This window comes from Macaca mulatta, chromosome 16, assembly GCF_049350105.2.
Source record: "Macaca mulatta isolate MMU2019108-1 chromosome 16, T2T-MMU8v2.0, whole genome shotgun sequence".
NCBI lineage: Eukaryota > Metazoa > Chordata > Mammalia > Primates > Cercopithecidae > Macaca > Macaca mulatta.
The window spans coordinates 80,472,609-80,616,787 of NC_133421.1; the positions used below are offsets into that span (position 1 = coordinate 80,472,609).

General features: G+C 37.5%; 1 long non-coding RNA gene across 1 annotated transcript; it reads left to right on the forward strand.

Moving 5' to 3' along the window:
* Positions 1 to 8,652: 8,652 nt before the first annotated feature.
* On the forward strand, positions 8,653 to 77,950 carry LOC106994117 (uncharacterized). Its single transcript, XR_001440562.3, has 4 exons — positions 8,653 to 8,770; positions 42,211 to 42,276; positions 56,765 to 56,909; positions 77,681 to 77,950. It is a non-coding gene; the product is annotated as an uncharacterized LOC106994117 (long non-coding RNA).
* Positions 77,951 to 144,179: the final 66,229 nt, after the last annotated feature.

Sequence of the window (144,179 nt, forward strand, 5' to 3'; positions counted from 1 at the left end):
TGTACTACATATAATAGTCTAGTATACTCAATGCCTACTAAGCTTTTAGTAAGGTTTTATCTTTGGTGACTTTATTGAAGAGGTGCCACTTCATATTCTATTAATAGTTTCTAATGAAAAAAGAGTTATGTATGCACAGATCTGCTGAATCACAGAAAGAATGAAGTCCTAATAAACTTGCAATGTAGATTATATTACTTTTCAATACTCTTAGCATGTACTGTGTTAAAAGTAGTTGACAAAAAAACTGATTAGAAGATAAGAAATATGAAGTATGAAATTCATGTATTTTCATATAGCTCCAGAGTGGCATAAGAAAAAGTACTTTGATTTAAAGTAGCCTTACACCTCATAACCACATGACATAAAAATCTCAGACTAATGCATTAAGCTGGCAAAAGTTTCCTTGGATATTTTCCTCTAAGGGAATGTAAACCAATCTTCTCTTTAGTGTCCAGATAAAGAAAACTGATATATACATTTTTTTGTCTGAAGAAGAAAACGGAAAGAATTGAAATAATTTCATTGAAAAAGAGTTTTTTTTTTTTTTAACATTTAAAGAGAGACTGGTCAGTCTTTTTTAAAAAATCTGTATCTTTAATTATTTCCTTACAAAAACAAATTGAGAGAGGGCACGAATATTGTGAGGAAACAACAGAGGAAGCAGCATGTTTTTCCAAGTCCCCGAGCCATGTGGCTGCTGCTGGGTGTCTTTTGTCTCAATGGTTTCCTGAACATGAGTGGAAAACACGACTCTCATAATATTACTTGAGCCTTTTCTCTTCCCGGTCCTCTTTTAGCTTGGTCATTGGGGGAATCACCAGATGGGAAGAAACCTTTCAAGTCCATTTCTCCTTTCCTATCCATTCAACACCTTCTCATGTCCAGTGGGGTTTTCACAGGTTCTAATATTACTGCAATGATTCAGCAAGCCCTTTGAATTATGTGCAGGAAGGGAATAGTATTCTCTTCCTAATTCTTTAAGGAATTCACCTTTCCTTTCTAAGAATGCAAAGGATCAAAATATGACTCCTACTGGATTAAAAAATAATCACTATGGAGTTAAATGCTATATTTTCAAAGTCTGGGTTGGTAACAATAGAATAGGAGGGAACAAGCAGGTCATCCACTAGTATTGCTTTCTTGAGACAAAGCACTAACCTAAAAGTCACTGGTGTACAACCATAGAAATGTGGAGGAAACTAAAATTAGTAGCAGGTATAAAAGATACCAACACTGACATTAATAGCACCTGGCATTCAAAATACTCCTCCTTGCTCAACTAGAATAAATTTTAACTAGAAAAAAAAGAAGCTCCTTGAGTCTTTTTCCATTTGTAATTCTCTCTATCACAGGGCCAGAAAGGGGCCAGGTAACAATTGTTAACAAATTCTAGTCTAATAGGTAAAAGTCCCCTGTATTGTATTAGTCCATTTTCGTGCCGCTGATAAAGACATACCTGAGACTGGGTAATTTGGGAAGTAAAAGAGATTTAATGGACTCACAGTTCCACATGGCTGGGGAGGCCTCGCAATCATGGCAGAAGGCGAAAGGCACATCTTACATGGCAGCAGATGAGGGAAAATGAGAACCAAGCGAAAGGGGTTTCCTTTTATAAAACCATCAGATCTCATGAGACTTATTCACTACCATGAGAACAGTATGGGGGAAACTGCCCCCATGGTTCAATTGTCTCTCACCAGCTCCTTTCCACAACACATAGAAATTATGGGAGTTACAATTCAAGATGAGATTTGGATGGGGACACAGTCAAACCATCTCACATATATATCATATTGACTATGGGAACTAATTACTCTGCCTTCCTTTACCCCAGGCCCTTTTATCTTCTCTTTCCTGATCTCTACCACAAGGTATTATATCAGACAGAATACAGCACACTCTTCTCTCTTAACTCCTGGCTTCCAGTTGGGTCTAGCCAATGGGAGGTTCTTCTCAGTGCCTAGATTATCTTCTCCCCGACCCAGGCAACAACAAATCCTTCTGCTGACAGGGTTTCTTTACTCATTTTGTTCTTAGAGGTTCTACTGACTTACTTTTCATGTTTTGTATGACTCCAGCACTGATCATAATTATCTGACATAAGGTACAATCTGACTCCAGTTGACTTGATGAGTCACTTCAATGGAACTTTGGAACTTGGAAATAAGAAACTTCTTTATAGCACATAAAACTGAAGAACTCTTGGTTAACGTGTCTACCAGGTAGAGAAAGTTAGTCTAGGGAGAAAGATCAACACAGCTGATACTTAGAGATGAACAGTGAGTATTTTGACAGTACTTAAGTACTTCGATCTATTTTTTTTTTTTTTTCTGAGGTGCAACAGCTGAATGCTTCTCTTTATTTTGGCTTGCTGTTCAATGCTTGCTTAGATTATTGAGTTTCCTCAGTAACATTTCTTTTTATGTTAAAGCTGTAATTTATTCAAATTCTATCTTCTATAATCAACTTGTTGTAATTAATATAACAAATGGGCTTGAAAAGTGAACCCTGCTGCAATGCTCATTTTAGGTTGTAGAAACAATGTAACCAAAGACACTCTGTAGGGGAATTTTCTTTTTCTGGTAACCAGTTTATCCAGTAGGATACTTAAAGTCTACAGAACTCTGGAGTGTAGCTATATGATACCCTATTTCTGAATTTAAAACTTCAATGCCCACGCTATGTTTAAAATGTACCTAAGACATGAAAGGTTCCTGGTGTGGTTTTTAAAGTGTTTCGCAGTGTCCAGCCACCCTTAAGTGCTTTGGGAAACGCACTTTTAAATATTTCCTTATCATGGATGTAATTAGTTTGTGGAGCCAGAAAGAGTGAGAACTGTGTTCAGGAGGTCTTCAAAGAAAAAGATCCCAATGTCTGAACTTCTAAGACAGCCCTAAGTGAAAACGCAAGGCATATGCTATGGCCATAAAGTGCTGCTGTTGCAGTTGCTGAAACCCATTCACGGAAGTCGGGTCCTCCTCTGTCGAGAGGAAACGGGAACCATCTTTCTAAACATGTGACTCTTCCTCTGCCAGGATATGTGCTGCTCCATCCTGCCAGTCAACACTTCCCTCTCTCCTCTATTCATTCTCAAAAGCATGGGAGGTAACAGAAAAGCTGATTTGGGCTTAACCATATTCTGTGCCTGTGCATATAACCGTTTATTTTGCGGAGAATGAATGTTCATTACTTTCATTGAAAAATAAAGGACTAATTCTTATTCAGCCTGACACACCAATGCAGTCCCAATAGAAAAGGACAATGAAAATGTTTTAAACTGCTCAATTTTTGTTAAGGTATAGTGGAAAGAAAATCTTCCTTCTTGTGCCCATACCATTATTTCTGTATTCTGGATATTGTATATCACAGGAAAATCCACTTCATGCCATTTCGCAGTGGCTAGTAAGCATGCATTCTTGTTTTTCTCTGTGAGGCATATTGAAGACCTCACCCTATTCAACCCAGAAGAAAGTCATTTAAACTCACTAAAAGCAGGGACTGTCCTTCCTCCTATATGTAGGAAAATTCTTAGCTCGTGTTACAGTGCTAAGGGTAGAGTAAATGATAAATATTTAATTTATTATTTATTTATTTGAGACTGAGTCTTGCTCTGTCACCCAGGCTGGAATGCAGTGATGCAATCTTGGCTCACTGCAACCTCTGCCTCCTGGGTTCGAGCAATTCTCCTGCCTCAGCCTCCTGAGTATCTGGGATTATAGGTGCCTGCTACCACGCCTAGCTAATTTTTGTACTTTTAGCAGAGATGGGGTTTCACCGTGTTGGACAGGCTGATTTCAAACTCCTGACCTCGTGATCTGCCCACCTTGACCTCCCAAAGTGCTGGGATTACAGGGATGAGCCACCATACCCGGCCAATAAGTATTTATTGAATAAATTATTAAATGGATAGCTATTATTATGTGTTAATATAATTTAAGGACTCTCCCAATAATTATGTATTCATATAATATAATTTAAAGACTCTCCCAACTCTTATAGTAAAGTCTAATAGACAAACAATTTGCTAAGGTCATGGGATGTAATGATTTGAATGTAAGAAATTTATCAACAGAAATTTTCTTAATTCAAATGAAATATAAGAAGCTATTGCCAGAAACAGGAGGGTCAAATAACATGTATTTTAGAGCAAATGTTGCAGGTAGGTCCATGATTAGGACTAGGCATGCCTGTGAGTTTTAAGCCCTATGTTGTATTTTTAAATGTATATTTCATGCAATAGCATGTGTATAGGATATGAATAATACAATGTAAAACTTAATTTTACATTATTTTAAATTATATAAGATTATTTGATATATATTATCTGGCTGATGAATACACGAAAGACCCAGACTTCATCTCTGTGCAATATTTCCATGTAACAAAATCACACTTGTACCCTTTAAATTTAGACAAACTAAAAGTTTTATAGACAGAAGGAGAAAAGAATAATGTCGTGCATCTATAATTAAATGTCTTTCAAATTTAGTAAGTGCATGCTTTGAAGCTAGTATAATACAAATTCTTCACCTGTATTTTTTAAAGAAATAAAATGAATACATAATCCTCAGCAAAACTACCTAATATCAAATTTATTTTTCTTTCAACAAACAATTTTTCTTGCACAATGCAGCTGTGCTTTGTGCAATTTTCTCCTCAGCTTCACTTTTCTCTTCAACTTCACTAAAATAAAACATCTGTGTTTCACATTCAGAGAGGTGTTTTTGTTTTTTTCTCCTCTTTCGCTCCCATTTCTCTCCTTATTCACTATCACAGAAGCCCTGAACTTTCTCGAGAGCAAATAGTGATTGACAACAGAGTCCTCTGTAGTCAGAAGAGGGGAAAGGAAAATCAAGGAACTCTCAAAAGCTGACACATTTTATCTTGTAACAGCAACAACAAAAGAAGAACCAAGGAAGAAGGCAGTATGCCTGTATGACAGAATTACTTTATAGTTATTATTTTTAACCATATAAATTGTCATTTTAGTGAATTAAAAATGATTGAATATCGGTTCTTTTGTATAATGCAGCCCAACACAACAAGTTACACAAAATAAAAAACTATTCACACCTTTGGTCTTCTGTAGTAAAAGAAGAAAAAAGGTAGGCAAAATAAGTATCAAATAATCCAATCATTTGTGTTACCTCTATTCTGATTCTTGCAATGTGCTACCATTAGCCATCACAAGAAATGCGGAGGCAGTTATCTCCACTATTAAATTTCTTATAACCCAAACCTTCCAGTGTCTCTCCATGTCAGGTAGAGACCTTTCCTGTTGCCTGTCCTATCAGGTCCACAATAAATATCTTGCTAATTCTGCAAACCCACAGGGGTCCCCAACAAACACCCACACTGATCTAACTACTCTAAACCATAATCCTACTTCTAACATTTTCTACTACATTTCTAACATTTTCTACTACATTTCTAAAACCTTTATTTGTATTATTCCCTACATTTTAATCATTTTTGAAAACCAAAAATGTGCATGTTTTGCTGCCTAAGTCAAATAGTTGATCAATTTCTATTGTGTTTTTACGTAAGTTATTCCATGCCAAAATACTATGATATTATTTTAATGCCATTGCATAATGTCAGTGCCTAAGATCAGAAATTAAACAAATTGATGTTGTGAACTTTATCAGCTGGAATAAAACAGGTTGATTGCAATTTGCGGCTTAAAATTGGTTAATAATAGCAACTGAAGCCCTTGGAAACGTGTGTAAAACTCCTTTCACACGTGCCTAATAATTCTAGTGAGATTATTCCACAGGGGGAAAAATTACCTTCATCATTGGGCTTGCATAAAAACAAACAGAAGTGGATTAAAGTAATTGCTTAATCAACAACATTCAGCCAAAAGTCTACAAGAGTGTAGAATTAATCATCTTATTGTAAGATTCATTAAAATGTAATGGGTAGAGTGAGAACACTGCACAGCTGGCAGTAATTTTGTTTCATTAAAAATAAAAATAAATACACCTTGAAAAACACTATTTTGACAATATTTTGCTCCATACCTTGTCTTAAAAACAAGTATTTTTTTTTTCACTCACGTACTGCAGAGCACCAGTTACCTGAAATCTGTGAACTACAAAAGTCACAGGCGGCATGATCTTTTACAGTAACACTCCTTATCCCAAGAGAACTTCTTTCCCCTGGTTAATGGTCAGTAAAAGTGTATTTTTTTTTTTATTATTCTTGACTCTACAAAGACTACATTTTCAATACACTATTTTACAGTTTTTAGAATCTAAAATCTAGTTAGCAATTTATGAAATAAATTTTTAAAATTGCATGTAAAACTTATTTTTAAATATAATTAAATAGTTCAAAGTGGGATATCAATCACTGGGGAAAAACAGAAAGGAAAGTAGCAATATTCGAAGGGGGTAAATTATTATATCCCTTGACATTTAAGAAAGCATTATTAAATTACCATTAACTCTAGTTTCCTGAAGACAATTCAAGTATGAAATCATTTCTTTTGGAATGTCTGCTTGCATTTCCAAAGATTCATCATTGTTTTGGGGTATACTGGACGGTTTTGGTGCAACTTTAAATTGACAGAGACATTTGGCTGTTCCAACAGATTGTTTAAAGAAATGCTTTTGTTTTATTCTTTCTTTATGGTACATGTGCGTAGTCAGTGGCCACTGAGTTTAAGGATCCTTGAACTTTGCTAGTCATTAGATCAATCCCTTTGAGGACATCATTAACCCTAATATGTTACTGACTTTTGTTATCTACATATGATGTTAGGGGTAATAATACTAACAACAACAATCATTACTAAATTTAGCAAATATGTACATATAAGGCACTAAACTAAGAACATTTTCCTTTTACTCCTATTTTCTTCCCATTTGCAACCTTTAAAAAATTTCCTCTTTTGTCCATAAAACTTTATCTCATGCTGTGAGTTTATGTACTCTACCCAGCAAGAATAAGCTTAGAATGTAGCCCAGGACCATCTTTTTTTCCTCAAAAATTTCCCATGAGCATTTCTCCCACCCTTGCCAAGTGATGTAGCAAATATTTCTCCAACATTAAAGAAAAAAAATATATTCTCCTGCAAAGGAATATTTTTCCATATTGTTACATTACTAATGAGTCTGGAAGGTTAATGTGAATCGTTACTACAACAGTCTCCAGCTCTCATTAGAATCACCTGATAAACATTGAAAATCCTGGGACCCCACTGGGACATAGTGCTTCAGAGTCTCCAAGGGTAGACAAGAAACCCCGAATATGTTTTGTCTGTTGCAGGTGATCCTTGGGATGCGCCAAGTTTGGGAACCAGTAATGTAGGCACATAGCTTTATTTCCCAGTATTTTACCAAAATATTTTGGCAAGATACCAGAATCTGGCCCTACTGAAGAGATATTGATGATCTGTCTGTCTCTTAGTCATACAGTGTCATTTGATTATCTTCTGTTTGATCCTAATTCTTTGAAAACAAATACTGTATTTGTAAATACAAATTGGGCGCTTAACAAAAACCAGGAACAAATATTATAGGATGAGTTTGATCAATAGTTTACTCACCAAATGTGTGTTGGGTTGAAATGGAATCAGGTTGAGGCTTTCAGGATATGTTTGTTACACTGATGCTTACTTGTGTTCTGATGAAGTAAAATTTGTAAAAGGTTTATTTTCTATTATTTTCATTTTTAGTACACATGAGTTGAACACTAAGATCTTAAGTTTATGCTGTTTATGATGTGTTTCTGTTTGTGTGTGTGAAGTCATCGTGTTATTGAAGGCAACGGTCTACAGCAAGAAGGATACTAATAATTCCATATTATTAACATGTTCACATTAAGACTGAATTGTTGGTAATATCTTTCATGTGTCTAGCACTTTGTGGTTTATCAAATATTTTCATGTAGATCTTGCAATGTGTACCTTTTATGCACATTTTAATATTTTTTAAAGAATGAGATTAATTTTAAAATCAATATGTTTACTTAATGTGCAAAAAGGTATTATTTCTTCAGAAACTTTCTGTGAGCCTTATAATCCATGACATCTTTAAATCAAGTGTATGTGGTATTATTCCACTTATTTCAAGACAATACTATCGAGTTCATAGGGCTTCTGTTTTCCTCAATTAAGCAACAAGGAAATTACACCACAATTAGAATTTAAGCGTTTAAACTTGAGATTGCTTCCCAGTGGATTGCATGGCTGTTGAAGTTATTACATGCCAACATGTATACTTATTTTAGCAAGGAAAAAGTATCCAGCTTGTCTCTGAACACAAAAATACTGACAGTGGTGCACAGTATGGATTTCTTTAGTAAGCGTTTCCAAGAGGAAATATGATATGTTTAGTTTCCAGTATCCTTTATACCAGGTGGATCATGTGATAAGTATTGCTTATGAGATATGTGGCCCAGGCAAAACAAACTCCATTCTTTCCATTTCTTTGTTTGCCGAAGAACACTGACTACCTAAGAGCCCATGATAATCTCTGGCCCGTGAAACATGCCAAACTCTGCCTGTTTCTCTCAACCTGGTGGTGACAGCTTCCAGCTGGTCACCTGATCAATCATACCTGTCATTGGCCTCCGTGTCTAGGACGTGATTGCTTTTGTTTGTTTGTTTTCTTAGTTTGCTTCGCTGCTTTACTGGCAGGCTTTCTCGCTTGTCCATTAAAAGCCAAATGTGAAAGTCGCAAACGACACCATCTGGGAGAAAGGAAAAAGGCCTGGCACATCTCACTGGTCTTGATTCTATCAAAGCTCCTAGAGGCTGCAGGTATTTTCCTCACTGCACTGTTTTGGCTGCAGTTGGTAGTGATGAAGGAAGAGAGGAGGGTTTTGTTGTTGTTCTGTTTGGTTTTCTTTTGTTTTTCAGGTTTCTTTATAACTTTAGCATAAATTGGAAAACAGGAGAAAATAGAGGCTATCTTTGAGAAGCTCCCCTTGTAATGAAATATTTGTCTACTTTGACCATGCAAATGAAACCTTGAATCCTATAGACATGTGACTGTTAAAAAGGCTTTTTGAGAATGTAAAATGTAAAAGGCCTTTTTAGGCTCCTGGAAGGAAAGTATTACAGTTTATATTTATTTATTCATTGATCTACGGGAGATGTGACATAGAACACTCCTCCATTTAGCCTTTTATCTCAGATTCAAAATGTGAAGTTTAATGGCAAGCCGGATCTACAACAGCTTATCAGTCAGTACTCAGGGTGAATGTAATATATAAACACAGCCATCTCCCTCAAGCATAGAATTTTACATCTTTAGATCATCTTTAGTAAAGAATTCTAAAACAGTCATTCACAGATAAACCTTTTTTTAATGTTTCTCTTTCTTTCCTCACCTGTTTGTACATCAAACCAAGTTACCAGCTAAGAGTTATGTTTCATTTTTCCAGTGCTACTACAGCATGCTACCTGATTTGATTTCTGTTCCTGCAGAAACAAAGCAGAACCATCAGTCAGTGTTCATGGAGTGCCTGACACCTTTTTTTGAAGACTGAAAAAGACATGCCATGTGCCTAGGAAATAAGGACATTTTGAAACAGTGTTTACTTAGTTACACAAGTTTAGGAATGGTACAGAGTAGATACAAAGACAAGGATCAAGTCCCTAAGGAATCATCCCGGAGGAGCAGTATTCCTATATATATGTGAATGCAATCCTGAAAACAGTGTTTTAAAGAAGCGGGAGAGAGTCAGCCAGGCACAGTGGCTCATGTCTGTAACCTGAACACCTTGGAAGGCCAAGGCAGGAGGATCTCTTGAGCTCAGGAGGGTTTTTGTTTTGTTTTGTTTTTGAGACAGGGTCTTGCTCTGTTGCTCAGGCTGGAGTGCAGTGGTGGAATCATGGCTCACTGCAACCTCTGCCTCCCTGGTTCAAGAGATTCTCCTGCCTCGGCCTCTGGAGTAGCTGGGATTACAGGTGTATGTCACCATGCCTGGCTAATTTTTGTATTTTTAGTAGAGAAGGGGTTTCATCCTGTTGGCTAAGCTGAGCCCAGGAGTTTGAGACTAGCCTGGGCAACATAGCGAGATCCCAGTCTCTACAAAACAAAATAAAAAATGTAGCCTAATGTGGTGGCACATTCTTGTAGTCCCAGGTACTTGGGAGGCTAAGGTGGGAGGACTGCTTGAGCCCAGGAGTTTGAGGCTGCAGTGAGCCGTGATCACATCACTGTACTTCAGCCTGGGTGACAGGGTGAGACTCCGTCTCAAAAATAATAATAATTATTATAATAAAGAAATAAGGGGCAAAGGCATATGTAAATAGATAAGACCTCTATTCTAGAGAGACAAGCAGAAAATTCCAGGAAACAAATTTCTTAGTACCGCTTCTAACACTATCTGTGATACTGGTAATGTTCAGAGAAATAGGGCTGAGGGATGAGGCATGCCCAGACACTGTCCTACCTGCCGTAACTGGGGAAAAAATCAAATTGAATCATAAGCATATATTCAATTCCCCTCAGAGCAAAGACAGCCTTTGGAAAAAGAATACCCAAAGAAGCTACTTGAATTCCTATATCCTCTTCTCCCCAATCAGCAATATCATTTAAAAAAAATTTCTTCTTTTTATGCTGATTTCATTCTGAAACTTCATTCAATGTAATGTTGTTATTGCTTACATCATGGGGTTGGATAGGTGGGAGGCGGGGAGAGGAGGCAAGTGTGTAAGTGATGAACTGAAGTGGTAAATTGTTTGATTGCTTGGCGAGAGAATGTTGCCAGTGTATTATAGCTGGAGTACGTTAGAGTTAAACAAGGTGATGTGTCATGTTGCAACAAAAAAAATCGAACATTTCTGAACCTATTATTACCTATGATTGAAGCTTCCTTTATGTAAGTAATGTAAGATATATTTCACCATTCCTACAGAAAACTGTATTCTTGCTTTCAGTGGTTCCTATAACCACCAGATAGTCTATCTAATAGGACCTGGAAATGAGATTTAAAATATAACATGATACAAAAACTGAAAGGTTTACATAGGATGATTAAGCTTGAGTTGCATAGAATTTCTTTCTTACTTGTTAGCTCACTGTTATCTTATTACAGGCATATTCAAAATAGGTATATTACATAAGTTAGTTGCAGATATATATATACACGTGTATATATTTGTGTATTTGTATATACATATATACATGTATATATATATACACACACACACATATGTATATGTAATAAATAGAATCATGGCATTTCAATCAATATCTTTTTTTTTTTACTGAGATGGAGTCTCACTCTTGCCCAGGCTGGAGAGCCGTGGCACCATCTCAGCTCATTGCAACCTCTGCCTCCCTGGTTCAAGCAGTTCTCTGCCTCAGCCTTCCAAGTAGCTGGGATTACAGGTGCCTGCCACCACGCCTAGCTAATTTTTGAATTTTTAGTAGAGATGGGGTTTCACCATCTTGGCCAGGCTAGTCTTGAACTCCTGACCTCGATCCACCCACCTCGGCCTCCCATAGTGTTGGGATTACGGGTGTGAGCTACCGTGCCCGGCTTCAATCAATACTTTTAAAGAGACCATATGATTTATTCATAGCATAAGTTTAGAGAGAAATTGGAAGGAAAATAGCTTCAATGATGACTCCATCACTGCACCAAATCTTTTATTTCCCATGTCACTGCTACTATAACAATGTAATCATCACCACAGGTTTTATATAGAATGGTGCAACTAGTCAGGGTCTAGGGAGAATTTTGTCTCGCATCTTCAATTGTAGATGATGGAATTCAGCAACAATAAGAACTTGTATTTTTGATGGATTATGTGTCATGTGACTTACATCTACATTGCATTGAAACCTTACAACCGGGCGATGTGGCATAGCGGCCATACATGCCATCTTTGTAAGCATACTGCCTGGGTTTGCCCCTCAGCTCTTGAGCTTGGGCAAGTCATTTCACCTGCTTGAGCCTCCGTTTTTGTATGTAAATGTAGATTTAAAAGATAGCACTTACACCTTAGGACTTATATAGACATCAGGTAAGTTAATATGCATAAAGTACCAAGAATGATCTCAGACTTATGATCAACATGTAGGCAGTCAATGTGACTCATTATACTACATTCTCTCAATGTGCAGATGAGGAGCCCGATGTTTAGCTAGCATAAGTGACTTGCCATGTGTATTAGTCCTTTCTTACATTGCTATAAAGACATCACCTGAGACTAAGTAATTTATAAACAAAAGAGCTTTCATTGACTCACAGTTTGGCATGGCTGGGGAGGCCTCTGTAAGCTTACAATCATGGTGGAAGACAAAGGAAAAGAAAGGCACATCTTACATGGCTGCAGGAGGGAGAAGAGGAGGAAAGGAGAAGTGCCACAGTTTAAAATCATCAGAACTCATGAGAACTCCCTCACTATCATGAAAACAGCGTGGGGAGCACCACCCCCATGATCCAATTGCCTCTCACCAGGTCTCTCACTCAACATGTGAGGATTCCAATTCTAGAGGAGATTTGCGTGGAGATACAAAGCCAAACCGTATCATTCAGAGTTTGGGGCATTGCTATAAAGACACTTGAAACTGTGTAAGCAGCATTGGAACTGGGTCACAGGCAGAGGTTCAAACAGTTTGGAAGGCTCAGAAGAAGACAGGAAGATGCTGGAAAGTTTGGAACTTCCTGGAGACCTGTTGAATGGTTTTGACCAAAATGCTGATAGTGATACGAATAATGAAGTCCAGGCTGAGGTGGTCTCAGGTGGAGATGAGGAATTTATTGGGAAGTGGATCAAAGGTCACTTACCCCTTCCCTAGAGATATGTGGAAGTTTGAACTTGAGAGAGATGATTTAGGGTATCTGGCAGAAGAAATTTCTAAGCAGAAAAGCATTTCAAGGGGTTACCTGGCTTATTCTGAAAGCATTCAGTTATATGCGTTCACAAAGAGATGGTTTGATATTGAAACTTATGTTTAAAAGGAAAGCAGAGCATAAAGGTTTTGAAAATTTGCAACCTAACCATGTGGTAGAAAATAAAAACCTATTTTCTGGGGAGGAAATCAAGCCATCAAATTATGCAGAAGTTTGCATAAGTAACAAGGAGCCAAATGTTAATGGCCAAGACAATGGGGAAAATGTCTCCAAGGCATGTCAGAGAGCTTCATGGCAGCCCCTCCCATCAGAGGCCTGTAGGCTTAGGAGAAAAAAATGGTGTTGTTCTCCCATGGCCCCACTGCCCTGTGCAGCCTCCAGAGTTGGTGTCCTGTGTCCCAGCCATTCCAGCTAAAGCCATGGCTAAAGGAGGCCAAGGTGCAGCTCGGCCATTGCTTCAGAGGGTGCAAACCCCAAGCCTTGGTGTCTTACATGTGGTGTTAGGCCTGTAGGTGTGCAGAAGACAGGAGTTAAGCTTTGGGAATCTCTGCTTAGATTTCAGAGGATACATGGAAATGCCTAGATGTCCAGGCAGAAGTCTGCTGAAGGGGCATAGCCCTCATGGAGCACCTCTGCTAGGGCAGTGTGGAAGGAAAATGTGGGGTTGGAGCCCTCACACTCAGCTGTGAGAAGAAGGTCACTGCCCTCCAGTCCCCAGAAAGGTAGATACACAAACAGCTTATACCATGCACCTGAAAAAGCCACAGGCATTCAATGCCAGCCTGTGAAAGCAGCTTCAGGGCCTGAATCCTGCAGAGTCACAGAGGCAGAGCTGCCCAACGCCATGAGAGCACACCCTTTGCATCAATGTGCCCTGGATGTGAGACACGGAGTCAAAGGAGATGATTTTGGAGCTTTAAGAAATGCCCTGCTAGGTTTTGGACTTGCCTGGGGTCCATGACCCCTTTGTTTTGGCCAATTTCTCCCATTTGGAATGGGAACATTTACCCAACACCTGTACCCCCATTGTATCTTGGAAGTAACTAACTTGATTTTGATTCTACAGGATCCTAGGCAGAAGGGACTTGCCTTGTCTCAGATGAGACTTTGGATTTGGTCTTTGGGTTAATGCTGGAATGAGTTTAGACTTTGGGGGACTGTTGTGAAGGCATGATTTTGTTTTGAAATGTGAGAAGAACATGATATTTGGGAGGGGCCGGGGTGAAAAAATATGGTTTTACCTTGTGTCCTCTCCCAAATCTCATATCTAATTGCAATCCCCATGTGTGCAGGGAGAGATGTGGTGGGAGGTGATTTGATCATGGGAGCAGTTTTCCTCATTCTGCTTTCATGATAGTGAGGGAATTCTCACAAGAACTGATGGTTTTAAAGTGTGGCACTTCCCCTTTGCTCCTTCTCTCTTTCTCTCCTGCTGCCATATGAGATGTGCTTTTCTTCCCCTTTGCTTTCCAACATAATTGTGAGTTTCCTGAGGCCTCCCCAGCTATGTGGAACTGTGAATTAATTAAACCTCTTTTGTTTACAAATTACTCAGTCTCAGGTAGCATCTTTATAGCAGTGTGAGAATGGACTAATATACCTTGTGTCACAGAAGTTGTAAATGTATCAGCCCGTTCAGACTAAAGCCAGAACCTTCTCACTTAAATACAACATGAAAATGCCAATTCAGCCTTCTTTTCACAAACATTTACTAGGTAGTGAATATGTGCCAAGCACTATAGTAGGCACCCACAATGTGAAGATGATTACGGTGTATTTAAAAATCTAATGTAGAAAATAAAATCTTGGCAGTCACACAGCTCCAAAGTGGATACCAATTATTTCTCTACTCCCACCTCTCCAGCACCTCCTCTTGCTTGTAATGCTTCTGTCATTACAAAACCCTGCTCTGACCGTAGGGAGTGAGGGGAGGAACATAACTATGCAAATCATGATAGAACATGAAACACAGCAACATGTTAACTCAGTTATATAAACCATGAAGCCTGAATCTCAATAGGGTTTATCCTGTGATAGTAGGAAGATCTCATCTTTTATACCTAGTTATAAATTTTAAACTTTAGGAACAAAGACAAGGAGTAAGCCCCTATCCATAGAGTTTAATCTCTTACAGTCTTCTAATAAAGCTGCATTGCTTGTGATGTCAAGAGTGAATTATCCTAACATAGGCTTGTTAAACAGGGTTGTGAAAAGTGTGCATAACTTTGCCAGGCATACACCATCACAGGATGGAAGGAGAAATCCACACAGAAATAAAAAAAGACCTGATTTCTTTCTTTTTTTTTTTTTTTTTTTGAGACGGAGTCTCGCTCTGTTGCCTAGGCTGGAGTACAGTGGCGCAATCTCAGCTCACTGCAAGCTCCGCCTCCTCCTGGGTTCATGCCATTCTCCTGCCTCAGCTTCCTGAGTAGCTGGGGCTACAGGTGCCCACCACCACGCCTGGCTAATTTTTTTGTATTTTTAGTAGAGACGGGGTTCCATCTGGTTAGCCAGGATGGTCTCGATCTCCTGACCTCGTGATCCGCCCGCCTCAGCCTCCCAAAGTGTTGGGATTACAGTCATGAACCACTTTGCCTGGCTAAGACCTGATTTTCTTAATGCATAAATTTGTACTCAATTAAGTGGGTGGCAACAACAGTCTTACTAATGTTAAGTAAGATAGTAACATGTTCAAAGACGTGGAACAGCACCTAGGCAGCAGGATGGAAGGGAGGCATAGATGGGTAGAGGTTTGGGCATAGCATGAATTTGTTTAGGAATAAATTTAAAATGCCTCACGCAAGAGATTTGCCCTCTGGCAGTGATAATCTAATGAATATAATGAGATATATCTTTAAAAAATAGCTAATATTTACTCTAAGTGAAATGTATTATTACTAAAATTCCTTCCAGATTTTTAAAGAAAGAATAGATGATACTTATGGTCTCTTGTAAAGCTTTCTCTGAACACATTTAGGTTTTGTTTTGTTTTGTTTTGAACATGATTTTATTCTCCAAGTTCTCAGCCAGCCAAATTGTGCTTTATCTTCTTATTTTGGTATAATGCCTGAACAAGGCCTTACAAAATAGCTTCCTGTCTGGCTTGTTTAAAACATACCTCTTTACTGTCTCTGAACTGAGCTGTGAGGAGGATGTGAAGTCCACAAGTATAAGGTGAAAATAAATAACCATCCAGTTCAAACAAACCACTTGCCTCAGTCAACAGTTTTGGCCCGCGTTTATTTGTACCCAACAAAGTCCCTCAGCTATCTTATTATCACAATTCTTTAAGGTTAACCCCTCAAAGATGATCTTGTTTTGAAGTTCTAAACATCGCGCTGCATGCAAAATGACTCAGGTATTATCATATATTGATGATTCATGATGTTCTTCTGGAAAATGAAAACTTAGTCATCTAATCAATAAAATCATTTTAAGTCTTTGAACTGGTTCCAGGTCAATTTTTCTTGGCAGTTTTTTGGCTTCCTGAATTATACTGACCCAAACCATGAATAATGATCTAAAATTGCACAATATACAGAAACCATCTGTTCGATAGGAACAAGAGGGTGATGTCATGGGGCCACTTCTAATCTCAATTTTATGTCCTGCCAGTGCTGATGTCACTGGCTTGGCAACACATTGGCAGAGTCCAACTTGTTAAAGATGAGTACGTTCAAGAAGGAAATTGTATCACTGCATGGAGAGGGACTTCTTATGTTTTCTGGATTGCAGATGGACTAACAAGAAATGGCAAGAGCTGACAGTAAAATGGCTAGTATATATTTCACTGCAGTGATTAAGGTATTATAGTTGACAAATATAGTGTCTTTTCCTCATTTGCATTTGCATTTGCCAAGGAACAAAGTCCTTCATCTTCTAAAAAGGAAAATGCTGCAGAACTTTTCACAGGAGTAAAATATAGTTGCACCACAAGAAGATGGTAGGGACTAGTCTTAATGTTTAAGTATCCAGAAGAAAATTGGCGTGTCACACTGAATGAGTCTGTAAGGCAGATTAACACTGTATAAACTACCAAGTTATTGATATATATGTAAGTGTTGTACATAGGAACCTTGAGGTAATTGTCCATCTATGCTCAACCCTGGCAAGTTTACCCACTTTGGGGTCCAACTACTACCACCACCACAACAGAATGATATGGAGAATTTTTAGAGGATTGAGAGAAATACAACAAAAATGATTAAAGAGTTAGATTATCATTTCTGGGTAAAAACGTTAAGAAACTTGGGGCATGGTTGAGAGATGGATAGTAAAGACATGAAGGGCACAGACTACAGGATTCCTTGCTGCAAGAACTATTGCTTATGCACCTCCTACTGCTGCAGCTTTAAGGAGTTATCATAGAAAGCAATAATTAATTATCTTCTCTTTCGATGGCATAATTTTTTTGTCTGAATTACCAGTGTACAGAAAATTGGGTTTTCTATTTAAACCTGTGTCAGAGTTCTCAATTTTCAAATCAAATTGAGTAAATAAAGTTCAACCCACTTATGATTTGAAGGCTTCTGTAATGAGTTTTTGAAACACATTTAAATTAATAAATGTTTAAGTGTATATGTGCTATCTGATCAAAATAAAGGTAACTTACAGAAGCTGGTGCCAATTATGACTGCACTTAAATAACATAGTGATATAGTAAATAATTGTGAGCTCTTAGGGACACCTTGGAAGTGAACATATTAATGATTTTAAATTAAGTATATACAACATTTTAACAGATTTTTGTCACTCAAATAAAAGAAAGTATATAGCCAGTAAGGAAAGTTCTGGAGAGGTTGAGCTTGAGTCTTCATTCTAGGTAGGATGATGGTGGAAAAAAATAAAAGTGCTTAGGACAGGGCAATCTATGCTTTCTTTTAAAGTATGATTAAAGCACATTAAATTTTAATCTGTTTTACTTCATTTGAAGTTAAAAATGTATAATTGTACAAACACATAAATCGTATTTCATGTTATTTTAAGATAATTTAGTTTCTATTGTGTTAAATGGAAAGAGTTTGCATTCCTGAAGAAGGAGGCACAGAAACAGATTCTAGTCACATATCTCAAACTTTTTCTTCAGAAATATTATAATTTATTAGTAATTAGAGAAGTTTCCTAAAGTAGATCATATTCTTTTGAACTTCGGAGAGCAGAAATTGAGGGACTTAAAACATTTTCTTATGAGAACATAGAAAAAAAAAGACATATCTGAGGCAAGTACTTTATGAGATTAAGAAGAATTGCTAAACAATCATAACCTAATACCAAGACCCAGAGGGGATGACTCAAGGAAAGAAAGTTTTCTTGATTACAGCCTAGTGAAGCAATGTAATTTAAATGGCTGCTTAAAAAATATGTGCAATTTTGCCAATGGTAAGTGTGTTTTCTGGTGACATATAGAAACACTGATGAGTCCCAGCCAGGATACCATTACAAAGACAAAAGGTCACTGGGCTCTCCTTACAACAAACACATGTTTTCCATTGGCTGTCTCCCCCATGGTGAATTTCCTTGCCACTCATTAGAATTTATTGATGCATAATTCCCCTGCAAAATGGATTATAGAAAATGTAGTCTTACATAATCTTTGTCTTCCTTCTTTCTCTGAAGAACTGAGTGAAAGGTGTATCACAGTGGCCATTTTCGAGGTGACGATGAGGTTGAGGAAAGAGGAAAGGCGGTGAGCTGTGCGTGCAAAATGTCCATTTCCCATTTTGAAGCACACACAGGCCTTTAAATGCTTCACTTATCTCATATTGTAAACTCCAACATGGGGAGAAATATTCACCAGACAGGTCATAAATCATGCCCAAAGACAGGTGCAATAAATACCAATGTCAAAAAGTTACAGAGTAAAATTAGATTGTTTTGACAAGGCCTCCAGATGCGCTGACAACAGGGCAAGTAAATGGCCTCTTTTCTGAGAGCCCACATCACTGGTACATGGGTGGGGAGAGGGACCCCAAGCCATCATAAGAAAAAGTATCTCAGAAATTTAACACTTGTCACCCTCACTATACTATCCTCAAGGAAATGGCCAGCAAAGATTCCTCTACCTGTGCTATAAAGTCATCACGTGTTAAAATGTTACTGATGGGCCGGGCGCGGTGGCTCAAGCCTGTAATCCCAGCACTTTGGGAGGCCGAGACGGGCGGATCACGAGGTCAGGAGATCGAGACCATCCTGGCTAACACGGTGAAACCCCGTCTCTACTAAAAAATACAAAAAACTAGCCGGGCGAGGTGGCGGGTGCCTGTAGTCCCAGCTACTCGGGAGGCTGAGGCAGGAGAATGGCGTCAACCCGGGAGGCGGAGCTTGCAGTGAGCTGAGATCCGGCCACTGCACTCCAGCCTGGGCGACAGAGCAGGACTCCGTCTCAAAAAAAAAAAAAAAAATGTTACTGATGAAAACACCATATCAACATAAAGTCGAATACCACAGGGAAGACGTTTAACGTGTATATAATGCCCAAGTGGAAAATACGCTTGCAAATCAAATTGTTGTAAATTTCATATGTAAATATTTTTGTATAATGGTTATAATATACCTAATATTTTATATGCAATATATACTATTTAATGAAGTTAGAGTGATACTCATCAATGAATTATATATGCTTATTTGTTTAAATCTAGATTTTTAACATACTTAAATGAAAATACTTTTAAGTTAATTATATTGCTGCTTAAACAAAACACTTTGAATAAATTTAACTTGACAGAAATTCAGGCATCCTAGTTTTCTAAGTAAAGGTACTAGTTGTAAGAGAAATTGAATTAGAATGACACACGTTATGTAGTTTTACATGATGTTAGGTATGTATAGATATAATGGCATGCCAAAAACACCTTCCTTTTTTATTGTATATTTCTTAGTCAAAGTTGTATGAAAAGTACAATTATTTCATTTAGCAATTGACAAAAATTTTCATTTATGTTCATACTATAGATACGTCTAGCTATAGGAAATGTATTAAGAGCCTTATATAATTAACTGAATAGTTCAACTTCCTAAAACAGTTTCATTTGAAATCAATAAATAATTGTGATAAATTTACCAGAACTTTGAGGGCTAGCAATAATGGTTAAAATAATATGGCCCTGTGCATAGAAATGTTTAGTTTGTTTCTGAATGATTCAATTTTATCGTTATGTTTTAATAGCAATCTTTATTTGGTCAGTTTGTCTCAATCCATTCAATATTCAGATCCTGAAAACCAAGCTGTGCTGAATTCAACAATTTGACAAATATACAGCTGAAAGAGTTTCAATCTTGTATTATGTCTGAGGTAAATGAAAGATAGGTACGACATCATCTCAACAACCTTTTACCCCGATACACTTAGATTAACATGGAGTCTCACTTCCATCCTCTGATGTCATTGCCAGTTTAGAATCACGCAAAACTGAGATTGTAAGTTTCAAAACAGTTTATAAACTTCCAATCTGCAGACTGTTTAAGAAGTCAACTCAAATGTTATTTCTATAATCCCTGTAGAAATGGCTCCACAATGGTAATTCAATTATACATTCCTAGGCTGAATTTTTATTTTTATTTTCTCTCTTTTAGGAAAGAAACAAATCACCAAAGTATTTCTATGTTGATATGGTTGATATTCCAAAGAGGGATATATTATTTTGCATTATTTTAGTCACATATAATTAGTCATATTATTTTGTCTTGTTTCTCAGGATGCAATTGAGTTATCTACCTCTGCTGAAAAAATAGATTATTTTGCTGGATTATATGTGGTGAATTAGACTTATGACCTAGGGAAGTAGAAGTCAGGAGGGAAGGCCTGGTAGCAACATCCTATAAACCAGGCCAATGTGTTGCCCTGAAAAGGAATGCACTGCCATAAATGAAGGCACTTGGAGGGCAAGGGTCATGGTATGTAATTAGCGCAGGCCATTTAAGGAAGAATAAGAAAATAATGTTTTACAAGCTGGTAGGAAGAGAAGCAAATAATCATTTAAATGTTCCAATTGTGAGTTCCGTCAGTGTGTGTGGTTTATTTTATAAGCAACTTTCTTTACTAGTAAGAGGCAAAGCAATAGTGGAAAATGAAGTGCTCACTGGTACCGTGCAGAATGCACTCCAGGGCCCTTCCTTTGAGCTTCTTTGCATAAGGTTTATTTCCGGCATTCTGTTTTGTTCGGTGACATTGGACAAATGGTAAACAAAAGCACATAAAATATGAAAATCTCTTTAGGCTATGATAGATATTTTTGTCCACTTTCTTGAAGGAAAGGAACCATAGATTATGGTTTATAAAAATGAGGCATTCACAAAAGAAGCCATGCCGAAACGCTTTTTCTAAGCAGCCAGGCCACCTAATGTTTAAGTGACCCATTAATATCACTCTTGGGAATCCCCAGTTGCCCATTTCATTTAAAATAAATGAAATGAATTTTCAGCTGTACATTCAGTATTGCAGCTGACTTATTGTTTGGTATAGGAAATGACTTCTGTATAAGCAAAGGTAAATTAAAGGTCATGTTAAAGGGGCATTATTGCCTTCCGTGCATGTTTATAATCACACATTGTTTATATGTAGGAAAACAGAAGCATTAAACAGGTTTTTGTTGTTTCTTGTTATTAAGATATTGGGCAGCCAAATCACCACATATATACATACACACACATATATATACACATGTATATATGCACATATATATGTGTGTATATAATGTGTGTGTAAAAACAGAAGCATTAAACTAAGTTTTTTGTTGTTTCTTATTATTAAGATATTGGGCAGCCAGATCACCACATATATATACACACACACACATATATGTAAATATGTACATATATATGTATATATGTGTGTATATATGTAAAATCTCCATATATGTATGTAAAATATATGTAAATATATATGTAGAGTATATATATATAAATCTCCATATATACATATATATCTCCATAGATATACATATATATGTAAAAGAGTAAAATGTGACAACTAAGCAAAGATTAAGACACCTATTTAATTTATAACGGGTGCTAAATATGTGTACTATCATTCCCTTTGAAATCCTATGCAGAGTAACATGGATGATATCTTATTATAAAATTGTTATAAGGCAGTTATTCTTTGCTATACTCTACACAGCTGGTCAGTCCATAGTTGGTTTTTTTCAATTCCAGGTGCAAGTTACATTGTATTGTTTATTGTTTTATTTTGAAATATTTCTTCTTGGCACCCTTACCAGGAAAAGTTGCCATCTTTGGTTGAAATGTGATAATGGAAGATTATTTTACTGGTCAGGCTATTATGGATTAATTAAGATGGAAATCTGGAAACTGGTTTTCATTCTTTGTTTCCTACAGTGAGCAGTAAAAGAACAAATTAATGGAGTGAAACATGATCTCTTGGCTGCTAAATTCCAAAGAACGAATGTGATATTTAATTACTTACAGATATTGAGCCTTTCTTCCCCCACTCATTTTAATTTTGTCTCCCTGTTAGTAAATTATTTGGTGTTTTTGTTTGTTTGCGTCATTTTGTTTTTAAGTTAGAACTCCTGCAGAGGTAATACATCACCATAAGACCTGAGGGCATGATACAGAAGATTCACTTACAAAGGACAGACACTCATGGGCCACAGCATTCCTCTGATGGATACAAGTCACCAAACATTCAACAATAGGTTGTTTGAAAGGGCTCTCATCTGAGCTTTAATCCTTATTTGATTTAACATTTTCTCTACATTGAAATATCTTAAACATTTGTTGAATGATAGAATCAGGATGTTTTTGTTTGTATTCCCTGAGAGCTAAAATTAAATAGAAGATGCACATATTTCACTTCCCATATTTTAGAGAAATTAATTTGAGCTACACTAAACACAACATCAATAAATTTGATTGTGGCTTTACTATATTTGTTCTTCTTAATTAATTCCACAAAATGTCTGCCATTATCTTACATATTCCTATGAGAAGAGGAATAAACTCAGGAACCTCACCGCACAATTGGTTAGGACCACACAAATTGTTCATTAATTATTCTGTAAATACTTCATATAGCAGGTCTGTTTTTCCCAGCAAGACTATAAACTCCTTGAGGACAAGAATTATAAACTCCTAAAATTCCCATCACTGTCTAAAGCCAAAAATAAATGTATATTAAGTATCATTCAAAAACATTTAAGCTAAATCTTTTTAAAAACGACAATCTATCATAGACGTTTATTAATACTTTTGTTTTAAGTAGTTAAGGTTTGCTATCTTAGTAGTGGGAAACCCCAAAAGGGAGCAAACGAGTAGGGAATTCATTGTCATATGCCTCGTCAGATTCTATAAAAGATGTAAAATCTTAATAAGTTCAATAGCATTTCCTTTTTGTGCCTAAAAATAAATATCAACAGCATAGCACCCATTTTAATAATTACCTCTTAATTACAAAAATAGTGCTTACACTTTGATGAAACATTTAAAAACTAAAAATGTATAAGGAAAATAAGAAATATAGGCCCAACTCCAGAGAAAGCTCATTAATTTTGTACCTTTTCTTCCAGGCTTATTTGTATATTTTAAATCTATATAAAATTTGATGATTTTACAAATGATGAATCACCTCGGGTATGCAGTTTTAGTAACTTGGTTTTCTCACGTATCTGCCTACAATGATAGTTTTCTCAGTTAATGAAATATCCCATAAAATATTTTAAGCTGATTCATTAAATTCTATGGAAAATGAAAAACATCATTTAATTTTTTTCTCTTTTGTCTTTTTATTTTATTATTTCTCTAAGAGCTAAAGTGTCAACAGCACTAAAGATAACATATTTGCGTGCGTATTTGATTGTCTTATTTTGTGGTGAATTTCAAGACTTAAAGTAGCTAATGTAAAAGGATGATAATTTGTATTAATTTTGGCACACTATGCCAACAGTTTTGAATAATATATATGTCAGAAGGCCTTAAGAAATAGAGCATTATGTCTGTTGTAATTATTCTCTCCCCTTTTCTGCCACACATAGCCACATGGCTCCGTCATTATCTTCTGCGATTTAGTATATTTAATACCAAAGGAATTCCTGCTAGCCATCTGCTTTTCTATGTTAATTCTTGCCCTTTGCAGTTTTCTTTACAAGATATAATCATCTAGAACAGCAGGTCCCTACAGAGAACTTGAACATTTGCTTTTAATCAAAAGGCATAGTTTATATTAAACTCAGTAAACAAAATCAGGGGACTTGTATAAATAACAATTTGTGCATATCATTTTCATTTTTTGCTGACACTTTTGACTCTGGTATTGATCTTTCTCCAGGTTGTGAAACTCAGAGGGCAAAGTGCAAAGTTTAAAAGTGGCTATTTGCCTCAAGGTTTATTGAAGATAAAACATCAACGGAAGTCCTCTGAAGTAATTTGAGGAAACTTTTTTCTTCTAGGAAGGATGTCATTATTCAGTTTCTAAGGTTAAGTCTGCTTAGAGAAAAATAATAGAGTAAAAATAGGCTTGAAACATTAGAAAGCTGGCAGAAAACATCTATATAATTATGAGACTGAATGCAAGTATGTAAAATTTCCAAAAACAAACATTGCTTTCTGTATGGAACACTTCTTTATCTGTTCATCATCCAAATACAGAAACTATAGCTCCATCTTGCCAAGTCCATAGTACATGGACCAAAAGAAAAAAAAAAAAACAAAAAAACAAAAAAACAGATGCGAAATGAATAAGGAAAGGGTACATTTTAAAAATACATTATTTTAAACTGATTTAATAAGAAAATTAATTTTTAAAAATCAGTACAATTGGATTGTCATCAAGCAGCTAAAAGACACAGTTCATTTTTTCAATTGTCATGTTCCAAATGATTATTTTGTTTCATGCAAGCACTTGCTGGGAATATTTCTATGCTGAAACAAGACAAGTGCAGGCAGAGCTGTTTTTAATTTTTAAAGATAACTAAAATCATACAGAAAAGGCTTCCAAGCTTGACTTGAAATTGTTGTATCTAAAGATTCTCAATGCATTTATTAGGAAGTGTCCATCCAACTTAAGAGAATTGTAACAGGCGTCCTAAGGTCAGACTGCAAATCAGGCCAGGAGTCAAGAGCTTCAGTAATCTTTTCCCAGCGTCATGCAGTAGATCCTGGTTATTTTCAACCAAATTAGACATCATTTTGGATGTTTATTCTCCCAATTATCTCCTTACCCCCCCAATCCTTCTAAGTTTCTTTATGGTTTTATTTTAAAATTCTCTTAGTTTTTTATTACGAGAGTAACTTAAGAATGGTCTATTTGAAATCTTCATCACATATAGAGGGGGAACACAGAATCATTTACGTAATAAGACTCCAGCTAACATACACCCTCCAGCAATCTGAATGCTTATGAAATGGCATGAAAATAAATCCAGAAAATTAAACTAAGAGCTAGACAAAATATAAACTTCTTCGAGCTGTGCTTTTACAAGACAGATATGTCTAGGTATATGAGCTCCTAGTTTTCCTGGAGCTTACACTCTAATGGTTGAAGACATATAATATAACAAATAACTAGAAAAGAAACTTTCAGGTACAGTTAAGAGCCATGAGGCAATAAAGCAGTGTTATGAGTAATGATGAGGGGTGACTGAGAAAGGGTGCTCAAGAAATAAGAAAGATTTATTGAGAAGACGGTAACTGAGGTCAGTTCTGAATTAGGAAGATGATTATATAAAGCTTTTTGGGAAAACAGGACGGGGGGAAAGAATAAGAAGCATAAACTCCTAGAGTGGGGATGATATTTCTTTTCTTTTTTTTCTTTTTTCTCTTCTCTTTTCTCTTCCCTCTTCTCTCTTCTCCCTTCTCTTCCCTTCCCCTCCCTTCCCCTCCCTTCCCCTCCCCTCCTCTCCCATCCCCTCCCCTCTCCCCTTCCCCTCCCCTCCCCTCCCTTCACCCCTTCCCCTCCCCTCCCCTCCCTTCCCCCCCTTCCCCTCCTCCCCTCCCCTCCTCCCCTCCCCTCTCCTCCCTTCCCCTCCCCTCCCCTCCTCCCCTCCCCTCTCCTCCCTTCCCCTCCCCTCCCCTCCTCCCCTCCCCTCTCCTCCCTTCCCCTCTCCTCCCCTCCCCTCCCCTCCCCTCTCCTCCCATTCCCTTTTCTTCCCTTTTCTTTTTGCTTTCTTTCCTGGAGAACAGAAAGAAGGTCAGGATTGACAAGATGCAGTAAGAGTCAAGGGGTTGGTAGGACATGTATAGAAAGTAAGCAGGGGACAGATTATGGATTCTAAGTGCAGTCAAAATGGTGGCAGCCATTGAACAGTGGAATTAATTGATTTCTACTGAAGCCTTTTTTTTTTTTTTTTTTTTTTTTTTTTTTTTTTTTTTTGAAACGGAGTCTCCCTCTGTTGCCCAGGCTGGAGTGCAGTGGCGCGATCTTGGCTCACCACAACCTCCCCCTCCCGGGTCCGAGCAATTCTCCTGCCTTAGCCTCCTGAGTAGCTGGGATTACAGGCGTGTGCCACCATGCCCGGCTAAATTTTTTTTGTATTTTTAGTAGAGATGGGGTTTCACCATATTGGCCAGGCTGGTCTCAAACTCCTGACCTTGTGATCCGTCTGCCTCGGCCTCCCAAAGTGCTGGAATTACAGGCATGAGCCACCGCACCCGGCCTTAAGTCATTATTCTAATTGCAATACTGACTGTGGATTATTGGGGAAACTAGCAGAGATACTATCAGTGGAATATTGATTGAGATTCAAATGGAAGAGAATCCAAGTAGCAGTTGCTTAAATGAGATTAAAATGTCACTTTCTTTCATATAATAATAAGCAATTCAGTGTTGACATAGTAGATCCTGTCATGATGAATGTGGGCTGTTTCCTGATTTCTATTCTGCCATCCCTCAAGGGTAGAAAAAGCAGTAAGGAGGAAAGTAGAAAGAAAAGGCCCTTCTGAAAAATGCACATTCCACTTTCATATAGCAGTGGTAAGAAATTAGTCCTACATCTAAACTGGTTTTAAAGAGGGGTCATGAGCTCAGTTAAAAATCGAGCTGAGACTGGGTATAATGGCTCACACCTGTAATCTCAGCACTTTGGGAGACTGAGGCAGGAGGATCGCTTGAACTCAGGAGTTCAAGACCAGCCTGGGCAACAGAATGAGACCCTTGTCTCTACAAAAATTTTAAAAATTAGCCAAGTGTGGTTGTGCATGCCTGTAATCCTAGCTGCTTGGGAGGCTGAGGTGGGAGGATGGCTTGAGCCCAGGAATTCAAGGCTGGAGTGAGCTGTGATCATGTCACTGTACTCCAGTCTGAGAAATAGAGCAAGGCCCTGTTTCGAAAAAAAAAAAAAAAAAAAAAAAATCAAGCTGATGTTATAGCCATCATGCCACATATGAAGACAAGGCTGGAGATAAGAGGAAATAAGCTACATGTGGTGAGGGGAAAGGATGAAAATAACGTCCTTGTGTTACTGAATCACTTGAACCCTGGAAACATCTGCTCTTACAAATTCTTGACATGTGAGATAGTGAACACTTTATTATCAATACATTGTTATGAGTTGGGTCTTCTGTAACTTGTAGCCAATAAAATTCAATATGATAAATCTCAGGAGAAGCAGGGTGATGATGATGTAGTATCCACCTTTTCTAGTTAGTCCTTCCATGGGATGAGATCAACGCTCCACTCTTAGGCTACTTAGATATTAGTGCCTTTGCAAAACTGATGGCATTTTTTTTTTCAGATGGTGTCTCGTTCTGTCTCCCAGGCTGGAGTACAGTGGCGGGATCTCAGCTCACTGCAAGCTCTGCACCCCTGGTTTCAACAATTCTCCTGCCTTAGCCTTCCAAGTAGCTGAGATTACAGGTGTATGCCACCACGCCTGGCTAACTTTTGTAGTTTTAGTAGAGATGGGGTTTCACTATGTTGGCCAGGTTGGTCTCGAACTCCTGACTCAGGCGATCCACCCACCTCGGCTTCCCAGCATGCTGAGATTACAGGTGTAAGCCACCAGACCTGGCCCTGACATCATTTTGATTCCTCAGATCCTAGGGTCCTAATAGCAGTTATGCCTTCATGTAGCAAATAGAAATCTGAGGGGAAATCTGTAGAATTCATATTCAAATCTGTGAAGGTAAAACATCAAGACTAAGGGCTGAATTATATATTTGCCTAACATGTAGAAATCACAGTGGTGTTCATAGGTTGGTGGCATCTCCATTTTGACTTTGCCTTGAAAATTCTACTGTATGGCATCATGGTTAAGTATTTGGGCTGTGGAATCCAACAGATGAGGGCTGTGATTCCAGTAATGCATAGTAATTCCCATGTGATCTAACCACGCTGAGATTTAGTTCTTCATATAAAATATGAGGATTGATAACACTACCTATTTCATTGCATATAATAAGATTAACAGTCTATTCATATTGAGGGTTTACAATAGGCAGATACTGTTTTTAGCAATTTTTAAATATTAACTCTTTTAATCCATTCAAGACCCTTAAGAGGGTGGTAAAGGTATTGTTATTCTCCTTGCACAGGTAAGGAAACTGAGACAAAAACAACTCGAGTAACTTGCTCAAGGTTACTCAGCTAGTAAACACTAATGCTAGGATTTGACTCCAGGCCATCAGGCCTTAGAATATGAGCTTTCTCCCTGTTTAAATGAAATATTGCCTGCGGAGTGTTTGGCACATACACATGCAATAAATGTCACTTATTATTTTTATTTTGCATTTTCCCATCACTTTATTTTGACTTCAATGTGGGAGAGGTGATTATCCAAAGATGTGAATTATCCAAGGATTGTGATAGTCAGAAGCAGAGGAAATATTAGATTTTTCTTAGTAGGAGTAGAAATAAAGATTCCCAGCACTTGAACCAGTCCAAAGCAAGAAACAAATGTCCATAAGCCTTCTTTGCTCCACATCTGTTTTTATTTTTCAGTTTATCAGCCTGCTCTTTCATGACAGGATTTTGCAATATTTAGCTCCCCTGGTGACTTATAGAATATCAAGGCAAGAGAGAATAAAGAAAAGCTTTTAGCCAACTTCAGCTTTTCCTTCCTTAAAACTGAAGATAAGCTCTGGCTGGACACCATGAGATTGGCTGAAAAGACCAATTCATGCATCTCCCTGTTATCAGTCAAGAGGGGAATGCTGGCTTTACCAGTGCCCAGCACTGTTGATAGTCCTTGTCTCACAGGGTCAGGATGGTGGTGTGTGAAGATAAGACAAGCTTGTAGCCGAGGACTGCCCAGATAGAGCATGGTTTTTGTCTACTGGAGAGCAGGTGTAGGCATCTTCGGTAGATGATGTCTATGTCATCACATGAGGTTGGGGTTTGACGAGAACATGAAGAGGAGTGAGTAGAGGTATAGAGATGTTGGGTTTATCTCCTGCAAAACCAACTGTTCTTTCATAAGCTACAAGAAGGAAATGACCTCCAGTCCTTTGATTTCTTATGAGAATTCATATAAACCATAGCAAAAGCCAGGCCAGTACATCTAAGTACATCTAAGTACAAGCGCTCATTGGAGACGAACAGCCCATTACATAGAACTCATGTTACGTATAACTTTTATGAGTGGTTGTGAATTGACAATACTTCTCTAAACTGAGAAAGATCAAGTATTGTTTACCATCTTCTGGATACCAAACCAGTGTCTCCTATAGTGAAAAAACCATCAGGATAGAATAAGAACTGACTCTAGCAATGGTTCTCCTGAACTACCTCTGGAGTTCAGAAATACAATTGTCTTCCTTTAGACACTCTTTCATGTAAGGAGTCCAAGTACAGATTTTAAAGAATGGAAAATACTTAGGTGTCTTAAAGAAGTCCATGCAGCCAGTGATGGGTTGGAAAGGGACCGCTAAGAAACACTACGTCAAGATTGAGGCTGGATTTTGGCTTGCTCTGTTGTAATGAAGAGGCAATTAGCTGGCTAATTCTAACCTTAGAATACAAGTGTACCTAAGTAATATTAATTAATATTCCAAACTTGAATAAGGTCAATTTGAATACAAAATGGTCAAAACGCTTGCTCACTTGTCTCCATTTAGTATGTAAATAGGAAAATGAGTGTTCAAGGAGGTTCAAAATCTAATGAGGACTTTCTGTCGCCAGGCTGGAGTGCAGTGGCATGATCCTGGCTCACTGCAACCACCAACTCCTTGGTTCAAGTGATTCTCCTGTCTTAGCCTCCCAAGTAGCTGGGATTATAGGTGCCCACCACCATGCCTGGCTAATTTTTGTATTTTTGGTTTCACCATGTTGATTTAGTACAATGAGTAAAATGTACAGTTTTTCACAAGAATAAGCATTTAACATCACAAAAGTGGCTACTTCTAAATCAACCATTCAGATTTGTTTCTACTTCCTTTTTTAAAGATGTCATTTTATCACACTATATTAGATTCACTATTCCTTGAATTTCTTCTTCTTTTAAAACTGTTTTTTAAAACAAATATTCTTTTAAAACTGTACATTTAGAACCTCTAATGAATAGCTTCCCTAAAATAATGTAGAATCTTGTCTGGCATACTGTTTCTCTTTTGATTTCGAAATGTCTTAAGATAGCCTCATTTTATCACCATTTTTGAGGAATTTTTTTTCTAGAGTTGCAGGGTTTTTTGCTTTTTGTATTCTTTCGGCAATTTAAAGATGTTATTCCATTATCTTTTTGCTTTCATAGTGTCCTTTATAGAGCGAAATAGTCAACTTTATGGTTTTATCCTTGAATGCAATATGCTTGTTTTGCTCCTTCTTTTAAGATTGTTTTTCAGACATTTCACAATGATGTGCCTAGATGTTGTTTTGTACTATATTCAGAATTCATTGAGCTTCTTGGATCTTTGAGATGAAGAGTTTAAAGAGTGTTGGGAAATTCTTTACCAAAGCCAATTTAACCAGTGATGGATACACTAATAGCTCTGACTTCACCAAGATACAATATATCCATGCAACAGAATTATACTTGTATCCCATACATCTATACAAATGAAATAACATTAAAAAATAGCTATCTCTTCTTTTTCTGTTTGTTTCCTCTGGATCTTCAATTACATGTGTGTTATACTGTTTATTATTATCCTATATGTCTCTCCCACTTGGTTCTGGTATTTTTGTTTTTTGTTTATTTTTTATTCTTAATACATTTTCTCCCTATTTTCACCTTTGATCATTTTCTATTTACCCATTTTTAAGTTCACTGGTCCTTCTTATGCTGTATGTTGTCTGTTAAGTTTATTCTATAATGTTTAATTTAAGGATTATATTTTGCAGTTCTAGAGTTTTCACTTGATCTTTTTTATAAATGAATTTCTTTTCTCTATTGGACATTTCCAGCCATCCTTTCCTTCATTTTGTACATATTTTTTTCTCTATTTTCTTTAACATACTAGTGCTAGTTATTTAATGCCTTGCCAGTATTAGCAATGTCTGACTGAGATTGCTACATCTCAGTCAATGTCAGGCAGCATCTTTTCACTGTTTTTTAAAAATCTTTTTCTCATGGTCTTACAGGATAAGATGGAAATATCTGTATATTTTTCCAGTCCAACTCTAGGCTTGCTCTCCATATACGCCATAATGCACAAGAGTTCCATGGCTGAGATTTAGTGGGTAAAGGGAAGTAGCTTTGATTTCAAGGCTTCCAAAGTTCTAGCAGGTCATGGCAGTCTACATGGCTGTTGAAATATCTATTGTTCTCTCCTTGATCTAGCAGACATCCTTTGCCTTTGTCAGGCCCAGTAGTCTAGCAGTATTTACCCAGTTCTTGGACAATGGCTTCACGTGGGTGAGCAGCTTTTGATCTTTGCTTATCCTGGAAGAGAGCTTCCATTAATATTTAGTTCCTTCACATTTCTGTGCATGTACAGAGAGAAGACACCTGTAGTTTATAGTGTTGTTGTTGTTGTTGTTATTGTTTTGGCAGGAGAAAAGCTTGTGTAATTCTCTATACCAGCAGTTGTCAAATTACTGCCCAATCAGGGCCAAATCTAGTCTGTGACATATTTGTTTATAGCCAGTAATCTAAAAACAGTTTTAGCTTTTTAAAGGATTGTAAAGACAAGCAAACCACTAAACAAGGAATATACAACAGATGAAATATGTCTCATAAACCCTAATATATTTAGTATCTGGTCCTTTGCAGAAAAGGTTTACTGGCCTCAGTCTATGTCTTCATTGAAATGCTAACATTCTCTGTGTCATTATTTTTCATTCTGAAATTCCCACTATCTAGCAGCTGGAACTATAGACTATTGCTATAACTTTATTTACTTCATTCTTGTATTATTCAGCACTTGTATTTTCTACTTTCTGGTTGCTTTCTTCAATTTTGTTGTCTATTAAAGTTTTCACTATGTAACCATATTTTTAATTCACAGAAGACGTCTTTGCTTTCTGAAAATTTAACACCACATTTGTCTTGCATATATTCCACATGTTTTCTCGAAAGAACTGCCCAGCTGACCCACAGAATCATAAGTAAAATACAATGACTGTTCTAACCAACTACATTTTGGGTCATTTGCTATGTAGCTGAATCTGACTGATGTTGCCAGAATTCTGGAAGTAGAGTAGAAATCTGGGAATCTAAACATTCACGTCACAAACGTGTAATCAATGCCTGTTTTCCACATGATACTCTCATTGCTAACTATTAGCTTTTCCTGTTGTTTCCTAGGCTAGAGGCCATTTGGTTTACTGTCTCCAGCAAATGCATCTCTAATACTCAGCTGAAATACTGACTCCACAATCTCTAGGCTGTGCATACTAGCAAGAGGATCTGGTTAACAAACTATTTCTTCCTTTTCAAACGGTTGACCAATTCCCCTGTGATAATATTTCCTTTACCCTCTTCTCCAGAATTTTTTTGTTTCCAGTTTCAGATTTGAGGAGAAGTTCTGCAATGAACATGAGATTACTTCATAGCTTTTCCCAGTAGCAAACTAAAATTCAGCTTTTTTTATCTTGCTAAGTCATTTATCACTACTCTATCTTACTTTTATGCCCTGACATTCTATCTCTGTTGTCTACTGACCCATTCTCTTTATTCTTGTGGGTTTCGTTTTTTTTTCTCCTCTATTCCCTTAAATTATTGTACTGGGACTTCTGGAAGACAGTAGCTGCCTGTGAATGTGTTCTTCCATCTTTAATAGACTTAGCCTCCATTTTTCACAGTTTCATCCAAAGGAAACTTACACAGATGAAAATATTTGGAATCTGAACAAACACAGGCCATAGCAGGGCAGCAATAGCTGTGTGTAAATATTTCTTGTGCAGACATTTGTATAGGCAGTCCTAAGTGAATTAAGAAAGCTGTAAACAAAATGCACCCTGACAAAACAATAATGCAAACCACATTTTCATCAAAATTAAATGACAGCAGTAATTATGTATTTCTTTGCTATGTTGATTTTATCCCAAATTGTGAATGATAGCTCAAATGAAGTCAAATTAAATGTTGGCGTTCATTCAGAAGCAATGTAACCATATAAAACAAACATTGATCTACTGTTTCTGCCCTAACTGCCCCTCTGTGATATGAGGCAAGACACGTAACTTTCTGAGGCTCACTTAATAGAAAAAAATAAAGTCTTTTATTTCATTAACTTCAAGGGCAACCGCAGTTTTATAAATTTACCATTTGTCAAAAGAAAATGCAAGCTTGTTTCATATCTGTCAGTATGAGGAAATCACCTTCCATCTTTGCTAATAGACACTATGACCTTTATATCTTTGTAAGTATAAAAAATGATTTGGGGCATATATGAATCCCCGTTAGCAGTTAAGTAGAAAAAGAAATGTGAATCTGCCAATTATATCAACGCAGGCAAATCATAAGTGAAATCAGTAAGAATCACAGAGATTCACAGTATCAGTGATTCTAATCCTATGATAATCCTCTGATGGCAGTATAATCAGGTGTTTTTTTTTAAAAAAAAATAATTGTTACAGTTGAAATCATTGGATAATCTTAGCAAACAAATCTACAAATCCTACTACAGAGCTTTTCATGCACAATTCTAAATAAGAAATGCCTGATTACATTTTGTCCAACGGAGCAAAGTTGATTGGTAGTAGATTTGTAAGGTTTTGAAATAAGAGAATAGAGGGAGGAAGGAAGTAATTTAAGGACATGATATCTAATTTGTAACATCCATTTATAATATTCTTTGGGGTAATTTGCTGATGACAGTACAGCTTAGGAGATAGATCAAGCTAATTCATTAACTGCTCTATCTTCTTGGAGAGGATTAGAGATGGGGGAGAAATTGGTCTGTAGAATTTCAAGTACCAAGGGATTTATTCAGACTCAGTCTGCAGACAAAACTAACAAACCCAGATGATGGATCATTTGGCTAAATCTTACTTTTCTGTCCCAGTAGGGTAATCACAGACACCATCCCAGGAGCAGAATTTTTAAAATGCCTTGATAATAATAATAGTAATAATAATAACTACACACATGCATTAATCACTTGCCATGCGTTAGTTAATTTTGTAAGTGTTTTAGAGGTTTAACTTCATTTCATCACAGTCTATGAGGTTTTGTCACTGCCTTACATTTTATGAGAAAATTGAGGCACAGAGAGGTTAAGTAATTTGATCACACATTAGGAGGTAAAGTCATAATTCCAACTTCATCAATCTGACCTCAGAATGTGATTATATTTTAATTTATTAGCATCTTGTCCAGTTAAAATCTTTGTTTACTGTATTCCTATTTTTTAGAGAAACTGAAAATAATTTGTTCTCTCTAAAAACAAAAGAGTTAATTTCTAAAACCAAGTTACATTATTCAAGGGAAATAGGGGAGGAAGGTAACAAATAAAAGGGGAACTGGAGTATAAATTTAAAATATTTTAAGACATGGATTCTTATTACTATAACAATAATTATGCAAACCATGTTTATTTTTTGTTAGTTTGACCCACTGTTTAACCTCTTTAAAGCCCACTTTGTTCATCTAGATAAATGAAATGCCATAGCACCTAGTAAGTTGTCAGGAAAATTATAGTGATTGCTTTATCCGTATTAGGATTAAAACATTCTCTCAATGTAATTGGATATAACTTATGAAAAATATATGTGTGTTATTCTTTTGAAAATTGCTCTCAACATCTTACAAAGTATTTTGGAGGCATCTGTCTTTCTTTCATCCCCACCGCAAGGGTGAAATGTAGAGTAGTAGTGTCTGCAGTGCTTGGGAACGTCTTAGAAATGCAGCAACACGGCCACACTTCAGACCAAGCAAATCAGGATCTGCTTTCCAGCAAAATCTCCAACTAAATCAAAAGCACTTTGAACTTTAAAAAGCACTGGTTTATAGAACTGGAAAAATAATGATGTGGATAAAGAAGCACAAGAATCCAATGACAATGCTAGATTTTTAGCTCGATCGGGGACTGAAAGCGTAAAGAGGTAGGGGGAAAGAGCTTGGTTTCATTATTTCGGTGTTTTGTTTTTGTTTTTAAGCTAATAGAGGCCAAAAGGCTAAGGAAGGAGAGGGAGCATGCAGGAATGAGATACTTTACTAAAGAAACCCAGTTTCTGAGTTTTGTTGCTGATTCAGAAAGGAATGGAATGGAGAGCAAATGTGGATGTATCAGTCTAATTTTGCAGAAAGGAACTGACTTCTTCCAAGAGGGAGGAGGAGGGGCACAGAGCAATTCATTCTGGTGATTAGTCGGGCAGGAAGCTGAAGAGGTGACTGAGCAAAGGGCAAGATACCTGGTGAGAGAAAGGGGTGGAGTTTTCTCAGGGAAGGTGGTGGAAGTTTGGAGGAGTTGGTGCGGAGGACGGGAGGGAAAGGCAATTGCAGAAATACAGATGGGCTGAAGAAGGTAGTGAGGGCTAGGACATTTGCCATAGTGCTTCTCAGTCCCGTGGCGTGTGAGGCCTGAAAGAATGAGTAGCCTTCACAAAAAAGGACAATCAAAGAGAAGTGATGTTGCTACTATTATGTAAGTTAAGGAGTGGAAACTGGGCATGGTGGCTCGTGCCTGTAATCCTAGCACTTGGGGAGGTCAAAGTAAGAGGATCACTTGGGGCTAGGAGTATAAGACAAGCCTGGTCAACAAAGTGAGATCTTTTCTCTATGGAAATAAATAAATAAATGGGAAATGTAAAATGTAGAGCACTCTTTCTTTAGAATTTTGAAGGTGCAGGGCAATTGTAGATGATGGAATGAGGTTTCCAAGGGTGCAGTGTAATGGTTAGAAGGTGCAGCAGCCAGGGTGAGTGGGATAGAAATGGAGCCTGCTGGAAGGAATTATGCACATGAGAATAAGTAAACAGCTAAAGGAGAGCAGAAATAACCAAAAGGAGAGTGCGTCCGGCTCATGACTCAAAGCAGTAGCCATGAAAGTTGTTCGGTTGAATTCCCAGATGCTGTGGAGATTCAAATTGTCATCTGCATTTGGTATAAACTAATTTTGAGACTAGGAATTGGAGCAGAATTCTGAAAAGACAGGAAAATGATTTGCTTTCTGCAATGATACTTTTAAGTCTAAGGTCAGGAAAGTGCGTCCTAAAACATTACACGAAGTTTTTTTTTTTTTTTTTTTTTTTTTTTGAGACGGAGTCTTGCTCTGTCACCCAGGCTGGAGTGAAGTGGCCGGATCTCAGCTCACTGCAAGCTCCGCCTCCCGGGTTTACGCCATTCTCCTGCCTCAGCCTCCCGAGTAGCTGGGACCACAGGCGCCGCCACCGCGCCCGGCTAGTTTTTTGTATTTTTAGTACAGACGGGGTTTCACCGTGTTAGCCAGGATGGTCTCGATCTCCTGACCTCGTGATCCGCCCGCCTCGGCCTCCCAAAGTGCTGGGATTACAGGCTTGAGCCACCGCGCCCGAAGTTTTTTTTGTTTTGTTTTGTTTGTTGTTGTTGTTGTTGTTGTTGCCCCGTCTGGAGTGCAGTGGCACCATCTCAGCTCACTGCAACCTCCGCCTCCCAGGTTCGAGCAACTCTCCTGCCTCAGCCTCCCGAGCAGCTGGGATAGTTAGACATCTATGTTCTCATTACAGAGAAACTTGCTCAATTGACTCTTGCTAGCCATCCAGTGGACACAGCCTTCATGAAAAACAGTGGTATTTATGGGAGGTTGGCCCTTCTTTTTTCAAAGTTCTCTTGTTCCCTTTTTATAATGAAGCAGGATGATTATGCTCACTGGGTCAAAGTAAAAACTAACAGAACAGGATAAATAGATCTGTGGTTAAATCCTCTTTCTTAATAGGAAAAGAGCTGGAGGGAGGAAGGAAGGAAGAAATCAAAATCAATAGCAAAAAATAAAAACAAGTGAGAATCAAAACGTCTATCTCTTTACCATCATGATTTTTAGAGGCAAGCAGCAGAATAGAGCAAGTGCAGAAATTCCCCTCTTACCAAGAAGATACATCATTTCCTATAACTTAAGTTTCTACCAATTAGAGACTAATTCGCTCGTAGATGTAAATTTCCTACCAACCAGATTTGAGAGAATAGGAAATTGCCCAGTTATTGGTCATCAGGATCTCATGGTAACTCTTTTTGATCGGATTCCTTTCTTCCTAAACTGTAGGTGAATTGTACGTAGATAAACTGTATGCCAGTACAGTTTCTCCAAATTTTTCTTAGTACTGAGCACTGTAGAAAAGGGAATTTTAAAATGGTCATTTCAACAGGCAAGGATCTGTGTCAAGCACAGACCCTTATAGAAACATAAAGATATTTTGAATTTTGAAAAACAATATGACTGCATCATTAGACAGAATGTAACATACGTAAGGGGGCACAAACTCAGAGGGCACCATACACTTAGATAAACTGGGTGACATGTGACTTGTTGTCTGGAACACACCAGCCCCGTTCCCTCCAAATTCTTGGTTGGCCTCTGTTGAGCCAGCCTCATTTTAGCCTGCGCCTCCTGATTTTAGGAGAGTACTTATTTCCAGTGATGTTTACAAAACGGGGCATACAAGCATTAATTGTGAACAATGATTTCAGTCTTCATCTAGCTTAACTGCAAAACATGAAAAGACTTTCACAAATTTTTCTCCAACTACAGTTTCTGAGAATGCTTAAATGAAGCCACCACATTTGTAACTTTATCAGGTTACTGCTTGTCATCTCTACCACCATGTGACTGAATTTCTGGTCTTTGTCCTGCCGATTGAATTCTGTTCTCTTAAGAGCTACTGTAGCTGAAAGGTATTTCCACATGCTTCTGATTCTCTTCCCTGTATCACATTATTCCCAGCATGAATCAGACACTTTGTGATACCTTCAAATGACACCGTGGAAAAGGCTGAGAGTGTTTTATTTTACATGTATTTTAATAATTGCATATTATCATATAAATTTGTAATAAATATGCACTGTATCAATATATGAAATTTTTAAAAATATGCATTGTACATGTATATTTCAATTTGTTGAAAGGTTACATGAATACATGCAAAAGTGAAAATTTTAAAGACAACAAATAAGTATTCAGTGAAAATTATATTTTCTTTCTGCCAATGACTTCTGGCCCCTTGCTTCTGCACCCAAGATGTAGTCACACATACCAAGTTTTTGTGTAAACATCCATTGGATAATATGGGCATATGCTAAAATCGGTAATAACTTTCCTTTTTAATGCAACTTGAATCTTATACACACTATTCTCTATTTTGCATTTTTTACCTTATCGTGGAAGTCAGTTTGTCTTGGTACGTACAGAGCCTCCTTGTTCTTTTTGACAGCTGTAACTGCATACTATTTCATTCAATGGAGTTACCATTATTTATTTATAAATCCCCTATTGCTGGATGTTCAGGTTGTTTCTTAGTCTTTTAAACTCATAAGCAATAATACATATACATTCTCGTACATATGTTTCCATGCACATCTAATCTATAGCCAAGTGGAATTCTCTACCAAAATATGTCTATTTAAATTTTTATAACTTTTGACAAATTGTACCTCATAAGAGTTTCTACTCCCTGCAACATGTGAGTATAGTTCTACACCTTCTAACACTACACTTTCTGATCCTTACTAATTTATAAGAAAATAAAAATTTATACTTTTAATTTTGATTTGGGACATTTTCCTCTTTTAGTTCAATTTATCTTTAAATCCATGGGAGCCATCTGCTCCTGTGCCTTGACCATATTTCTACTGGATGATTTTGTTTTATTTCAGTGACTTGTATGAGATTTTTAAATTAAGAAAATTAGCTCTTTCCCTCCCGTAAGTGTTGCAATATCTATTGCCTGTCATTTGACTGTGTTCATATATTTATAATTTTTTCAGGCTCAACCCAAGGGAGCCAAAAATAAGAGAATAATTTACAACTATTATTACAGGGGACACTGTGGGAGAACCACTGTCTCTAACATTACACCTCTATTTCCAGCTCTTTTGAGGGCCCACAAACCCTTTCATCATGGGAGAGCCCTATCATCTCAGACTCTCACTTGTCATAGTGTTTATCTATATAGACATGTGGCTTAAGTCTTCATTCAGCTGAATTGCAAACAAGAGACTTGTACCATGATGCTCTCTAACAAGAGTCTTCAAGAATGTTTAAATAAATATACCATATGTAATGTTGATTAAGCCCCTGATTATGAAGACCTGACCTGGAATGAAACCAGAGAGAATAGAAATGAGAGGCACTATTCATAAATAATTGACAATGCCCAGGGGGTGACCAGGTAAACCCACAGGGATAATGTGAAGAGTTAGGGATGGCTCCATTGCCGGGCTCTGAGATAATGCCATGGCAGAGCTATTTCTTGTAGAGAGTTAAGGCTCACAGTGAGAAAGGAAGAACCAAATTTTTTACATAAAATTTATTTGATGCTTATTTATGTGGTCAGTTTTGTGATAGTTTACTTAAGGCATATGTTGAAAAAACAACTAAAAGATAACCCTGTAGGCGAAGTGAGGCCAGTTAGCCTGAACTGTAAAGACCTATTGTATTGCAAACACCATAGTAACCATGTTTCAATAGTGTTGAGATTTCTTATCTAATTAGATCACTTCGTGAGGCCAAATGATTGTGCCCTGATGATTTGAAAGCCAGATATCATTCTGTTGCCTTTGCCAAGTAGTTTGCACCAGATGTTGAGACCTGACTGCACAGAGAAAGCGACCTAACGTCTGTGGCAAACCCATATTGTACCAGCTTCGTGTGAGATCTTACTAGCTTGAGCCCTTCTTTATTTCTGTGGAATTGTTGTGTGGCTGGAAGAAATGCCTCCTCAGCCATGCTCTGAGAAGTCTGTGATGTTAACAGAGTTGCTAGAGAATGAATGGAAAGCTAAGAACAGTAATCCATATATTTTTTCTAAAAGAAAAGAATTTTGACACAGAGCATTTCTGAAGGCAATGTGCTATTCACTAGGACATGCAGCAAAGCACCTGGTACTGATCCATCTGCCAGTAAAAACGAATGAATAATGAGTGGGGATGAACACAGTAATGAGGAGAGAGAGAGGCTTGTCTATGATAGGATCTGGCTAATGAGTTAGCACTCATGAAATTTCCATGAATAACTGGGGGTTTCAAATATTTACCGGTTACCCATCCTCTTCTTGACCTCTATAATAAGAAATACATCAGAATCTAGTCTATATACGTTGGTTAACCACGAGACTCCAAAATGGTCATTAATCTCTAATAGATGGTGGGCCTAATTTTGTCTCCATGCTTATTTACTATGGTTAACAAATGTATTTACAAGATCCCATGCCAGAGTGAATAAGAGTGTCAGGGTCTATTCAAGAACCATCTCTCAACCAGACGCAGTGGCTCACTGCTGTTAATCCCAACACTTTGGGAGGCCAAGGCAGGCAGATTACGAGGTGAGGAGATCGAGACCATCCTGGCAAACATAGTGAAACCCTGCCTCTACTAAAAATACAAAAAATTTAGGGGTACGCACCTATAGTTCCAGCTACTGGGGAGGCTGAGACAGGAGAATCACTTGAACCCAGGAAGCAGACATTGCAGTAAGCCGAGATCTCGCCACTGTACTCCAGCCTGGGCAACAAAGGGAAATTCTGTCTCAAAATAAAAATAAAAATAAATTAAAAGAACCATCTCTCAGTCACCTATCTCAGTTGAATTTAATTAAAATTATCTGAGTCTTAGCTCCAAAGTGAGTCCATTTATAAAAAATACCATTTTTTGCAAGCTAACTAATTTTATTGCCCTTCAAAATTAATGTTGGTGAATTTCTTGGTTTAGAAAGTAAAAGTGAACTCCTCATCCATCTAATCACTTGGCTCCTTTAGCCATGGTTTCACTATTTAATGTTATCCAAAGACACATCACAAAATTATCTACTTACCTATTTCATCTGACATGGTGTCTACAGCTGTTTATTATTAAATTATAAATGAAATCAGAGTTATACCTCTAAAAAATATGGACAGTATTCTCTGTTGAGCTCATCTATCCCTAAAACCCCCAGTCCCTCAGTACATACAATGGAATTCCCATTTTACTCTGAGTGCCATGCTCCATTAATCCGCAAATCTCAAAGTGTATCTGACAGGAGTGATGTTGCACATTATAAAATAAGATTTCTCAAATGCTGCCCATCTGTTAGTGATACAGGCAATCTACGTGTCCTATATATAGAACATACATACACTTCCTGCATTGCATATTCTTTCAAATATTTGCTCTTGGCATTGCTAGGTGTCCTACTGTCATAACAGACAAGTCATTCATTAAGCTGTCAGCACCTTGCTACCCTGCTCCCAAAGAAGGTCCATTTCTGTGTTTTCTGTTTCTTGCTGGATGACCTATTCACTCATCATGAGCTGAGCAGTTACTCTCATAACGGGTGCAACTGAGTTGTTCACGTCAACATATGTAAACCAAAGCTCTACTTCTTCATTTCCTGCGGTCCAACACTTGACTTGTGGAGGGCACTAATGGATTGGAAAGCCAGCCTGCAGTCATGAGTTAAGTTGGTGTCAATGTGATACACTTCTTGGCTGAGACATCTAAGGAAGGGACATTAAAAGCAAAAAAGTGGAACAAACAAGTAACAAGAAAAAATTGTAAACACTGTTTGAAAATCTGAAAGGGAATCAAGAAAGGCAATTAGCTACACAGACCTATACGTTGGAACTATTTGGAACCGAGTATATGGGAAATTACAAAATTATATTAAAATCTAAAGCATCTAGTATAGCACATATTTGTAAAATGAAAAATAATAAAAATTGATTTTTAGAAAATTAGAGCTAAGCCCTACTGATTTTTATCTTTGATTTTGTTGTTTATATTTTAAGAGGTCTTGTGTTTATGAGAAATTTAGTATTCACTAGAAAAGTAGAAAGATAATCAATTTTTAACTAATTGAAAGAGCTTAAAATATAGTTTCCTAAACATCCAAGCCCTTATCTTTCTTCTTGACCTCTTGCCTAATCCGTGATTATTTTTATTCTAGAGAGTAGAAGATGGAAAGAGAGAGAGAGAAACGGACGGATGGACAGAAGGAAGGAGGGAAGGCAAGGTAAGATTGATTTAAATTGGCCAATTTGGCTTATAATTAACAACTTTGATTTGTGCTTGACAGAAAGAAGATTAAAATCATTAATTTTGGCCAGGTGTGGTGGTTCATGCCCCTAATCTCAGCCCTTTGGGAGGTTGAGGCAGATGGATTTCTTGAAGCCAGGAGTTTGAGACCAGTCTGAGCAACATAGATGAACTGATAATCTATATATCCCAGTTAAATATGAATCCCATATTATCAACTCTAATAGAGATGAAAAGGTTGATGATAAAATATGGTAACAGAAAAACACTCTCTCAACCATCTTTCTACTGTATAAATGCTTGGTTTTACCACAGAAAACCAAAATAAAGCTTGTGATGCATGATGTTACATAGGATTTATTATTCTGAATATATATTGGCACAGGACTAGGAAAGACCACCTCACTAATCAGTTAAGTCATTGCATATTTTATGACATATACTTTATCCTACTTGCTTCAAGTTTGGTTGTAAAGAAAGTGATATATCCTAGAGGAATGGAGACAAAAAGCTAATTTATATCAGGGACAGCCATCCAAATCCCACAAACACAAATGAAAAAAAGTGAGAGACTCAAAGAAAATCATATTAATTCATCTAAGTAGTATTGCTTTTCTGTAGCACAATGCATGTAGAATATCATGGTCCATGTAATTTTAACTTACATTTTCTTCTTCATCCTTTCCAAATGAGACCATTTTATTTTTTGAGAAAAACGGGACAAAATCATTGTTATTTTATATTGCCCCCATTTGTTAAGGTATAGAAACTTAGTTTCACACAGCCATTGACCACCAAAATGACACCCCACCTTGATTTAAATATTTAGTCATAGCAATGTAAGTGACAGACCCCAAAGCCCCAAGAAAGGAGTCAGTCACAGCAAGTTTTTGCTGTATGTGTGTGTGCATGTGTATATGTAACAATATCATGTATCAGGTTAAGTTGCATTTCTTATTTTGTGATGAAATGTATATGCATCTGATCATATATGTTAATATAATTATCTGTTGATTAAAATGCTGGTCAGAAATTCTATATGTAGACAGCATTTGGTTGAGCTAAGACCTTGAAATCATTTTCTCCATAAAGATGGAATTGTCTTCTGTCATATAGCTAATATAGCTAATGGTTTCTGGAGTTTAGATAAGAATATGAACAAAGGTAAGAACGTCATTAAAATTGTTTAAGAAATATTAGTTTCAAAATGACCATTTAAATAACAATGATTAAAATAAAGTACTTGAAAAATTACATGTTTGGGATAGAATTAAAAAATCAAACGAGGGATGAAAAGGAAGAGTGGAGAAAGCTAGCCACAAACTTTACCTGTCTGTTTGGTTTCAGGTAATCCTTACAAGTGCCAACAGAATGGAGAGGGATTGCTATTTCTAGAAAAAAAAAAAAAAAAAAGAGAGAGACTCAGAAACAATCTACGGTTGATCTTGTCTATTATCCAAGTGATATTTGATATAGCATTTTTCTGTTTTATTGAATTTCTGATATATTATTTATATGTTATGGGTTTTTTTTAGATTTATGGTACTATTTTAAGTCTGTTAGAATTATATATACTTTTTTTTAAATTTATTTATTATTATTATACTTTTTTAAGTTGTAGGGTACATGTGCATAACGTGCAGGTTTGTTACATATGTATACTTGTGCCATGTTGGTGTGCTGCACCCATCAACTCGTCATTTACATCAGGTATAACTCCCAATGCAATCCCTCCCTCCTCCCCCCTCCCCATGATAGGCCCCGGTGTGTGATGTTCCCCTTCCTGAGTCCAAGTGATCTCATTGTTCAGTTCCCACCTATGAGTGAAAACATGCGGTGTTTGGTTTTCTGTTCTTGTGATAGTTTGCTAAGAATGATGGTTTCCAGGTGCATCCATGTCCCTACAAAGGACACAAACTCATCCTTTTTGATGGCTGCATAGTATTCCATGGTGTATATGTGCCACATTTTCTTAATCCAATCTGTCACTGATGGACATTTGGGTTGATTCCAAGTCTTTGCTATTGTGAATAGTGCCGCAATAAACATACGAGTGCATGTGTCTTTATAGCAGCATAATTTATAATCCTTTGGGTATATACCCAGTAATGGGATGGCTGGGTCATATGGTATATCTAGTTCTAGATCCTTGAGTAATCGCCATACTGTTTTCCATAATGGTTGAACTAGTTTACAATCCCACCAACAGTGTAAAAGTGTTCCTATTTCTCCACATCCTCTCCAGCACCTGTTGTTTCCTGACTTTTTAATGATCGCCATTCTAACTGGTGTGAGATGGTATCTCATTGTGGTTTTGATTTGCATTTCTCTGATGGCCAGTGATGATGAGCATTTTTTCATGTGTCTGTTGGCTGTATGAATGTCTTCTTTTGAGAAATGTCTGTTCATATCCTTTGCCCACTTTTTGATGGGGTTGTTTGTTTTTTTCTTGCAAATTTGATTGAGTTCTTTGTAGGTTCTGGATATTAGCCCTTTGTCAGATGAGTAGATTGCAAAATTTTTCTCCCATTCTGTAGGTTGCCTGTTCACTCTGATGGTAGTTTCTTTTGCTGTGCAGAAGCTCTTTAGTTTAATGAGATCCCATTTGTCAATTTTGGCTTTTGCTGCCGTTGCTTTTGGTGTTTTAGACATGAAGTCTTTGCCCATGCCTATGTCCTGAATGGTACTACCTAGGTTTTCCTCTAGGATTTTTATGGTATTAGGTCTAACGTTTAAGTCTCTAATCCATCTTGAATTAATTTTCGTATAAGGAGTAAGGAAAGGATCCAGTTTCAGCTTTCTACTTGTGGCTAGCCAATTTTCCCAGCACCATTTATTAAATAGGGAATCCTTTCCCCATTTCTTGTTTCTCTCAGGTTTGTCAAAGATCAGATGGCTGTAGATGTGTGGTATTATTTCTGACTCTGTTCTGTTCCATTGGTCTATATCTCTGTTTTGGTACCAGTACCATGCTGTTTTGGTTACTGTAGCCTTGTAGTATAGTTTGAAGTCGGGTAGCGTGATGCCTCCAGCTTTGTTCTTTTGACTTAGGATTGTCTTGGAGATGCGGGCTCTTTTTTGGTTCCATATGAACTTTAAAGCAGTTTTTTCCAATTCTGTGAAGAAACTCATTGGTAGCTTGATGGGGATGGCATTGAATCTATAAATTACCTTGGGCAGTATGGCCATTTTCATGATATTGATTCTTCCTATCCATGAGCATGGCATGTTCTTCCATTTGTTTGTGTCCTCTTTTATTTCACTGAGCAGTGGTTTGTAGTTCTCCTTGAAGAGGTCCTTTACATCCCTTGTCAGTTGGATTCCTAGGTATTTGATTCTCTTTGAAGCAATTGTGAATGGAAGTTCATTCCTGATTTGGCTCTCTGTTTGTCTGTTACTGGTGTATAAGAATGCTTGTGATTTTTGCACATTAATTTTGTATCCTGAGACTTTGCTGAAGTTGCTTATCAGCTTAAGGAGATTTTGGGCTGAGACAATGGGGTTTTCTAAATATACAATCATGTCATCTGCAAACAGGGACAATTTGACTTCTTCTTTTCCTAACTGAATACCCTTTATTTCTTTCTCTTGCCTAATTGCCCTAGCCAGAACTTCCAACACTATGTTGAATAGGAGTGGTGAGAGAGGGCATCCCTGTCTTGTGCCAGTTTTCAAAGGGAATTTTTCCAGTTTTTGCCCATTCAGTATGATATTGGCTGTGGGTTTGTCATAAATAGCTCTTATTATTTTGAGGTACGTTCCATCAATACCGAATTTATTGAGCGTTTTTAGCATGAAGGGCTGTTGAATTTTGTCAAAAGCCTTTTCTGCATCTATTGAGATAATCATGTGGTTCTTGTCTTTGGTTCTGTTTATATGCTGGATTATGTTTATTGATTTGCGAATGTTGAACCAGCCTTGCATCCCAGGGATGAAGCCCACTTGATCATGGTGGATAAGCTTTTTGATGTGTTGCTGAATCCGGTTTGCCAGTATTTTATTGAGGATTTTTGCATCGATGTTCATCAGGGATATTGGTCTAAAAGTCTCTCTTTTTGTTGTGTCTCTGCCAGGCTTTGGTATCAGGATGATGTTGGCCTCATAAAATGAGTTAGGGAGGATTCCCTCTTTTTCTATTGATTGGAATAGTTTCAGAAGGAATGGTACCAGCTCCTCCTTGTACCTCTGGTAGAATTCAGCTGTGAATCCATCTGGTCCTGGACTTTTTTTGGTTGGTAGGCTATTAATTATTGCCTCAATTTCAGAGCCTGCTATTGGTCTATTCAGGGATTCAACTTCTTCCTGGTTTAGTCTTGGAAGAGTGTAAGTGTCCAGGAAATTATCCATTTCTTCTAGATTTTCCAGTTTATTTGCGTAGAGGTGTTTATAGTATTCTCTGATGGTAGTTTGTATTTCTGTGGGGTCGGTGGTGATATCCCCTTTATCATTTTTAATTGCGTTGATTTGATTCCTCTCTCTTTTCTTCTTTATTAGTCTTGCTAGTGGTCTGTCAATTTTGTTGATCTTTTCAAAAAACCAACTCCTGGATTCATTGATTTTTTGGAGAGTTTTTTGTGTCTCTATCTCCTTCAGTTCTGCTCTGATCTTAGTTATTTCTTGCCTTCTGCTAGCTTTCGAATGTGTTTGCTCTTGCTTCTCTAGTTCTTTTAATTGTGATGTTAGAGTGTCAATTTTAGATCTTTCCTGCTTTCTCTTGTGGGCATTTAGTGCTATAAATTTCCCTCTACACACTGCTTTAAATGTGTCCCAGAGATTCTGGTATGTTGTATCTTTGTTCTCATTGGTTTCAAAGAACATCTTTATTTCTGCCTTCATTTCGTTATGTACCCAGTAGTCATTCAGGAGCAGGTTGTTCAGTTTCCATGTAGTTGAGCGGTTTTGATTGAGTTTCTTAGTCCTGAGTTCTAGTTTGATTGCACTGTGGTCTGAGAGACAGTTTGTTATAATTTCTGTTCTTGTACATTTGCTGAGGAGTGCTTTACTTCCAATTACGTGGTCGATTTTGGAGTAAGTACGATGTGGTGCTGAGAAGAATGTATATTCTGTTGATTTGGGGTGGAGAGTTCTATAGATGTCTATTAGGTCTGCTTGCTGCAGAGATGAGTTCAATTCCTGGATATCCTTGTTAACTTTCTGTCTCGTTGATCTGTCCAATGTTGACAGTGGAGTGTTGAAGTCTCCCATTATTATTGTATGGGAGTCTAAGTCTCTTTGTAAGTCTCTAAGGACTTGCTTTATGAATCTGGGTGCTCCTGTATTGGGTGCATATATATTTAGGATAGTTAGCTCTTCCTGTTGAATTGATCCCTTTACCATTATGTAATGGCCTTCTTTGTCTCTTTTGATCTTTGATGGTTTAAAGTCTGTTTTATCAGAGACTAGGATTGCAACCCCCACTTTTTTTGTTCTCCATTTGCTTGGTAAATCTTCCTCCATCCCTTTATTTTGAGCCTATGTATGTCTCTGCGTGTGAGATGGGTCTCCTGAATACAGCAGACTGATGGGTCTTGACTCTTTATCCAGTTTGCCAGTCTGTGTCTTTTAATTGGAGCATTTAGTCCATTTACATTTAAGGTTAAGATTGTTATGTGTGAACTTGATCCTGCCATTATGATATTAACTGGTTATTTTGCTCGTTAGTTGATGCAGTTTCTTCCTAGCCTCGATGGTCTTTACATTTTGGCATGTTTTTGCAATGGCTGGTACCGGTTGTTCCTTTCCATGTTTAGTGCTTCCTTCAGGGTCTCTTGTAAGGCAGGCCTAGTGGTGACAAAATCACTAAGCATTTGCTTATCTGTAAAGGATTTTATTTCCCCTTCACTTATGAAACTTAGTTTGGCTGGATATGAAATTCTGGGTTGAAAATTCTTTTCTTTAAGAATGTTGAATATTGGCCCCCACTCTCTTCTGGCTTGGAGAGTTTCTGCCGAGAGATCTGCTGTTAGTCTGATGGGCTTCCCTTTGTGGGTAACCCGACCTTTCTCTCTGGCTGCCCTTAAGATTTTTTCCTTCATTTCAACTTTGGTGAATCCGCAATTATGTGTCTTGGAGTTGCTCTTCTCGAGGAGTATCTTTGTGGCGTTCTCTGTATTTCCTGGATTTGAATGTTGGCCTGCCCTACTAGGTTGGGGAAGTTCTCCTGGATGATATCCTGAAGAGTGTTTTTCAACTTGGTTCCATTTTCCCCCTCACTTTCAGGCACCCCAATCAGACGTAGATTTGGTCTTTTTACATAATCCCATACTTCTTGCAGGCTTTGTTCATTTCTTTTTCTTCTTTTTTCTTTTGGTTTCTCTTCTCGCTTCATTTCATTCATTTGATCCTCAATCGCAGATACTCTTTCTTCCAGTTGATCGAGTCGGTTACTGAAGCTTGTGCATTTGTCACGTATTTCTCGTGTCATGGTTTTCATCTCTTTCATTTCGTTTATGACCTTCTCTGCATTAATTACTCTAGCCATCAATTCTTCCACTTTTTTTTCAAGATTTTTAGTTTCTTTGCGCTGGGTACGTAATTCCTCCTTTAGCTCTGAGAAATTTGATGGACTGAAGCCTTCTTCTCTCATCTCGTCAAAGTCATTCTCCGTCCAGCTTTGATCCGTTGCTGGCGATGAGCTGCGCTCCTTTGCCGGGGGAGATGCGCTCTTATTTTTTGAATTTCCAGCTTTTCTGCCCTGCTTTTTCCCCATCTTTGTGGTTTTATCTGCCTCTGGTCTTTGATGATGGTGATGTACTGATGGGGTTTTGGTGTAGGTGTCCTTCCTGTTTGATAGTTTTCCTTCTAACAGTCAGGACCCTCAGCTGTAGGTCTGTTGGAGATTGCTTGAGGTCCACTCCAGACCCTGTTTGCCTGGGTATCAGCAGCAGAGGCTGCAGAAGATAGAATATTTCTGAACAGCGAGTGTACCTGTCTGATTCTTGCTTTGGAAGCTTCCTCTCAGGGGTGTACTCCACCCTGTGAGGTGTGGGGTGTCAGACTGCCCCTAGTGGGGGATGTCTCCCAGTTAGGCTACTCAGGGGTCAGGGACCCACTTGAGTAGGCAGTCTGTCCCTTCTCAGATCTCAACCTCCGTGTTGGGAGATCCACTGCTCTCTTCAAAGCTGTCAGACAGAGTCCTTTGTGTCTGCAGAGGTTTCGGCTGCTTTTGTTGTTATCTGTGCCCTGTCCCCAGAGGTGGAGTCTACAGAGACAGGCAGGTTTCCTTGAGCTGCTGTGAGCTCCACCCAGTTCGAGCTTCCCAGCAGCTTTGTTTACCTACTTAAGCCTCAGCAATGGCGGGCGCCCCTCCCCCAGCCTCGCTGCTGCCTTGCCGGTAGATCACAGACTGCTGTGCTAGCAATGAGGGAGGCTCCATGGGTGTGGGACCCTCCCGGCCAGGTGTGGGATATGATCTCCTGGTGTGCCTGTTTGCTTAAAGTGCAGTATTGGGGTGGGAGTTACCCGATTTTCCAGGTGTTGTGTGTCTCAGTTCCCCTGGCTAGGAAAAGGGATTCCCTTCCCCCTTGCGCTTCCCAGGTGAGGCAATGCCTTGCCCTGCTTCAGCTCTCGCTGGTCGGGCTGCAGCAGCTGACCAGCACCGATCGTCCGACACTCCCCAGTGAGATGAACCCAGTACCTCAGTTGAAAATGCAGAAATCACCGGTCTTCTGTGTCGCTCGTGCTGGGAGTTGGAGACTGGAGCTGTTCCTATTCGGCCATCTTGCTCCGCCCCCCAGAATTATATATACTTTTTAACATATGTGTTATTTCTGATGTAAATCGTTAAGTTCCAAACATTATCTTCTACAACTTGTCTTTCTCACTTCCAATAAATTATTCTAAAACTACCCACTCTTAGACATAATTTCATGATAAGTATGGAATTCAGAGATTTTTTTCTTCCATTTTTTTCTATAAAGAAATTCAAGACCAAAGAATTTTAATGATGCGTGGTAAGTTAGTGCCTTCTTTAGGGAAGGGATATCTGTTTTCTCCATCATCAAATCTCCAGTACCCAGCAAATTACATAGAACATGGTAAGTGCCCAAAAACTATTTGATTAGATGAGTAAAAATAGGAAGGGCAAGAGTTTGAAACATTTCTACAGCTCAAGAATTACCCATAAAAATTTACTTTTTGTTCTAAGATAAACTCCACATTGAAAATTAGTTCTTCCAGGAGTTGTAGCCTCGCTCACCAGATTCCGAACAGTAACCAACACAAATAATATGAAGGTTTAAAAGCTTTTTGGCCAGTCGGTCTCTTTGGTCTGTTTGACCAAACCCCATAATTACATGAGTACATGGTATAGATTTCCCAACGCATTCCAGTCTCAGATATCTATCTCCCTTATTGTTCCCAGAAATACACATATGGTTTCCAAACTATGTAAATGCATTTTTTACAGAAAATATGAATACTGTCAAAAAAATTTTCCATGGCAAAATATAATCTAAAATAAACTTTCAAAGCTATGCCATAATTCATGGAAATTAGAATAATTCCTGGAAAATGTGATAACACTAAGCAATAATAATTTAAGTAGCAATGTAGTAAAGGTAATTAATGAGAGTGAAATTTCATATAAGAGACAAACTTTAAATAATTATTATAAAAGAGAGAGAGACAAAGACAATTCTATTTGAGAAGAATAGAAACTTTGAATGTACATAAAGATGGATTAACAATTTTTCTGTTGAAACGAGAAATAATAGTAGCAAATTAACCCCATGTAATAGAGACCTGACTGAAGAATACAGTCTAGTGAGCATAGTTCTCACCCAGAAAAATATTCATGGGATGAATAAATAAATAAGTGGGCTTTTCTGAACTCCAAAACTACTTTAATCATTTTCATTACCAGTAAATGTACACAAGTATATCCTTTAAGAAAATAAAACTGTTAGATCCTGTCCAATTATGTTTCAGAGATAGAGTTCTATTAAGCTGCCTGTGTCAGGGAATTTTTATAATGTTGAACCAAGTCATAAAGAGTTAAAATTTATTTTACCATCAGGTTACTTTTCATTGATGGTGGTCGTGGTTTCATTGGTGGTGATGGTATTGTTTTTAGTCAATTTTATATGTAGTTGATTTTCTAAGTATGACTAAAGAGCTCTCCGAATTTGGTTGGACTCATTCCATCGGCATTTGTTTGTGTACATGAAAATGAGCAGGTTTCTAAGAGTCAGAATTAACAAATATATATCCCTCAATAGATCTATTTTTTCAGGTTTATCAGTTTGCAACAAGGAAATACTGGTAGCCAGGACCACCAAATAGATTTCTTAATAGGCAAGAATCTATACTGTATTATTCATTTAAATGCAAACATTAGAATTAACTTTGGCTCTAATTTCTTTAAGGGTTAAGCAACTTATGCACATTTTTTGCAGATGTATTTCTTTCTATAAAGTTACCTCTTCCTGTGTAGTTTAATAAGTACAGAGTCAGCATAAACAGTATTCCAAAGAAATCTGTCAAATAACATTTCGAAAAATCAACATTTCATAAAATACAACTTTTTCATAAATAACAGCCAGCCACACACAAAAATGATTCCCGTATTAGTGACAGATTTAGAAACTAAAAACTGCACAAGTTAAAAATATCCATTTTAGAATTTTTCTTTTCAACCAGAAAGATATATTTCTTTACCTCTTGTTTGAATCAACCCCCAACTCCCCGCGAAAAAAGGGGGGAAAAAACCATAATTCAGACACGTGCAAATATTTAATATTACTTGTGCTACAAGAGTCTTATACCTACGATATTTAAAATTCTTAAACAAAAATAATACCCAACTATCACCACTGACATCTTAGAGTTTGTTTTCATTAGGGGGTCACAAGTCACTTACCCCTAAAAGAAAACTCCATGAGAGGGTAACCTGTTTTCTGGAAACCTTAGAATTCTTAGTTTAAAATTCTATGTGCTTCTTATTCAATAACATACTATATTTACTTAAGAAGGAGTTATTCCTGGGTAATGTTCACATCCAAATTTTTAGGTTGAATAAAAACAAGAGCCAAATAAACTTGACAATTAGGTGAACAAAGTTTCTGGTTTAAAAATGGCCTCTGTCTAGAAGCCTTGGACAAAGCCTCTCCCGAACTCTCACTAAAAGAACTATGTAAGGGCAGAAAAGATGTAAATTTATGACCCCATAAACTAAGATTGACAGACAACCCAAGGCCTGAATCTGGAAGGAATTTTCAATAATTGGAAGTCAGACAGGGCTGAGTGTATTAACCAATTGGTGCCCTGTGTGCATGCCATCTTGTGACATGGAACAACCTTGACAGAATGAGAGATGCTAGAAGGCCACCAAACCTGATCCACATTCCCCTGGCAGAGAAGCAGGACCTGCTTCTGATCAAGGATCTCTGTAGGTGATGCTCTTCCCCCTTGCTCCTCTTTGATGCCCTCATCCTGTGTGTTCTAGTATCTGAAAGTCCCAAAGCAATCTGCGTTAAAGAGAACCAGGGCAAGAGAGACCCGCATTCAAGGTGAAATGTTGCAGCCTTGACAGTGTAGACCCAGTAACAAAACTCCCAAGAAGACACAGCCCAAGGTGAATGGGAATTGATCATAAAAAGACGCTAGGATCTCTGCACAGTATCTAGCTCGGCAGTCCCCAGCCTTTTTGGCACCAGGGACCAATTTCATGGGAGACAATTTCTCCAGGAGCCGGGGGTGGGCGGATGGTTTCGCGATGATTCCAGTGCATTATATTTATTATGCACTTTACTTCTATAATTGTTACATTGTACTAGAGAATGAAATAATTATACAACTCACCATAATGCAGAATCAGTGGGAGCCCTGAGCTTGTTTTCCTACATGTAGATGGTCCCATCTGTGGGTGATGGGAGGCAGTGACAGATCATCAGGCGTTAGATTCTCATAAGGAACGTACAACCTAGTTTCCTCACATGCGTAGTTCACAATAGGGTTTGTGCACCTATCAGAATCTAATGTGGCTGCTGATCTAACAGGAGGCAGAGCTCAGGCAGTAATGTGAGCGACAGGGAGGGCTGTAAATACAGATGAAGCTTCGCCACCTCTCACCTTCCCACCACTCACCTCGTGCTGTGCAGCCTGGTTCCTAAAACAGACTGGTACCAGTCTGTGGCCCTGGAGTTTAGACCCCCGATCTAGTTCTTCAGCTCTGTAGATCTGAGAAGTTTGCTCAGTTAAAAAAAAAAAAAAAAGGCAAGCCAAAGGCCAATCCGCTCAATCAAAGCACTGAGTCTGGAAACATTCTTGTTCATTTAAAGATTGATAAAATAATAATGACAACAATCATAATAACAGTTACTGAAAATTACTATGTGACAGGTACTATTTTTAGTGCTTATAAATAATCATTTCACCTTCATAAAACATGATGAGGTGGTTATTATTTCCATCTTACTGATGAGGAGACTGAGACAAAGAGAATTTAAGTCAAAGTAATTTGCTGAAAGTGACACAGGTAGTAAATGGTGAAGGTATGATTTGAACACAGGCAGTTTAATTCTAATTAAACTCTACTCTTCGCCTGGATCAGTGGCTCAAGGCCGTTATCCCGGCACTTTGGGAGGCCGAGGCGGGCGAATCACGAGGTCAGGAGTTTGAGACCAGCCTGCTCAACACGGTGAAACCCTGTCTCTACTAAAAGTACAAAAAATTAGCCGGGCGTGGTGACAGGTGCCTGTAGTCCCAGCTACTCGGGAGGCTGAGGCAGGAGAATGGCATGAACCCAGGAGGCAGAGCTTGCAGTGAGCCGAGATCGTGCCACTGCACTCCAGCCTGGGAGACAGAGCAAGACTCTGTCAAAAAAAAAAAAAAAAAAAAAAGGTACAAAAAATGAGCTGGGCGTGGTGCTGGGCGCCTGTAATCCTGCCTGCTCAGCAGACCAAAGTAAGAGAATTGCTTGAACCTGGGAGGCAGAGGTTGCAGTGAGCGGAGATTACGCCACTACACTCTAGCCTGGGCAACAGTGAGAAACTGTCTCAAAATAAACAAATACATACATACATACTACTCTTAACCAATATTATAAACGAACAAAAAAAGAGTATATTTAAAGAAGTAATAAAGACAAAGTGTAAACATTGTGGGATAAAATAAAAGAAACATCATCCTGAAGATATTAGCAGGTGTACGTATCTTAAAAAGATTTATTATAAAAAAGAAAAATAACTGGAAAACTTTTAGCTTCCTGGAGAGAATCCGAGAAGACATGGCCCCTCTGAATAGCTTGGTGTTTAATGATAAATGGATGAGGTAAATAAAGATGCAAGTGTTATAGATTATTGCATTGGTGACACAAATTAATGACCTCCCTCTAGCCACAACACCCTTTGCGATGTCATTTTACAGCCCCTCCCATGAAGAAATGGAATCTATTTCTCCAAGCTGGAATTAGAGCTGGCCTGGAGATGGGTTTGACGAATGAAATACTTGAATTAGAGCTGGCCTGGGGATATGTTTTGACCAATGAATGCTCGAACTGGAGCTGGACAGGAGATCCACTTTGACCAATGAAATGCTCAAATTAGAGCTGGCCTGGAGATACACTTTGGCCGATGAAATGCTCTGAAACATTATCACGCCAGTTTTGAAACTAGGCCTCAAGAGGCTGTGCTTTGTTTTACTCTCTCTTTGTGTGCCTTCTGCCATGAGTGTAAGCTGAGGTAGTCTGCTGAAGAATGAGGGGCCACATGAGTAGAAAATGAGTGGATCCACCATGAGGGTATCCTAGACCTGCAAGTCCCCAGTCAACTGGCCAACTAGCAGCAGCTTCATGAATGAGCCCAGGCAAGATCGGCCAAGCCTGGCCCAGAACAGCAAAACTGCCCTGGCTGACCCATGGACACAGGAAAAATAAACACTTGTAGTTTTATGCTATATGTTTTGGAGCTGTGTATTACTCAGCAAAAGCTATGGTAATGAAACACGTAGCTAGAAAAAGATGAAATGCACCAGAAATATCAGTTATTTCCTCCACAAATTATATTTTTTTCCTACTCTATGTTACCTTTAGAAAAATATCTACCCAAAGTTCTTCATCTGACCATCTGCCTTCCCACTGAAGGGGCATCAGGTCATGTGGCCCTATTCCCCCATAACCACAGCTATGGGGACCAAGAGTAGAAATCTGGCTCAAGTTGGATCCATCAGAATCTCATTTATGAGAATTTAAAATTAGCTTCCAAAGGCTCTAATAAGCATTTAAGAGGAGGTAAGGCTCTTTTGAGGAGATAAATAAAACCAATGTACAAAATGAAGCAGAGAAGAGAGTATGTAAGGCCTCAGAGACAGAAATAGAGAAAATTGACTCTTTGTGCTACAGGTTACTTCCTGAGAGCCCATGAGATACCCGTGTCCATATTGTTTTCTTTTTCCCATTGTAGAATATGTTTCCATTTTGCATGCCTCAGAGGGTCACCTGCTCATTCTTCAAGACAACTCAATAGGATAGAATGACCAAGTTTTCATTTACTGAAACCAAATTTAGTAAAGATATAGAAATACTATAATATACAAAGGATTTTTGGCTTTTCTAACTTCTACTATCGTATCTCCTTTATATAGTTACTTTTTAGGAAGGGCAAGAAGAAAAGGTAGATTTTCATGAGAAAATTTCAAAATTAGATCTCCCTCTTCAATTTTTTAAAATGTCAAATGTGTACACATGGAGAGTAAAATGGAGCACAGACGTACTTCTCTAAAAACATCAGGCTTCCAGTATTAATTAGGAAATAATGTGAATTTCCACTTTCATTTTAATTTCCATACAGTGGTTTCTGCTGTGAAGATCCTAACTCTGTTTCTTCCAGGATGCTGGACTGTTCTTCCCATCAGATAAAGATGTGCACAGCAGGAACCACTAGATGGAGATGGAGATGAAAATGAAATTCACGTTATTTCCTGGTATTCTTTGCCTGAATAGTCTCTGCAATGGTCCAAAGTGTTAAATAGAGAGATCTTGGAGCCATTACCTCCTCTGTGTGTGTGTGTGTGTGTGTGTGTGCACAAATTACAGAGAAAATGCAGTGCAGTGTTGAAGAGCCTTAGTATTCAAATCAAAATCCACTGGAGGATTGTGTAAGTCTCCACTTCACTTTGTCTTAAATTCCAAGTCCGAAGTGGATTTCCTAAAAGGGTTGTCAGTTCGCAATATTTTCTTTTCTGTGCCTTTTGAAAAATGATACGTGTGACTTTCCTGAATCTGAGTGAGCATAACAACACATGCAAAGAGATTGAGATGGTGCTACAAAGCTGCCGGAAAGATTTTTTCTTTTCTTTAACAAAAAAGAGAAGAGGGACAAAAAAAAAAAAGAAAGAAAGAAAGAAGTAATGCCCCCTTGACAGTTTACATTCCTTCTTCTTTCCTCTGTTATTTATGTTCACTGAGTTGTCCCGTCCCTGGCCTCCTCATTGATCACCTGTTCTCTTTTCCTCTCCTACTCAAGCAGAAGCTGCCAGTGCTGGTCCCACAAGTTGCAACCTGGATCCTGAAGGCATCTTTCCTGGAAGTTTTACTAAAAGATGATCCAAACACCTAACTATACTGATTTAAAACAGCACCACCAATAACAACAACAAACCTAAGGCCCAGAGGTCAGAACTATTACAAATATAATGTCATATCCATAAACTCCTAAATCTTAATGCCTCATGCTGCACTTATATAATCAGTGGGGTGGGGGGAAAGGGGAAAAATGATGAAGAGAAAAAACAGTACACAGATATTCAACTCTGAGTTTTCTGGGTTAAGGATGAGAAATAAACATTAATTGAAAACTATGCGTGCATCATAAGGAAGGGTTTATAATTTTGACATATGGAGGAGGCAAAAGTAGGTAAAGAGTGAGTTGGAAAACTGAGACCAAAATGGACATTATACTGAAGTGCTATATTTCGCTGTCTGACATTTGCAGGTGCTTAGTAAATATTTATTTTTTCTGGTCAACTGCTTTCCTCATATTCTTCCTTTATAATCCAAGAGACTTTTATAATATTCTCTAGGGAAAGTGGAGCAAACTCAGACTGAGTATAGATAAGCCCACATTTATAGCCTACTTCTTAATGTTTCTACATCTCATATCCTTGGGTTTAAACATAATATATATTTTATGAAGTTGTTGAATAAAACTAATGCATGAAAAGAAATTGGCACATAAAAGGCAATGAGGAAAGATTGCTGTTTCATAGTAGGAGGAGGAAGAAGGGGAGGAACAAGAGGAATAATAGTAGTAGATGGGCTCAGATGAAAATTTTGTAGAGCAGCAGAGTGTTAACACCTACAGATTTGAGCAAAAAGAGTCACTGTGAAGTGATGGAAAGGATTCAAGAATAAGAAGTGAATTTGTACTAGATATCACCTTATTACCTTCACTGTCCTAAAACTCTATAATCCTACATATGTGAATGATATGTTGAAGTCAATCAATCAGGAAATTATTTTAATTTTCAAAATTAATCAGGGCCAGTTGTGTCACTGGTCTAGAATCTCACAGTTAACTTTTAAAAGTAATACTTCAAAAAGTTAACTAAGCCAGGGGTGGTGGCTTATGCCTGTAATCTCGGCACTTTGGGAGGTGAGGCGGGAGCTCAGGAGTTTGAGACCACCCTGGGCAACATGGCAAAATTCCATATCTACAAAAATTACAGAAATTTGCCAGGCATAGTAATGGTGTGCACTGATAGTCCCAGTTACTTGAGAGGTATTGGTGGGAGGATGGCTTGAGCTCAGGAGGTGGAAGTTGCAGTAAGCCAGGATCAAGCCACTACACTCCAGCCTGGGTGACAGAACCTGTCTCAAAAAAAAAAATAAAAATAAAAATAAAAATAAAAAAAAAACTAAAAATGGATCATAGACATAAATGTAAAATACACTATAAAACTCCTAGAGGTTAGCATAGGAAAAAGCCTAGATGACCTTAGATAGGTTGGTGACTTTTTAGATACAACACAAAAGACACAACCCATGAAAGAAATAATTGATAAGCTTGACTTCATTAAAATTAAAACCTCCTCTGCAAAAGGCAATGTCAAGGGAAGGAGAAGACAAGCCACAGACTGGGAAAAAATATCTACAAAAGACACATCTGATAAAGGACTGCTATTCAAAATATACGAAGAATTCTTACCAACTCAACAATAAAAAAACAAATGACTCAATTAAAAACTGGGCCAAAGGTTTTAACAGACACGTCACCAAGAAAATGAGACACCTCTCATTTTATACAGATGGCAAAGAAAAAAAAAGCATATGAAAAGATATTCTACATCACATGCCATCAGGAAAATGCAAATTAAAACAACAAAAAGACACCATTACACATCCATTAGATTGCCCCAAACCTACAGTACTGACAATATAAAATGCAGGCAAGGATGTGGAGCAAGAGGAACTCTTATTCATTGCTGATGGCAATGCAAAATGTCGCAGGCACTTTGGAATAGAGTTTGGCAGTTTCTTAAAAAAATTAAACATACTTACCCAATAATCCAGCAATTACACTTCTTGGTATTTACCCAACAACCTTGGCATATACATTATTGTAAATGTATGTCCACAAGAAAATTTGCACGTGAATATTTACAACAACTTCATTTATAATTGCCAAAAACTTGGAAGCAACCAAGATCTCATTAATGGATAATTAAACTGTGGTACACTCAGGCAATGGTATATTATTATAATTCAATGCTATAAAGAAATGAGTTATCAATCCATGAATAAACATGGAGGAACCTTAAATGCATATTACTGTGTGGAAGAAGCCTATGTTCAGGATAATTCAGACTATATGACATTCTGAAGAAGACAAGGCTATGAAGAGAGTAAAAAGATCAGTGTTTGCCAGGGCTTAGGATGGAGGAAGTGATAAATAGGCAAAGCACAAAGGATTTTCAGGGCAGTGAAAATACTTTGCATGATACCATAAAGATGGATACTTGTCATTATACATTTATTCAAATTCATAGAATGTACAATACAAAAAAATTTCCCTAATGTAAACCATGGACTTTGGGTAATTATGATGTGTCACTGTAGGTTCACCAACTGTAACCAATGTTCCACTTTGGTGATGGATATTAATAATGGGGGAGGGTATGCATGTTTGAGGGCAGGGGAGTCTCTGTATCATCCTCTCAGTTTTGTTCTCAACCTAAAACTGCTCTAAAAATGCAGTCTTTTAAAAAAGTGTTCATAATTTCATACACTTTCAGAGGTGCTTTGAAGGAGAAAGGTAGAGTGACAGATTGTTACAGTCATGACCTCTAAGAAATCCCATCTTCATGTACCCAGAACCTTTGTAATGTGACATAGTATCTGAGTTGTATTTTATCATCCCCTTCACTGGCTTTGTGACTTGCTTTACCCATTATAATGTGGCAGAAGTCTTGTGTGAATCTCAATAGATTTTGCAGGTTTTTCCCTGACAGTCTTAAAACCCTGAAACCACTATAAGGTGAAATTTAATCCAAGCCTACTAGAGAATGGAAGGTTAACGATGGAAAAACCAAGGAGCCCCAGCTCATAGCCAAATTAAGTAGCAAAAACTTTGATTGATACCATCTCAGAACCTCCAGCTTGAGTGTAGTCATCAAAAGACTTAAGCCACATGAGTGATCTCAGGAAGAACCAGCAGAAGAACTTCCCACATTGCTAAGGTGGAATCACGAGAAATAAAATATTAGTATTGTTTTAAGTTACTCAGTTTTGAGGTGATCTCTTACGCAGCAAAAGGTAACTGAAACAGAAATTAATACCTGGAAGTGGGTTTCTCCCTTTAAAAAACCTAAAATGTTTGGCATTATCTTTTAGCTCAGGTGGCAAGTGGAGAGTGGAAGAGAAGCAGGAAGACTGCTACTGGGGCAAGAAAAGCACTGAGAAAATTGTTATCTTAGGCTGCAGAAAAGGCAACCTGTGTCCTACACCAGCAGAACAATTAACATAATTTTATCCTACATTAAAGCAGAAGATAGAAAATAACCTAATGAACTTGTAAATCTTACCAAGGAAAATTTCAGGCTAAGTGAAGTGTCAGTTGGTTCCTTTAACATTTAAAAAAATGCTCTAAAAAAATAAGTTTGGTTTATATGCATAATTTAGAAGAAATATAGACACCCCAGGGTATTCTCTCCAGCCAGTAAAATACTGTCAATTAAGAAATGCCTAAGAAAAGATTGGCTCAAGGGTATGTCCATAATACCACTTGTGAAAATCTCAGAAAAGTTTAAGGTGGGGGTCACTAGAACCTTTCAGGTAGAAAAAGGGGCTTCTATTTCAAGGCTATTTCCCAACAACTCCCAAATTTAAAATGGCATGCTATGGGATGAATTTGGCATGACTTTATGTAATGGAGTGGTACATAATTTCATACATAGGAAACCCACAAAGTTTAAGCATGCCGTATTGTTTTAGACTAAATGGTAGTTCAAAATGAGAAGAGGCTTCTGGGCTGTCAACTTTCTATAAAGGAAACAGGCTGAGAGGACAGAGCCAAGAATAAAGAAGAAGAATAGATTAGAGAATTGATTCCAGGGAGAATAATTCAGCTTTAATCAAAGACTATTCCCTGACTTTGGGAAAGGAGAATTGTTATCAACCATATCAACCAGTGTTTACTATGCACCTCCTAGTTCTGTTTTCAGAGTGGGATTATCTATTGCAGTTACTTGTCTCCATCTCATTGTTGTAGGTTGAGTGTGTGCGGTGTGTAATCCACATCTGGACCTTATTTAGTTGATGAGATCCCAGACTCAGAGCCTGAATCTGGTGTTGATTAAATGATATTTGAAAGGGTCTTGAGAAGCAGGAGGGAGTGCATTTTACATGTGAGAGAGTATGACTCATTGAGGCCAGAGATGGCACTGCTGTAGATAATCATCATAATGATCCTCAGTAAACCATAACTCACTGTTTTATACCTGTTTGTTAAGTGTCATTACCCCTTTTCCTATCATGAGGTAGAGTCTATTTTATAGACTTCTTGAGTCTAAACTGGTCTGGTGACTTGTTTTAATAAATAAATGTGGTAGAAGTAAAGTAATAAGAGTTCTAGAGTCCAGGATTTAGCTGATGGAACCCTGACATCACAAGGCTGTGAAGAATCCCAGTCCGTATATTAGAAGATGAGAGGTCACATAGAGAACAACCAGAGACCCACAATGGTAGCACGTACAACCAGACAGCTGATTGAGACCATCTTGGACAGTGGAGTGCCAGCATAGCTGTCAGATGACCTCAGCATCATGAGCAACCCCGAAGGATGCCAACAAAAGACCGTCTAGATTGTCAACAAATGGAATAATGAAAAATTATAAAGTGCTGTTGCTATAATCCACTAAATTTGGGAATGATTTACTATGCAGCAAAAGATTTATGAACTGGGTAGGTTACATACTATATTGGCTGCTGGAAAATTAGGTAAACTCAGTATATAGCAGATGCATAAAAAATTAGCAAGTGCACACATTTTAGTTTCAAACAATGCTTATGATATCCTTGTACCCCTTAGGTGTTATTGATAGCTAGAAACACATTTAATTTTTCAAGTCATAGTTCTTTAAATTTTGGGGGTTTGAATATTTACCTGCAGCCCCTCCTCCTCTATACCTCTATCTCTTCCATTTTTTGAAAATGTACATAGCCATGTATAGTATTCTCTGCTGAGGGAGAGAAGAAAGCAAGGCGAGATCTTAAGTCAAATTTATATGATGTGTCATCGACTATTTGAAGACTTGGGAGAAATAAAATATATTTATGAAGGGATACTATTGATACAATTCTAAGCAGATATCTAATATTTAAAGAAATATGTTTCAGGGACTTCACAGATACTATATTAACTAATCAGATATAAATATACTTCTGACTATAATCAAGGTCCATAATAAAATAAAATTTATACTCTCATTTCTTTTTCTGTACTTTATTAAAATGTGATATTTGATTGAATATTCTTTAATATTCCTAATTTTAAAAATTCTATGTTCTTAATAGTGAAACAAAATAAGGTACTATCAAGATGCTTTTCTAATAGCCTTTGCTTTCACTGTAATCTGTTTTATTAACTTCCCATTTCCATAAGCATTTGCTATGAAAAATATTAGCAAGTAAAAGTAAAAACAATACCATAAAGAAATACAATTTATTTGTTGAGAAAGATTAAAAGGCATGGTAAAGATTTACAGTATTCCTTGGGGTAATTGTTTTATTTAATAAGGACTCATTCTAATTAGCAAAAATCAATACTAGAAAATAAAAGATATAATTCGTAGACTGAAATTCAAACTTTAATTAATGTCTCTGTTTTTTTTGTTTGTTTGTTTTTGAGACAGAGTCTCCCTCTGTTACCCAGGCTGGAGTGCAGTGGCGTGATCTCGGCTCACTGCAAGCTCTGCCTCCTGGGTTCAAGTGATTCTCCTGCCTCAGCCTCCAGAGTAGCTGGGACTACAGGTGCATGCCACCACGCCCAGCTAATTTTTTGTATTTTTAGTAGAGATGGTATTTCACCATGTTGGCCAGGATGGTCTCGATTTCCTGACCTTATGATCCACCTGCTTTGGCCTCCCAAAGTCCTCGGATTACAGGCATGAGCCACCACACCGGCCTGTTTGCTTTTTTTTTTTTTTTTTTTTTGGAAGGGAGGTATCTTACATGATAGGCATTGTTCTAGGTGCTTTTCTTTTCTTTTTTATTTCAATAGTTTTTGGGATACAGGTGGTGTTTGGTTATGTGGATAAGTTCTTCAGTGTAGATTTCTGAGATTTTGGTGCACCCATCACCTGAGCAGTGAACACTGTACCCAATGTGTAGTCTTTTATCCCTCACCCCCTCCCACCCTTCCCCCACGTTACTGTATCATTCTTAATGCCTTTGCATCTTCATAGGTTAGTTCCCACTTTTATAAAAATGTTCAACATCACTAATTATCAGGAAAATGCAAATCAAAACTACAATGAGATACCGCGTTATTCTGGCAAGAATGGCCATAATCAGAAAAAATAAAAAATAATAGATGTTGGCATGGATGTGGTAAAAAGGGAAGACTTTTTTTTTACTGCTGGTGGAACTGTAAACTAGTACAACCACTACAGAAAACAATATGAAGATTTCTTAAAGAATTAAAAGTAGATTTACCATTTGATCCAGCAATTACACTACTGGGTATCTAGCCAGAGGAAAAGAAGTCATTATATGAAAAAGACACTTGCACACATGTTTATAGCAGCACAATTCACAATTCACAATTGCAAAAACATGGAACCAGCCCAAATGGCTATCAATCAGTCAACAAGTGAATTTTAAAAAATGTGATATATACATACACACCATGGAATACTACTCAGTCATAAAAAGGAACTAAATAGGTTGGGTGCAGTGGTTCACACCTGTAATCCCAGCACTTTGGGAAGCTGAGGCAGGTGGCTCACTTGAGGTCAGAGCTTAAGACCAGCCTGACTGACTTGGTGAAAACCTGTCTCTACTTAAAAATACAAAAATTAGCCAGACGTGGTCATTGTAGTGGGCGCCTGTAATCCCAGCTACTCGGGAAGCTGAGGCAGGAGAATCACTTGAACCCGGGAGGTAGAGGTTGCAGTGAGCCGAGATCTGTCTCAAAGAAAAAAAAAATCCCACTCCCCCAGACATCCTCCATTTAGTATGGGGATGGAAATTATTCCAGTATCTTGTGTGTAGAAAAATGCACAGGAATCCAATTCTGCCAGGCCGTTGCCAGTGAATAACAGGCAAAACTTCACATCATGTGGTCAAGAGATTGTTCCTTAAATATAGTGAGCACCAGTATTTTAAGCATGGGTTGGACAACCATTTTATAAGACTTGGGAAGAAGGCGGTGGATGATTATCCTAGTTTTTTTTCATGTTCCTTCAATCTGAAGAGTCTAAATTAAAATATATTTAATTGATTGAAAGCATACATTATGGTATAAACTTCAGTTTATGCACCAAAGAATAGTGTTCAGCGCAGGTAGGTTAAAAGTATTTTTAGGGACACTGGATGAAGCTTGCAGTGATTCTACCATGAAATATATGCAAAATATGTCCCAAAGAACAAACCTTTTTTATGGTTATCCTGAAAAATGTGTAAGTGAGCCCTAGTAGGCTATTATAAAAAGCAATTAGAGAAAATACTGTGTTTGGTTTTTCATTCCTGAGTTACTTCACTTAGAATAATGGTCTCCAACTCCATCTAGGTTCCTGCGAATGCCATTATTTCCTTCCTTCCTTCCTTCCTCCCTCCCTCCTTCCCTTCCTCCCTTCCTTCCTTCCTTCCTCTCTCTTTCTTTCTTTCTTTTGACAGAGTTTCACTCTTGTTGCCCAGGCTGGAGTGCAATGGCGCAATCTCGGCTCACTACAACCTCCGCCTCCCGGGTTCAAGTGATTCTCCTGCCTCAGCCTCCTGAGTAGCTGGGATTACAGGCGTCCGCCACCACGCCTGGCTAATTTTTGTATTTTTAAGTAGGGACAGGGTTTCACCATGTTGGTGAATTATTGCTACGAAAGAACCACAAACAATTCTATGATAATATGAAAGAACCACAAACAGGTCTATGATAAAATAAAGAAGAAGAAAGAAGGGTTGTGGCAAACTTCGTGAAGGACTGGGCAATGGAGTTGGATGAAAAGAATAGCCAGGATTGTAACAGACAAAATGGGGCTGATGAGTACTCCATCTGTGGAGACATTTTGAGCAAAGATGCTGAGGTAGAAGAGCACAGGGTAGGTTCTGCAACGAAGAAATGACAGTCTCGCATGACATGTGTGTGATGTGTATGTGACTAGACAGGCTGGAAGGAACAGGAAGTTGGACTGGAGGCAGAGTGCCAGGTCTTGAGGTCTCACTAAGTAGACCGGACTTCTCAGCATGAGAAAAACACAAGAGTGTGGCCTGAGGAAGTGAGTCAGCCTTATTTCATCAATAGAGCATCAAGCAGCGAGGTCCAAAAACATAGTTAAGGATCCAGTATGTGCAATTGTCAAGTTATCTTAATGATTTTGGACCCAAGATAATTTATAATGTATTATATCTACTTGCCCTTATGCTATTTTAGAAAGCAAAATATTCTGAAATAATTATTGCTTTTTTCTCTTAAAAAAAGGTTGAACTATAATATAAATAATGCTACAAGTTCAGATAACTGTAGCACACTTTTACTCCTGTGCATATCTATTCTATCCCCCAAATTAAGAAGATATTTACATGAAGTTAAAAAAAAAAAACCTAAGAAAATACTTTATGACTTTAATGGCCAACCACTGGCTTATTTGATTTTTTTTTTAAGGGAGCTGCCTTAATTTACTTGCTGCTTAGAGCAAATCACTATTATTTCTTATTAAAATTGACCAAATATAATTTAGCATACTCCAGTTAGTCTACCTTTCTTATCATCAAATAGTATACTATTTACAGATGCTACTACTAATTGATTTTATATTTAAAAATAAACACACTAAACCAAAACACTTGATCTCATTACCTACATTAGAAAATGAAACATGAAGGTTAGATTTATCAGTAAAGGAGACACTCTCATTAGGCTGTGATATTGTGATACAACCAAACATCAGTTTGACCTTAGAAATTACCATGATTATAATAAAAGATGGCACATATTCCTTGTGTAACCAGTGGCTTATTATCTAATAAATAATTTAATCTGATGTGTATATATTCAGACACCACCATGAACAGGCCTTCCATTGTCCATTATGACACTGTGTGCTAGAATGCAATATTCCTTTAAAACCTCCAAAATAAAAGAAGCAAATACCAGCTTGAGGCCAGACAAGAAGCCTGTGAAACATCAGACAGTTTTCATCACAGCTGGCCAGGCCTGGGCAGTTTCAGACAAAGGACTTCCGCCTTTATCTGGCCCTTATTTTGATGTCTCATTCAGCTGAAGATAAAAGGAAAGATGTGCTTTGAAATTTAACCATTAGGGCGGCAAAGAAATCAACATGCAAATGTCACCCATACATGAATTTGAGATGAAGTCTACATTTGTCACTACAAACTTAGAGCTTGTTGGTATTTTTTCCTGCCAAAGCAGTAAGATTTTAAAAAGCAAACAAAAACAACTGTAAATAGATGAGTGCTGAATTTAGTTCAACTGGAATTCTTTAACTACTTAGGCATTTTGTTCACAATAAGCACAGAAAACAAACATATGCATGTTAAGATTACATGGAAAGACTATGAAAAGAGATGAAATAAAAATGAAAAGTGGAGAATGATATTATGATACATTAGGTTTAGGCAATTAACAGAAGGATAGAGAGACTCCACATTGGTGGTTTCAAATATTTTATCAATTTCTATCATGAAAATGAGCTAATTTCTTGGGAAAACTAAAGTACATTTTCAAAGAAGGTTGCAAACCTACATAAGGTGATAATGACCTGAGAGATATGGACCAGGTTATGATTTTTGCTCTACGCATATCTAAAATGAAAATTTACAAACTGTGAAATATTAGTTGGGTTCATTTAAAACATTCAGAGAATTGCAGATGCATCTTTTGTATATGGATTCTCATTCTTGTGGTTCAGAAGTAATTTTCTAAATTTGTGACTTCAAATAGTTTGTGTGAATTTTTCAGAATTTTATGTTTGTTTCTGTATTTTTAACATTAAAAATTCCAAGGAAAATAACTTGTCACTCCCCCCAACCCTGAACATACAAATCCATAAGAGAATTACAGGGTTGATTAAGAGCCTGGAAAGGATCTGAAGACATTTGTTTTGGAATTGAAGATCTGAAACTGGGAAAGACCAAAATAGTTGTGTTAAAATAATTGGAAGGCCGGGCGCGGTGGCTCAAGCCTGTAATCCCAGCACTTTGGGAGGCCGAGGCGGGCGGATCACAAGGTCAGGAGATCGAGACCACAGTGAAACCCCGTCTCTACTAAAAATACAAAAAATTAGCCGGGCGCGGTGGCGGGCGCCTGTAGTCCTAGCTACTCAGGAGGCTGAGGCAGGAGAATGGCGTGAACCCAGGAGGCGGAGCTTGCAGTGAGCCGAGATAGCGCCACTGCACTCCAGCCTGGGCAACAGCGTGAGACTCCGTCTCAAAAAAAAATAAAATAAAATAAAATAAAATAAAATAATTGGAAAGCTCTTACAAAGAAGAGGAACTTTATATGATCTGTGTAGGTATCTAAGAGAGAATGAGGAATACTATGTTAACTAAAGAGAAGAAATTTTTTAAATAATTTAACAGAGTCAAAAATTGAATTTTACACTTTATAAGTATGGCATCTAGAAGGTCACCATCATGCATTTTTTGGGGGTTATGAAGTCTGGAATATAATTGGAGAATATAAAGATAAGTAAGATATAATCTCTGCCTAAAGGTTTAATATTTTTAGGAAGGCAAAGAGGATTCAAGGTATAGTATATGAAATCTACATTTAAAAAAATGAATTTAGACACAGATCTTGTTCGGTTTACACAAATTAACTCAAACATATCATGGGCCTAAATGTAAAATGCAACACTATAAAACTCCTGGAAGATAACTTAGGTGAAAACCTAGACGACTTTGGCTATGGCGATGACATTTTAGATATGACACCAAAGGCAGAATCCATGAAAGAAATAATTGATAAGAGGGACCCCATTAAAATTAAAAACTCCTCCTTTGCAAAAGATAATGTCAAGAGAATGAGAAGACAAGCCACAAACTGGGAGAAAATATTTCAAAAGACATATCTGACAAAGGACTGCTATCCAAGATAGACAAATAACTCTAAAAACCCAACAATAAGAAATAAACCGATGAAAAAATTCGTCAAAAATTTTAACAGATATTTCACCAAAGAAGCTACAGATGACAAAAAGCATACGAAAAGATGCTCTACATCATATGTCGTTAGAAAATGAAAATTAAAACAACAATTTGATACCACTATATACCTATTAACATGATTAACACTGACAGCACTAAATACTTATGAGGATGTGGAGCACCAGGGGCTCTCATTTACTGCTGGTGGGAATGAACATTGTATAGCCATTTTGGCAAACAGTTTGACAGTTTCTTTCTTTTTTTTTTTTTTTAAGACAGGGTCTCACTCTATTGCCTAGGCTGGAGTGCAGTGGCATAATTATGGCTCACTGCAGCCTCGACTTCCTCGGCTCAAGCTATCCTCCCACCTCAGCCTCCCAAGCAGTTGTAACTACAGGCATGCATCACCACAGCAGGCTATTTTTTTTATGTTTATTTTTAGTATAGATGGCATTTCACTATGTTGCCCATGCTAGTCTTAAACTCCTGGGTTCAAATGATCCTCTTGCCTCAGCTTTCCAAAGTGCTGTGATTACAGGCATGAGCTACTGTGCCCTGCCAGTTTGGCGCTTTCTTACAAAACTAAACATACTCTTCCTATATGATCCAGCAAATGTGCTTGTTGGTATTTACTCTAAGGAGTTGAAAACTTATGGTCACACAAAAACTTGTGCATGTATGTTTATAGCAGCTTTATTCCTAATTTCCAAAACTTGTAAGCAAACAAAATATCCTTCGGTAAGTAAGTAGATAAATAAGCTGTGGATAATTAAATATTATTCAGCACTAAAAAGACATGAGTTATCAAACCATAAGGACATAGAGGAAGCTTAAATATGTATTATTACATGAAGGAAGCAAGTCTAAAAAGGTTACATACTGGATAATTCAGACTATATGACATTCTGGAAAAGAAGAAACTATGGAGACAGTGAAAAGAATAGTGGTTTCCAGAGGTTGGGGGGTGGTGAGGAACAGGTGAAGCAGGAGGATTTGGGGGGCAGTGAAAATACTTGCACAATAATATAATGGTAGATACATGTTACCATACATTTTTCCAAATCCATAGAATGTACAACACCGATAGTGAATCCTAATTTAAACAGTGGACTTTGAGTAATTATGGTATGCCAATTTAGGCTCATCACTTGTAACCAATGTACCACTCTGGTGAAGAATGTTGATAATGGGGATAATATAAGCCGTGCATGTAGGGGACAGTGGTATATGAGAAATCTCTGTACCTTCCTCCTCTCAATCTTGCTGTTAACCTAAAACTGCTCTAAAAAATAAAATCGTCTAAAAAACACAGTATATTATGATTGGAAATTTAGAAGAGCTCAGAGGCGTTTGGGCATTTCCTCTTGAGATGAGTATTTGTTGGAGAGTAAGATGTCCTGGAATACTTACAGAATAGATAATACCTAAATTGAATTTTGAAGAAAAAGTAGGACATAGCCAGAGTTGAAAGAATGTTCTAAGATTGTTTTAGAAGGAACTTAGTTGTTACTTCATGTATTAAGCTAAATAATGTTTAAATCCAATCCATCTGTGAACTAAATGATTTTAAATGTCAATTCAAATTCATGATTTAAAAATTTTGACTTTATACTACATAGAAAAATGAATTCCAAATAAATTCATGACTTAAATGTAAGATTGAAAAGCCTAAAACTTGTGGAAGAAATGAAAGGGAAAAGCTTCATACATTGGATTTAGTAATGATATCTTGAATATGACAGCAAAAGCATGGACAACAGAAGGAAACAGATGAACTGGACTACATAAAAATTTTAAACTTCTGTGCATTAAAGGATACAATCAACAGAATTGAAAGGCAACACATAGAATGGGAAAACTATTGGCTAGGCGCGGTGGCTCATGCCTGTAATCCCAGCACTTTGGGAAGCCGAGGTGGGTGGATCATGAAGTCAGGAGATCGAGGCCATCCTGGGTAACAAAGAGAAATCCCATCTCTACTAAAAATACAAAAAATTAGCCGGGCGTGGTGGTGGGGTGTCTGTAGTCCCAGCTACTCGGGAGGCTGAAGCAGGAGAATGGCATGAACCCAGGAGGCGGAGCTTGCAGTGAGCCGAGATTGCGCTACTGCACTCTAGCCTGGGCAACAGAGTGAGACTCCATCTCAGTTAAAAAAAAAAAGAATGGGAAAACTATTTACAAATGATACATCTGATAAGGGATTAATATCCAGAACATACAAAGAACCCCTACAAATCAACAACAGCAAATAACTGAATTAATAAATGGACAAAGGATTTGCATAAACACTTCTCCAAAGAAGACATACAAATGGCCAATGTGCACATGAAAAAATGATCAACATCACTAATCACTAAGGAAATGCAAATCAAAACCACAATGGGATATCATCTCACACCCATTAGGATGTCTACTATAAAATAAAACACAAAATAATGAGTGTTGGAGAGGATGCAGAAATATCAGAAATCTTATGACTGTTGGTGGGAATGTAAAATGGTGAAGCCACTATAAAAAACAGAATGGTGGTTCCTCAAATATTAATAATGAAATTACCAATATAATCCAGCAATTCCACTTCTGGGTGTATGCCCAAAAGAATTGAAAGCAAGTACTCAGTATCCAACAACAGATGGATGGATAAACAAAATGTGGTATATACATACAATGGAGTATCATTCAGCCTTCAAAAAGAAGTTAATTCTGACACAAACTATAACATGGATGAACGTTTAGGGGTCTATGCTAAGTGAAAAAAGCCAGTTGCAAAAGGACAGACTCCACTTAAATTAGGTACTTAAAATAGTCAAATTCATAGGGACAGAAAGTAGAATGGTGGTTGCCAGCAGGAGGAGGTAAGAGGGAATTGTCCTATAACAGGCACAGAGTTTCAGTTTTGCAGGATGAAAGTGTTCTGTGGATGAAGAGTGGTCGTGGTAGCCCAACAGTGTGAATGTCCTTAAGGCCAATGTGCACTTAAAAATGGTTAACATGGGCCGGGTGCCATCACTCACACCTGTAATCCCAACACTTTGGGAGGCTAAGGTGGGTGGATCATGAGGTCAAGAGATTGACACCATCCTGGCCAACATGGTGAAACCCAATCTCTGCTAAAAATACAAAAATTAGCCAGGTGTGGTGGTGCACACCTGTAGTCCCAGCTACTCGGGAGGCTGAGGCAGGAGAACCTTTTGAACTTAAGAAGTGGAGGTTGCAGGAAGCCGAGATTGTGCAACTGCACTCCAGCCTGGTGACAGAGTGAGATTCCATCTCAAAAAAAAAAAAAAAAAAAGCCGGGCACGGTGGCTCACGCCTGTAATCCCAGCACTTTGGGAGGCCGAGGCAGGCGGATCACAGGTCAGGAGATCGAGACCACGGTGAAACCCCATCTCTACTAAAAAAAAAAAAAAAAAAAAAAATTAGCCGGGCGCGGTTGCGGGCGCCTGTAGTCCCAGCTATTCCGGAGGCTAAGCCAGGAGAATGGCGGGAACCCGGGAGGCGGAGCTTGCAGTGAGCCGAGATCGCGCCACTGCACTCCAGCCTGGGCGACAGAGCGAGACTCCGTCTCAAAAAAAAAAAAAAAAAAAAAAAAAAAAAGGGTTAACATGGTAAATTTTATGTTACATGTACTATACCTTAATTTTAAAGGTTTTGAGAAATTGTTTTTAAAATAGCATAAATTAAGATATTTTTATTTGAAATATTTTTAGAAGTTATGTTGTTGTTTTGTTTTACTATTTCAATAGAATAGGTTAGAAAAAAAGGTATTGAGAAGTCAGGTATAAGCCCTCCATCGGGTAATCTGCAGCTACAATTAACAATGAGAGGTTTTATATGCCTTTATGTGTTCTTTTCCGCTTAGTTAACTTCCCTAACTACATTGTGGACATGCAATTTATAGTAGCTATTACGTTCATATGTCCTTAAAATTATTTCAAAGTAGATTGGGAGGAAAAGGGGTCATCTTTATGTACATATTCCACCTGAGGCATCAGATTCCAACCAGATAATGTAGAGCAAGCTTGTCCAACCCATAGCCCTCAGGATGCATGGGGTCCAGGGTAGCCCAACACAAATTTGTAAACTTTCTTAAAATGTTATGAGATTTTTTTGCAATATATATATAGTGAGAGAGCTCATCAGCAGCTATTGTTAGTGTTAGTGTATTTTATGTGTGGCCCAAGACAATTCTTCTTCCCATGTGGCCCAGGGAAGCCAAAAGATTGGACACCCCTGAAGGATGTGAAACAGATTCCTACACGTTTTGAGCAGAAGCCAGCAATGGATTGCTCTCTGGGGATCAGCATCTATAGCTAGCTCATGAATCTGTCTCAAGTATATGCTGTATTTTCCAGGGAACATCATCACTTCATTTCATGCTGTGAAATGAATGAGGTTTGGGTGGTCAATCAGTTACGTTGAGGTAATGGCCATATTTGAAACAAATCCCAACAGATCAAAAACATATTTTCACAAATTAGATCATTTATATGCCTTGAAAGTTAATTACAAACATGCCTATGGGTGCTATAATAGCAAGTTCATCATCTAAAAAATTGTATTTCTTAAAAAATCTACTCCCATAACACATTTATGTTTTAATGCTAAAAAAAAATCTAGCCAGTAAAGATTTGAAATCACCCATTAAAACAATTGATATAAATGTTCTTTCTAAATTGTAACTTGGGAAAACATCATAGTGTTTACTGTTGCAACATGCTGGCTTGGAAAGGATTTTCCTCCCCACAAAGGTTTGCCAAATAAAATACAAATATCACATGCAATATACCACAAAAAAATGTTGTTCGTCTGAAATTCAAATTTAACTGGATGTCCTGTATTTTTATTTGCTAAATATAGCACTCTCACACAATAGCCAGAAAATGAAGCCTTCACAATTGGAACATTTTACTTACCGCTCCCCAGAAAAACACAGAGGGAGAATTAGTTGTCTCTAACACTTACTACATTTGATCCTAGTTTTCAGGGACTTTGTCTTCAATAGCATCTTGAAAACTACTGAAGTTATTTAGGACCCTGAAATCTTGGATGGGGTCTGTGTTTTTCACCATTGCTCACAAGCACATACCCTAGCAGTTCCTGCAGAGCAGATGCTCAATAAATAGATGTGGATTCAATAATTATATAAAACCAAAGCGCTGGGATTATTAATGTTCATAAATTATATATACTTCAACTTTGTACCTAGTTGATTATTCTGTTCACTTAGTTACTAGTAGACTCAACCACTTAATTGTTAATGTCAGTATTATGCAAGTTCAACCTAAATCTACAAAGGGCTTGGGACAATAGGATAAAAATAAGATTCTACCTCTATCAAAATACGGATGAGTTGGCTAATTGAATTTCATTTTTGTGTAATGTAAAAGTGATATCATTTCCATAAGCCAGGTGACAATGGATATGTGTCTACCTAAAACATGGGGCTTTTCATTATTCATTTTAATAAAGGCAATAAATATAATATTGCAAATACCTGTTTTCATTGACTATTATGATGATTAATAACACAAATAATTTTTATTATAAAAGATTGATGTATTTGATTGAGCACTAAGTGCCAATAACTCTGCTAATTACTTTGCACAACTTATCTTATTTGTGTATACATTTTTTCTATGTGTATATTTTTTCTATGTGTTATAAGAGTATTTTTTAAAATATAACTGTATTAGTCATTTTCATACTGCTGTGAAGAAATCTTCTAGATTGGGTGATTTATAAAGAAAAAGAGGTTTAATGCACTCACAGTTCCACATGGCTGGAGAATCTTCACAATCATGGTGGAAGGAAAAGGAAGAGCAAAGACATGTCTTGCATTGCACAGGCAAGAGAACGTGTGCCGGGGAACTGCCCTTTAGAAAGCCATCAGATCTCATGAGACTTATCTACTATCATGAGAACAGCATGGGAAAAACTACCCCCATGATTCAATTACCTCCCACCAGGTCCCTCCCACAATACATGGGGATTATGGAAGCTACAATTCAAGATGAGATTTGGGTGGGGACACAGCGAAACCATATCAGTGACACAGCTTTAATCCATGCTAGTTTGAAAAACTGAATAAATACATGTGTTTCTTTTCAATGAGTAAAGTAGAAACTCTAAACTTCTTAGTAGTCTGATAGAACACCCTGGGACTACATCATAGCTTTAGATGAAAACAATACTTAATAAGGTCAAAACTCCTTTTTGGGAAATGAATAATTTGCATAAATTTGAATGCTTTGGGATTTGCTAGAAAAATCTAGTATGTCTGACAAAGACAGTAATAAAAAACTACTAGATAGGTTTCAGTTTTCCTGCAATGAAAGCCTTATTATAGTAATCTTGATATACATGAAACTTCAAGCCTAGGACAAGAAGAAAATTAGTTTAGAGAATAATATCTCTCTTGAAGTTAGTGATGTAAGGAATAAATCTTTAGTTATCTTTTGAGAAGTGCAGTTTTTATTGCTTATTTGCTAGTCACATATTCAACAATGTACTAGTGAAATACTGAATGTAATAGCCAAGGAGAATTTTTAGTCAATGGCTAGCTGATTATAATCAGATGAAATTACACTGTTAATTTTCAAGTCATCTAAGTGGGAAATGGACAGAGGGAACAGTAGACAAATGATATCAAGCATTGAGATATCCTGGACAAATAATAATTGTATTTTGGTGCATAATGTAAAGTCTAGTTTGCCAACTTAAATAGTGAAAAATATCTCATTGAATAAGTATGATGTCTTAGGACTTATACAATTTATTTCAATGGAAGCCATTCTCAAGGCCTTGGGAGACCACCCCTCACACCAGTGTGCCCTGGACATGGGATGTGAAGTTAAAGAAGATTATTTTGGAGCTTTAAGATTTAATGACTGCCTGGCTGGATTTTGAACTTGGCTGGGGCCTGTAGCTTCTTTCTTTTGGCCAATTTCTCCTTTTGGGAATGAAAATAATTACCCAATACTTAACTCCTTGCATCCTTGGACATAACTAACTTGTTTTATATTTTACAGGCTTGTAGGTAGAAGGGACTTGCCTTATCTCAGATGACACTTTGGACTCTGGACTTTTGAGTTAATGCTAGGAGGAGTTAAAACTTTGGGGGACTATTGGGAAGGCATGATTGTATTTTGAAATGTGAGAAAGACATGAGATTTGGGAGGGGTGGGGGTGGAATAATAGAGTTTGGGTATTTTTCACCTCCCAAATCTCATGTTGAATGGTAATCCCCATGTTGGAGGAGAGGCCTTGTGGGAGGTGGTTAGGATCATAGGGCTGGATTCTCATAAACGGTTTAGCAGCATCCCTTTGGTGCTGTTCTCATGATAGTGAGTGAGTTCTCAGGAGATCTTGTTGTTTAAACGTGTGTGGCACCTCCCCTCTGTCTCTTGCTCTTGCTCTTGCTCCTGCCATGTGAGATCCTTACTCCTCCTTTGCCTTTCACCATGATTTGAATTTTCCTGAGGCCTCCCCAGAAGCAGAAGCCACGATGCTTCCTGTAGAGCCTGAAGAGCCATGATTCAACTGAACCTCTTTTCTTTATAAATTATACAGTCTCAGGTATTTCTTTATAGGAATGCAAGAACAGACTAATACAACTGCTGATTAGACTTCAGGTGAGCAAGCAGTCAACTTCTGTGTTATGAAGCTGAGCAACTAGCATTCATTTAATTCACAATTTTACCCTTACATCTAATCAAAATCCTTTTAATTCTGTCTCTTTGATATGTACTAAATCTGCATTTTTTTTTCTTTACTAGTGCACTAGTAGCACTGTAGTTTAAGCCACCATGATTTAAACACAGATAGAGAAGGGGCTCTCTTATGAATCTCCTTGTTTTCCATTTTTGTTGTCTTTGGCCCATTCTAAATAATGCATCCACAGTAACCTTTAAAACTGAGACTCAGACCATTTCATTTTTCTGTTTGAAGATGTTCAAAGGTTTTATTGTACTAAAAAAAAAAAAGGTCTTACATTGGCCTAAAAAGTTTGAATGGCCTGTCTCCAGCTTGCCTTTCTAATCTGTACCACTCCATTTCCTCACTCCTCCCCCAGTAATCTCTGTCTCTGTTCTCACTGCTTTCTTGCCCAAACAGATCAAATATTTTCATTCTAAGTGAATCCTCGCTTGTCGCTTCATTTCTTTGAACTCTGAATGCTAAAGTCCAAGATCTTATAGGTAGCTCGTTTTTACCCTCCTTTGAAAAGTTGTCTCTTATTTTATCTTTAGCTGGCCTTACTCATTTGGTCTCTATTGAATTATTTTATTTGTGTCATTTATAGTTTTACACAATCTGTGGTTGTCTTATTTGTTGCTGACTTGATGTTTGGTTTCCTCACATAAAATATAAATTTCACAAAGGAAGAGGCATTGTCTACTCTATTTGTTGACATTTTCCCAGCAGTCGGCAGAGTCTGCACATAAACAGATGACCGATGCTGTATTAGTCAGGGTTCTCCAGAGGGACAGAACTCTTAGGCAATTCAGAGATCTTCCTAGCAGCCCCACTCATCACAGGCCTGGAGGCCTAGGAGGGAAGAATGGTTTCTTGGGCCACGCCCAGGGCCCACTGCTCTGCACAGCCCCAGGACACTGCTCCTTGCATCCCAGCTGCTCCAGCTCCAGCTCCAGCCCTGGCTCAAAGGGCCCAAAGTACAGCTCAGGTCACTGCATATATATTATCTCCTGAATACATGTTTATTAGGGATAATCGGCTCACCACACAATTACAAGGCAAAGTCCCATGATAGACCATCTGCAAGCTGGGGAAGAAAGCTGGTAGTGGCACAGTCTGAGTCTGAAAGCCTCAAGTCAAGAAAGCTGACAGTGCAGCCTTCAGCCTGTGACTGAAGGGTCGAGAGCCCCCAGCAAGCCACTGATGCAAGTCCCAGAGTCCAAAGGTCAAAAGGACCTGGATTCTGGTGTCCAAGGGCAGGAGGAATGGACGGAAGCACCCAGCATGGGAGAAAGAAGGAAGTCAGAAGACTCAGCAAGCAAAGCTATCCCACCTTCTTCTGCCTACTTTGTTCTAGCTGTGCTGGCAGCCAATTGGATGGTGGCCACCCACATTGAGGGTGGATCTTCCTCTCCCAGTCCACTAACTCACATATCAATGGCAACACCCTCACGGACACATTCAGAAGTAATACTTTACCAGCTATCTAGACATTCTTCAATCCAATCAAGATAAAACCTAATATTAATCATCACAAATACATATTTTTTAAAGAATTGTTGAATGACTATTATTCTTATTTGATTTTTCCTGTATCAATAAGAAATCAGTTCAATTCTGATTACTGATAAGCAGATAAAAGTTATATTTTATTGAATCTCCTTGATTAAGACTTCAGAATCCTACCTCTCAGAATTATTTGAAACTATAAAGATTACCTTGTCTAAACACATTGAGATCTCTCTTATAATTCCTTTTTTAAAGAGTACATGCTTAGTCTCATGAAGCATAGCATGCCAATCTATTGTGTAATAAACACTCAATAATTATAGAATTAACACCAATGACACTTCCTTTTATCATCATTTAGGCACAGTGTTTGGACCAGCCCAGGAGCCCTCACTCACAAGCACTTCTATCGGACTTAGCTGATCCCTCAGAAGACCCTGGACACCACAAAGGGTCATCAGCACAATCTTGATGGATGTCTAAGAAGTAAAGGTTGATTTTTGCCTAATGACAATAAAGTCATGCCTAAGTGAAATATCTGTACATTAAATATATATTAAATATGTATTAAATACATAATATATTAAATATTAAATTAAATATTAAAATTCATGTATATTCTGAGCTTTACTGTGTTTTTCATGAAGACACTGTTAAAGACTAGAGCCTGATATGTTAAAAAAAATGAGTGCGTAATCTTATTATAAGAATCATAATATGGTCCCTTTCCTTCACCCTGCTATATATAACAATCTGTTATACAATCTCCAATATTCTCCTAATAAAGCCTCTTCAAATCATCACTTTGAGAAACATTACCCTCACTTAGCAATTTTTCTTTTTTTTCTTTGAGATGCAGTCTGTCGCCCAGGCTGGAATGCAGTGGTGCGATCACAGCTCACTGCAATCTCCGCCTCCCAGGTTCAAGCGATTCTCCTGTCTCAGCCTCACGAGTAGCTGGGACTACAAGTGCATGCCACCAAGCCCGGCTAATTTTTGTATTTTTAAGAGACAGGGTTTCACCATATTGGTCAGACTGGTCTTGAACTCCTGACCTCAGGTGATCCGCCTGCCTCGGCCTCCCAAAACGCTGGGATTACAGGCATGAGCCACCATGCCCGGCCCTAACTTAGCAATGTTTGAAGAAATCTCAGCAGCCTTAATTCAACTCTATGTAAATTTTTTTGTACGTGTGAAAAAGCTACCAAATGATTCTTTTGGAGATGAGGAATTGACAACGAGCTTAGGAAAAAGTCAGTTTTTGTTGTTGTTGTTTTTAATCAGGAGACTTCCTAAATTGAGATGCTGACATTCATGGCCACTTATTGTCTGGTTCTATTTCAAATCCAATGTCCAGATTCTACCCATTAAAGAAGGCAATAACTGGATATAACTTCATTAATATCAAGTTCCAGCATCTGCGGGCTCTGGTTATATGGGAAAAGACTGTCTACCATTTTGCTATGAATTCTAATAACCTATACCCAATACATAGTCATGGGGTAACCCCATTATAAAGCTTCTAGCTACAAAACCAAGAGAAAGCTTGTCAAAATAAATCTTAACTTCTCACCACGGTAGAAGACCTACTACGGGGTATTAACAGTCAGAACTGCCAATCACTGCCTGGTCTAAATGTTTGTATTAAAAATTCCAACTCTGGTGGCATGAACTTTGGATAAAATCATCATAAGCTGTGTGAGTCCAAAAAATATAAACCCAGAATGAAATATATTTGGGGCTAGAATGACGTTACTAATGTCTGAGATGGGTCTCCCCCTCCCCCTTTGAAATGTGATGCTTTTATTAGATTATTTCTACTGCCAAAAGACACAGCTACTGTCTGGCTACATTTTCTGGTTTTCTCTTGAATTAAAACAAATAAATAAAAGAAAAATGTCTACATCTTTTAAACAAAGCAAATGGGAATATTTTTATTATTTTTTTCTTCCTGCCAACTGAACAAGTTCTATACATTTAGATAGGCCTCTGGGTCACATAATATGATATGTACTTGTATGTGCACACAGAATGTATAAGATAAAATGGGCTTTTTAAAATAAGCAAGTATTGCCTAAGGATATATAGACGAATGGAAAACAGCACTTCGCTATATTACAAGGGTTAGCATCGTGCTGGAATTGACTGGGAGCTGCATAATTTTCAACTCTGCTATCTACAGGCTCCTGTTCCACCTCTGTGAGTTTTTGCTTCATCATTAACTTTCTGATCCTTGATAAGACAAAACTTATGTTATTGTTTCTCAGAATGCAATCAGAATTTAGATAACATTGCTCATTCTCCTCATTTTACAGATAAGGAAAGTGAAGCTTCCAGAAATTAAATCATCATCATATACATAAAGTCATATAACTAATTACAACTAATTAGTGGCCAACCACATGCTGGGAACCTCCATATTTACATATTCAGCAGTATGTGCCAGAGGCATCCTCAGCACTTTACTGACCTAACTGCAGGGTCCTTGGAGGTCATCCTTGTTTTCCATTTAAATAAAACTAGGGGGAAAGACATTTTCCATGCAGGGGCAAATCTCCTCTCAATAATTAAGATTCTTAGGGAAAGCAGAGGAGTGGGGAACGGGTGGTCCTTACATTTTTGCCTATTGCCTGTGAGTTTGCCTTTGCTAATTTCCTGAAATTTATTGAAATTTGCCTTTTATATCAGTCCCATTCTCTTTACTCTGCATCAGTTCCTACATACTGTTTATGTAGGAGCATTATTTTTGATGTATCTTTTTTTAGATTTGTATAAAAATGACGCATTTGGGGTTTGCCATGTGCCAAGTACTCTAATAGGCACTTAATGTAAGTTTTGTCTTTCAAATCTGTCTTTGTAGATGCGGTGACTCACACCTGTAATCTTAGCACTTTGGGAGGCCGAGGCAGGAAGATTGCTTCAGCCTAGGAGTTCAAGACTAGCCTGGGTGACATGGTGGGACCCCATCTCTACATACAATAGAAAAATTAGCCAGACATGGTGGCACACACCTGTAACCTCAGCTACTCCTGGGCTGGGAGGATCGCTTGAGTCTGGGAGTTCGAGATTACAGTGAGCTATGATATCAACACTGCACTCCTTTCTGGGCAATAGAATAAGACACTGTCTCTAAAAAAATAAAATATGTCTTTGTGATTAGGTGACTGCTCTGACAACAGAGCTGAAAAATAAACCTGTGCCTAATCAATTCCAAAATCTGTTCTCTTTCCACTAAGCGATGTTGCTGCCTGCATGCTATTGTTTTTATGGAGTGGGGTTGTTCATAAAACAGAAATTATATCATTAGCCCATCTCTGCAAGGCATGATCTCTTCACTGTGGGATGTATCAGAGTTCACTGGCATTAATCTCCATCCCTCTTACGGCCAAGCAGAACTGTCTGCTCAGATTCAAGATACATTCTGTGCCCTAGAATAAATTCCTTTCCCTGAGGAAAGTGAACTACTTTCTAAAGAGATAAATGAATTCAGGTTGTGGTTTTATTGGCATAGCTTTTTAGAGGTTTTTGTTTTTGTTTGGTTTGGTTTGGTTTGGTTACCTGCATTATACCATGTATCCCCAAAGACATTTCTAAGCACTTAGTTACCTTACAAATAAGGCTGATTTTAATGGGAACGGTCATGTTGAACTTAGAATTGCCTGGAATAAGGAAGGGTTTGTAGTTTATTCAATTTCCCATCTCATCTCAGGTCTTCCATGTGAGGATAATGTTTGAATACCATTTGCTATGGGTGGAACCAGCACTAATGGTAGATTCCATTATGGCTAGACACATGCACGCTAACATAGGTTTGATTTGAGTCAGACCACAGAGCAAAACCTAAAGCAATGATCGTCTGCCAACCCTCAACCCACTGAGGGATTTGCTGGCTGACTAACACTGTCCTGCTATGGTCTGGGAGAGAATGGGACTAACCATTTCCAATAATCCACTTCACAGACCAAAACCTTTCAGTAGATTTTCTCTCTCTTTTCTCTTTTTCTTTTCTTTTCTTTTCTTTTCTTTCTTTCTTTCTTTCTTCTTTTCTTTCTTTTTCTTTTTCTTTCTTTCTCTTTTTTCTCTTCTTTCTTTCTTCTTTCTTTTTCTTTCTTTCTCTTTCTTTTCTTTCTTTTTTCTTTCTTCTTTCTCTCTCTCTCCTTTCTTTTTCTCTGTCTTTCTTTCTTGCTTGCATTCTCCTTCCTTCCTTCCTTCCTTTTCTCCTTCCCTCTTTTTCTTCCTTTTCCTCTTTGGCTCTTTCTTTCTCACCCTTTTTTTTTCTCTCCCTCTCTCCCTCACCCCTCCCTTCCTGTCTCTCTCACACACAGGCACACGAGAACTCAGACTTACTACAATATTTAGTATATTCTAGTTGGCTTAAAGCACTTATGAATTACATGTTTATTTTGTCTTCTTGACTGATATTTCCTCATGTCTGAGTATTGTGCCTCTAGGAAGGAAAACTTATATTTTTTAAAGGAGAGCTTTTCTCTAAATCTTGCCAAAAATAAAGTGGCTTGAAAGAAAATCACATAGACCTCTTCCTTCAGAAAACAGAATAATATTTGAAGACTTTTATTTGTAAGGATTCCTATTTTTAAGCAAGATCTTTGAGGAAGCAGCAAGACCTGAATTTGAATAAGATCAGAGAAGGCAGATTCAAATGATAGTGCCTAGTGTGTGTGCAGTAATGGTGAATCCTTCTGTATTTACTTCTGGCCTTACAGGTATAATTATTCCATCAGTCTTTCTCCATAATTTTCTCATATCTACTGTAATTTGAAATATGAATTTCAAATAATCATTCTGAACAGAGACGTCTGCTTACAGGCATGTCTTCTGTGCCCCTTCATTTTCTGTCTGCCATGTTCAACTACTGACAGGTGCAACGTGTACAAAGTGTACCACACTGACTTCCATGCCTCCCAGTCACAGTATGCAAGAGTCACCAATCTAGCATGCCCATCACTGCCTTGGATTTGTTCCTGGAGACATGGTCAACTCTCTTCATCTCCTGATCCTTGTCTGAATGCTTTCCTCCCTGCCAAAATAATTCACTCCATCCTTCCTCGTGCATATCTTAATTCTAGTTTATCACTGTGGTAGAATTATTTGCTTATAGGTCTGTGTGCTTTACTAAGTGTAACTTGAGATGAGAAAATGTCATCTTTACATTATCCTCCACCAACCAGCTCAGTGCCTGACAGTGGGAACGTGCTCAAAGAATATGTGTGATTTGCTCACTAAATTCCATGATCTTAAACTTGTCTTGCATTAAATAATCTTTGACTGTCAGGTCCAAACACAAAGCCCATAGTCATTTTTTATAGACATTTGCAGAAAGGATTTCTCCTCTTCTAAATTAAAACCCACCTTAAATTATAAAAATGTTTGTATAAAACTCTGCATCTCTCATACAAGTATTTGCAGAGCACAGAACTTTGCAAATAGTGAGCATTGGATAAATGGAAAACTACGAGGGTACTTGTTCTAGGTTATTTGCCTTCTGGCAAATGATAATTAGGACTTAATATGTGGCACACATTGTTCTAAGAATTTTGAAGTATTAACTCATTTAATCCTCACAACTTTAAGAAAATTTGAGAATTTTTTTCTACGAAAATATTTTCTATGAGAAAAAATTCTCGTAGTTGTGAAGATTAAATGAGTTAGTACTTAACAGATGAGGAAACAGAGAAAATACATTACCCAGGATTGTGCAAGGTGCTACTAGAATTTCCAGAGACTGTGAGTTTAACCACAACTCTCAGAAACATTGGTCAACAGAATATCACACGTAAGTCAAAATGCTGCAAGAAAGAGTTCTATTTAGGAGGCTGAATGGGAGAAGATAAGCCAGGAAACACGGCAGTAATTTTATGTTAAATCACATCTTACACGACCACAGTTCAAATGTCAATTAAATGCTTCTTCTCATGCTTTTAGCTCTTTCAGTGAGACCTGGTTTACTCACATTTGCTCACCCTTCAATAAAATGTGTATGTTCAGCACATCTTGCTATTGGTAAGTTTGCTTTTCTGAATAAAAATGTATTTTGGGGGCTGGGAGTGGTGGCTCACGCTTATAATCCCAACACTTTGGGAGGCTGAGGAGGGCGGATCGCCTGAGGTCAGGAGATAGAGAGCAGCCTGGCTAACATGGTGATACCCTGTCTCTACTAAAAATACAAAAAAAAACCAACCAAACAAAAAATAGCCAATCGTGGTGGCACTGCCAGCTACTTGGAGGCTGAGGCAGGAGAACTGCTTGAACCAGGGAGGCAGAGGTTGCAGTGAGCCAAGACCGCACCACTGCACTCCAGCCTGGGCGGCAAAGCGAAACTCCATCTAAAAAAAAAGAAAAAGATGTATTTCTGGTGAAAACTTACTTGTTTTTCACTCTCTTGAAAATAAGGTGAAAATTGATTAAATTGGATTGTGTGTCATCATACAAATAAACATGTTATGGAATAAAATATTTGATTCTTATTTGAAAGCTTTTCAAGAATTATTAAAAATAAATTTACCTATATGTAGCTAGTACACCATTTTATTTACAACTACTTTTTATCTACTTATCTAAGCACATCTGGCAGTGTTCCTACTTGGTAACACTCTCAGCTGCTTGTTCCTATTATATTCCTAAAAGTAATAAAAAGTCATACTTTGGAAATAGCTTATGATTCAGATTCCCAGAGTTACTTCTTCTCTAATTAACCCCACACTTGGGTAATTTTACCTAATTCATTTTCAGAATTTTGTCTGTTTCACTGTTTAGTTATTTTTCGAAAATTATTAAATCCAGAGGAAACTATTTTCAGAAGTTTAGAAGTAGGCTGTTAAGAGAGCACAGACTTCTAAGTAATCATAAATATAAGTGAAATATTGTTGCAGTCTGTCATCTATGAGCACTTTGGAAAATGTTAGTTTTTCTTTTACATTAACATTTTTGTTAGATTAGACATTGTGGGTTGAACTTGATTCCAGGCAATGGGACTATTAAATGGCATGGGAAATAAATCTCTTAAAAGGATCAGAAGTTTGGGTCCTGAAAATGTTAGTATCATGAATTGAATACTTACGATTACCTTGAACTATATATAGGATAGATATTTTCTCCTTGATGACAATAACTATTGGTTTTTACTTGTATCTTTTACTTCTAATTGCTTTTAGCAATTGTTCTATAGAACAATCACAGCAAGAAAAATATTTCATCGTTAGCAGATGAATGCCTTTTTAATATGAAAGTTTTCTGAAGCTCTTCAGAAGAGATCTGTATCTTTCTATTTTAACAGAAAATCTATCTTTAAGCATAGGAATAGTAAATTGTGAGTAAACAGATATGCATGTTTTATCGACATTCTCTACCTTTTTTGATAATGAAGAAGAATACAATTCATTGGGATAAATTTTCCTATTTCCTTTATGCCTGATTACAGTCAAAAATTTCTGCTTCAAGCTTTAACCGTGTCATTTAATAGAGAATACAATGAGCCTCATGTTCAATGTCGAGTGCAGAACATCTAGAAAATCAGTTTAAAAATTTAGCAAAGACTGATTGCTGGAACGTCAATACTTCCCAAAGCAGTCAGGAAAAACCCCAATCTGCGTCAGACCCTAATATTTATTAGAACATGACACGAATGTGGTCATTTTCGCTTGTTTACAGTTGAAATGCAGTTTACTGAAATTTGAAATTACTACATTTTTCTTACCTGGCTAGGTATAAAGGTTAAAGGGAAAATAGAACCTGAAAATAAAAAGCAAGAGGAACATGGAGAAAACAAATTAAAAGCAAAAGTATGTAAGCAACACATTAAATCTGCCTGTCTCTGAATTCTCTTATTAAGTAGCGAATTTTTTGTTCTCTAGATTCAAGAGGATGCTTAGATGATGCAAATAAGATCTGCTCGGTAGAACCAAATGAAAAACAAACAAAATAATGTAACTACTCAGCTCACATATCAACTGTCAGGGACTCTGGGACTATATCAACCTAGTAGGAGAGGGAATCTCTGTTTCTTAAATCTACGTAGATTCAATAAAGTGCCTTTTCACTCTGGAAATATGTGGAAAGCAAAACTTACCATTCTCAAATGAATAGAAGAATTGATGGAGGGATGGATTAGCTCCTAGATTGATGTATCTTAGGCGGTAGAAGAATTGATTCATTGATGCATTAGCCCCTAGAAAGAGGTTTAAGATGACACTGTGCCTTCATCAATACTGTAATATGGTCATCTGAAAGCTAATGTGATTTAGGCTTTACTAGAAGAATATTATTCAGAGGTAAGAAAAGTAATTGCTTGTATCTATTCTGTGTTGGTTAAGTCACACCAAGACTTTGTTTCAAAACTACTTCTATCAGATAGAAGAATAAACTCAGAGAGAGAGAGAGAGAGAGAGCGCAACCACTTAGTTCCCTGCGTATGAGACGACAGTGATATGTAGCTGAGAGAGCCAAACGGAAGCAAAGACATAAATGTATAAGCAGAGTATGGACATGCTACCACATAAAAGAGATTTTAGGTTTATTTCTTTCTGTTTTTTGTTTATTGTTTGTTTGCTTTGAGACAGGGCCTCACTGTCACCAAGGTTAGAGTGCAGTGGCATGATCATAGCTCACTGCAGCGTCCATCTCTTGGGCTCAAGCAATCCTCCTGCCTCAGCCTGCCGAGTAGCTGGGACTACAGGTGTGCACCACCATGCCCAGCTAATTATTATTATTTTATTTTTTAGTAGAGATAAGGTCTCGCTATATAGCCCAGGCTGGCCTTGAACTCTTGAGCTCAAGTGATCCTCCTGCCTCGGCCTCCCAAAGTACTGACATGACAGGCATGAGTCACTGTGCCCAGCCATAGATTTATTTCTTACCCATCATTAAACTAATGCAGAAAATTTGTCACCTGAATAAGTACATTTTAATTTAACAGAAAATTTTTCTAATAGATGGAATGGGGGCTTCTAGGAGTAAAAGAAAAAAATTTTACAGTTGTTATTCAAGCACTGCTTAGAATGTAAAATGATGTTTATGTTATCATGAGGACTTAAAGACTGGATAGAAAGTTGAGGCAATAATAATAACAACAATAATAAAAATAGCCATCGTTCACTAAGAACATTTTTATTACCTATTGGATGCAATGTTCAATATTTGAATAATGGGTACATTAGAAATCCAATCCCCACCGGTATGCAATATCCCCATGTAAGAAACATGCACATGTACCCTCTGAATCTAAAATAAAACGAATCCGCTTTTTACCAAAAAAAAAAAAAAAAATAGGTTTTGAAAATGTGAAAAAAAAAACACACACATATTTTGTGTTAGATCTTGTGGTAACTATACATCATTGCCAACCCTCAGAAGAATTTCAAAAAGTTTGTGTCACTCATCCTGTCTCATAGATGAGAATATAGAAGGTCCAGAGCCCTGCATGGCTTCCCAGTCCGTTGCAAAATAGTGCACAGGGACAGAACCGCTATCCAAATCTAAATCTCTATGCCTGCAACTTTTCCATTTTTACCCTCGATGGTCTTTGATACTGACAAAATCTGACCTGTAAACAGTCTTTTTTTTCCACCAACATGTCAGAAATGCTGTATCCTCTCAGCAAGGCTCAACATGACTGTTTAAGCTCTGGGAAGATTGTGGTAGACCTGTTCCACGTTGCAGCTCACCATGTCTGTTCCTCAGTCCAGCCTCTGTTTTTCTCATATTGGTTTTTTCTGTTTTTCTTTTTTTTTTTTTTTTCCCCAGACAGTCTCGCTCTGTTGCCCAGGCTGGAGTGCAATGGCCTGATCTCGGCTCACTGCAACCTCCACCTCCCGGGTTCAAGTAATTCTCCTGCCTCAGCCTCCCAGGGACTACAGGTGCGTGCCGGATAATTTTTGTGTTTTTAGTAGAGTCAGGGTTTCGCTATGTTGGCCAGGCTGGTCTCAAACTCCTGGCCTCAGGTGATCCTCTCACCTCAGCCTCCCAAAGGGCTGGGATTACTGGCGTGAGCCACCATGCCAGGCCCATATTGGCTTTTTATTTCAAGCCCATCCACACTTTGGTGCTTTGGCTTATCTAAGCTTCTAAACAATTGCTTTATTTTCACATCAGAAATTGTTTCCTTTTTCTATGTTAGTATAATTGACTGACTGTTAATAGGGTTTATTTTTCCTCCTTGACTTTGAGATAATCTTTTTGGTAGCACCCGCTCTGGGAAGGGTCATGTATTTTTGGGACCAGCCCCTCTTCTGACTCAAATCCTGAAAAATTGTGGACTGCCAAAAATATTTATATCTCTTTGGAATTTCTATAGTTATGAATAGAACAAAGCAGCAAATCATGTAGTCTTTTGTACACCATTTCTAGCTTTCTCTTATTTCCTGTGTATATGTCATCTCCTTAATAAAAATACAAATTATTTAGAGGAAAAAAAATTATTTGTAGGCTCATTTATTATTCAAAGATTGGGCTTACAATGGAACTTACTTTAAAAATAGTCTTTTGTATTTTTAGTAGAGATGTGGTTTTACCATATTAGCCAGGCTGGTCTCGAACTCCTGACCTCATGATCCCCCTGCCTTGGCCTCCCAAGTAGTCCCAGCTACTCCGGAGGCTGGGGCAGGAGAATTGCTTGAACCCGGGAGGCAGAGGTTGCAGTGACCTGAGATCGCGCCACTGCACTCCGGCCTGGGCGACAGAGCGAGACTGTCTCAAAAATAAATAAATAAATAAATAAATAAATAAATAAATAAATAAATAAATAATAAAAAAAGTCTTTTGACCTGTCTCTTTCATTTCATCAGGGTTTATATTTGATGCAAATAACATTCTATGTTTATCACATCAATCTACGTTTTTATGGAAATACTTTCAGCTGAACTTGGTTTTCTCCCAAGAAAATCCAATATAGATTGACATTTATGTGGTTGATTGTATTAGGATAAGTGACTAGTTCTATATTTTCTTATAATGAAAAATGAATTTATCTGTAAGCAAGAGCCTTCTTAAGTCTTTGTTACCAAGCAAATATACAGAATTGAAAATGGCACAAAACAAAAATCACCAAGCACATAAGACTGGGAAAAATGAAAATAACAAACACAAATGATTGAGAATTCACTATGTGCTAGATCCTAATGACCCACTGCATGTATCTTTAAGGATCAGCTTTCCAGAACATCTGTGCCAGTGTTTAGTCAATACCCATTAATCTATGATGTTTAACATTGAGAAAAAGCCTCCAACTTTTAGGAAGATTTCTGGTTACAGTATTACATAACTTTTTCTACAGAATGAAATCAAACTACAACTTTATTTTTATGGATTCTTGCTTTCTTCCCTCTTCTAGTCTATTAAGATGCTTAGAAAAGTACAAATGGTCCATTTGCACACATGTACGGATATACCACAAGGAATAAAACTAAATATATATTTATGTCCTGATGTGTTTTTCTCATACCCTAGGATTGGTAGAAGTGATGCCAACCTTTCTGAAATGTTGCTTCATTTTGGATACAAGGCGTTCTTATTAATACTGGAGGGATGTGTTTTTGTCACTTGGGTACAGCATCCACAGCTCGTGCAGGCTTAAAATGGATGTGGAAAAAACCACGACATTGAGAGTGATCCCAAATTCGCCCTTGACTTCAGATCACTTACATGCTCTTCAACTAGAAATATTGCTGAAAGCTTGCCAAATACGAAAAGCCCGTGGCTTTCACCATTTTGCAAGCAAAGGAAACAGCATTTGAACCTCCTTTGAAAACTTTTTTTTTTTCACATTAAGAGGCGCCACACGAACAGAACGTGCCATAAATAATGTGTGCTAACATTTTCCAAAAAACTGGACATCAATTAATGCTAATTTATGAGGAAACTTCTTTGGAAGAGCATAGTCCAGACTCATAACTACTGAAAAGACTCATTAATATAAACGTTAAGGGAGTTTTTTCAAAGGGAGGAATTAAGGTAAATGCATATCATTACGGTGAAAGCTCATAATTTATTGAAAATTCAATGGAAAGGAAACTTTATGCTGTGTGTTTCCAAAGTAATGTTTTGACACATTAATCAAGGAAATAAAATAAGGATGAGAATGTGATCTCAAGAGAGATGGTCAGTGAAAATTTAGCTTAGTGATAGCTAATGTTTATTAAATGTGCCAGGCATTATAAACACTATCTTGTTTATTTTTGTCTACCAATGCTATAGAGTAGATTTTCTTATTATTTCCACGTTTCAATGGAGAAAAGAGAAAATCAAGCAATCTATGTTATTTGCTGTCGTTCACAAAACTAAAAAGTGGTGAAACTCAGATTCAGAATCACCTTTCTTAACCACACGTGGCACGGGATGATACTGCCTTTAACAACTGTCAGACAGGCATATGGACGACTCTGGGTGAGTTCATGCAATGGCTTATTCTACAGACTCCCTAATAATAAAAACAAATCATTTTAATCCGTAAGTTCCACTATACATTAAATATACAAATTAATTATTTGACCAATTTTAAGTTTGAGGAAATTCATGATTCCTACTTTTAGGTCTTAAACATGGTAAAAAAAAAAAAAAAAAAAAGTCATTAGTAGATCCTCACCTTTTGTAAATCTCTCTAACATTTTGTGAGGCCCGGATAATATTCACACATTGGCTGGAAAATGAAATTTCTGTTTCTTGAGATACTTGTCTTATGGAAAATCTTTACTTAAATGAAAGCAGGGGATGGACAAGTTATCTTTTTTTTTAGGGGTAGATAAATCTCTGTGTGTGTGTGTGTGTGTGTGTGCATGTGCACGCGCTTATGGAAGTGTATTTTGGCAGAGGAAATATGGTACGCAGACAAGGGCGAGGGAAAGCAAGAAGAATATTTCTCCCAGAATCTGAGATTGGTTATCTTTTGTCTATTCTATCTCTAGTAGATGTATTTGACTTTAACATAAATGTTTTCCCTCCAACCTGTCATAGGCCCTGTAATTGAACAGAGGATTCTAGCAGGATATTGAAACTCATCATCTCAGTGCATGATGAGATGGATCCATCCTTCTAGAGCAATGCTTTTCAAACTTGAACATGCTTCTGGATCATCTGGAGAGCCTGTTAAAGCAAAGACTACCAAGCCTCATTCCCAGTTTCCATTTCAGTAGGTCTCCAGGGGAGCCTGTCAGTTTGCATTTCTAAGAAGTTCCCAAGTGATGATAGTGATGGTGGTCTGGGGACCCCACTTTGGAGAACCACTGACATGGAGAGGCCCACTATCAATGAAATGTACATATAGGCTCATACCATACTTTAGTGGTAACAACTGGTTTTCAGTAAAATAAATGGTGCTGTTTGTTGTGAGAAAAACTAGATCATTTTATGTAGTTTCTAAATGATCTGGAAATAATAGTGGCATTCAATTCTCAGAAATAAAAAATTAATATTGGGCAGGGTGCGGTGGCTCAAGCCTGTAAACCCAGCATTTTGGGAAGCTGAGGCAGGTTGCTTGAGCCCAGAAGTTCAAGACCAGCCTGGGTAACATGGTGAAACTGTCTCTTCAAAAATATATAAAATTTAGCCGGGCATGTTGGCGTGCACCTGTAGTTCCAGCTATACCAGAGGCCGAGGGAGTGAGTGGGGAGAATCACCTGAGCCTGGGGAGGTTGAAGCTCCAGTGAGCCATGATCATGCCACTACATTGCAGCCTGGGTGACAGAGTGAGACCCTGTCTCAAAAAAGTAATAATAATGAATAATAATTTAAGCTATTACTGAATCACTTCAGACTTTCTATCAGGTCATTCATTTCCGAATTCACCATAGGAAATATAAATTTTCAATTTGTTTAAATTGAAGCCAGAAATCATACTAAAAACTGATTACACTCCACATCACAAATGAAAGCAGGAGTTATATCTGAATGATTAAATATTACAACTTATCACCGAGAAAATACTGATGTGACACCGGGATAAACAAAGAACCTTCAGCAAAGAAATAGAAGGAGAAAAATGAATTTAAGAGGAATAAAAGATGTCATTTTTAATTGTGAAAGTAGAAATCGCGTCTCTCTTTATTTTCAATATAATTCATTTGTAGAAAAACCTCTCTTCATGAATCTATTCAGTGATAGGTGGTTGTTGGCAAAATTAAGTCTGAAATACCGCCAAAGTTTACCTAACACTGGTTCATAAAAAGAAACACCATATCCGTGTTCCTGATTCTAATGGAAACATTTGTGTATCAGTCATGTAAAGTCTTCTATAACTGAAGAAAGGAGTATGAGCTTAACATGCAAAATTCTCTGCATGAAACTGTGCGAAATGTTTCAATTATTTCTATAATAACATTTAACGGGTTCCAGATATACTGCATTAAGCACACAGCCAAGAAATGTCCCAAGCATATGCTGTTTTACATTTTGGTGTATTATAAGTGTATGAAACACATGTTAGGAATATATTTCATATTCTGCATTTGTAAAATATCAAATTTGTATCAGCAGAAACCACAAAAGCAGCACAGAAGCTGCCCCCAGAGCACAGCCATTTTGCAATCAAACTTTTAACACCATATTATCATTGTAAAGAACCAAGCTCCTGGTTGAAATGAAGAAAATAATTTTCACAACTCACGGCAATTTTCTTTATGTATTTATTACATGGGATTCAAAACACATACTCCACAAAAATTACTCTCAAGTTTCTATTTTGTAATCTGTGCCATTCTCAAAGTACGCATTAAAAACAAAATGAATTTAACTTGATCGCTCTTATTTCATTTTATATCACTGAGGTCTCATTTTTTGGCATTCTTGCAATTTATTTCAATATATCTATATGCTATAGTTCTTCAGATTATTCTATGCTATGAAGCTCTCAAGAGAGAAAATTACTCTTCTAATGATCTATATAGGTGTGTTTGCAACATCATTCTACTTTGGTATTACAATTTTATGTACAAGATGAAATGTTGATATAGCATTTTATGAGAAACCTAATTATGCTACAGAATTTACCATCCATTACTAAATATTAAGCCTTTTCCCCATATCTTACTTCCTAAAATTGTATGTGATATTACATTTATATTCTAAGACTCTTTTGTTACAATTATAGATGACGTTGGTTTGGGTAGCGTAGGCATGACTTGTCTTCTATTGCCTTACTTTCTAATACTAAACACTGTTATGATGGGCTCTGCCAGCATATGGTCAAATGTACAAATCCTAGGTTACGTATTCCCTTTCTTGGCCTAGAAAATCTTGGTGAGTTTAGGATATGTCTGAAAGAAGCTGAGTTCCAAATAGTGCCCAAAATGTAAATTTAAAACTAAAACTACACTGGCCCCCTTAATGCTATTTACAGTCATTGGTTGCAGAGGGGGCAGGGGCTCAAAACATCCTCACTGTAGAACCTTTCTTTGGTTTCTCCCTTCTTTGAAATCCTGTAGCTTTAAAACATCTTTAGAGGCCGGGCGCGGTGGCTCAAGCCTGTAATCCCAGCACTTTGGGAGGCCGAGACGGGCGGATCACAAGGTCAGGAGATCGAGACCATCCTGGCTGACACGGTGAAACCCCGTCTCTACTAAAAAATACAAAAACTTAGCCGGGCGAGGTGGCGGGTGCCTGTAGTCCCAGCTACTGGGAAGGCTGAGGCGGGAGAATGGCGTAAACCCGGGAGGCGGAGCTTGCAGTGAGCTGAGATCTGGCCACTACACTCCAGCCTGGGCGACAGAGCGAGACTCCGTCTCAAAACAAAACAAAACAAAACAAAACAAAACAAAAAAAAAATCTTTAGAATGTGTTTTGTCACTTAGCAAACAATGAATTGCTCTCTGTTTTTAGTTGTATTAAATTATATGTGTGTGTGTACTTATTAGTTGATAGAGTGCATGCCTAATATTTTCTTAAGGATAATTATGAAATATTATCTCCTCATGAAAGGAGCTAACATTTATTTTTTAGTCTAGGAACTTCTTATTGTCTGTATCATCTTTTTTCCTCATCCTCACTTTCGAAATCACATATTTTATTATCATCCTGTTCTGTCTGAGGCATAGAGCATTTAAGTAATGTGCTAAGGCTGCACAACTGGGATTTGAACTCCCTTAGGGAGTAATGAATGTTGTATTGGCTATGCCCTTATTTAACTCTAGTACACACAGAGCTCTTTTTCGAGATATGTATATTTTTGCATTAATGTTTAGCACAGCACCTGGCATCTAGCAATCCTCTTATTGGTGAGTTAAATAGAATTATACATGATAAATTTTAGAGTTTAGTATTGTACACCAACAGGTATAATTTCAATTTTTGGAAAGTATTATATCCTGCCTTAGCTTTTCTATACATATAAATTATAAGCTAATGTTGAAACAAAACTCCACCTAGGCCCCTAGGCTAAGCCCAAAGTCTACTTTATCCCTTTAAAAACATGTACAGTTTGCCTTGTCTTTGAGCCCGACTTGGATTCCTCAGTGTCTTTCCAGAGACCTTAGGAATATCCATCCTCACTACAGTGTCCAAGGCCCTCTGTGACCTTGCTTGGCCCTTTTGGAAGACATCACCACTCTCTTTTGTGTTCACACAATTTACTCTTAGAACATGCCTCACCAATATTTTTCTAACTTCTCTGTGGCCTTTATCTTATTATTCCCTCCATCCAGAATGGTGTTTCTTTGGCTCCTTTTTGCTTGCTTGGAGCGCTCACCATTAAACCCTATGTAAAGGCCACTGCTTCTGGGAGACCTCATCTGAACACTATCTGCCTAGTTTCTCTCTTCTCTCATGCTCGCTAAACCCAATGTTTCTTATCTCAGACCATTCCCAACCTCACACCTATTGCAACTAGTAAAATCCTTCTGTGTTTGCTTGCTTATATACTTCTTTCCTTCTAGATAGGGTCAGGAAACTACAACCTGCAGGTGCCATTCAACCAGCTGATTGCTTTTAGACATACAGTTTTATTAGAACACAGCTATGCCCATTTGGTTCCACACTATCTAGGGAGGCTGTCCTACTTTAACAGCAGAGTTAGGGGTGGTAACAGAGACCCTCTGGCCAAAAATAACCAAAAATATTTCCTAGTTGGCCCTTTATGGGAAATATTTGCATCCCCTGTTCTAGATCATAAACTCCCAAAGAGCAAGGGTTAAGTCAACACTGGTATTTTGGTTAATAGGACAAAACCCTTGAGCCAGAGTGCCTGGGATCAAATTCCAGCTCCACTAATTATGTGCTGTGTGATACTGCCCAAGTTATTTAACATCTCTCTGTTCCCCAGGTTTTTTCATCTGTCTAATAGAGATGATAGTAATATATACCTCACCAATTTGTTGTGAGGATTTAGTGAATTAATACCTGTAATGTATTGAAAGTAGCTTACAGCACAAAACACTATATAGGTGATAACAAATATTATCATGTATTGATGTTTTTCGTGATTGACTAAAATAAATATTTAGTAGATGAAGAGGCAATTAATCAACAAGTTAAATGACAAAACCTCTTCTTTGAATCCTCTTCTTTGTTTGGACCTCTCTAATAAGATATACCCTATTCTATATTCTGTTAAAGATGTTTCTTCTCATAATAGCTTTCCCCTAAATTATCTGCAGCCAGTTAAGTGTGTCCCATTTATATTTGTATACCCGAAATGACAAGGACCATGCTTATAACAAAGGATATCTCTACTATGAGCATAGTTGAATGAATTACTGGCAATAGAAGAGCCCCAAGAAACGTAAGAGACTTGTGTATCCATCATTAATTATTTTAACTTGTTTTTATCACATATTTCTAGAGGAACTAGTCCGTGGATGACATTGTGCCGTACGTAATACAAAAATACATCATCATTCCTTACTTCAAGAAAAGTATAAATTAATAGTGAATGAAAAATAGCACCAAATTCTTACACATGGATAGTATCTAACCCACATACTAGTATTAAATGAAATGCTAAGACATTCCAGGGGAGGAAGACCTTATTCCCAGCATCACACAGAGCCAAAAAGGGCTGCGTGAAATTCTGTAAACAGCGATTTCCCTTTAGCCTGACCTTCCAACAAACAAAGTGCTTGACTGTATTTTTCTCAATGGGCTACTTAAATTGATCATGTTTTGTTTTACTATGAATTAAGCTTGTGGCTATTTCTACCCAGATGCATTAAGCCACCTGTGAATTCGATCAAACTGATGAAGTGGATCAAACAATATTCACCGGTTGTTTTGGATTCCTGTAGGCATAGCTCAGATCTGTTTGTTGACTTTTTGGCTATAAATTAGGAGGCCAAGAAATTAGTGAAGCGGCTTCACCTCGCCAGTACATTGGCATTTAATAAAGTGTCCCCAATTATCAATAAGCAAGGCTCCGTGTTCCATAGCAAACACTAACCGCAGGAAAGAATGGAGAGCCAGGAGCAACCAACCAAATGCTACATCTCCCATTAAGAATGGCTTGATCGTTTTGAATGTCATGATCAGTTAAAATACCTAATCAAGTGTGCTTGTGTAGACTCGGCGTTCGCTACTATGACCTCCTGTGTGTGTGTGTGTGTGCGCTCAAACGTGTGTATTTCCACTATATTTTCCCACTTCTTTTTACTTGGTAAAAATGGCTTGACCCAAACGTGACTGTACCTGGCAAGACGTGTTATATTTCACAAATTTCTAATCAGAGTGGAGGATCCAGGAGTGCCACGCCAGCTTGGGCCAGAGGCATCCTGCAATTAACATTGTCAAGCGCTCCTGAGTATAAACAGTTACCTCACATTACCTCAGAGCTCAGAGCATGAGGCCATGTTTGCACAGGAGAGCCAGCCACCACAGTATGGCTTAGCTAAAATTCTAACTTCTGGAAGTCATTTTCTACCACGTGCATGTTTCAATAAATCTGCAAAATAACTTAAGCAAAGAGACCCAGAGTGATTTTTCTTCTTTCTTTTTTCTCCCCACTCGTGCTCAACTAAGCTGTAAAACTAAGTCCCCTTTATCACAAAAGTCTCCACTTTATAATCCAATTGACTTTCAGGGTTTGCTTTCCCACATGTTTGTCTCTTCCTGTGCCACTAAATCGTATCAGCTGCTCTGGATTTGGGGTTGGTGGTGATGGCTGAGGTGGGAGAGACCACGGCTGCATTTATTGGCTACTTTCTCACAAGATGTAGGGATCAGAAATGACAGTTTTTGGCGTTCCTGTCGTTTGCTAGATCTAGAACTTATTTAGTTAGTTTTTTATTTTTAATTTGGTATTTGGTCATTTGTTCGAAGATATAAATCTTGAGATCTGAACATTATTGTCCTTTTTGTTTCATACTACACAGAATATAAAAATATAGCCCAAATGACTGAGTATTTGTGTAGGTATTGAAAACAGAGTGTTGTCTAAACTAAACGGTTTATATGTCGACGATTTTTTGGATAATGGTAAATCTTTTAGAAACACATAAATGTTTTACACATATATTTGTGTGTGTGTGTGTGTGTGTGTGTGTGTGTGTGTGTTACCTTTAATAGAATCAACATATGGGATGACATGGTCAACCTGAGGTTTTAAGTGTATTCTGTAGGAAGAGTGACAATTCAGTCTTTTAGTAAGGCTTTAATTCAGTGTTCCCAGAATGACCCTTCCCTTTCACCCCAGTCCTCTTCTGTTGTATGTTGTATATGTCAGGCCTACTGGAATAAATCTTCAGGGCCCTGAATTAAAGTCTTGGCTCTGAGGGCTAACTAGCTGTGTGGCTCACATTGAACTTTTCTGGGCCTCGCTATCTTTCAGTAAAATAGAGAATATCTTACTTATCTTACTCCTTCATAACTTTCTTTTGGCCTAGGACTAATAAAATAGTCTATGTGCCATATTTTCAAAATGGTAGTAGTATTATACATAAACAAATACGGCTAACGTTATTGAAATTACAATTTAGTAATCATTATTGTTTTCCTCTTTTACATTTTTCTTCTTAGTAATTATTTCTCTTTTCTCTCTTTCCTAATGTATTTCTGACAGTTCATACTCTCCCTCCATGCCAGAGGTTGGCAATATTTTAATAATAAGATAGACAGTAAAAATGTTCAGCTTTGCAAGCTGCACTGTCTCTGATGCTGCTACTCAATTCTGTTGTGGTGGTATGAAAGCATCCACAGATAGTAGTAAACAAATGAGTGTGGCTGTGTTCCAATAAAACCTTATTCAAGGACACTGAGATCTGAATTTCATGTATTTTTCATGTTGTACAATATTATTCTTGCTTTGATATTTTTCACCTATTTAAAAATACAGAGAAAAATATATATGGAGGAGACCATTCTTAGCTTTCGGTCTTACAAAAACAGGTGGTTGCAGGCTATATGTGGCCTGAGGGTCATGATTTATTTGCCAATTCCTGCTCTAAGCTGAGACCTAAGCTGGCTGCTGTGTACAAATGGGAAGTTCAGTTCTTGGTTTAGAAGAAATGTGCTAGTGAGAGAGCAAGAAAAAGGTCATCTCAATTCCCAGGTTTTACCTCCAATTTAAATTTCAAAAACATTAATGAATGTCTTATAATATAATCAATAACATATATTTCCCACAAACCACTAGACTTCAGGCAATGGAGGTACAAATTGCTGATGTTAGACACTTAACTTTTACATTTGACTCACTGTGATAAGTCTGGTGGCACTGATACTATAATGTTTTGGAGTGAAAAAAAAGGTAAGCTGGAAGTCATGTAAATAATCTCTCTCACATTATATGTAAGGTAACAATTTGCTTACAATTAAAATGGCAGAGGCAGACTAGAACTCATATGACCCAAGAAGGGATTCTTTTCACTATACAACAATAGTTTCACTGTAATTGTTCCTGGAAACTCATCCAAAACAAACAAACAAAAAAGAACCAAAGAAACAAACTCTTGGACCAATCAGTAATTCTAGGTTAAGATGTTGGCCCAGGTAATAAGAGGTTTTTGAATAAACACCATTGACCTGCTGAGTAGCCCCAGTTTTTAGGTAGTTTTAGAGCAAGCGGTATCGACCAGCCACCAAATTTGACTGTTGTCTGCTTATAACATACATACTTTTCATGGACTACTAAAAATCTTTAGTTTATTGTCTTCAGAAAGCTTGCTCCAGCAGACCTGGCACTATGGGACTTTTTTTGTTGCCTGTTTTTTGGAGGATTTTTTTGTTTGTTTGTTTGGCCAGAAGATCCATCCATAATAGATTTTCCAATCAAATCCGGGACCAGGTCTCTCCAAGAGTTCACAACTTCACCATTACCTAGGGCCACATTTAAAGTCCTGCAGTTTATCATTCTCATGCAAACAGACACCAGAATGGAAAGGTAGTGCATATATTATCCACATCTGTCTGCTACAAATCCTGCTTAGTTTCATGCTTTTAGGACAAATTCCAGGCAAAGGGCCACTGGGAGAGGCTCCATTCCTCTGTACCCCATGCCCAACTCTGTCAGTTAGGCAGCAGAATAATTTCTTTCATAAGGTCTGTCCTAGCCAAAGAAAACATACCCATGCCCTGTGGCATGAAACCTCTAAAGGGAAGGGACTGTATTCTAAATTACACTCCAAGGGGAGTTGACCTGAGATCAGATGCCTTAAGACCTGGAAAGCAGTGAGACAGGAATATATCAAAGATGGACTTTATCATTTGGTATGGTTGGAAAATCAATTTTCTATATGTAACCATGGCACGGATAAAATCCACCTCTCATACTCCAGCTCTCCTTTCCCCCATGGTATAAATTAGAGGACTGCATTCATTTTTGGGTATCAACACTAAAGAAACAAGCATCTCAAAGTTGGAGCCAATCATTTAAAAGGATAGAAAAACAAACGTTTTAAAGGAAGAAATGGAGAGATGTCATTTACATGAACAGATTCAATTAGCCAAAAAATATAGGACCATTCAAGCTTCCTGCTTTGCTTCCTTGTGCATCTAATGGAAAAAGTGTTCCTGATCCAGGATTTTATTATTATTGTTATTATTTGAAATGCCACCTTAGAAAAAAAATTTCCATTTGATACCCACCTTACTAGGAGAGGCTCAGTACAAAAATAAATAGTTGAAAATGTGCTGTGACTGAAATAGTGTTAGCCAAATTAATGCTAAATTTCCATCTGGACTTCAGCATGCTACCACCCAGAAATATTTTCTGGATCTCATTTCTATCTAGCCTTTCTTTTCCTTCTTTCTTTTATAAAAGATTCTCTCCATTTGGTGATTTGCTGGAATAGGGTTGAGTAATTGCTGAAAGGTAGATTGCTGTGTCTTTAGTGTCTTTAGGCTGATCTCCCATCTCCAGGGGGTTGATGATTCTACTGGAAGGAAAACCTCTAATGGTGGTCTTTTCCCTCAGTTGGCTGCTGGTCATTTTAGCAGATTTATTCTTAGCCTATAAGGAATCAATGAGGGCAGGGCATTTGACAGCGGGACACCTTTGCATCTCTTCATGGTGCCTCACACATAGTTTTGTTTCTATAACTTTTAATGAGTAAATGAATGTGGGACCAAATACAGCTTTAAATAGAAAGGCTAGGCTAGGCTAAGCAGGTAGTGAAATTGCAGAATATTTATTGTATCTTAAAATATGCTTAACATTGACAGTTCCAGAAAGCCTTGGTACATTGAAACATTTGTACCCACAGTTCAAGCATCTTTGGAATGAATTAAGCTCTTGTTACTGGGGGACCAGGGACAAAAACAGATGAGAAGTCCCAAAGGCTAAGCCCATTTCCAAGTTAGTTACTAACTCACTCTATGACCTTGTGAAATTCATGCAATTCTTTGGGTCTCTAGTTCTTTATTTTTAGAAAAATTGAGAGAAATAATAGCTGTCCTGCCAATTTCTCCATTATATTTAAGCAGATTCTTGAATAGTTGTAAATGGCCTTTGGAAGCATAAAAATGTCCCATAATCATAACACCTCTTTTTGCCAGAAAGATGAGCACAAGTCATTTTGTAACTTAAAGAGATTGTCATTTGAAATGTCCAACTAAAATTTATTAGGCATCTTTATGTACTTGGCACTGTGGTGGGCACTACATTAATATCGTCTTGAGCCCTCACAAAATCTTGGAAGTTGTATATTTTTATTCTAATTTTATAATAGAAATAACCAAATCTCAGAGAGATAAAGTGATTTGTCTACGATTGCATACCTAGTAAATGGTAAACATACTCTCAGATTCCACTGGCATTAACCATCTTAAGGCACTGGGCTGGGCATTAACTATCCACTATACAGTCTACAAACAGGTAGCTAGAACCAAAGCTTCCTGTTTCAGGTCATTTCAGGGCTCTTTAATAGTTTTATGCAAAGCTTGTGAGAGGGAAAGGACATTTTCTATTAGATCTCAAGAAATGTATGTTGATTGCGATCTCAAGACCTGCCTACAGCAGTTCTTAGCTCCATGCCACATGGTATGTCTGTAGAAAAATATGTGTGTGTGTGTGTGTGTGTGTGTGTAGTTAGTAGGTAAAGAAATTTAAAAGTTAAAGTTACAATCATCTTCTCTAGTTACTTTAAAAAAAATTATTGGCAATGCATACTGACACCTTTTTCTCCTTTCTACAAGCCAGGTCCTGTGGAAATTTCCAGGGATTCAGAGAGGAATCAAAAACAACTTTGGTCTCTATTTTCATAGATTTGACAATCCGGATGGTAAAATGAACCCAGGAGATGTGTTGGTCCCGCAGAAGATAGATTCCCACTTAGCCTAAGGAAAGGGATTGGAGAAGAAGTAGATATCTATAAGAGATATTAGAAGGTAGAAACCAGTAGGTCTTGATTATGGATTCAGTATAGCAGAGACTGGGCAAGGGGAGAGAAAGGAAGAGAAGTGTCAAGGATGATCTAAATATTAAGGTTTGTTATTGTGAATAGTGCTGCAATAAACATACTTGGACTCAGGAAGGGGAACATCACACACAGGGGCCTATCATGGGGAGGGGGGAGGGGGGAGGGATTACATTGGGAGTTATACCTGATGTAAATGACGAGTTGATGGGTGCAGCACACCAACATGGCACAAGTATACATATGTAACAAACCTGCACGTTATGCACATGTACACTACAACTTAAAGTATAATAATAATAAAAAAATTTAAAAAAAAAATAAATAAATATTAAGGTTTGTAACCAGGGAAGTGAACTCTAGAGAATGATGGCAATCTCCTTATCATAGAATAATAGGGAGCATCATGGATATGGAACAGGGAAGCCTATGCAAATTTGATGATAAATGTGGAAATTCTATATAGGCATGCTATAGGTGCTGGCCTCGCTCCCTCTTTTGCTGTCATAACCAAATGCCACAGGCTGGGTAATTTATAAATAACAGAAATGTATGTATCACAGTTCTATGGGCTGGAAAGTCCAAGGGCAAACTTCTAGCAGGTTCAGTTGTACAAGGACAGCTGCTCTCTGCTTCCAAGATGCCATCCTGATGCTGCATTGCTTTGATTCTGCATTCTCTGCAGGGAAGAGGCACTGTGTCCTCACATGGTGAATGAGCAGAAGGGCAAGCTGGCTAAATGGTGGGTGAAGCCTTTTTGATAAGGATCTTAATCCCATTTACCAGGGAGGACCCCTTATGGCCCAGTCATCTCTTAAAAGCCCCACCTCTTAATATTCAAGTTGGCAACACCTGAATTTTGGAGAGGACACATTCAAACCATGGCAATGCTAGATCACTTCTCCCATGAACCATTAATTAATAACAAATAAACAGTGAAAGCTTTTTACTTATCCCTCAAAATAAAGGTGTTATGTGCATGTGCTTATCTGAGCATAACCTATTTCTTCGTTATCAAGGCACATTGGGAAGAAAGCATTCAAAGGTATACTGCCTATCTATAGGCTCTGAAACCTTCTGGTCACCCCGCTACAACTTCCTGCCCTTCACTTTTTCCTTCCTGGGCTACACTAGCAGGAGCAGGAGAGCCTAGTGAACTTCACTCTCCGCCCTTTTCCATAAGTTGAGGTTCAATCAAAGGTGGTAATGAGGAGTGAAATGACCAAGAGGTAACAGAAGGAAAGAAAGGAAAAAGGAGCAGAAATTGAGCACTATGTGTTACTACTTATTTAGGATTTGCTTTGGCCTGTATTCACAAGGATTTAAAATATAATTCAAACAAAAACAAAGGTTGCTATTGTGGTACAGAGTATAATAGATTCTTATTGAACACATCAGCCTTTCTTTCTAGCCTGTTCCCTACAATATCAGTTTTATTAATATTACCTTGCTTGTGGTTATCATAAGACAAGGGTCTTAGTGATTGATGGCTTGGAGCTGTGGGAGATTTATGGAATAGGAAATCATTTTGGGAATGTTAAGACTTCATCAGAAAAAATAAGGTTCTTTACTTACAGATATAAGCCAGAACAATGGAGGAGAAATTCCTAGTTCCCTCAGTAAAAGTGATATAACTGAGTTCAATAGGTAAACTAAGCAAATGGTGGCTAAGGGGATTAATTCATTAGCTCTAAAAATTTAATTACAGTGTAATTTGTTAGCTTCTCAAAGGACTTCCCTCTAAATGAAAGATAATAGAACATTAAACTGCCACACATTTTAATTTGAACCCCAATAATTTAAAACGTAGTCATAGGCTAAGATATTTGGAATTAACGAATGATTCTAAAAGAAGATTCAAAATTATCAACCAAAACTGAATTTAAGGTTTACAATATTATTCTACAAATTATATTATTTTCTCTCCTTTAACTACCTTAGTTTACTATATCTTTAGTATACTAGCTTTAATTTCTATCTTTATTATTTTGATCAGTATCCTCAGTAAAAACAAAAGAATTCAAAATTAAATCTGAATTAGCTCTCATTTGAACAAATGTTTTAATATTTGATGCCCATGAATGAAACTTTGTTGTTTAAAGTAGGACTACTTATTTCCACTTTTCCATGATAATTCCAGAATAATTTAGATGAGTTATCAGATTTAGAAATATTATTTTTCTTAAAAAAATTTAAGTTAAGTAATAAAGCCCCTGTTCAAGTACAAGCTGAACGTGCTGCTTTAAGAGAAGTGTGTTGAAATAGGCTAAATGTTACCATTAAGAGACTCATTCTGACCCAGCGTCATTGGTTGGCCAGAACCACAGGGTGGGGGTGTGAGTCTACAGATAAGTCTCTTTTGGTCTGAACACCCACAAAAAAACATTCAATGGGCTGGAATACTAGATCCAGAAACCACAAACCAAGGGGAGTCAGTCAAAAGCCCCTTTACAAAGTTTAAATTGAGGGAAGGGCTGCGCTACCCTTTCACACTTTTCCTCAGGTTACAAGCTGACGCAAAACTGACATTTATGTTCCTCTAAAGAGCTCTTATTATCAAGTGAGCTTGGTATCAGCCAACTGACAGAAAAGCAAAATTCACTTTCTGAATTTCCCAACAGCTACCTTTCAGCACTTAATCTTTTGCATTTCCTTTGGCCCAGAAACAGATCATTCAACTAGCCAGCTTCAATATCAATACATCTATTTCTCAGGAAATAAAAGTAAAAGATTTAAAACAATCAAAAGCCGAACACATTGTTTTCCAGAACAATGATGACTAAGCACCACTGTGGAAGCAGGATCAACCATGCCACGGTTTCAATCATTCACCCTGATTTACAGTTTTCCAGATGTATTAGAATATCGTCAAGGTTTCTTTCTACAAATAAACTATTGCTGCATAGGAAAATAGGGGTTTCTAATTTTAGGTGTTTTATTTTACATTAAATGACAAAACAGAACATGACAATGTTATATGATTTTCACTTTTTCTTGGGGCTGATGAGGATACTGCCTTTCTCTTAAAATTCTAGCAGTAGAGCCAGGCCAGGAAGATAGCTTCAGTCTACACTGCCAGCCTAGTTCTGAGTATGTTTCACTCAGGCTTCTGTCAAAGGACATTTTACAGCACCTTCCATGGCACACTTTTCTCTTTACCATAAGGGTCAGAGAAAAGCTTTAATGGTAAATTGGTACGTATCCATAATTTCAAGGAGGATTCTATGATCAACAGAAGAAAGACTGCATTCTTCATGCCCCACAGACACAGACAAACACATTCATATATGAACACACACAAACACATACATAATTTTCCCTAGTAACAAACCTAACATCCCCATGGAGACAGTATAGAGAGATCACCTTTTTTTGAAACTACAAACAACAAAATAGTTCATTCCTCTTTTTGTCTTTCTCTTCCTTCTCTCTGAATAATTAAGACCCTCTTGTTTTTCTCTCAAATCCTGCTCTTTATCTTTTTGATCATTGTACTTCTTGAGTCTTCTATGGGTTTTTCATAGTCCTGCACTCACTTGAAGACTAAATGAAATATGTCTACGTACTTTGCTTTGGACACTGAGGGAAAAGAATTCAAATACATAGTTGATATGTAATGATTTAAAGTGTTGATTGTGTCGAACATTCAAATTTAAGAATAATCATTTCAAATCTTCATGATATTTAAGCTTAGAGATACTCAAGCATTCCTATGACACATTTGCGATGTTAATTTTGTACCCATCTTTTCGGTACCATATAGAGAAGCTTCTATCCGAAGTACAGTGTGCCCTAAAGCTTCTTTATAACAAAAGTACACAGATTTCTGATATTGCAAAAACGATATATATAATTCTTAAACATAAATAAGTCAATAAACATTTTAAGATCTTGTGCATAAGGAAATCCAAATCTAAAATCAGCAAATTTTAGAGTGAAACAAGAGGTAAGAACTTCCACACCACAAGCTTCCAGCAAAAACTATCCCATGATAAACACGAACAAAATTTTAAAACTATATTTTATAGTTATCAATTTGCACAATATTGGCTTTTGGAGACGTTTGCCTCCATTTAGTGTCTTTGTAACTTAGATTAAATATACAGTATAGGAGACCTGGCAGGTTACCATGGTAGGCAGGAGGCAGGACTAGATTGCAGCTCTCGACAGAGCAGTGGGCAGGGGGCTTGCATTGTGAATTTTAGCTCCAGATCAACTGCAAGAACAAATCAGCAATCCCAAGAGGACCCGCAGACCCTCTGAAGGGAGCAGAGTACTCCTGCAGGAGCCGGGAGATTGACCCCATAACTATGAGTACCCCAACTGCGGAAGTGGGAAAGGGAAACCTTCCTCTCCCAAACACACGCCCCCATCGCAGAAGCTGAAGGTCTGTTTGCAGAAGTAGTTTCTGACTTTACCTGGAGCCGAGTCAATTTGGAGAACCAAATGAAATACATGGATAGAGGAAGCAGCAGAAGACCCTGGGAGCTGACAGGGTCACCTCGCAGGCCATTCCTGCCTGGCACCACAGGGATCCAGCAGGAGAGGAGCAGGGGGTGAAACTACACAGGGAGAAGGAAATCCCTAGCTGAACTCTGTAACAATTTGAACGGGGTGAGAAGCCTCCTGGCCAGAACAGGATTTAGGAGGATGCAAATTGGGTGTGCAGACTCCACAGGCGGGGGAAGAACTAAGCCTTTTTCTTTTGCACCTGGGAGACGGATAGTCTGGGGAAGGTTTTCAAGGCTGTATCGCTATCCGCCTGGAAACGGTCTGGGGGGCTGTGTGTGGGGGACCCTTCGGTTTGCATGGAAGCTGGGCGAAGTCTGTGACTGCAGGCTTTCCTCACTTCCCTGACAACCTGCATGACTCAGCAGCCACAGCCATAATCCTCCTAGGCACACAACTCCAGTGACCTGGGAACCTCACCCCTAGCCCTCACAGGAGCCACAGCAAGATGTGCCCAGGAAGAAACTGACCTCAGACACACCTAGCCCTGCCCCCACCTGATGGTCCTTCCCTACCCCCCCAGTAGCAGAAGACAAAGGACATATAATCTTGGGAGCTCCAGGGCCCCACCCACTGCCGGTTCCTCCCCATGCTACCACAGCTGATGTCCTCTGGAAAGCGCCACCTCCTGGCAGGAGGCCAAGCAGCACAAAAATAGTGCATTAAACCACCAAAGCTAAGAACCCTCACAGAGTCCATTGTGCACCATCCCCCCACCCCCACCCCCAAGCCCCAGCCACCCCCACTGGAACAGGCACTGGTGTCCACAGCTGAGAGACCCATAGATGGTTCACATCACAGAACTCTGTGCAGACAACCCCTGGTACCAGCCTAGGGCCAGGTAGACTTGCTGGGTAGCTAGACCCAGAAGAGAGACAATAATCACTGCAGTTCTGCTTGCAGGAAGCCACATCCATAGGAAAAGGGGGAGAGTACTATATCAAGGGGACACCCCTGTGGGACAAAATAATCTGAACAACAGCCTTCAGCTCTAAACTTTCCCTCTGACAGAGCCTACCCAAATGAGAAGGAACCAGAAAACCGACCCTGGTAATACAAAAAAACAGGGTCTTGGAATTAACCCAATCCAACAAAGACAAAGAAAAAATAACACAAAAATATGAACAAAGCCTCCAAGAAGTCTGGGATTATGTTAAACAGCCAAACCTAAGAATAATCGGTGTTCCTGAGGAAGAAGAGAATTCTAAAAGCTTGGAAAACATATTTGGGGGAATAATTGAGAAAAACTTTCCTGGCCTTGCTAGAGACCTAGATATCCATATACAAGAAGGAAAAAGAACATCCTAGAAATTCATTGCAAAAAAATCTTCACCTAGGCACATTGTCATCAGGTTATCCAAATTAAGATGAAGGAAAGAATCTTAAGAACTGTGAAGCAGAAGCACCAGGTAAGCTATAAAGGAAAACCTATCAGATTAAGAGCAGATTTCTCAGCAGAAACCCTACAAGCTAGAAGGGATTGGGGCCGTATCTTCTGCCTCCTCAAACAAGACAATTATCAGTCAAGAATTTTGTATCCAGCAAAACTAAGCATCAGATATGAAGGAAAGATACAGTCTTTTTCAGACAAACAAATGCTGAGAGAATTCACCATTACCAAGCCACCACTATAAGAACTGCTAAAAGGAGCTCTAAGTCTTTAAACAAATTCTGGAAACACATCAAAACAGAACCTCTTTAAAGCATAAATCACACAGGACCTGTAAAACAAAAACACAAGTTAAAAAGCAAAAACGAAAAACCAAATAAACAAAAGTACACAGGCAACAAAGAGCATGATGAATGCAACAGTATCTCACATTTCAATACTAACTTTGAATATAAATGGCCTAAATGCTCCACTTGAAATATACAGAACCACAGAATGGATAAGAACTCACCAACTAACTATTCGCTGCCTTCAGTAGACTCACCTAGCACATAAGGACTCACATAAAGTTAAAGTAAAGTGGTAGAAAAAATGAATTTCATGCAAATGGACACCAAAAGTGAACAGGAGTAGCTATTCTTATATCAGACAGAACAAACTTTAAAGCAACAGCAGTTAAAAGAGACAAAGAGGGACATTATATAATGCTAAAAGACCTTGTCCAACAGGAAAATATCACAATCCTAAACATATATGCACCTAACACTGGAGCTCTCACATTTATAAAATAATTGCTAAAAGACCTAAGAAATGAGATAGACAGCAACACAATAATAGTGGGAGACTTCAGTACTCCACTGACAGCACTAAACAGGTCATCAAGACTGAAAGTCAACAAAGAAACAATGGATTGAAACTATACCTTGGAACAAATGGACTTAGCAGATATATATAGAACATTTCATCCAACAACCGCAGAATATACATTCTATTCAACAGCGCGTGGAACTTTCTCCAAGATAGACCATAGGATAGGCCATAAAATGAGCCTCAATAATTTTAAGAAAATTGAAATTATATCAAGCACTCTCTCAGACCACAGTGGAATAAAGCTGGAAATCAACTCCAAAAGGAACCTTCAAAATCATGCAAATACAGGGAAATTAAATAACCTGCTCCCAAATGAGCATTGGGTCAAAGACGAAATCAAGATGGAAATTAAAAAATTCTCTGAACTCAATGACAATAATGACACAACATATCAAAACCTCTGGGATACAGCAAAAGTGGTGCTAAGAGGAAAGTTCATAGCCCTAAACGCCTACATCAAAAAGACTGAAAGAGCACACACTGACACTCTAAGGTCACACCTCAAGGAACTACAGAAGCAAGAATAAACCAAACCCAAACCCAGCAGAAGAAAGGAAATAACCAAGATTAGAGCAGAACTAAATGAAATTGAAACAAACAAACAAAAAATACAAAAGATAAATGAAACAAAAAGCTGGTTCTTTGAAAAGATAAATAAAATCAATAGACCATTGGTAAGATTAATGAAGAAACGAAGACAGAAAATCCAAATAACCTCACTAAGAAATGAAACAGAGATACTACAACTGACACCACTGAAATACAAAAGATCATTCAAGGCAACTGTGAACACTTTTATGCATACAAACTAAAAAATCTAGAAGAGATGGATAAATTCCTGGAAAAATACAACCCTCCTAGCTTAAATCAGGAAAAATTTGATACCCTGAACAGACCAATAACAAGCAGCAAGATTGAAATGTTAATTTAAAAATTACCAACCAAAAAAATGTCCAGGACCAGCTGGATTCACAGCAAAATTCTAGCAGCCATTCAAAGAAGGATTGTTACCAATCATTTTGACACTATTCCACAAGAGAGAGAAAGAAGGAACTCTCCCTAATTCATTCTATGAAGCCAGCATCACCCTAATACCAAAACCAGGCAAGGACATAACCAGAAAAGAAAACTACAGACTGATATCCTTGATGAACACAGATGCTAAAATCCTTAACAAAACACTAGCTAACTGAATCCAACAATATATCAAAAAGATAATCCACCATGATCAAGTGGGTTTCATGCCAGGGAGGCAGCGATGGTTTAACATATGCAAGTCATCAGTAAATGTGATACACCACATAAATAGAATTAAAAACAAAAATCACATGATCATTTCAATAGATGCAGAAAAAGCATTCAACAAAATCCAGCATCACTTTATAATTAAAACTCTCTGCAAAATCAGCATATAAGGGACATACTTTAATGTAATAAAAGCCATCTATGACAAACCTACAGTCAACCTAATACTGAATGGGGAAAAGTTGAAATCATTCCCTCTGAGAACTGGAACAAGACAAGGATGCCCACTGTCACCACTACTCTTCAACATAGTACTGGAAGTACTAGCCAGAGCAATTAGATAAGAGAAAGAAATAAAGAGCTTCCAAATTGGTAAAGAGGAAGTCAAACTGTCGCTGTTTGTTGATGATATGATTGTTCACTTTGAAAACCCTAAGGACTCCAGGACTCCTCCAGAGAGTTCCTAAAACTGATAAAAGAATTCAGCAAAGTTTCCGGGTACAAGATTAATGTACACAAATCAGTAGCTCTTCTATACAACAACAGCAACCAAGTAGACAATCATATTAAGAACTGAACCCCTTTTACAATAGCTGCAAAAAAAAAAAAAAAAAAAGAAGAAGAAGAAGAAGAAGAAAAGAAACTCAGGAATATACCTAACCAAGGAGTCAAAAGACCTCTACAAGGAAAACTACAAAACACAACTGAAAAAAATGATAGACAACACGAACAAATGGAAACACATCCCATGCTCATGGATGGGTAGAATCAATATTACGAAAATGACCATACTGCCAAAAGCAATCTACAAATGCAATGCAATCCCCATCAAAATACCACCATCATTCTTCATAGAATTAGAAAACACAATTATAAAATTCATGAGGAACCAAGAAAGAGCCCACATAGCCAAAGCAAGACTAAGCGAAAAGAACAAATCTGGAGGCATCGCACTACCTGATTTCAAACTATACTATCCCATGAGGCCATAGTCACCAAAACAGTGTGATAGTGGTACAGAAATAAGAACACAGATCAATGGAACAGAATAGAGAACCCAGAAATAAACTCAAATATTTACAGCCGACTGATCTTTGACAAAGCAAACAAAAACATAAAGTGGGGAAAGGACACCCTTTTCAACAAATGGTGCTGGGATAACTGGCTAGCCACATGTAGAAGAATGAAACTGGATTCTTATCTCTCACCTTATACAAAAATCAACTCAAAATGGATTAAACCTAAGACCTGAAACTATACAAATTCTGGAAGATAACATTGGAAACACCCTTCTAGACATTGGCTTAGGGAAGGATTTCATGACCAAGAACCCAAAAGCAAATGCAGTAAAAACAAAGATAAATCACTGGGACCTAATTAAACTAAAAAGCTTTTGCACGGCAAAAGGAACAGTCAGTAGACTAAACAAACAACCCACAGAGTGGGAGAAAATCTTCACAATCTATACATCCAACAAAGGACTAATATCCAGAATCTATGACGAATTCAAACAAATCAGTAAGAAAAAAGCCAACAATCCCATCAAAAAAGTGGGCTGAAGACATGAATAGACAATTCTCAAAAGAAGATATACAAATGGCCAACAAACATATGAAAAAATGCTCAACACCACTAATGATCAGAGAAATCCAAATCAAAACCACAATGCGATATCACCTCATTCCTGCAAGAATGACCATAAAAACCAACAACAACAACAACAAAACCAAAAGACAGTAGATGTTGGCGTGGATGCAGTGAACAGGGAACGCTTCTACACTGCTTGTGGTAATGTAAACTAGTACAGCTGCTATGGGAAACAGTGTGGAGATTCCTTCAAGAACTAAAAGTAGAACTACCATTTGATCGAGCAATCCCATTACTGGGTATCTACCTAGAGGAAAAGAGGTCATTATTAGAAAAAGATACTTGCACACACGTTTGTAGCAGCACAATTCACAACTGCAAAATCCCAGAACCAGCCCCAATGCCCATTAATCAATGAGTGGATAAAGAAACTGTGAGAGAGAGATATATATAGATACACACACACACACACACACACACACACACACACACACACACACACACAATGGAATACTACACAGCCATAAAAGGAATGAATTAACAGCATTTGCAGTGACCTGGATAAGATTGGAGACTATTATAAGTGAAGTAACTCAGGAATGGAAAACCAAACATCGTATGTTCTCATTGATATGTGGGAGCTAAGCTATGAGGATGCAAAGGCATAAGAATGATGCAATGGACTTTGGGGACTTGGGGGGAAGAGTGGGAGGAAGGCAAGGAACAGAAGACTACAAATATGGTGCAGTATACACTGCACGGGTGATAGGTGCATCAAAATCTCACAAATCACCACTAAAGAACTTACTTATGTAGCCAAATACCACCTGCACCCCAATAACTTATGAAAATAAATAAATAATTCAAGTTAATAAAACAATACTATTTACAACATAAAAATAAAAGTACAAATACGTTAAAAATATATACATGTATAGTATAGGTAAAAAAAGGAAAAGTTTATTTCTTCAATTATAAACCTTAAATACTCAAACTTGTTTGCGTTATGCTTATATATCATATATATAATATGTATTACATATAAGCACGTATACAAGATATATGTTATATATATTACTATACCTATATCAGTAAAAGTATGTATACATATATACATACTTTTAATATGTGAAATATGAGAACAAAATGAGAATATCTGATTCATGGGTAGATTCTGTTTATCTTTAAGGGCAGGAAAAATGGGAAGCCTATTAACATTTTGATATCTCCTTTGAGCATCCTGTAGGTATTTTCTTACAAAAAAATAAAATAAAATTTCTATTCAGTTAGTGCTATTGTTGGCTTAATATTTTATTGTATGTTGTTTCTCTTTGAACTGCAACCTATACATGCAGTAGGAGCAGGTAATTCTGCGAAGAGATTGACAGTAAAATGTGTTTCTAATTGGAAGACGAAAGGTGGTTTCAATTTAATGAATAAACTCCATTTCTACACTCTTTCCCCTTCTCAAATTTGACATCCAAAAATGAGTTTGGTGTAAGGTACACACTTGTCGTCTGCTCTTTCCCTCACACCTGTTGTGGAGTAGATAAAGGTGTGAAAAATGTGAGTCCACTGGAGTCATACAGTTCTAAAAAGTGGTTAAGGGCAATAGGTGTCAAGCGGAGCTGTGATTGTATAAAAAAAAATATGATTGCTTTAATTCTGTCATATATCTCTCTTGTTCATATATCCTGTGTAGCATTTGATTCTGTGGAGAAGATAATACATTTCAATTACTTAGTGTGTTTATACAAAATTCTTGTTGGGAGGAATCTACACTAGACAGTGTCTAGTGAATTTAATTTGACAATTTAAATAATATTAAAACTAATCATGAATGCAATGCCAAAACTACTAAAAACTATGCTGGTCTCTTGAAGTAATACTTATTCTGAAATAACCTTTAAAATAATCTACAAAGTAATTTAAGCAAATTTATTAAAATGTTCACAATGTCATCCAGTTTTATTTTATTGTTTTATTGTATTTGGGGGAGGATGAACTATATGGTGCAGAATAATCCAGTTTGACTACTATTTTCTGATAAAACTCAACAAAGCTTTAGAAGAAAATTGTATCTCTTCCCAGACTCAAATCTAATTCTGATATCAAGGTTATATATTTTTGCAAGAGGAGCGTAGAGAAAAACAAACAGATGTTGCAACATGTGAAGATCCGCTTTCCCTAGCAGACTGTGGATTTCCTTTTGAGCTATACTAATTTATTTGCATCTGCTAGAGAGGTGCAGGAATTATCTGACCACTGTTTATCTAGAAAAAGACCACAGTAGTGTCGCTTTATGGCATGAAACTGTTTCACATTTAGCTAACTGTTTAGAATCGGTCTGTTGAACTGAATCCTCACATACAGAGTTATAATTTTCACATTTTGTTTTATTTTTCCAAACTGGTGTGTAATGTTAAGAAGGAAAGGAAGGTTATTGGAGGGAAAAAGCTTATGGGGGAGTGGTGTGGAGGTAAGAAAGTACTTGGCACATCTGAGAACAAAAGGAGCAGTGTGTCTAAGCAAGTATCTCCCAAGTAGAGTACAGTGGTAAGCAGGACAATCTGTTGCAGTGCAGGAAGAAACAGAGTATGTATTCATGTTTTTATTTTATTTATAAATGAGTCAATGAACTTGCTGATACTTAATATAGAGATGAATATGAGTGTCTTCCCAAGTCACCTGTCATTGTGGTTATAATTTATAGGTTAACATGTGTACATGTCACTTACACATCATATGCAGTCTGAATGGTGTCCTAAGGGAAGAAAGAACGTAGGTTCCCGCGTGCAAAAGTGTTATCATCCACTGTCTTTCCAATAACCGCAAAGCATTGTCATTAAATATGCTTGTGTCAGCAGAGCTGCAGATTATATTGTCTGCTTTTAACTAATGCGACCATCATAAAATGGACACATGGCTTAAGATTATTCCTCTAAGGAAGCCACAGATAGACTGTCTTGCCTAGAATCCGGCCTTTGCCACTTATGAGATGTGGTACTGGAATGCTTGAACAGTGCGCATCTCTGAGTTTCTGTTTCCTCCTGTCTAAAAATCAGACATTGGCATATTTCTCAAGGATTGTGGTGGAGATTAGATGGTGACATGATTTATCTGTGTCCCCACCCAATTCTCACCTTGAATTATAATAATCCCCAGGTATCAAGGGCAGGACCAGGTGGAGATAATTGAATCATAGGGGCGTATTCCCCCATGCTTTTATTGTAGTGAATAAGTTTCATGAGATCTGATAGCTTTATAAATGGGAGTTCCCCTACACAAGCTCTCTTGCCTGCAGCCATGTAAGACGTCTTGCTTCCCCTTCGCTTTCCACCGTGATTGTGAGGGCTTCCCACTGTGAGTCCATTAAATCTCTTTCCTTTATAAATTAACCAGTCCTGGGTATGTCCTTATTAGCAGCGTAAGAACAGACTAATACAGATGGGCTAGCACACGTAAGCCTCTTAGAACAGTACATCTTAGAACAGTACGTAGTACATGCTATGGTCAGTTGCTATCACCTCTACTACTATTATATTTACTAGTGAATATAGGAATCAGCAAAAGAGGAAGGACAGAGCCCAAACTGCCTTTACTCTGAGCACAAAGTTTTCTTCAAGCATTGTATTGATTAGGGTTCCCAGAGAAACAGAACAAGTAGGTTACACGCACGAACACACCCCCACCCACACACATCCATACAAATCACTTACATAAAGACAGAGATTTTAAGAAATTGGCTCACATGATGGTGGAGCCTGGCAAGTCTGAAATCCACAGGGCAGACTGGAGACCCAGGGAAAAGTTGAGCCTGCTTTGTCATATTCGAAGACAGTCTAGAGGCAGAATTCCTTCTTTCTGGGGCTCCTCAGTCTTGTTTCTTAAGGCTTTCAACTGATTGGATGAAGCCCACTCACACTAGGGAGAGTATTCTATTTCACTCAAAGTCTACTAGTTAATTTAAATATGAATCACATGTATAATACGCACTCTCGCAGCAACATCTACCTTGGTGTTTGGCCAACCATCTGGACATCATAGTCTAGCCAAGTTGACACATAAAAATCACCATCACAGGCATATGACATGTCAAAAAGAAGCTTAAGAAGCTAATCAGGACTAATCTATGCAGTCATGTGTTCATTTGCTCCTCATGCATTTGTAAAAAAACAGTCTGTCAAGCTCCTTCTATAAGTTGGTATGTCATTCTAGGTTCTGAGGACGCAACATCAAACAAAATAGATTAGTTCCTGGATCGTGGAGGTTATGTTCTGGTGGTGGTAGATAAACAAGAAGCGAATAAATAATTGGCTGAAGTGGGAGAATTGCTTGAGCCCAGGAGTTCAAGGCCAGCCTGGGCAACATAGTGAGACCCCACCTCTAAGGAAGAAAATAATTTATTTACTTATTTTTACTTTTATTTTAAGCTCAGGGGTACATGTGCAGGATGTGCAGGTTTGTTACATAGGTAAACATGTTATGGGGGTTTGTTGTACTTATTATTTCATCACCCAGGCACTAAGCCTAGTACTTACTCATTAGTTATTTTTCCTGATCCTCTCTCTCCTCCTACCCTCCACCCTCTGATAGGCCCAAGTGTGTTATCTCCCTCTATATGTCCATGTGTTCTGTCATTTAGCTCCAAATGAAAAGTGAGAACATGTGCTATCTGGTTTTCTGTTCCTGCCTTAATTTGCTAAGGATAATGGCCTCTAGCTCATCCATGTCCCTGCAGAAAACATGATCTCATTCTTTTCTATGGCTGCATAGTATTCCATGGTGTATATGTACTACATTTTCTTTATCCAGTCTTCATCAAATGGACATTGAGGTTGATTCCATGTCTTTGTTACTGTGAATACTGCTGCAGTGAATATGTGTGTCCATGTGTCTTTATAATAGAACGATTTATATTCCTTTGAGTACCCAGTAATGAGATTGCTGGGTCGAATGGTGCTTCTGACTTTAGGTCTTTGAGGAATCACGACACTGTCTTCCACAATGGTTGAACTAATTTGCACTCCCACCAGCAGTGTAAAAGCGTTCCTTTTTCTCCATAACCTCTCCAGCATGTTATTTTTTGATTTTTTAATAGTCATTCTGATTGGTGTTAGATGGTATCTCAGTATGGTTTTGATTTGCATTTCTCTAATAATCAGTGATGTTATGGTTTTTTTTTTTTTTTCTGAGATGGAGTCTCACTCGTGTTGCCCATTCTGGAGTACAGTGGTGCAATCTTGGTTCACTGCAACTTCCGCCTCCCAGGTTCAAGTGATTCTCCTGCCTCAGCCTACTGAGCAGCTGAGATTATAGGCACCCACCACCACACCCGCTTATTTTTGTACTTTTAGTAGAAACGGGGTTTCGCCATGTTGACCAGGCTGGTTTCAAACTCCTGACCTCAGGTGATCTGCCCACCTCAGCCTCCCAAAGTGCTGGGATTACAGGCGTGAGCCAACACACCTGGACAAGCTTTTTTTCATATGCTTTTTGACCACATGTGTGTCTTCTTTTGAAAAGGGTCTGTTCATGTCCTTTACCTGCTTTTTAACGGGGTTGTTTGTTCTTGTAAATTTGTTTAAGTTCCTTAGAAATTCTGGATATTAGACCTTTGTCAGATGCATAGTTTGCAAAAATTTTTTCCCATTCTGTAGGTTGTCTGTTTACTCTGTTGATATTTTCTTTAGCTGTGCAGAATCTGTTTAATTAGATCTCATTAGTCATTTATGCTTGAAAAATAAAATTTAATTGGCATACACAAATGTGCATACATCAGGGTAGTTGCAGTGATGTGCAGAGTAAAGAGAATAGGAAATGCAATGGGTAGGAAGGTGTGTTATCAATAGAAGCTTTGAGAGCAGAGACCCAAAGGAAATGAGGGAACTCTCCATGTAGATAGTACAGAGGAGAGCATTCCAAGCAGAGGGAAGACTAAGAAACAAATGTTCTTGATATTTTCAAGGAGATGCAAGGAGGTCAGTGTGGCTGGAGTTGAGCCTGCTGGGAAGAGATTGATACTTGATACAAAGGAGAGTGAAGTAAGGTCATGTACAAACTTGTAGGCCATTGCATGGTGGTGGTGGTGACAGGGATTAGAGAATTTTGAGCAGAGGAGATACGTAATCTGATTTACTTTGTAAAAGTGAATGACTCTGAGTATTGTGTGATCAACATATACTGTAGGGACAGCAGGGAGACTAATAGCAAGCTATTGCATTAATACATGTGAGGTGATGGTGACTTGGACTAGAGTAACAGCAGTGATGGTAAAGGACATTGTTCAGATTTCAGACACATAGACACATGGCTCAAGATGATTCCTACAAAGGATCCACAGATAGACTGTCTTGCAAAAGTTGATGGTGCATTCTCAAGTCTGAATACAGTATGGAGGCAGAATTCCTTCTTTATGGTGGTCCTCAGTCTTTTTTCTTGAGACCTTCAACGACTGGATGAAGCCCACTCACACTGGGGAGGGCAATCTACTTTACTCAAAGTCTGCGGATTTAAATATCACATCTTTACAAAGGTACTATCACAGCAACATCTACCCTGGTGTTTGAGCAAACATCTGGACACCATAATCTAGCCACAGTGACACATAACACACATAAGGTTTTTTGAAGGTACAGTTAAAAAGATTTATACATGGATAGGATATGGTTTATGAAATAAAAAGAAGTCAAGGATCTCTCTGTGGCTCTTAGACTGAACAAATGGAAGATTAAAGTTGCTAATTACAGATAGGGCAACAAATGAGGAAGAAGTCATGAAGGTCAGAAATATAGAATTTTGTCTGGAGCTGTTAACTATGAGATGCCTGACAGACATAGACGTGGAGGTAGTGAGTCAGCATTTTTCTAGAATAATCTAGAGTCCAGTGGAGAGGGCCAGGCTTCAGATGTAACTGTGTACATTGACATTCAGGTGGAAAGTCATGAGCATGAATGAGATCAACTAGGACAAAAGTGCAGATTTGATTTCCTATTGGGTGTTGATATATTTTGTCATTTAGAGAGGTCTGAGAGAAGAGACAGAAACAGTAAAGTAGACAAGGCATCAGAAAGTGAGTTTGAAAGGAACTGAGAGAATGGTTTTCCAGGAAGTCCGGTGAAGAAAACATGTCAATGAGGAGAAAATGGCCAACCACGTCAAGGGCTGCTGGGTGGTCAATACCATGTGGACTAAGAATTGGTCAATGGATTTAGAAACGTGAGGTTCATTGGTGACCTTGGCAAGTGCAACTTCAGTGGAGCAGTGGTCAAGCTAGAGGAGGGACTAAAGAGAACGTGTACAGAAAACTCGTTGGAGGAGCTTTTCAGTAAAGAAGAGTAGAGATATTGGTTTATACCGGAGTCAAGGGATATTTTTGTTTTGGTTATTGGAGAGCAGATATTACAGAATGTGTATATGCTTATGGAAATAATTCAGCAGAAATGGAGGGGGAATCATTCTAGAAAAAGGACAATTCCTTGAGGTATGACTTGATAAGGGGAGAAGGGATAGGAACAGAAGGAGTTGCACTTGAATAGGAGCACTGAGTCTGGAGCACTGAGTCCTTTTCTTATTAGCAGGATGGAGAAAGAGCATATGTGCACAAATGCAAATAATTTGTTAGAAGTGGCAGCAGACACCATCATCTTGGTCCCATTAAAAACACTGTTTGTTAGCCAGGAGGAGGATATCAAATGTTCCCAACACAAAGAAATCATAAATATTTGAGATAATGTATATACTAACTACCCTATCTGATCACGATATATTCCATGTATCAAAATATCATTAGGTACCCTAAAACATGTATTACTGTTGTGTGTTGATTTAACAAAATAAAATATATAAAATTACATTATTTGTATTCTAGCTAATATTAATGCATTGATCAGAACAAAAAGAGGGTGTGTGTGTGTGTATGTGTGTGTGTGCTGTTAATACTAAAGGTATAAGCCTTTAAAATATGTATATTTTATTCAGCTTATATTTAAAATTTTTTATTTTGAGTATTTATTAATGTACTTATGAATAAATACACAGATAGGCTTATATTTTGAATAAATGAAATTGTATTGAGGAATAATTTCAAAATGTATGATTGATAGGGGTTTGTCATCATAAGAATTTTGAGACTACAACTGTGGGATGTAAATTGTCGGGGGTTTGGATGGGTGTGTAGAGGGGGTGTTAAAAGTTAATAATTAAAAGTTAGAAATCTTATTTTTAAAAGTTAAGAAAACCAATTTACAAAGCCTTTTAAGACCAGCAAGGAGTTTGTGTGTTATCCTATTTGGGAGAAGGAGATATCAGAGAGTTTGAGAAATAGCATGATAGGATCACATTTGAGTTTTCAAAACTTTATTTCATAGAGAAAAATTATGAGGCCTCTTTGGTATTAGTAATGGAGGAGGGAAGGCAGAGGAGAGAGGAGAAAGAGAGAGAGAAAGAGACAGCAAGAGAGAGAATGGTGAGGAGGAGGACCTGAATTTAGGAAATATTAATAACAGTAATATTTGGGGAGGAAAAAAAAGATTACAAAAATTCAGACGGCATTGGCAGTATTTATTAAGATAAGCAAAATGGAATAAGAAAAATTTGGCAGGAAGCGGTGGAAGAGGTAAATGATTCATTTATTTTTGTACATATTCCTTTCAAAATTCCTGTGGCCAACCCCAGTTGGTATACTCAGCAGGCAGCATTTGAAGTGAATATCTGAAACCCAGAAAAGGATTCTGGTATAGAAATGTTAGAGTTATTAGTTTAACCTGAGAAATCACATTCAGCCCTAATTCTGAAGCTGGTATCTGTCCTTCCTGTCCATGTTATTATACTTTACTACATATTTATATCCGTAAGTAATAATGGTTATCTTTTGATTTTTAAATAATTTGCATGAATGGCACCAATATGTATGCTTCCTTTGACAAGATGTGTTTATGCTCAATATCATGCTGGTACACATTGATCTGGTTCAGAGATTGGCAAACTGTGGTCTACAGGTCAAAATTTAACCCACCATTAGTTTTTGTACAGATTTCAGGCCCAGAAAGTTTTTTACATTTTAACATTTACAAACAATTTGATGATAAGAAATGCTAACTTTGAACCCCAACTTAATAAAATTGTATCCCCCAAAAGGAAATCTTATTTTCATTAGTAGACCTGTGTTATAAACAAACAAAAAAAAACTAAAAAACAAAAATCTTTCAATTGTTATGATTATATTTTGAATTTTACTAACCCCAAATTTGTGGAAATTTGCTTTTTCTCTTGTTATATAAGTATCTACATAATATCCTCAAATAACATCTTTTTTTTCAACTCACATTATGACCAAAAATGTCTCAAAGACTAAACCTGATCTAGTTAATTTATCAATTTTGGTGATTGATGTTTTCCCACATTGTAAGTACACTACAATTCATCTATTGATTACTTAATGAATGAGTTGTTTTCTATTTAAGCTATCAAAAATTTCTTATTTGAACCCCGAATAACTTAGACACGTGTCTAGTTTTCAAAATCTAATTTTAGATTTATTATTCTATCCAAAATGTCATACATAGACAGTTCCTGACTTACGATGGGTTTACTTACCATTTTTCAGCTTTACAATAATGCAAAAGTGATGCACATTCAGTAGAAACTATACTTCAGAATTTTAATTTTGTTCTTTTCTCAGGCTAGCGATATATGGTATAATTCTCTCGTGATTCAGGGCAGCAGCAGTGAGCTGCAGCAACCAGGCAGCCACGCAATCATGAGGGTAAGCAACCGATACTGCACTGTGTGGTGTATTCAATAAATTACATGAGATATTCAACACTTGATTATAAAATAGGCTTTGGGGTAGATAATTTTGCCCAATTGCAGGCTAATTTAAGTATTCTGAGAATGTTTAAGGTAGACTAGACTAAGCTATGATGTTTGGTAGGTTAGATGTGTGAAATGCATTATGGGGCCAGGGGCGGTGGCTCACGCCTGTAATCCCAGCACTTTGGGAAGCCGAGATGGGCGGATCACTTCAGGTCAGGAGTTCAAAACCAGCCTGGCCAAAATGATAAAACCCCAATTCTACTAAAAATACAAAAATTAGCTGGGTGTGGTGGCAGGCGCCTGTAATCCCAGCTACTCAGGAGGCTGTGACAGGAATTGCTTGAACCTGGAAGGCAGAGGTTGCAGTGAGCCGGGATTGCACCACTGCACTGCAGCCTGGGTGACAGAGTGACACTCTGTCTCAAACAAAAGAAAAAGAAAAAAGAGTTGCATTTTTGACTTAACATTTTCAACTTTTGATGGGTTTATTGAGATATATAACTCTATCATAAGGCAAGAAACATCTAGAGTTGAAATTATATATTATGTAGCCTTCTCAGACTGACTTCTTTCATTTAGCAATATGTATTTAAGATTTCTCCATGTGTCTTGGTGGCTTGATAGCTCATTTCTTTTATTGATGAATAGGATTCCATTGTGTGGATGTACCCCAGTTTATTTATTCATTCACCTGTTAAAGAACATCCTGGTTGTTTCCAGTTAGCAATAATTATAAATAAAGCTGCTATAAATATCTATGTGCAGGTTTTTGTGTGAAAATATGTTTTCAACTAATTTGTGTAACTACCAAGGAGCCTGACTGCTGAATCATAAGGTAAGAGTGTATTTAGCTTTGGATTCAAACTGTCTGCTATGGTTTAAATATGGTTTGCTTGGCCCCACTATGTTTCATGTTGAAATTTGATCCCCAGTGTTAAAGTAGGGCTTGGTGTGTGGTGTTGAGTTGGGAAGGGTGCAGATCCCTCATGAATGGCTTGGTGCCATTCTTCATTTGCACAGGAGTGAATTCTCACTCTCAGTCACTGTGAGAACTGGTTGTTGAAAAGAGCCTTGCACCACCTCCTCTCTCTCTCTTGTTTTTCTCTCACCATGTGGTCTCTAAACACCAGCTACCCTTTGCCTTCTGCCATGAATGGAAGCTTCCAGATGCTTAAAAGCAGATCCTGGCACCATGCTTCTGGTACAGCCTGCAAAACTTGAGCCAAATGAACTTCTTTTTTTTAATAAATTACCCAGCCTCAAGTATTTCTTTATAGCAACACAAAAATTGACTGAGACACTGTCAAAACTTTTTGTTAAAGTGGCTGTACCATTTTGCATTCCCACCAGTCAACAATGAGCATTCGGATGCTCTACATTATTGCAACTTTTAGTATTGTCAGTTTTCTGGATTTTATTTATTCTAGTAGGTGCACAGTGGTATTTCATTGTTGTTTTAATTTGTAATTATGTAATGACATATGTTGACCAAATTTTTTTATTAATAGGCTCTGTTTTTTAGGGAAAGGATCATAAATGTATTAACTGGTATAATTTTAATTTCTCATGGAATACTTTTTCCTAACCCTGGACCAGACAAGTTTTTACTGTTCCAATTTGCATTGGTGGATGAGTTTTGCTTGTTTTCATTTCCGAAGGATTAAATTCTTTCCAGATATTTGGCTTATGTGGGAATCTCAGATCAACTCTGTCCGGTGGGTCCAAAGCCACACCTTCTTCCTCAGGGTGGGCTATAGACCTCCAGTAAGCCCCTAGGATGCTGTAGTGTTGACACATGTGACTCCATTTTTGGTTTGGTGCTCTCCTTGATTTTTGCAATTGGGCTTTTCCATTCTTTCTCTCATAACTAGGTATCTGTTCAATAAAGCATTATTGATATGTGGCCTCACTCTTTATGTGGTAGAAACTGAATTTTTTTTCAAAAGTACCTAGAATATAATCGTTTTAAAAGAAAATCAATGAGACCTGTGTTTTATTACTCCAGGACCAGATAACAAACAACTAGGAACACCTTCTATGCTCTGGAGCCTATGAAATAATTCAAATTATCCAATCCACAGGAAGCCCTGGAAACCTAGCTAACCTGGCCCCATGTGCCATACTAAGCTGACTCCCACTTCTTCATGAATAAGAAGAAAAATGTTAAAAATGTTAAAAAATCTAAGTTACCATCCTCAGAAATCAGAAAAGAGAAGAGCAAATTGGAAAAAACACAAGCAGAAGAATGTAATAATAATTTCTTTTAAATTTTAAGACAGAAAAGCAAGAGAGAAAATTAATAAAATGAAAAGCTAAATTTTTGAAAAGATTAATAAAATTCTAGCCAGAGCGGTAAGAAAGTAGAAGAGAATAAACACAAATTTAAATATCAAGAATAAAAGATGGGATTGCACTATAGTCATGTAACTCAAAAAGACACTGAAGGGATAATAAGAGTATACCACAGATGACTTAATGTTTATATATTTTACAACTCAGCTGGGCACAGTGGCTCATACCTATAATCTCAGCACTTTGGGAGGCTGAGAAGGAAAGATTCCTTGAGGCTAGGAGTTTGTGGCCAGACTGGGCAATATAGAAAGACATTGTCTTTACAAAATATTTAAAAAATTAGCCAGGCATAGTGGCATGCACCTGCAGTCCTCACTTGGCAGCCTGAGGCAGGAGGATCACTTGAGCCCAGGAGTAGAGGCCACAGTGAGCTATAATGGCACCATTGCACTCCAACCTAGGTGACACAGAAAATCCCTGTCTCTTAAAAAAATTAATTTAAAAATAAAAATAGATTTTTAACATATAAATTTGACAGATGAAATGGACCAATGTAAAATCATTATTGAAAAAATGCTGACTTGACCCACTTTGAGGCCCTGGCTACAGGACAGTTAATTTCCCCTCTTGAGTAGCTGATTAAATCCACACTCTAACCATTTCCCTTATGGGGCACTAACACTCTTGGTTATTGTGCACCTGTTTTTTATTACTCCAGGCCCAGGTAACAAACAACTAGGAACACTCTCTATGCTCTGGAGCCTATAAAATAATTCAAATTATCCAGTCCACAGGAAGCCCAGGAAACCTAGCTAACTTGGCCCTATGTACCATACGAAGCTGAACCCTACTGCTCCAGCTCACTGTTACCCTGTCCCTGGGAGCAATTCCTTTTGTGGCCCTGCCTGGCAGCCTTCTGTCATTTGGAGCTGTAAGTAACAAAGAGCTATACCTTTCATCTAACATGCCTAGTATCATCGTGTTGTGTCCTGCCATCCAAAGGAAACTACAATCTTATAAAACAATCAATCCTTGAAGAAAACATTAGCTACTGAAACTCATTTAAAAATAAATTATCCAAAGAATAATATTATAGTTATTAAATAAATTAAATCCATTGTTAAAATCCTTCAAAAACAAAACCAAAAACCTCCACATCCTAAATGGTTTCACTAGCAAATTCTACCAAATATTTAAGGAAGAAATAACTCAAATACTACACAATATCTTCTAGTAAATGGGATAGGAGGGAGCAGTTCCCAGCTCATTTTATGAGGCTACCATTACTTTGATGCCAAAACTAGACAAAAGCATTAAAAGGCAGAAAACCCATATACCAGTATCACTTATGAACCTAGATGGAATAATCCTGAATAAAATGTCACAAATTGAATTCAACATTCAGAAAACATATAATATATATAATATATGCATGCTATCAAGTGAGATCACAGGAATCCAAGGATGGTTCAACCTTCAAAAATCAGTGTAATTCACCATATTAGCAGAATAAAAGAAAAAAACACTCATCTCAACAGATGTGAAAAATAGAAATAGCATTTGAGAGGGCTTAAGATTTACTTAGCATAAGAACTCTTAGCAGGCTAGGGATATTAGAGGCCTTCCTAAACATGATACAGGGCATACATAGGAATTTTTAAAAATAAGCTAACATTATATTTAATTATGAAAGCATGTGTGTATTCCTTCTAAGATCAGGAACAAGGAAAGCATGTGCCCCCTTTCTACTCCTAGTCATCATTGTATTGGAAGTCCTAGCCAATGAAATAACACAAGAAAATGAAATAAAAGAAATATAGGCTGGGCACAGTGGCTCATGCCTATCATCTCAGCACTTTGAGAGGCTGAGGTGGGCAGACTGCCTCAGCTCAGGAGTTCAAGACCAGCCTGGGCAATGTGGTGAAATACCATCTCTACTAAATATGCAAAAATCAGCCAGGCATGGTGGCACATGTCTGTAATCCCAGCTACTCAGGAGGCTGAGGCACAAGAATTGCTTGAACCTGGGAGGTGGAAGTTGCAGTGAGTCAAGATTGTGCCATCGCACTCCAGCCTGGAAGACAGAGTGAGACTGTCTCAAAAAAAAAAAAAAAAAAAAAAAAAAAAAAGTGTATATATACATATATATAGGAAATGAAGAAATAAAACTATTTGCAACTAATATAGTTTACACAAAAAAGTCCCAAAGATTCTGTAGATACTTGTCAAAATAATAAGTAGCCTTTGCAGTGCCACAAGGTTGCAGTAAGGGTACAAAAATCAATAATATTTCTATATACTGGCAAGAAACATTTCAAAACTGAAAATTTTTTCAAGGTACCTTTTACAATAACAATTTTAAAAAATGACTTGGGTAACGTACATCTAACCAATATGTACAGAAACAGTATGCTGAAAATTCTAAGACAATGAAAGACATCAAAGACCCAAATAAATGGAAATACATACCATATTCTTAAATTAAATACATTTAAGTGGAATGGAAATATACACCATATTTTTTAAATTAGAGGATGCATTATTGTTTAAAAAATCAACCCTCCTCCAAATAACATATATATTCTGTTATATATAGATTCAAAATTTCAACATTATTTGTGTAGATTTTAGTTAGTCTTATTCTCAAATTTCTATGAAAAGTTAAGAAAATAGAAAAGCCAAAGCAATTTTGAAAAAGAGCAAAGTTGGAAGACTCATACTATCTTATTTCAGTGCTTTCTATAATGGTACATTAAACAAAACAATGTCACATTTTTGAAAAATAGATATATGGATTAATGAAACAGAACAAAACTGACAAAAAAACAAGTACAAATATATTGTTTTTACAAAATTGTAAATCCAGTTCAATCCATAAAGTATAGTACGTTTAACAAATGATGTTGGAATAATAACAAATGCTGTTGGGACATTAAATGCACTAAAATGAACCTTAGCCTACACCTCACCCTTAAACAAAAATTAACTCATAATTGTTCATTATAACAACAATATAAACAAATGCTGTTGGGAAATCATTAGCCCACACCTCACCCTTAAACAAAAATTAAATCATAACGGTTCATTGACCCAAATGTAACCCTAAAAGTATACAACTTTCTGAAGAAAATACAGGAAAAAATCCTTTGTGAACTTTAGCCAGGCAAAGTATTTCTTATAGTATACCAAAAGCATATTCTATTCAATGGAAAAAAAAAATGGTAAAATGGGTATCAAAATTTAAAATGTCTATTATCTGAATAAAACTAAAAGTGAAAAAAAAGCACAAGCCGCTGACTGGTAGAAAATATTTGTAAATCATAAATCCTTCAGGTCTTTGTGTTTAGGATACACATAGAGACATTATAGAGAATATACATAAATTCAATAATAAAAAAAGAGAATCCAATTAAAAAGTGAGGAAAAGCTTTAAACAATCACTTCAAAGAAGGTATTGGATTGCAAATAAGCACTTCAAAGAAGGTATATGGATTGCAAATAAGCCCCTGAAAAGATGACTAACAGAATTAGTCATTAGGAAATGCAAATTAAGCCACAATGAGATACTACTACATACACATCAGAGTCGCAAGAAACAAAAATAAACCAACACGAACGCCTGGCAATACCAAGTGTGTGAGGATGCAGAGGAATTGGGACTTGGCTGCATTGCTAGTGGGTTGCAAAATCATACAGCAACTTAAAAAAAAAGTTTGACTGTTTCTTATAAAAGTAATTATATACTTACCACATGAATTGGCAAACCTGTTCCTAAGTATTTATTCAAGAGAAATGAAATTTTATCATCATACTAAAACCTGGATAATGAATAGTGTTAGTAGCTGGACTAAAATCACTGTGAACTGGAAACAACTCAAATGTCCTTCAGACTGGGAATGGATACAAGAACATAGTGCATCCATACAGTGGAATATTACTCAGTAATGAAAAACATGAACTATTGATGCATATAATGACATGGATGAATTTCAAATGCATACAGTATGTTGTCTTAGAGGTCAATGCACTGTATGATTATATTTAAATGGCATTCTGGAAACAGCAAAACTGAAGTAACAGAGAATCAATCAGTGGCTGCAAGGGTTTGAGGGTGAGGAGAGGGATTAACTGCAAAGGAACTAGGTTAGAGAAGTTTTTGAGATCATGGCAATGTGTTTAGTTTGTGGTGACAGTTACATAATTTTCAAAATTTTGTCAAATTTGTGTAACTGTCAAAAATAGTAAATTTCACTGTACACAAATTTAAAAATAAAATAAAGCCATGCTTCATAACTACCACTTCATACTGTCAGTATCCCATTCTCATTGAAATTTTTTCAACTTTTCATTGGGAAAATAGTCCCATTGAATATTTGCTACACGTGTGCCTGGGTTTTGTAGGTATCCTTTCTACCTTCCCGTGGAGCATTAAACATTGCTCATTGGATGAGTTAAGAATTAGAGTTATGATCTGGTTTGTCATTGTCCTTTTTATGTCCTAAATAGACTAATTGTGTATTCCTCAAGTCCTTTCCTAAGATGGATGGCTCCGGTAAATCTCTCACTCCTTCGTCCCATTTCCAGTAACACGAACAACCTGGGTTTTCCTACATCCGCCCCACCCTAAGGCAAAGACAACCTCCTACGGGGACCAGCTTCTTGGTGGGAATAGGATGTTTCCACCCCCCACTGTATATTGACACTTGCTATGTTTCTTGCCGTAAATCACTTGATGACATCACATTGTTGCTATAAATCCATGAACAAATAAGCTATCCTTCCATTAGGGAACGTAAAATGGTCCATTTTCAGACTCAGTCTGCATACTGTTTATGGATTGCTTGCTGCTTTCAGGGTTTTTACAAGAGAACATCCACTGTTTCTTTCTGGCCCTACTCCAGAGAGCTATGTTAATATTGCCCATTTTCCAAGATATTTGGTGGGAACACGGCATAACGGAGCCACATTTTCCATCAGGGACCTGCACCACATTTTCGTCTCTATTTCCCAGACAAATTAAACCCACTGTTTTATGAGCTTCTTCAAAGGCACTGCACAGTAGCTCACTTTACTGAATATGGATACTACTTCCACTCAGAAAAGGAATCATAAGATAATAGGACCTAGAGCTTGCAAATTCTAGAGCACAGTAATTATTAACTTCAGATATTAACTTTAGGATCTGACCCTGAGTTATTTAACTTCCTTAGAGGAAGTTAGGCAATGGGTTAATCTATGTCACTGGAATTGAAAATACCATGATCTCAAATATATTATCTGCTTACATGGGAGATGAAAATGGAATCTACAAGCATCAAGCATCAAGCAGGGGATAAATTCTTATGTCATCCATTCTTTCATTTTTTTTTTTGTTTGTTTGAGCTGGAAAATGATGCTCTAGTCTCAGCAACCTCAATGTTCAGCTCTATAATTTTCTTTTATGTTTTTAAGGTCAGGAGTTTGGTTAAGGATTTTAACCTAGGAGTAAGTTGGAGTGACAATAACTCAAATAATTCAAAGAATTGAGAATTTGAATTGCTCAAGAAGAAATACATGTATGTATTTATAGATCTATATGGGTATATAGATAGCACTACATATATAGATACATGGTATATGTATGTATTTATTTATAGAAAGAAAAATCTACATATAATATTTTAACTTTTTACTTATTAACCCTTTCAGTTATTATTGCTGGAATATCCACATCAATGCTTAGTTTTTATTTTGGTTTGGTTTGTTTTCTTGTTGTCCAAATTAAATTATTTAGGTACGTTCACACCTGTAATCCCAGCACTTTGGGAGGCAGAGACAGGTGGATCACAAGGTCAGAAGATTGAGACCATCCTGGCTAACATGTCAAAACCCCATCTCAACTAAAAATACAAAAAAATTAGCCAGGCATGGTGGTGGGCACCTGTAGTCCCAGCTACTTGGGAGGCTGAAGCAGGAGAATGGTGTGAACCTGGAAGGCAAAGCTTGCAGTGAGCTGAGATTGCGCCACTGCACTCCAGCGTGGGTGACAGAAGGAGACTCTGTCTCAAAATAATAATAATAATAATAAAATTATTTAGGTATGATAGATTTTGGATGTTTGTCTATTTCTGTGGTTCTTAGTTTCCACTTTTGTTTAGCAAAAAGCAATTATAGTAATACCAAACAAAATATGCTAAATTCATTATGATATGATAAGTAGGATGGTAAGTGTGTTGCCTATGTTTTCTCATTTTAAAGACACAACAATTCTCTGGGGTATGGATTATCATTTTTATTCTTATTTTGTAGATTAGGAAAATGAACATCAAAAATTGGGTAACTAAGCTTGCTCAACTTGTTAGAGGAGGGTCATGATTTCAAATGCATGTCTGACCTTAGGAAGCTTCCTTTCCTCTCCTCCTCTCCCCTCCCCTCTTCTTCCTTTCCTTTCCTTTTTTATTATTTTTGAGATGGAGTTTTGCTCTTGTTGCCCAGGCTGGAGTGCAGTGGCGTGATCTCAGCTCACTGCAACCTCTACCTCCTGCGTTCAAGCGATTCTCCTGACTCAGCCTTCTGAGTAGCTGGGATTACAGGCATGTGCCACCACGCCTGGCTAATTTTTGTATTTTTGGTAGAGATGGGGTTTCACCATGTTGGCTAGGCTTCTCTCAAACTCCTGACCTCTGGTTGTCCACCTGTCTCAGCCTCCCAAAGTGCTGGGATTACAGACTTGAGCCACTGCACCCAGCTGGGAGCATTCTTTTCAAAACAATCCAATACTGACCCCATTTTACTAATAATTTAAACAAAAGAGTGGTAAATCATTTACCCAATATTTATTGGGAAAATAAATACCTTACTGTGTTTGAAAAAAAAAGAGTGATATGCAATTTTACTTTCGATAAAGTTTTGTTGATGTTGTTTTTAATCAAGAATCAATAATGTAAGATACCATGCTTATGAGTTGGTAGAGCAAATCAGAGTACAAGACAAATGCACTGATTTATCGGTGAGTCTTGAATGGTTTGATATTTGGTGGAAATTTAATCTGCTACTAAAATGACAATTAAATTATTTGGGTTTCAAAAGTGTAATACCACAATCCTGTAAAAATATCACTTTGGACAAATTAGGGGGTTAGGGATAATTAGGTAAAGGTTATTGGTTAACCGCTACCTTGATTACTGGTCCTAGGATATTTCAGGAATTTCTGAGTTGCAACTATTTGAGAAGCTATTGGTTTTTGTTATAGAGAAATTAACTTAGCGGGCAGCTCCAAAAGTTGGGTAGGGAGTTAGCTTCTGACTGACAGAGGGAACTTATGCATACCAATTGCAATGAGAGATGGTCATCCCAACTTCTCAAGAGTGGTAGAGAAGCCAGGAACATGTGCCAAATTAGAACAGTAGCTGTGAAAGTTGAGTTTATCCCAAGATTGAAAGAAACTAAGCAAGTGATTAATGAATGTGCTATTAAGGCAACCAAAAATGTCAGGCACAAAAAGATCAAGAATAACTGTCAGGTTCTGGAGGCCCAGAGTTTCCAAGTCTCTAAGAGGGGTAAAGGCAATGATTAAATATTATTTCAATACTGTAAAATAAAAAGCTCAAAGGGAATAAAGAAAACAGATCCAGCTTAAATGGTTTCCTTCACATTTGTAAAGCTAGATCCAATATCAAACCTCCAAGGACATAGCAGATGACTTGAAATTTCATTATGCAGGATCAGAGGAGCATTTGGAGTCTACATACACAGAGAAGGATAAGAAGCAGTTACTTTAAGAATGAAGAATCTTCCTAATTCTAGAGAGAGTGGAACTCTAATGCTTTAGGATAAAGGTTTGAGTATTTCTGTGCACCATCTAGATCTTTAAGATGTATACATATATACATACACCATAAATCACGTAGATAATCTGATAAAGCTATTGATCATCTCCCCAGAAAAAGTGTGCACCTATATACTCAAATATTTTTCATAATTCTCTCCTACAGATTTGAGATGTTCAAGAAATCCTTTGCATAAAGAACCCTTACAATAAAGCAATTTGGAATCTGCATTTGTCTATTTCCTTTCTTGCAAATTATGCTACTGTACCTTAAATCATTTTGTACTTTTGTGGAATTTATCTATTTATGGTATTAAAACTGCCTTTTACATCTACAAGGCCATTGTGGACTACAAGAAGTAAAAACTGGGCAATACATAGTACAATTAACTGTGTAGTCTTTATTGTCAGTTACACGTTTAAATAGATCTGCCTCATCTTCTAACTTTGGGCATGTGAGCAATTTAGTTAAATTTTTAATTTTCAGTGTTCTCATCTATCAAAGGAGGATTACATCTTTCATGAATCTTAGTTAGGTTTAAATAAGATATATTTGATGCCCAGTTACTTCTCTGGTACATACTAGCTACTCAAATAAATGTAGGTAGTTACTATTAGTCCAAACTTTATGTGTGCACGTGTGTGTACTCCCATATGGTGAGAGTACTCTTCTCCCTCATGAGCGTATTAAAAAGAAATATACAAAATTTCATGAAATGCAATCCCTTTGTGACTTTGCATTGAAGAAACTAAGACATTTTACTGCCCTTTAGGTGGTGGTGTGGGAGTCAGGGTTGAGATGGGGGAGTTCTCTCATTCCAAAGAATTGAACTAGAAATATTTAGTTTGTTCCATATACATACCCCACCACCACCACTACCACTACCAACAACAACAAAGAAACACACACACACACACACACACACACAAAAAAAAACTAAAAGACATGGAAGAACCCTAGATAATTAAAGGACCTTCCAAAGGTCAGAAAATTGGCAAGGTGGCCCAGATTTGCAGGTAGAAATAGGTTGTTCCTAAAGTAAAATTTAAAGTAAATGTGTGCAAGAGAAACTTCTGAAAATTGCATTTAAAATTGCCTTATTTTTTATTTCAAATAGTCCATTAAACTAACACTAAGGAAAATATTCACATAGAAGTGTAGCAAACTGAGGGCACTCAGCTGTGACGCTGGTAGCAAAGAGACTGAAGATGACCAGACTTAATGGTGAAGACGAAGAAGGGGGATCCCTGGTAGGCACGATGATAGCCAGCTGATAGCACAGCCAGCTAATGGCCACCCCTTCCTGGGGCCCCGTCCCACAATTTCCAATTCAAATTGACGCAGAAAAAGTCATAACCATGGTTCTCTTGTATGCTTTCCAGGTGGATAGAATTCTAAAATCCTACTATGGCAAGGATACCATTGATGTTTTTATTTAAGGGAGAAATACTCTACAATGTTTGATTATTATATGTATCTCTGAGTAGGTAGATTCCTGGAGCTGCAGAAGAATTGTCCTATACCTCACTTTAAATTAAGATTTAATTGTGACAGACGACTTGGGTCATGTGTCTGTCCTTAAAGGTGTCTGTCCACCTTTAAGATTTAATTCAGTGCCTTGGCTGTGTTGTTTTTCAATATTTGTGGACAAAAGTGATTGACCTCAGTACTGGAGAAAGCAGAATGGCTGTACAGTAGTTCATCAAACAGCTGTCAGCCTACCTTTCCCCTATATAGTGTTTTCTTACTGAGGCTTCATTTTGGCCTAAATCTTGTTCCAAGACCCCAGTCTTTTGACAGGAAAGCCTTATATGCCAAGTATCAGCAAGGAAACATAATTATTACTAAAATTGAAGCAGGTAGTATTAAATCTTTTCATTTCAATTTGGAAATATAAGATGAAGGGTTTAATATTAACTCAAACAGTCAGTTTCAACTAGATCACTGTGTTTTACAGCTAATAGCATTAAGACATCACTAATACAGCTTCTCAAAAAACAAGTGAGGTATTATAGTTAGTCCAAGAAGACATATTCTACAACGATTTGATTATATTTATATGTTTTCTTGCAAACTCCAGTGGTATTTCTCAAAATTTTTAGGTGTCAACATATGGTTTCAATTTCTCTGAAATATATAGCATAGCTTGTTCTCAGAGAAAATGCTGCCAAACAGGACTTGTAAATGTATCTTGAGGTGAAACTTAACATCTCGTCTTTTCCTATAAGGCTCCTTGGCTAATGCCTGCGTAACCGCCACAGATGGAAAATCACACCATTACCCAAATGAAGTTTTCTCAACCGAAAAGGGAAACAGGTTTCCCTTTCTTATACACCCTGACCTGTACTCTAACAGAATTTTTTTAGTATAAAAATTATACACACTAACTTAAGCATTTTGACTATAAAAATATTGACATTTTGCTTATTTAAATACTTGCCTTTGTGATAAATTTCATAACAATTCAAACTACAGGAATCGGGGTACCAAAATTAACAAAATCATATATTTTCAGTAGAAAAAAATTGTTAAATCTTTCTTGTCACGCTGTAGCTCCAAAAACAGAAAAGAAAAAACAAAACAGATTTTGTTTGATTTCTATATTGCCAGAACTTCTGATTATGCTGTATTTCCTGGTGTACTAAATATTTTTACCGAATTATTTATCTTTTAAGTACATTTCAAATTCACTATTTGTGCATTTACTTAAGACACATTTAAATGTTTCCTGTGTATCTTTAGCATGTGCATGGGTGTGCACGTATACATACATAATATGTTTATATCTGTTTTTATAAAAATAAATCTCTGTAGTGTAAATTTAAAAATGCAATTTCATACCTGCATGTTTTGTTTTATAACCCCAATCCAAATAGTGGATGAATCTATTTTTATACTTACTAACATGTTCTAGACATTTTCTCAAATAATAAATTATCGGGGAACATGAGGTTTGTTTCATAGGTTTTGCATAGCATAAGCCCCAGTATAATATGTGCTTACCCATTATTGATAAAGATGGAACATGGTCTATATAGGGAAAATATTTCTCTTTCTTTGCATTTATGGAAAGAAGGTAATATGAATGAGAAAAAGAGAGATTTTTATCTGTGAAATTTTCCCCTAAGTTCCAAATGATTATCTTGAAGTCATAAACAATCCAGCAGTCCGTTACACCGTATCCCTAAATTATTCAAGATTTTCATGGTTGGCCACCTTCACACTATTATTATTTTGTCTCATACCAATGATGTTTATAAAATATGTATATAGAAACAGACTAAATAGAACTAGACAATGTTATGCTTCAGTGAGAACAGAACTCACTCAGTGCAGTTCCCTTACTGATATTAGAAACGAGTTGCAAGAAGACCAAAACTCCAGTTACTTTTATTTGGTTAGTTCTTTCATCTGATTATAAAAGTAACAGAGATTATATGTAGAAAAAATTAAAAAACATAAACCAAAAAATGACATTAAAACATATTTGTCAGTACATCAAAATGTGCAACTATAAATATATGTGTTCCTGTCCTCTTTTAAGCTAACTACACGCATAACCTACATACTATTGTTAAAATATACAGAGGGATTAGTAACATTTTTCCATGCCCATAAATACATTTCAGGGTTTGTTTGTTTGCTTGCTTGTTTATTGGAGTATCATGTCTAATTAATTACTGATATGTTTCTGGAACACACTAAATTGTATTTACAAAAACTTGGACTTTTAGTTTATTTCTGACTTTATAGTTATTGTCTTATTTTTAAAAACTTACAATAAAAAGATTAGTATAGAATGTCTACTGTGTGTCCAATACACACAGTAGGAAGGAAGGAAGAAGGAAGGAAGGAAGGAAGGAAGGAAGGAGGAAAGGAAGGAAGGAAGGAAGGAAGGAAGGGAAGGAAGAAAGGAAGGAAGGAAGGAAAGGAAGGAAGGAAAGGAAGGAAGGAAAGGAAGGAAGGAAGAAAGGAAGGTTGACATCATGCTTAGTGCCCTGCTTGCATGATGTGGTTTAGACAACCTACATCTTGGAGCCAAATACAGGTCACTGCCAATTTTTGTAAAGCCACACCCAATTTGTTTACACATCTGTCTATGGTTGCTTTCAAGTTACAATGGCAGAGTTAAGTAGTTACAAAAGAAAGACCATAAGGCTCACAAAACGTAAAATGTTTACTCTCTGGCTCACCATAGAAAATGTGTGATCACCTCTGATATCACTCCAATAGGACTTGCAGTGATGATGGAAATGATCTGTACCCACTCTTTCTCATATGGGAGCCACTATCTATACGTGAGTATTGAGCACTTAAAATGTGGCTGGTGTGACTGCATACCTGAATTTCTAACCTTATTTGGTCTTGATTAATCAAAATTTAAATTTAAACTGCCTATGTGTCTTGTGGCTACTCTAATGGATGTCACAAATATAGAGGTTCTAGTTTATCAAATTCCAAAGCCCATACTCTTAATGATGTTATGTATGAGAATCTCTGGAAGGCTAAAGATTTAGTAGGTCAAGATTTAGTAGCTACATCTTTTGCAGTTGTCATTCTTTTTGCACTAAATTTCAGTGAATTTACCATTATATTGCAAGTAATCAAAACTGTTCTTATTTTAACAATTAAGTTACTAACAATAAAAGCTACTTAAAATAATCACATGAAAGGCTGAAAAGAAATAATAACTTTTTTCCCTGAACAAAATCAGAGTTATATTTTGCAACACTCAGATATATTGTTACATATGTTGCTATTAGTATCTGTTATTTTCATTTATTTAATAGAATAACTATTCATAGAAAACAGACAATTTCTGGGTTGCTCCCAGAATAAGAAACCAGAGAAATATGAAAAGTTTTTCAATCATCTTTAGTATTAAAGGAGATTATTTTACCAAAAAAGCTGTTGTTTTTTTAGATTCAGTTATTAATATGACCAAAAAGGTTGCTTTTCCTCCTAGATTCTGGTACTCATATGACTTGTTAGGAGAAGCTGAAAGGAGGCAGATTAATAGTTATTTTCTCCCATCAGCAACCAGGGTTACATTATAATTTTTATGATCCTGGGCACTTTGTCTTAAACATGCCCTTCTTCCATTAAAAGAGAAAAGGAAGGAGGGAATGAGGGAAGCAAGAAAGGAAGGAAGAAAAGAAGGGAGGAAGGAAGGAAGGAAGGAAGAAGGAAGGAAGGAAGGAAGGAAGGAAGGAAGGAAGGAAGGAAGGAAGGAAAGAAGGAAGGAAGGAAAGAAGGAAGGGTGGAGAGTGGGAGGGTATTAGTTCATTCTTACTGCTAATAAAGACATACCTTAGACTTGGTAATTTATAAAGAAAAAGAGGTTTAATGAATTCACAGTTCCACATGGCTGGGGAGGCCTCATAATCATGGTGGAAGGCAAAGGAGGAACAAAGGCATGTCTTACATGGTGGCCGACAAGGGAGCTTGTGCAGGGGAACTCTTATTTACAAAACCATCAGATCTCATGAGACTTATTGACTACCACAAGAACAGCATGGGGGAAACTGCCCCCATGATTTAATTATCTCCACCTGGCCCTGCCCTTGACACATGGAGATTATTACAATTCAGGGTGAGATTTGGGTGGAGACACAGCCAAACCATATCAGAGAGTAAGGAAGGAAGGAAAAAAAGAAGGGAGGGAGAGAGGGAGGGAAGAAGGAAGGAAAAAAGGAAAGGAGAGAGGGAGGGAGAGAGGGAGGGAGGGAGGGAGGGAGGGAGGGAGGAAGGAAGGAGAGGGAGGGAGCGAGGGAGAAGGAAGGAAGGGAGGAGGGAGGGAGGGAGGAAGGAAGGAAGGAAAGAAGGGAAGGAAAGAGGAAGGAGGAAAGGAAGTAAAGGAGAGAGGAAGGAAGAAAAAAGGAGGGATGGGGATTGAAGGAAGGAAGAAGATGGAGGGAAGAAGAAAGGAAGGAAGAGAGGGTGGAAGGAGGGAAGAAGGTGGAGGGAGGGAGGAAGGGAGGGAGGGAGGAAGGGAGGGAGGGAGCAAGGAAGGAAGGAAGGAGGGAGGGAGGGAAGGAAGGAGGGAGGAAAGGAAGGTGAGGGAGGGAGGGAAGGAAGGGGAGGGAGGGAGGGAAGGAAGGGGAGGGAGTGAGGAAGGAAGGAAGGAAGGAAGGTTGACTGAATCCTTCAATGATTAAGACACAGCCACCATGTTCAGGAGAGGCTGTGTGATGCAGTGGGTAGCCCCAGGCACTGGAGCCAAGCTACTCTGGTTTGAATTATCATTGTCTCACTTCACTGCTATGCCTTGAGCATATTACCACTCCTTGTGGAGCCTGTGATTTCATTTGTGAAATAGGCATTATAGTTCCCAGTCCCATTTGGTTTTTGTTGAGGCATAAACGAGTTATAAATGACAGCTCCTTGAAAAGTGCCTGGTACATACATAGTAAGCACTGTGTAAGTGTTAGATCTTATTGTTAGTAATACCACTTCTGCAGATAAAAGCATGGTTGCAACAAAAGCCTGGCCTCTGAGGAGCTCACCTCCAATTCAAGGATCTCTTCCATCCCTCAGGCTGACTTCAACTGATAGTAGTGGCTGATTGGGTTGATTGTTGGAAATCAATCTGAGGTTGTTATTCAAGTTCAGAGAAAAAGAGTGTCCTCCAAACAGAAAATGAATATGGTCACAGGTATCTGATGATGTGTGGGAAAAGCTACCCCAAAATATGGCACCTTGGTATTTGAGAAAACAGCAGAAGCAGGAAGGCCACTCTCACTTAACCTCCACCTTTCTCCCTGAAGCAGGCCAAAAAACCTAGGAAGGTGTCCATCTGGCCTTCTTCCTTCTCCTGTCATTACCAGCAGTGAGTCTGTACAGGTCTGCAGCAACCTCAGCTCTTGCCTCCTCAGAGGAAAGAATTTGACCAAGGGGCATAAGGCAGAGTGAGAGACCAAGGCAAGTTTTAGGATAAGAGTTTATTAAAAAGTTCAGAGCTGGAATGAAATCAGTGAAGTAGATGAGGGCCAAGTGGGCACCTTGAAGGACCAAGTGCATGGTTTGACCTTTGCCTTGGGGTCTTACATGCTGGCAAGCTTCCAGGGTTGCATTACTTCTCCCTGGATTCTTCCCTTGGGGTGGGCTGTCCACATGTACAGTGGCCTGCTGGCACTTGGGAGGGCCCAGAGGCACAGTGTATTTACTGAAATTGTGCACCTGCTCACTTGAGGCATTTTTCTCTTACCAGTCATGTGCTCTAAGAGGAAGGTCATATACCAGTTAAACTCTACCATTTTGCCTCTTAGTGCACATGCTTGAGCCCACTTGCCCAACTCCTGAGATCTTTTCAGGAAGATGTTGACCATCAGTTTCAGTTGTTTCTGTCTATTTGGAGACTGCCTTTTCCTGGTGCTGGCTGCGACCAATTATTATTCTAGAGAGACAACTTAACAATAGCCTGACCATCACCTGAGGTTCGCCTGACATCATTCCTGGTGGGGAGAAGGTCTTTTCTTTTTTCTTTTCTTTTCTTTTTTTTTTTTAAGACGGAATCTCACTCTGTCGCCCGGACTGGAGTGCAGTGGCGCAATCTCGGCTCACTGCAAGCTCCGCCTCCCGGTTTCACGCCATTCTCCTGCCTCAGCCTCCCGAGTAGCTGGGACTACAGGCGCCCGCCAACTCGCCCGGCTAATTTTTTGTATTTTTAGTAGAGATGGGGTTTCACTGTGTTAGCCAGGATGGTCTCGATCTCCTGACCTCGTGATTCGCCCACCTCGGCCTCCCAAAGTGCTGGGATTACAGGCGTGAGCCACTGCACCCGGCCGAGGGGGGCCTTTTCTACCCTGCTCATGTCTGACAAGCTACCTACTGTCATACCCTAAAGACCCTCATGTGTTCGATGTCCTGATCTCTACTTCCATGGAAGAAATGTCACACAGAGACGCCAGGAAGGATGGGAATAATCAGGCCTTGCTACGCTCCCCAAAGTTTGTTTTCATTAGCATATACCCTTTTATCCTCCAATCATACTTCTGCCTAACTGTCCATAAAAGTACAATTTTTCCTTGTGTCTTTGAGTCTTCATTTCTGAAGCCTCCCACGTGAAATAAAATTTCTATGAAATAGATGTGTGTAATTTTTTTCTTGTCAGCCTGTCTTTGGTTATGGGGGCTCAGCCCTGAACCTTGTAATGAGTGAGGAAAACATACGACTTTTTCTCCCTTGCATATCCTGCTTTATCTCTAGTCTAATAAGATGAAGGAAAAACAAAATTAACCTTTTAGTGTGTTATTTTTACAAGCTAATGATTTCCCTTAAAACATAGATGCATGACCTAATGTGATTTGATACTCTCATCCATACAGTTTACCTTTTCTTGAGTTATCTGCAGTGAGTGAGCATTCAACCAACTATTTATTGCATTTTTTTGGCATATTTTCCTGTCAGCTGGGACACTGGGTTCTTGAATTGCAACAAACAAGCAAACAAATAAACACAACAATAACAAACAGCAATATCGTAAAGAGGATGTAAAAGAACAATAATTGACAGCGGTGATTGCTCTCTGCAATCACCACTGATTTTTCTGGAAGAAGGACCGGCTTTTCTTAGACTCATTCATTTCTTACTTGACTTTCTAAAGTTCTGATTTTTTCTTGGAAAAATACTTTGCTTTATAATGATTTCAAAGCCTGTTTCTATTTGGCTCAGTCTGCCACAAGAAAATGAAGGCAAACAAATGCTTTATAAATGAAGAATGACCAAAATAGCCTACTACATCAGTGCAACCAATAATAAATGTTGTCTCTGGATAGCCATTTACAAAATTACTGACAATGCAACTCTTGATCAGAAAAACAAATCTATAAGGCACAATTCTTTTAACTTCAATTTATCATACATAAATCTGTGGAGTTACCTGGCCTTGAACATATGCACATATGTGCACATCTTTATCAATCTGCGTACACATTTCTGTATTTTATTTCTATATAGGTAAACATCTGCTGGAACTATATCATTCTGAGTTTACTTGAATTATAGCAAAGATTTAGGCATTTGTTTTCCTTTTCCATTTAAAAAACATTAAAAATGAAAAATTCTTACCACAAAATTGATATTTATATAAATGGATTTTCTTCATACATAAAGAAACAGTCACAAATAAATCACGTGATCTTAAAATGCATTCTTTAACTGCAGTAAACTACCTTCTACATCCGGATTTACATTTTGTAACTAATTCATTAGCATTGCTTTTCCCAGGTAAGCAAAATAACAGTAACATCTCAGCATTCACTTTACTCATGAGATATAAACATATACTAGAACTAGACTATAATTTGGTTTTTATTAAATTCATTCTAATAAGTGAAGAGTTATTTTGACAAAAACACATGTTACATAAGTTTTTAGAGAGAGTTAATTGGATTAGCAGAAAATAGTTATTAAATTCACATTTCTTGTTCAAAATACCAGAACCAAACTGTAGAAACAATTCAACAGATTGTCATACAAATCAGTTTCATTTTAAAATGTTTTCATCACCTTTCCTCTGATTTTCTAGTTTATAAGTATTAGAAGAAAAGCCTGTGGGAGAGGGAGAACGTGTGTAATTTCAATCTTAGGTACTATTAACATTCAAGTGTATTTTTTAAGTAATTTACTCATTTTTGATTTTACATATCCACATTATACTGCATATTCTTTCCCATGCTCCTTTCATTTTCTGAACTCTATAATGCAAGAACTTTCTTATGTCATCAAACCAAACTAACAAATGAAAACTAATTTTGTAAACAGTACTGGAATGGCTATATATATAAATTCCATTGGTCTATACTTGGAGTCAGCCAATTTTTTTTTTCTGTAAATGACCAAACAGTAAATATGTTCTGCTTTGTGAGCCATATGGTCTCTTTAAAACTACTGAGTTCTGCTATTGTAAGGCCAAAGCAGTCACTCACTCTACATAAACAAATAGATGTGGCTGTGTTCCAATTAAACTTATTTGTGGATACTGAATTTTGAATTTCATATAATACTGACATGTCACAAAATACGATTTTTTCTTTTCGTGTTTCTTCCAACCATTTAGAAATGTAAAAACCATTCTTAACTTATAAGCTGTACAAAAATTAGGAGGTTGGCTGCATTTGGATGACCTGCCATACTGGATGGCTCTGGACTGCAGCTTCTTTGACTTGTAACATCTCCAAGTCTCTCCTAAACGGATCCCCAAGGGTTAAGGTTAGGTTGTTTTGGTTTACCCATTTTGTTTCCACATCAGACCTTATTTTATCCAAGAATGGTGTCACTGGTTAAATATTTTACTTTTAAGGAAAGCATGTAATGAACTGAGAGATTTTGCTAAAGGGATTTCTAAAAATTAATTGTAAAGTTGTCATCTCCCAGAGTCTAAAATCAATCTGATTTATGAATATTTGCCTGAAATAGTTTGCTTTTTAAAAAAATCAGTAATTATAATTTGTTATTGTTCTTGCAGATGATTACTCTCAAAAACAATGATAGATAATAAAGTATAAGATATTACACTTCTTATATAGGGTATTTTGCAAACTTAAAAAAAAAAAAACCAGCCAGGCATGGTGGCTCACGCCTGTATTCTCAGCACTTTGGGAGGCTGAGGCGGGTGGAACACCTGAGGTCAGGAGTTCAAGACCAGCCTGGTCAACATGGTGAGTCCCAGTCTCTACAAAAATACAAAAATTAGCCAGGCATGATGACAAGTGCCTGTAGTCCCAACTACTCAGGAGGCTGAGGTGGAAGATTGCTTGAACCCACGAGGCGGAGTTTGCAGTAAGCTGAGCTCGTGCCATTGCACTCCAACCTGGGAGACGGAACAAGACTCCATCTCAAAAAAAAAAAAAAAAAAAAAAAAAAAAAAGAAAAGAAAAAAGAAAACCTACAGACTACTGTGAAGAAAACCAACAAAAGCACCATTAGCATAGCCTTTATTTCAAAACGCAAGGCCTGGGAAAACTGCAAAGGAGCATTCTAACTTGGACAAAAAGATTGGAATTGTAATAGTCCGTTTTCACGCTGCTGATAAAGACATACCTGAGACTGAGCAAGTTACAAAAGAAAGGGGTTTAATTGGACTCACACTTCCACGTGGCTGCAGAGGCCTCACAATCATGGCAGAAGGCAAGGAGGAGCAAGTCACATCTTACATGGATAGTGGCAGGTAAAGGGAGACCTTGTGCAAGTTAACTCCCATTTTAAAGCCATTAGATGTCATGAGAATTATTCACTATCATGAGAACAGCACAGAAAAGACCTGCCTCCATGACTCAATCATCTCCCACCAGGTTCCTCCCACAATACATGGAAATTATGGGAACTACAAGATAAGATTTGGGTGGGGACGCAGAGCCAAACCTTATCAGGAATCTTTTATTGGGCTTTAGCAGGTGGTTTCTTTCAGCAACTAGTTTCTAGAATAGTTGGTCAAGGATGTTTCTTAGAAGAGGGAGAAAGTATTCCTGTGCATTAGTATCTAGTGTGGGAGCAATTTAGATTTTATCAATAAGGGCAAGGAAGAAGAGCTAGAGGCTAAGGCCAAGTGCAAGAGGGGTCAGGGAGGGTTGTTGTGGGACACACATGAGGGCCATTGTGAGAAATGCTCAGTCACACTATGTCCTAGTAATCTATTATGCAGTATTCATGTTAGAAATGGACCTTTATAATAAAGCCATTTAATAGTATCTGTATCATTTTTTTTCCCATTATCACTGTTACCAGTGGCAAATCCATACAGGTTTGTAGCAACGTCAACTCTTGCCTCCTCAGAATAAAGAATTCACCTGAGGGGCATAAGGCAGAGGAGAGACTGAGGCACGTTTTAGAACAGGAGTGAAAATTTATTAAAAAGCTTTAGAGCAGGAATGAAAGGAAGTAAAATACACTTGGAAGAGGGCCACGCGGGTGACTTGAGAGATCAAGTGCACCATTTGACATTTGACTTTGGGTTTTACACGTTTGTATACTCTGGGGGTCCTGTGTCCATTTTCCCCTGATTCTTCCCTTGGTGTGGGCTGTCTGCATGTGCAGTGGCCTGCCAGCACCTGGGAGGGGAGCATGCACAGTATGTTTTCTGGAGTTGTACACATGCTCACTTAAGGCATTCTTCACTTACTGGTCGAATGTCCCTAGAAGGTCATATACCACTTAAACTTCACCATTTTGCCTCTTAATCTCATGCTTGAGCCCATTGGCCCAACTCCTGAGATCTTAACTGGAAGCTACTGATCACCAGTTTTGATTTTTCTATCTATTGGGAGACTGCTTTTCCCCGGAACTGGTTGCAACCAATTAGTATTTTAGAGAGATCGTTAACAACCACCTGACCATCACCTGATGTCACCTGACATTCCTGGTATGTGTGTGGTGTAGGAGCCCTCTCCTGCTCTACTCGTGTCTGACTAGCTACCTACTGTAACATCTGTAACATCACTATAGCACACACATAATTATTGTGCTTACTTAAATACTATATAAAAAGTTAATCTATTGACAATATATGACAGGTTAATGGAATTAATTCAGATGCAATTGATCAGATCCATGATGCAGAAATATGTCATTAAATATTATCAAAGCCTGCTAAGAATGTGGAATATTCAATCAACTATTTTTCCCAAAGCAATTATGTAACCACAATAAAAGCCTTCTTAAAATGCATGATGGCCTTGGGACAGAAACATTACCTTATGTTAGACTTATAATAACATCATTAACTAGGTGTCAAATTTCTTGAATATAGAGATAATAAAACTGAAACTTTGAGATTTTAAGTAACTTAGATCACATAATCAATAGAATGAAAACCTTGAACTTGGGCCAATCTTGACCCCTATTATATTTTTAACTATTAAGGTCAGAGGGTTAAGTCTTGATTGTTCACCACAGTGATTTTAAACTACTTGAAGATTGATGGGGCTTACGACCTGCTACTCCAAAATATGGCACCTTGACAGTTGAGAAAACAACAGAAACAGGAAGCCATCTCACCTTCCCCTTGCCATTCTCCCCTGAAGCAGGTCATAAGAGCCCCATTCCAGGGGTACTCTCTCTACACCTGGATGAAAGAAATGTATCTCTTAAGACACAGAGACACAGAGAAGAATCTGAATAAAAAGGCCTTACTAAATCTCTCCCTACCACCCCCAGTTTATTACTATTAGATCATGTCATTTTCTCCTCCAATCATATTTCACTCTTCATCAAACCTAAGCATAAAAATATTTATACAAGTTTATCTATTTTGGGGGGATCTTCATTTCCTTATGAAGTTTCCCACATCATTAAAAAATAAATAAAATTTACCTATTAAATAAATGTGTATATTTTTCTTTTGTTAAACTGTTTTTTGTTGTAGAGGTCTCAACCATAAACCTTGTAATAGGTAAGAAAAAGATTTTTTTTTATCCCCTACAAGATCATATTTGCAAAATTCATGTTCTGGAGAAATGTCATTTTCTAGCAAAATAATTGGCATATATGTAAACAATAGTAACAATTTCACAATATGTCTAAAGATGTCTTTAGTAATTTTATTATTTTTTTATGTGTCCCCAC